This window comes from Pipistrellus hanaki (genome assembly GCF_964339955.1).
Source record: "Pipistrellus hanaki genome assembly, chromosome: 1".
NCBI lineage: Eukaryota > Metazoa > Chordata > Mammalia > Chiroptera > Vespertilionidae > Pipistrellus > Pipistrellus hanaki.
In genome coordinates this window covers 92,198,196-92,333,319 of record NC_140503.1, presented here as the reverse complement: position 1 = coordinate 92,333,319, position 135,124 = coordinate 92,198,196, and the positions used below count along the sequence as shown (strand labels likewise).

At 40.5% G+C, this 135,124-nt stretch overlaps 2 protein-coding genes and 1 pseudogene across 4 annotated transcripts; 1 reads left to right on the top strand and 2 right to left on the bottom strand.

The window, feature by feature from the left end:
* Nucleotides 1–34,185: 34,185 nt before the first annotated feature.
* On the bottom strand, nt 34,186–35,038 carry LOC311625220 (synaptosomal-associated protein 23-like). Its single transcript, XM_084889274.1, is given in 2 exon segments — nt 34,186–34,467; nt 34,471–35,038. Coding segments are annotated over 2 exon segments (633 nt in total). The 5' UTR covers nt 34,942–35,038; the 3' UTR covers nt 34,186–34,305.
* Nucleotides 35,039–47,947: 12,909 nt separating this feature from the next.
* On the bottom strand, nt 47,948–50,847 carry LOC311612196 (elongation factor 1-alpha 1-like; annotated as a pseudogene). Its single transcript has 2 exons — nt 50,757–50,847; nt 47,948–49,393 (listed from the first exon to the last, which is right to left on the bottom strand). The product of its transcript is annotated as an elongation factor 1-alpha 1-like (transcript).
* On the top strand, nt 50,595–133,776 carry KIF5B (kinesin family member 5B). Of its 2 annotated transcripts, none has more exons than XM_084875783.1 (26): nt 50,595–51,178; nt 79,937–80,024; nt 92,806–92,879; nt 93,870–93,974; nt 94,453–94,501; nt 96,676–96,731; nt 96,819–96,906; nt 97,058–97,182; nt 98,424–98,528; nt 99,687–99,832; nt 100,475–100,623; nt 101,058–101,251; nt 102,064–102,132; nt 104,103–104,309; nt 104,754–104,897; nt 115,757–115,942; nt 116,564–116,681; nt 117,240–117,301; nt 117,397–117,506; nt 118,222–118,323; nt 119,656–119,716; nt 119,834–119,905; nt 120,066–120,170; nt 122,923–123,139; nt 124,133–124,286; nt 128,157–133,776. In XM_084875783.1, exons 1-25 carry the CDS (start codon nt 51,053–51,055, stop codon nt 124,264–124,266), a joined length of 2,892 nt encoding a protein of 963 aa, XP_084731909.1. In that variant the 5' UTR covers nt 50,595–51,052; the 3' UTR covers nt 124,267–124,286; nt 128,157–133,776. The 2 variants fall into 2 exon arrangements, with proteins under 2 accessions (XP_084731909.1, XP_084731908.1); XM_084875782.1 differs by having other exon boundaries at nt 50,601–51,178; nt 115,754–115,942.
* The last annotated feature ends 1,348 nt before the right edge of the window (nt 133,777–135,124 follow it).

Genomic DNA, 135,124 nt, shown 5'->3' with positions numbered 1-135,124 from the left:
CAGATCAAGTTAGGTCACGACTTGCTACTTTCTGATCAATCTTATTAGCTTCAGAAAACTCTAATTTTGAATATCTGCTCATCTTAGGGTTGGCAGATTTTAAAATATTTATCTCTCTATATTTTTAGTGTAGGTATGTCCCATGATAAAGTTGGGATATATTAAGAAATTATTTTATTTATGTATTTATTTATTGATTGATTGCGAGGCAAATATCTTTACTCCTGCAGAAGGGTGCATGCACGCTGAGCAGGTGGTCTGCTCCGTTTTTTAATCCTGACACATGTGACCTGGCCTCACTCTTGATTACAGCTGCAAGTCACACGAGCCAAACAGTTCAAGGTGGCTGCCTAAATTGTTCTTTGACAGAAATAGTTTGTTCTGTCAAATTCTCACAGTTCCCCCTTTTCTTATTTAATTCTTTTCTTCAAACTCAGCTAACATTCACAGACTTTCATGCTTGGCAGTGTCTAGGAGAAGGAGATTGTTTTTGCTGTTTGGTCAATGTGGTTTCAATTAACCTTTGGATAAGACCTATCATACATGGTATGATATAACATCCCATTACTGTGACTCCTAACCTGATTATCAAAGGGGTAAATATGGACTCCTTCATTCCCTTCCACTTTCCAAACCATTGCTCTAGTCCAGTGAATCAGAGAAAGGACCCTCGATCCCAGGTTCCAGCTCACTCGTCAGCTAAAGCTGCCATTGCCTGTGGGGCCTCACTGTGGTCTGTCTCGCTGTGTTGTCAGGGATGAATGTACAACACTGGCCCCGACATTACACATACTCCTCCTTTTCCTGTCAGAATCCTTTCCAAGGCCAACCTGTCCTTCCATGTATCTTTTATCTGAAATTCGATTTATCAGGGTATTCTGCATTTTACCTGGCATCCTTAGTTCTTTGACCTGAAAGCTTTCCACTGGCTATGTCACAGATAGACAGAGCGATAAAGATACCATCACCGGATATCCTGACATCAGAGAAATAGTCCCAGTACCTTTCTAACTTACAAGCTTGAAGTGAACTTTGAATTATGAATGTCTGGACTAGGCTTAGCAACAGCATTGTCCACTGAGAACCAAAAAGAACAGATTGACTAAGGAAGTGGTTGCTGGCTATGAGAGTAGCAGTGACGGGATAAGGAGGAAGAGTGGGCAGGTTGAGTCTTCATGCTGTCCTTCTCAATCCATGTATTAGATTACTACTGCTGCTATAACAAGTTACCAGAAATTTGGTGACTTAACACAACATCCATTTATTAGCTCACATTTTTGTACATCACGTATCCAGGTGGGCTTAACCACATATTTACATAAGGTCTCATGGGGCTAAAATCAAGGGGTTAGCTAATATGGGTGCTTATCTGGAGGCTTTAGTAGAGAATCTGCTTCCATGCTCATTGAGATTGTGGGCAGAATTTAGTACTTTCTTTTTTTTTTTAATATATATTTTATTGATTTTGTACAGAGAGGAAGGGAGAGAGATAGAGAGTTAGAAACATCGATGAGAGTCATCGATCAGTTGCCTCTTGCACACCCCCTACTGGGGATATGCCCACAACCAAGGTACATGCCGTTGACAGGAATCGAACCCGGGTCCCTTCAGTCCCCAAGCTGACGCTCTATCCATTGAGCTAAACCGGTCCCGGCAGAATTTAGTACTTTCTCATGCACTTGTAGGACTGATGTTAGCCAGGGGTCATTCTCAGCTTCTAGAGACCACCCATTTCATTGGCTTCTCACCTCTCCTCTTCAAAGCCAGCAGCTGTGCATCAAATCCTTGTCCAGCTTCCTTCTGCTGCATTCTCTGGCTTTCTACTTTGCTCTTATGCTAAACGCTCATGGGGATACATTGGGCCCACCCACAAACAACTTTGGAAGTTGGGCTGTACAACCTCTCAAAGCAGAAGAGCAACTTTCTGTCATAGGAGAGGTTGTGTTTACTTACCCACTTCCAGTCCAGTGTGAAAATAATCATTGTAGAACCAATTCCATTCTGAATCCAACCCTGCACTTACACTTACACAGGCATTTAAAGTCGCTGGGCCTCTGGCTACCTTACCTGTCAGATGTAACATACTGGATGAAAACCTAGCTTTTGGCCCAACATTTACTGTGACTTTTAGGCCTGTCCATAGGCTTTACCTGCCAGGCCTCACACCAGACTTGGCACACAGTCTCAGCAGAGAGTGGCAGTCAAGGACTCAGGACCCTTTGGCCAGCCTTGCTTTCACATAGATCTGTATTCCTCACCCAGGCGCCTCCATTTGAAGGCCTTTTTAGTGAGGAACTTTACTCAGGAAACTCTGCCACGCCCTCCTTATGGAGAGGAGGTCGAGGAACCTTGAAGATACTTTTTACCTAAGCTGACTTAACTATTCAGTACTTCTCAGCTCTGAGTCCTCCTCCCCTCTGTTCCCTGACCCCTGTACCAGCCCAGTGTCCATAAAGCGGAGCCTTTTGCTCAGAGCTCCCTTAGAAGTGAGATGATTCACCAGTCTGTGTCGATCCATCTGACTCTTGCTTGGTGCTGTTCCTTGAAGAAAATGAAACTGGAAGCACCTTATGCTCTCCAATCTAGCCTCTTGCTTATACTATGGCAGTAGTGCTTGACTTACTTTCATTTGGGTTTGTTGTCTTAATTGGTTACTCTGACACCTGTCAGTCTGCTGCAGAACAGGAAAAGTTCATCCTCCTGTCCACCCAGCACTATCAGAGATACCAAGAATTGCAGAGGAGAAAGATTGGTTATTATTTTATTAATGGTGCCACCCAAAAGAATGAAAGGTTCTTGATCAAAAGCCCCACTTCCCCAATCCAAGGGACAGGGTGGGTTTTTGATTATTTGTTTATTTGGGTTTTTTTTTTTTATGTGTTTTTATTGATTTCAGAAAGGAAGGAAGAGGGAGTGACAGATAGAAGCATCAATGATGAGAGAGAATCATCAATGAGCTACCTCAGCATGCCTTCTACTGGAGATCGAGCCCAAATCCCAGACATGTGCTCTGACTGAGAATCATACTGTGACCTCCTGATTCATAGTCCATACTCAACCATTGAGACACATCAGCCAAGCTGGGGTTTTTTGTTTGCTTTTGTTAATCCTCAGCTGAGGATATTTTTTTCATTGACTTTTAGAGAGAGTAGAAGCGGGGGGGAAAGAGATGTGAGAGAGATGCATCAATTGGTTGCCTTCTGTATGGGCCCTGATGGGTCAGGCAGCAAACCTGCAACCCGGGTATGTAACCTTGACTGGGAATTGAATATATATATTGAATCGAATTGAATAAAATATATATAATTTTTTTTTTTTTGCTTAATCCCTTTGTCTTCTTTCACCCAGTTTCCCAACCCTCATCCCCTCTGACAGCTACCAATCTGTTCATGTGTCCAAGCCTCTGTTTCTAATTTGTTTGTCATTTTATTTTGTTACTTAGATTCTACATATAAGTGAGATCATATACTATTTGTTGTTCGCTGACTGGCTTATTTCACTTAGCATAATAATTTCTGTGTCCTTCCATGATGTTGCAAAAGGTAAGATTTCTTTTTTTATGGTTGAGTTATATTCCACTGTGTAAAATGTACCATTGCTTTTTTTATCCACACATCTACTGATGGACACTTGAGTTGTTTCCAAATCTTGGCTATTGTAAATAACACTGCAATGAACATAGGGGTGCATATATTCTTTCAATTTAGTATTTCAGGTTTCTTTGGATATATTCCCAGAGGTGGGATCGCTGGGTCTATAAAGGTAGTTTCTTTGTTAATTTTTTGAGGAAATTCCAAACTGTTTTCCATAGAGGTTGCACCAGTCTGCATTCCTGCATGAGGGTTCCCTTTTCTCCACATCCTTGCCAGCACCTGTCATTGTTGATTTGTTGATGGTAGACATTCTGGCTGATGTAAGGTGATATCTCATTGTGGTTTTATTTGTATCTCTCTGATGATTAGTGATGTTGAGCATTTTTTCATGTCTTTTGGCCATCTATAAATATCTCTTTGGAGAAGTGTCTATTCAAATCCTTTGCCCAATTTTTCATTGGGTTATTTGTCTTCTTGGTGTTGAGTTGCATAAGTTCTTTATATATTTTGGAAATTAACCCCTTATCAAATGTATAATTGGCAAGTAAGCTAGCCCATTCAGTGGGTTCCCTTTTCATTTTATTGATGGTTTGTGTGGGTTTTTGTCTTGTTTTGTTTTGTTTGTTTGTTTGTTGCTGTGCAAAAGCTTTTTAGTTTGATGTAATCCCACTTAATTATTTTTTCCTTTGTTTCCCTTGTCAGAGGAGATACATCAGTAAAAATATTGCTATGAAAAATGTCTGAAATTTTACTGCCTATGTTTTCTTCTAGGATTTTTTATGGTTTCATGACTTGCACTTTTTATAATTTTAGTTATTTAGAGAGAGAGAAACATCAATTTGTTATTCCATGTATTTATATATTCATTGGTTGATTCTTGTATGTGCCTTAACAGGGGATCAAACTCACAACCTTGGAATTTGGCATATTGGGACAGTGCCCTCGCCAACTGAGCTACCCAGACTGGGCTTGCAACTTATATTTGTTTTTAATACATTTTTTGTTTATTCCTGTGTATAATATAAGTTGGTGTTCTAGTTTCTTTTCTTTTTCTTTTTCTTTTTTTTTCTTTTTTTGCATATATCTCTCCAGTTTTCCCAACACCATTTATTGAAGAGACTGTCTTCACCCCATTGTATGTTCTTGCTTTCTTTGTCAAATAATAGGTGAACTTGGAGGTTGGCCATTTATGGTAAGGGGCATTAACATAAGATCTTCCTTGACAATTGATTCTCTGCTTTTGAAATGGTTCTGGTGTTCAAGTTCTGATAATGTCTTTGTCCTTTAGTTCCTAAAGGGCTAAGGGAGACTTTGGTTCTAGGTGAAGCTAGAAATCAAAGTTCTCTCATCTGTGCATGCTTTAGCTCTAGTTCCACTTACCTTCCAAAAAGGCTGCACAGTTCAAAATTGCTGTGACCTACTCTGAGGGGATGGCTTGGCAGAGCATGATGTTTCCTTTCTATTTGTCTGATTTAGCTCATTCTATTGCTCAGATCTCTTTTCCCCAAATTTCCAGAAAGCAACCAAGAAAGAGAGAGCTGCAGTTAAAATTCATGCTCAAATCCTAGTGCAACCCTGCCCACCTGGGGAGTGCAGCCCCACCTAGAACAGCAACAAAAGAATCAGCTGTTTCCTGCCCAACATAAGTGGCTGAGGGTGAGTCATTACTTTCCAGGCCCCAACAAGGCTGGCTCCTCCAATTCTTTACAAAATACTTCCGCCCCAAAACGCTCAGCCTGTTTAGGCTGGAGAGTCAATGATTTCAGTCTCCTTTGAATTTCATGAATTAACAATGACTGCACTTAATGCTGCCAAATGCCCACTAACTGACTTGAAATTAACTCTGTTGACTTTTGGCAAACACCAATCTACCCACATGCATTAAGCCCAATAAGAGCTCTGAGGACTTGGCAGGGCCTTGCTTCCTCCATGGTCAAAGAGGCACGGGAGTGTCAGCATCAACCCTGGTTGGTTAATCAAAGTATTAAATTTTGCCGAAACTGGTTTGGCTCAGTGGATAGAGCGTCGGCTTGCGAACTCAAGGGTCTCAGGTTCGATTCTGGTCAAGGGCATGTACCTTGGTTGTGGGCACATCCCCAGTGATGGATTGTGCAAGAGGCAGCTGATCGATGATTCTCTCTCATCAATGTTTCTAGCTCTCTATCCCTCTCTCTTCCTCTCTGTAAAAAATCAATAAAATATATATATATTTTTAAAAAACAAACAAAAAATGAAGTATTAAATTTTGTGACACATTGCTAAGAACCAAAGTGAAACACCACAAAGGACACCTTTCTGTACTCTACTTGTTTTAATAGTAAATGCTAAATTCTGGACCGACAGAGGTTATCTCTGTACATCCCTGGTTGTCCAACAGGGATTGTTCAATACATGCTTATTTAGAGGAAAAGTGAAAATCAATGGGGATTCCAACTATTGCTATTTCTGCTGTACACAGTAGCAAAAAGACCAACATTTCTCTAGGATTCTTCTCCAATACACTTATTTGATAACTGGGAAAAACTGAAGTTGAATGAGGTTATGATTTGGCTAATCACCAAATCTGTCTGGCTAAAATTCAGTCTTCCTTTTTTAAACCTTGAAGCTCTATCTTCTAGGAGGAAACGAGGAAAAGAATGTCATAACCAGTCACTGGGTCCATCTGATGGTGACCTGGGACAAGAAAATTGGATTTGCTCTGTGGCAGTGGAATGCTTCAGGGTGATAAAGGGTATGTGTAAAACCACTGTAACCAGTAAGGGTTACAACATCTGTCAGAGAGATAGTAAGACCAATCTCCAACAGATTCATGGCTCAGAACCAGCAGACCAGTTTGATCCAATATTGCAGGTAAGACGTTCACCTGAGGGTAGTTTCATTATTCATTCATTGTAATACATTAGCATATGAAATGACACACCCTGTGCTGTAGAGAAACAGAAAGCCCATATAAGGACACAACATGGTGATGGGGCTCTTCCAAGAAGTCTCCACCCATTTCCCCTGACAAAATCCTGAATATTCCTCCCCCTTATTGAATGTTCTAACCCTCCATTAGGTGAGCCTCATTAAAGAAGTAAATCCCACTAGAGAGGGGCTGCTCTGTCTGTGGAGTAGCCACTCTCTGTCCCACTCCTTCACTAATAAACTTTTCATTTTAAACTTTATGCTGACTGATCATAGACTTCTTTCCTGCACTAAGTTAAGAAACCACAGTTGGTCGTGGACACTCACGTCCCCAGAATGCTTGCATCAAGGGAGCAGATACAAAGCCAAGAGATAGGGCCTTTGGAGTCTGTATGGATTGTTTTTCATGAGGCACCTGGGAGGAAAGTAAAACTGGCAAGTGGGGGTGGAATAAAAACATGAGAATAAGAAGCTGCCTTTCAGAGGGGTACATACCAGGATGGGGCTCCATGCCATTCATCTCTGCCTGGACACACAGCTCTAGAGCACCAATGACTGGATCTTGACAACTACACACTCATGGACACTGAAAGAAAATGTTCTAGGGAGGAGACGATTACATCATGCTCACTTTTGCTCTCCTCCTGGCTCTGAGTGCTGTGCCCTTTATTGTTACCCAGCATTCTGGAAACACCCACGTTTAGTTTATTCCTTCAAGCCAGTGAGATGGAATAAAAGGATTCCTTTATGTCCAAATAGGACTCTGATCCTTAAATGGCTTCATTAAAAAACCAGTGTTTTTTTGAGAGTCATTGTGTTTAATGGGCCAGACTTTCCAAAACACTCCTGGAGAAGGCCATCTATACCTCTTTCTTGAGAGACTGTGTCAGCAGTATAGGCTCAGCAGAGCTCACTGTGAATTCAGCCTTTGTATTATAGCTTACAGATTAATTGGAAAGTAATGAGTGGCCCAGTTGGCATGGCTTAGTGGTTGAGCCTAAACCTATGAACCAGGAGGTCATGGTTTGATTCCAGGTCAGGGCACATGCCTGGGATGTGGGCTTGATCCCCAGTCGGGGGAGGGAGTGCAGGAGGTAGCCGATCAATGATTCTCTCTCATCATTGATGTTTCTAACTCTTTCTCCCTCTCCCTTCCTCTCTGAAATGAATTAAAAAATATTTTTAAAAAGTAATAAGAGTGTAAATCATGATGATACTAACAGTAGCCATCATACATAGCACTTTGCTTTATCAAAGTCCTAAGGCATGACAGCATTCTTCTTTAACCCAAGAAGAATCATTTCCATCCTCTGGGTACTTACAGAATTTATCTTTAACTGGGATGAAGGAGAGACAGCACTGAATTTCTTTTCCTTTCCTTTTATTTTATTTATTTATTTATTTATTTTTAATTGATCTCAGACAGAGCAAGAGGGAGAGAGAGAGAGAGAGAGAGAGAGAGAGAGAGAGAGAGAGAGAGAAGAGAGGAACAGATTGGTTGCCTCTCACCTGTGCTCCAAATGGGAATAAAACTCAAAAATTGGGTATGTGCCCACCACCTCTGATGTTATGGGACAATGCTCCAACCAACTGAGCCACACCAGCCAGGGCGAAAAAACACTGACTTTAAACTAGAAGTCCTGAATTTGAATCCTGACCTATCACTAGTTGTGGGACCTTGAGAAAATTATTTTATTCTTTGAGCCTTACAGATAATCATAAAATTTATCTTAAATAATCATTGTGAGGATTATATAAAATCTCAAGTTAGGCACTTTCAACAAATACTTGATAAGAGAATTAACTATATTGTGTCATAATTAATGGGTCACCTATCTCACCTGGAATGTAACCTTCCTGCCAGTGATGGAACAGGTTTTACTTTTCTTTCTATCATTAGCACCTGACAAGTGTCCAGCCATTTTAGGAAATGAATAGATGTTATTAAATAAATGAATGAATAAACCATATTACTCACATCACTACTGTTACGCCCAGATTTCGTGATCCCCAAGGACCACCAGGGAGCTGAGTCCAATGCAATAAACAAAAGAACCTCTTCCATGCTAGCATGGGCGGAAGAGCACAGGCTTCAACAGGTCAAGGGGTTTTATAGGGGTGGTGATGTCACTGCTTTGGCTGACCCTGATTGGTTGGGTGAGGGCTAGGGTCCAGTTACACGAAATGGAGGATAGCTCCGCCCTGCCCCACAGTTCAAAATGGAGTCAGGAGTTAGCCCTGCCCTGCCCTGCCCTTTCACTACTAAGGCAACTATGTTGTTCAATGTTGTCAAAAGCTCTGCTGAGTTAAAGAGAGATGGATTTATAACTCGAAACAGTTAAAAATGTTTATTTTTTAACGAGATATTTGTAATTTTGGTCTATAGAGTTGCTTTTCAGAGACAATAGACCAAAACTACAAGGAGCACATGACAAACAAGTAATCCTGTCCACAATATTGGCTTTATAGTTCAGTGCACCTGGTGAGAAATCCCTGAAGTTGCACTTCTCCAGGAACTACCACTAGGAGAGATCCTGTTATGTGGGCTCTACTGGTTGCATCTCAGTTTGTCCATGGTGACCATAGCTTACTTCCATCCTTTGAATTACAGAATACTCATAAAACAAGATTAATAATAGAAGCCCCTATTGGGGTGTTTGTGAAAATTATTAAATCAAAACACAGAAGAGGGGAGAATCCAAGATGGCTGCTCGGGTAGGCACCTAGCCGCAGCCGCACGCAACAATTTCAATAAAATACAACTAAAATATAAAATGGACATTACCCAGAACTACAGGAAAGTCAACTGACTGGAAATTCTACAACGAGAAGCAAGGAGAAAACCAGAAGGAAGCGCGGAGGAGCTGTAAAAGCCCAAGGTACGGAGACACGCGGCGCGCGCGGCGAGTACAGAGCCGGAGAAGAGGGAGGCCAAGTGCCTGGCTGGCGTTCCCTAGCGGGAAGGAGATAAACACTCCGACTGTGCTGGGCCCCCAACTGCTCTGAACCCCCGTTCTAGGCCAGACCCTGGGGACCCAGGCTCATCCATAGGGAGCTGGGCTGTAAGGCAGTACTCGGGGAAGCAGCGAAAGGAGGTCCCAGAGGCGCGCACACAGCGCGCAGAGAAGGGCCGGCCGGCTGTGCCGTAGGACTGCCCTGGCGGGAAGGAGACAGGCTCCAGACTGCTCTGAACGCCACCTCCAACTCCACTTCCAACTGAACTGAACCCCAGTTTCGGGCCCATTGCAGGAGAGCTTACACTGTTTGGTAGCAGGCGAAAATCGAGGGCACCTTTCTCTCAGAGGTGCTTACAACAAGTACTGAAGGACCCTGAGTCTCAGGAGTCGCATAGGGCGGGGCTGACGGAAGCCAAGGCTGTAGGCTCCACCCTGAAACCCCGCCCCCATCAGGAAAGCTGCCTGCGAAAATGCCTAAACCAAATAGATCACAAACGAAAGAAATGGAGGACAAAAAGAGACTGGATATAGAGTTCAAAACCACACTTATAGGGTTTTTCAAGAGACTCCTAGAAAAGGCCGATAAAATAAATGAGACCTATGAGGATATGAAAAGGGATCAACAAGAAATGCTAAGGGATCAACAAGAAATAAAGAATACATTGTCTGAAATAAAAAATATTCTACAGAGTCCTAAAAACAGAATAGAAGATCGCAAGAATCAAGTCAAAGATTTGGAACATAAAGAGCCAGAAGACACTCCTCTGCAGAAGCTAGAAGGCAAGAGAATCCAGAAAATTGAAGATAATGTAAGAAACCTCTGGGACAACTTCAAACGATCCAACATCAGAATCATGGGGGTCCCAGAAGATGAGAGAGAGCAAGATATCGAAAACATACTGAAAGAAATAGTGACAGAAAACTTCCCCCACCTGGGGAAAGAATTGGACTTACAAGTCCAGGAAGCACACAGAACTCCAAATAAGAGGAATCCAAAGAGGACCACACCAAGACAAATCATAATTAAGATTCCAAGAGCAAAGGACAAAGAGAGAATATTAAAAGCAGCAAGAGCTAAGCAGGTGGTTACCTATAAAGGAGCACCTATACGATTGTCAGCTGATTTCTCAACAGAAACCATGCAGGCCAGACGGGAATGGCAAGAAATATTCAGGGTGATGAACAGCAAGAACCTACAGCCAAAAATACTCTACCCAGCAAAGCTATCACTCAGAATTGAAGGTCAGATAAAGAGCTTCACTAATAAAAAAAAGCTAAAGGAGTTCATCACCACCAAACCAGAATTATATGAATTGCTGAAGGGGGTTCTTTCAGAAGAGAAAGTAAATAAAGATAAAAATTATGAACAACAAATACGTAACTATCAACAAGTGAATCTAAAAACCAAGGAAATTAAAAAAAAATCTGATGAACAATATTAACTGTTGAATATAATAGAATCAGAGGTATGGAAGGGGAGTGAACTGATGATTCTTGGGGAAAAGGGGAGAGGGGAATGTGGGAAGAGACTGAACATAAACTGTGCACCTATGGATGAGGACAATGGGGAGTGGGGAAAGGGCAGAGGGTGGGGTGGGAAGGGGGGGGGAAAGGAACACTTGTAATAATATGAACAATAAAAATTTATTAAAAAAAAAAAAAAAATATCAGATACCTAATGTAGCAGAATTTTCACAGATACATTGCCTAATGCAGGAGAAACAAAGAAAAAATAAACAAATGGGACTAAATCAAAAAAAAAAAAAAAAAAAAAAAAAAAAAAAAAAAAAAAAACACAGAAGAACCTAGAACAATGTGTGGCTCAGAGTAAGGGCTTAGCTGGTTTTGAGGGGATCAAGAGAAATGTATGGATCAACACTAGCAACAGTATAGACAATGATTGTTAAATTATGACTAGAAGTAACCTTATGTTTTTCTTAGTTTTAGCAATCCCTGATGAAGACATATTCCTGCACAAAGTGATTCTATAACTCATACAGTTCTGTTTTATGTCTGGGGGTATGTTTCCTCCATGGTTTAGTTCCGTATGTCTCAAACTTGAATAGTATATAAATCCATTGGGGAAGGGGATAGTGTCTTAGTAGAACGCAGATACTATTCCATGGATCTAGGGATAACTGAGATTCTGCATTTTTAAAAAGCTCCCAAGTGATGCCACTGCTGAAGGTTCACAAAATTTGGATACCAAGTGTCTGGCTAGCACAATCCAATAGAACCTCTTGTGAAGATGAAAATTTTCTGTATGTATTTGCACTGTCCAATATAGCAGGCTCTGTAATCAGATAGAAACTTCATTTCTTTTTATAAAAAAACTAGAGGTCCAGTGCACGAAATTTGTGCATGGGGGAAGGGGGTGTCCCTCAGTCCAGCCTGCACCCTCTCCAATCTGGGACCCCTCAAGTGATATCTGACTGCCCTCTCACAATCCAGGACTGCTAACTTCCATCTGCTTGCCTGCTTGCCTTCCTAATTGCCCCTAACCACTTCTGCCTGCCAGCCTGATCCCTCCCTAACCACTCCCCCACCAGCCTGATTGATGCCTAACTGCCCTCCCCTGCAGGCCTGGTCACCCCTAACTGCCCTCCTCTGCAGGCCTGGTCCCCCCAACTGCTCTCCCTTGCAGGCCTGGTCCCTCCCAACTGCCTTCCTCTGCAGGCCTGGTCCCTCCCAACTGCCCTCCTGTGCTGGCCTGATCACTCTCAACTGCCCTCCCTGCTGGCCATTTTGTGGTGGCCATCTTGTGTCCACATGGGGGCAACCATCTTTGACCACATGTGGTCAGCCATCTTGTGTGTTGGAGTGATGGTCAGTTTGCATATGACTCTTTTATTATATAGATTAGAGGTCTGGTGCAGAGGTGGGGGCCAGCTGGTTTGCCCTGGAGGGTGTCCTGGATCAGGGTGGGGGTTCCCTTGGGGTATGAGATGGCCTGGGCAAGGGGCCTGTGGTGGTTTGCAAGCTGGCCACTCCTCCAGTGACCCAAGCGAAGGCCCTGGTATCTGGGATTTATTTATCTTCTATAATTGAAACTTTGTAGTCTTCAGTCGAGGCCAGGGCAGGCCAGGAAGTTGGCTTCCTCCATCACCAGGGAAACTCAAGCCTCCTGTTCGCTCCATGGCCACAGCCATTTTTGTTGGATTTACTTATCTTCTATAATTGAAACTCTGTAGACTTCAGTGGAGGCCTGGGCCTGCCAGGGTATACAGGAAGCTTGGCTTCCTCCATCACCAGGGAAACCCAAGCCTCTTGTTCGCTCTGTGGCCACAGCCATCTTGGTTGGGTTAATTTGCATACTTGTCCCTGGTTGGCTGCGGGCGTGGCTTGTGGGTGTAGTGAAGTTACATCAATTTACTTTTCTATTAGATAGGATGTTTTTAATGATGTTTAGAGAAAAGGAAGGGAGAAAGGGAGGGAGAAACATCTTTGTGAGGGAGAAACATTGATCAGCTGCCTCCTGACATGCACCCCAACCTGGGATTCAGCCTGCAGCCTGGGCATGTACTCTGACCAGGAATCAAATTGGCAACCAAACTGGCAACCTTTTTTTTTTTAAGTTCTTTTTTTTTTTCATTTTTTATTAAGGTATTATATATGTACATATCTTACCATTGCACCCCCCCAACTCCCATACATACCCTCCCTCCCTAGAGTTTTGTGTCCATTGGTTATGCTTATATGCAAGCATAAAAGTTCTTCAGTTGATCTCTTATCTTCCCCATATCTTCCTACCATCCCCACTGTAATTTGACAGTCTGTTTGTTGCTTTACTGTCTCTGTATCTATCTTTCTGTTCATCAGTTTATAATATTCTTTATTATTCATAAATGAGTGTGATCATGTGGTGTTTTTCTTTCATTGACTGGCTTATTTCACTCAGCATAATGTTCTCTAATTCCATCCAGGTTGCTGCAAATGATGAGAATTCCTTCTTTTTTATGGCAGCACAGTATTCCATTGTGTAGATGTACCATGGTTTTTGGATCCAATCATCTGCTCACAGGCAACTAGGCTGTTTCCAAATCCTAGCTATTGTAAATTGTGCTGCTATGAACATAGGGGTGCATATATCCTTTTTGATTGGTGTTTCTAGTTTCTTGGCATATATTCCTAGGAGTGGGATTACTGGGTCAAATAGAAGTTCCATTTTCAGCTATCTGAGGAAACTCCATACTGTTCTCCACAATGGTTGCACCAGTCTGCATTCCCACCAGCAGTGCACGAGGGTTCCTTTTTCTCCGCATCCTCGCCAGCACTTGTCGTTTGTTGATTTGTTGATGATAGCCATTCTCACAGGTGTGAGATGGTACCGCATTGTCGTTTCGATTTGCATCTCTTGGATAATTAGTGACTTTGAACATGTTTTCATGTGCCTCTTGGCCTTCCTTCTGTCTTCTTTTGAAAAGATTCTATTTAAGTCCATTACTTATTTTTTAATTGGATCATTTATCTTCCTTTTATTAAATTGTATTAGCTGGCAGTAGATATTGGAGATTAAACCTTTATCAGTGATAATATTTGCAAATATGTTCTCCCACACAGTGGGCTTTCTTGCTGTTTTGTTGATGGTTTCTTTTGCTGTAAAAAAAAAAAAAAAAAAAAAAAAAAAGCTTTTTATTTTGATGTAGTCCCATTTGTTTATTTTCTCTTAACTGCCATTGCCCTAGGGGCAGTATCAGTGAAGAAGTTTTTTTGGCATATGTCTGAGATTTTGCTGCCTGTGGATGCCTCTAGTATTTTTATGGTTTCCCGCCTTATGTTTAAGTCCTGTATCTATTTTGAGTTTATTTTTGTGTATGGTGTAAGTTGGTGATCAGTTTCATTCTTTTGCATGTATCTGTCCAATTTTCCCAACACCATTTATTGAAGAGACTGTCTTGACTCCATTATATGTTAGTGCCTCCTTTGTCAAATATTAATTGAGCATAGTGATTTGGGTTGATATCTGGGTTCTCAATTCTATTCCATTGATCTATATGTCTGTTCTTGTGCCAGTACCAGGTTGTATGTCTCTTTCTGTAAGTTCACTATTGGTGTATATATATATATATATGCCATAAATTTCTTGGCAGTAATTTTGTATCCTGCTACATTGCAGAATTCATTTATTAAGTCTAATAATTTTTTGATGGAGTCGTTAGGGTTTTTTATATACAAAACTATGTCATCTGTGAATAAGGAGAATTTTACTTCTTTTCCAATTTGGATACCTTTTATACTTCCAGTACTATGTCTAATAGGAGTGGTGAGAGTGGGCATTCCTGTCTTGTTCCTGTTCTTAGGGAAATGTGTTTAGTTTTTGCCCATTGAGTATGATGTTGGCTGTGGGTTTGTCATACATGGCTCTTATTATGTTGAGGTATGATCCTTCTATTCCAACATTGCTAAGAGTTTTTATCAAAAATGGGTGTTGGAGCCAAAACCGGTTTGGCTCAGTGGATAAAGCATCGGCCTGCGGACAGGTTTGATTCTGGTCAAGGGCATGTACCTTGGTTGCAGGCACATCCCCAGTAGGGGGTGTGCAGGAGGCAGCTGATCGATGATTCTCTCTCATTGATGTTTCTAACTCTCTATTGCTCTCCCTTTCTTTCTGTAAAAAATAAATAAAAAATATTTTTTTAAAAAAATGGGTGTTGGATTTTGTCAAATGCTTTTTCTGCATCAATTGATATAACTATGTGATCTTTCTCTCTCAATTTGTTTAGTGATGTATCACGTTTATTGATTTGCAGATATTGTACCATCCTTGCATCCCTGGGATAAATCCTACTTGGTCATGGTGTAGGATCTTTCTGATGTACTACTGGATCCGACTTGCTAGAATTTTATTGAGGATTTTGGCATCTATGTTCATGAGGGATATTGGCCTTTAATTCTCTTTCATTGTGTTGTCTTTATCTGGTTTTGGTATTAGTGTGGTACTGGCTTCATAGAAGGAGCTTGAAAGTATTCCTTCCACTTGAATTTTTTGGAATACTCTGAGTAGGATAGCTTTTAGTTTTTCCTTGAATGTTTGGTACAACTCCCCTGTGAACCCATCTGACCATGGGCTTATGTTTGCTGGAAGCTTTTTGATGACTGCTTCAATTTTGTCCATAGTTATTGGCCTATTGAGATGTTTAGATTCTTCCTGATTGAGTTTTGGAAGTTTGTATTTTTCTAGGAATATGTCCATATCCTCCAGGTTGTCCAATTTGTTGGAATAGAGTTGTTCATAGTATTTTTTAACAATCCTTTATATTTCAGTGGGGTCTGTTGATATTTCTCCTCTTTCATTTCAGATTTTGTTTATGTGGGTCCTCTCTCTTTGCTTCTTGTTGAGCCTGGCTAGAGGTTCATCAATCTTGTTTATCCTTTTGTTTGTTTGTTTTTTTACATTTTTTAATTAAATTATTATTTGTGTACATATTTTAACATTGCCCCCCCTCCCCCGCTTCCATACATCCCCTCCCTCCCCAGAGTTTTGTGTCCATTGGTTGTACTTATATGCATGTATATAAGTCCTTCGGTTGATCTATTATCTCCCCCAGATCTCCCTACCCTACCTGCTGTAATTTGACAGTCTGCTTGTTGCTTTACTATCTCTATATCTATTTGTTTATCCTTTTAAAGAACCAGCTCTTGGTTTTGTTGATCTTTTGTATTGTTGTTTTTTTGGGGTTTTTTTGTTTGTTTGTTTGTTTTTGGTTTTGGTTTCCATATCGTTTATCTCTGCTCGTATCTTTATTACTTCCTTCCTTCTGCTTACACTGGGCTTTTCTTGTTGCTCCTTTCTAACTCTTTGAGTTGGAAAATACATTTTTATTTTCAATAATACTAATTGAAAATAAAAATGTAATAATTAAAAGGTAAAATCAAGTGAGGAAAAAAGAAAAAAATAGTTTCTTAAGTAAAAGATGAAAACAAAATAAAAATATTTATATTAGTGGAGGTTATTCACTTCCTCTACTATTCTGCTTGGAACACCTGTTTCCTAGTCAGGACAGTATTGAAGTTTCCTGTGTTCCACAGCTCCTCATTGTTGTAAGCCACAGTCCTGATTTTTAAGCAAGCAGTATGCCTTTATTTCTTATACTCCTTTATTTGTGTTTACACAAGAGTCAATTTGTGATTCATCCCCTGGGTGGCAGTGTTTCTGGATTGACCTCTGAATCTATAGGTCCTCTCTATATAGTGTTTAGGTATTGTTTTCCCTGTGGCACTTAATACCGGTTTGGGAGAATGGGTTGCCCTAGAGCTGATTCTCTGACCATTATTTCCTGTTCTGATCCACAGGTTCCACAAAAACAACTTTCTCCTGCAGTCTCTTATTGTGTCCCTAATTGGGTGATACTATGTATTGGTCTTAGTAATCAGAAGCAAGGATTTAAAGAGAAAAAAGAAAGAATGAAAAAAAAAAAAAAAGAAGAAGAAGAAGAAGAAGAGAAAAAAAAAAAAAGAGCCAGAGTAAGTGTGCGAACTCTGGCACTGTGCACAAGTCTGTGCAGTCTTTTTCCCCTTGGGTCTAAGCAGCTGGCACACTTTTAAAAAAATTTAGGCTGTCCTTTTGTGTCCAGTTCAGCTATGGGTTGCTTTTTAGAGTTTCCTTCTGTTAGTAGCTCTGCAGATCCCCTTCCACATTCGCAGATCACGCCAGCTCCCAGCTCCAATGGCCGTAGATTTTTCTAGGCGCAGACTTCCCCAGGTCCTCCAGCTCCCACAGTGCGAGTTTCTATCTCTTGCTGGGACCTCAGACCTCACCTTATTCTAGGCAAAATCTGACCTTTTCGTGGAGGTGTGCACAGCTCCTCTGAATCTGCGTGCTTGCACCACTTGGGGACTGGTGTTCTCAGGTTCACAGCTGTTTGGTCGGTGCTGTAGTTGTAGATTCTCAGGCTTTCCAGGATTCTGATAACATCCACTTTCCCCTTCAAGATGGTGCAGTCTCCACGTCAGAGCCAGTGGCTCCAGGAGAGAACCCAGCAGCAGTGGGGGCTGCCTGGTCAGGGGAACCCTGTGTGGCTGTCCTCCAGAGTCTCCTGGAGTATAGCTGTCCCTCAACTCACCAACACACTCCCCGTGTGACACACTCTCTTTCAGTCTGTCTTCCCGTAGGCAGCCATCTTCCTGTCTTTATGAATAAAAACCACAAATGATTTCTTTCCTGTTATTAATAACTAGTTAATTACAACAGTATCATAAGGATGTGGTGGCTAAACATTTTAATACTCTTCCTTCCACTTTCTAAGTTCTGGCTGAGGTAATAACCAAATTAACAGGAGAAAATCCAAATTTAATACATGCACATAGGGAATTCAATAGATATGATAAATCCATGAAAATTTCCAAAGACATTGAAGTATTTAAGATATTTTGAACAAAGGAGAAAGGGAAAAGAAAGGCTGTAATGGAATATTAGATTTCAGAAGTGAGAATGGGTGATTTATAGATAGCTGAGGAAGAGGAGAACACATATGGCAGGAAAATCCTTTCTAGGTGACTCAAACAATGGTACACAGTGATATTTAGCTAACAAGTATGTGCCTGAAGCTCTCCAGTGGTACCACACTTAATTCAAATTAGTCTAAGGCAGCATTCTAAGATTTCCTTCCAGAAGCAGGTTTCTCTAAATCTAAGTCCTCTGTTTCTTTTTATTCTTTTTTTTTAAAAATATATTTTATTGATTTTTTACAGAGAGGAAGAGAGAGGGATAGAGAGTTAGAAACATCGATGAGAGAGAATCATCGATCAGCTGCCTCTTGCACACCCCCTACTGGGGATGTGCCCGCAACCAGGTACATGCCCTTGCCTGGAATCGAACCTGGGACCTTTCAGTCCTCAGGCCGACGCTCTATCCACTGAGCCAAACCGGTCCCGGCAAAGTCCTCTGTTTCTTAATAAATGGCTTAAAATTAATATTCCCCAAGCCCTAGCTTGTTTGGCTCCATGGATAGAGCATTGGCCTACAGACTGAAGGGTTCCAGGTTGGATTGCGGTCAGGAGCACATGCCTGGGTTGCAGGCTCAATCTCCGTTGGCAGTGTGCAGGTTGTAGCCAATCAATTGTTCTCTCTCCTCATTGATGTCTCTCTCTCTCTCTCTCTCTCTCTCTCTCTCTCTCTCTCTCTCTCTCTCTCTTTCTCTCTCTCTCTCTCTCTCTCTCTCTCTCTCTCTCTCTCTCTCTCTCCCTCCTCCATGAAATCAATACAAATCATATCTAATTAAAGAGCAATATGAAAATTGACCATCACTCCAAAACACAAGATGGCTGCAGGGGAGGGCAGTTGTGGGCAGTTAGGAGTGACCAGGCCAGCAGAGGAGGGAAGTTCGGAGATGGACCCAGACCTTCAGGGGAGGACAGTGAGCGGGGGGGGGGGGGGGGGGGGGGGGACGACAAGGACTGCAGAAGAGGGCAGTTGAGGAAGACCATACCTGCAGGGGAGGGCAGTTGGAGGGTCCAGGCCTTCTGGAGAGGACAGTTGTGGATGATCAGGCCAGCAGGGAAGACAGTTAGGAATGACTGGGTCAGAAGAGTAGGGCAATTTGGGGAGACCAGGCCTACAGGGGAGAGAAGTTGGGGGAGGGACAAGGCCTATAGGGGTGGACAGTTGGGGGGACCCAGGCCAACAAGGGAGGCAAGTTGGGGGGGACCCAGGCCTGCAGGGGCGGGCAGTATGGGTGATTAGGCCAGCAGGCAGGACAGTTAGGGGTGACTGGTCTGACATAGGTGGGCAGTTGGAGGAGACCAGGTCTGCAAGGGAGGGCAGTTGAGGGAGACCAGGCCTGCAGGGGAGGGCAATTGGGGGAGACCAAGCCAGCAAGGGAAGGCAGTTGAGGGGGACCCAGGCCAGTAAGGGAGGGAAGTTGGGGGGGACCCAGTCCAGCAAGGAAGGGAAGTTAGGGGGGACCCAGGCCTGTAAAAGAGGGCAGTGTGGGTGATCAGGTCAGCAGGCAGGACAGTTAGGGGTGACTAGTCCAACATAGGTGGGCAATTGGGGGAGATCAAGTCTGCAGGGGAGGGCAGTTGTGGGCGATCAGGCCAGCAGGGAGGGAAGTTGGGAGAGACAAGGCCAGGAGTGGAGGGCAGTTAGGGGTGACCGGCCCACCAGGGAATGGCAGTTGCAGGGGTCCAGGCCTGCAGGGGTGGACAGTTGGGGGTGACCAGGCCAGCAGGGGAGGGCAGTTGGAGGTGACCAGACCTGCAGGACAGTTAGGGGTGACCAGACTGTCAGGGGAGGGCAGTTAGAGGTGACCAGGCCAGCAGGGAAGGGCAGTTAGGGGCAATCGGGCCAGCCGGGTAGCAGTTAGGCATTGATCAGGCTGGCAGGGGAGTGGTTAGGGCATGATCAGGCTGGCAGGCAGAAGCAGTTAGGGGCAATTAGGCAGAGGCAGGTTAGCGGTTGGGAGCCAGCAGTTCTAGATTGTGAGAGGGATGTCCAATTGCCCGTTTAGGCCCGATCCCATTAGGATGGGGCCTAAACAAGCAGTTGAACATCCCTTAAGGGGTCCCAGAATGGAGAGGATGTAGGCTGGGCTGAGGGACACCTCCCCCAACCCATGCACAAATATATATTATATATATATATACTAGAGGCCCATTGCATGATATTCATGCAAGAATAGGCCCTGGCTTCACTCCTAGCCGCCCAGGAGCCAGCAAGTTCTTACTCCCCACCCCAGCCGCCCCAAGAGACGGCAAGTCCTAGCTTCTGTCTGGAGCACCTCTCTAATCGCTCCCTCAACTGACCCCTTCCCCTCACAGCAGACTTCACACCACTCTGTGCCTGCATATGCAAATTAACCTCCATCTTTGTTGGACTAATTTGCATATTCACTCTGATTGGCTGTGGGCTGTGGGCATAGCAGAGTGGTGGTTAATTTGCATGTTTCTCTTTTATTAGGTAAGATATATATATATATATATATATATATATATATATATATATATATATTTTTTTTTTTTTTTTTTTTTTTTTTTAATTAATATCCCCTAAAGTAGCTTCAGAATGGCCTGATTTGGTCTCGTTAAGGACAACAATTGGATTAGGACTATAACATTATAACTTTAAGGAGGTCATTATAATCTTAATGACCTCCTTAAAGGCCCAATCTGCAGAGCTTCTACATTTGTATTTTAGACAGAAACAATTCTGTCCAAAATACAAAAATTTTCAAAAACATAAACATAATATTGTCACACCTAAATTTAGTAATAATAATATCTTAATATCCAATATTTAGTGAAAGTTCAACTTTGCCCAGTTGTCATATCCTATATAATAAAACCCTAATATAAAAACTGACCAGTCGGCAGAATGACCGGTCACTATGATATGCACTGACCACACCAGGATCTCCATACAGGAGCTGTCCCCTGTGGGTCAGTGTGCTCCCAGAAGCCAGGCTCACGGCTGGTGAGCACAGTGACAGAGGTGCGAGCCTCTCCTGCCTCTGCTGTAGGAGGGTGGTGAGGAGCAAGGGGTCCCGGACTGAGAGAGCCCTGGACTGCGAGAGGGATGTCTGACTGCTGGCTTAGGTCTGATCCTCTGGGGAATGGGCCTAAGCCAGCAGGCAGACGTCCCCCAAGGGGTCCTCGACTGCAAGAGGACATGGGCCAGGCTAAGGGTGCACAAATTTCATGCACTGAGTATCTTGTATTTTTATAATAGCTTCAACTTTTAATCTTTTTGATAGTATAAGAGAATATCTTCTTTTTACCTTTAAAATTCCATCAACAGCCCAGCCAGTGTGGCTCAGTGGTTGAGCGTGAACTCATGGACCAACAGGTCACAGGTACCACTGAAATAAACATTCCCAGTCAGGACATAAGCCTGAGTTGTGGGCTTGAACCCCAATAAAAAGCATGCAGGAGGCAGCTGATTAATGATGTTTCACTTTCATCAATGGTTGTATCTTTCTTTCTCCTCCCTTCCTCTCTCTCTAAAACAAACAAAAAATAAATCAATAAAAACATATATTTCTAAAAATCTTTATTGTTTATAGTATTACATATGTCCCCCTTTTTTTCCCATTGACCCTTTCTAGCCTGTCCCCACCCACCACCCCAGTCCTTCATCACACTATTGTCTGTCCATGGGTTATGCACATATGCATACAAGTTCTTTAATTGATCACTTCCCACCCACTCACCCTTCATTGCCTTCCCTCTGAAATTCAGCAGTCTTCTATGCTTCTATGTCTCTGGATCTATTTTGTTCATTAGTTTACTTTGTTCCCTAGATTCCACATATGAGTGAGATCATATGATACTTGTCTTTCTCTGATTGGCTTATTTTGCTTAGCATAATATTCTCTATGTCCCTCCATGCTGTCTCAAAAGATAAAAGATCCTTCTTTTTTACTGCTGCCTAGTAATCCATGGTAATGTACCACAGCTTTTTTATCTACTCATCTACTGATGGGCAGCAGATTGTGAAGGCTCCAAAGAACTTAGCTTTAATATGAAGCAGAAACTCTGGACCCTAGCCTTTGTTTTGGCCTTGCTGAAGACACTGTTGAACTTTTTCCATGACAAGGCAGAGATAGGACACTGGAAATCTAGGGTTCTGCTTCCAACCAAATAATCGTTGCCACAACACAATTTCCAATACGTTGTTCCATGAAATGCTTTTTTTAGAGATCTTGGGGAAGTACCTGATTTCCACCAACACATAAAGATTATATTTAGTTTACAGAAACTGGCTTTTATAATCAATTGATTTAATACAGATATTCTGCAAAGCAATATACATAGCCATATTTCTGTATATAATTACATTTCCATATAACTATATTTCAGTACTAAAAAGAGATTTTAATTAAAAGTTTTAAAATGGCAAAATTACCATATGCATAATATAAACAATAGTATTCATGATGGCTGAGAGAGATACAGTGAAAGAAATTAACTTTGAAATTTAAAAATAAGTTTTTCTGATATTTTCTAAAAATCAGTATAAGTTTTAAAATTATGTCTTAACCAATACTATAAAACTAATTATACAGACAAATGCTATACAGTATAAAGGAAATTTAACTCTAGTTATTTTTAACTAAATGAATTATAAAATAAATCTAAGACCTCATTGGAGGCCAAGTTTTTTGCAAAGATATAAAAACTGAGCTATGGCCGAGACCGGTTTGGCTCAATGGATAGAGCATCGGCTTGGGGACTGAAGGGACCCGGGTTCGATTCCGGTTAAGGGCATGTACCTTGGTTGCGGGCATATCCCCAGTAGGGGGTGTGCAAGAGGCAGCTGATCGATGACTCTCTCTCATCGATGTTTCTAGCTCTCTATCTCTCTCCCTTCCTCTCTGTACAAAATCGATTAAAAAAAATATATTAAAAACTGAGCTATGGTTGGCAGGGACATATGTGATAGATTTTGAGAAACAATCCTAATCTATGAGTCAGAATCGTTAGAATTCTGGAGAAGAAAGAATGGCAGTAATCAATGCAAGATGACACAAAGCTTGTTCTCTGCGAGCTGTTCCAAGTCTATTTTAGTAAGTGCACATGTTTCCAAAATAAATGATGCTTTCCAAATAGTCAAATGGCATTTGGATCATATAGGGTCTTTAAAAAGTCTTTTCATATCATCTCACATCTAACTAGACTCTCCAAAACCTTTAGTAAAAGAAATAATTTTTAAATTTTAGAAAGGAATCTAAGTTAAAGGCTATATTGAGACTAGAGTTTTTCATATAAATATTGGCATTATCTGTATTTAGTATTACTAATTGAGGATATTCCATAAACATACATGATTTTGATTAATAAAAAAAAACCACATATACAATAGACTATTTGCCAGAAGGATTCAAAAACCCAATGGCAAGTTATACTCATGCCTAAAATTTATTACAGCAAAGGATATTAAGCAGAGGTAGCAGGAAATAGATGTGCATTAGTGGAGTACAGAGAGGTTCAGTACAGGTTTTTTATGATCTTCATCTCAGGCCACACAGGAACACTTTCTCTCTGATTATACTGTATGTGGAATGTCTCTGACCAGGGAAATCCATTTGAGCCTTTATAGGGGGCAGATCGCATGGGTTCATTTTGTTACACAACCAGCCATGACAACTAAAATGAAGAGTTATAATAAACAAAGGTTCATGTAATCATTCTTGAGACTTGTGTAAACCAACTTGACAAACCAGGATAGCATGGGCCATTCCTCTAATTGTATATAACAAAATGATAAATTGCTAACATAAAGATTCAAGGGACCACATTCCGAGGTGCTCACCAAGGGTCTATCATGGTTTCTTCAGAGGCATGTAAGGAATTAAGCATACAGAACTGCAGTGATAACTCTTTCATCCTTTCATCAAGGATATTTTTTTTAATGAGCAAAGGGAGCAAGCTTGCAGGATGGTATTACTCCTAAGAGCATGCCTGGCATGCTCCACAATTCTGCCTATCCCAAAGTTTCTCCCCCAGAAAGACTGTCCTCCACTTCATCTCCTCTCCTCATTTCCAAATACCACATGCCCTTCAAACTCCCAAGGTATTGGCTGATTACCAAGGACCCATGTCCAGCTGGTAACCATCACTTGGGCAGCTAGGACCACCTACATAATATGTAGGGTCTGATGAAAATACTGTGGGGCTCCTTGTTAAAAAATTATTAATAATTTTTAGGTGCTGACAGCAAAGCACTAAAGCAAGAGTAAGGCAGAGCACATAGCCCTGTGAAACTACATTGATTACATGAAGTTAGTCCTGAGTGCAACTATTATCTTCTGCAGGTTTGCCTTTCTCAAGACACCAAATTATTGATCAAAAGATGACTTGGTGTCCTAGCCAATTTAGCACAAGCCTGAAGAAACCTGAGTTTGATTCCAGTCAAGGGCAGAAACCCCAGTTGCAGGCTCAATTCCTGGCCCTAGTTAGGGTGTGTGCAGGAGGCAACAATCAATGTATCTCTCTCATCGATATTTCTCTCTCTGTCTCTCCCACTCCCTTTTATCCTCTCTTTAAAAAAAAATTTCCTCAGGTGAAGATTTTTTTAAAAAAAAGTTGCCTTGGTGAGCCTAGAGTCAGATGAAGGTAATCGGGTGTTCTGAGAAGCTGTTGGTGCCCCGTTAACTTAGTGTCATGGGTTTTCTACTGGTGCCAGTTAGATAGCTAAAGGGCAGTGAAAAGTATGCTCACCTTAGAGTCATATCACTCTGCGAGTGTGAACCTAGAAAGTCACTTGGCCTCTCAGACTCCATTATCTCCTCAATAAAACAGGAGTGATAATCATACTGAGTTTATGGGACAATTGTGAATATTGAAAGATATAATACACATAAAGGCACTTTGAAAATTAAAGTATTACACAAGTGTTATTAGCCTTCTCTCTAGTGATATTTTCATCTAGAAAACAAAGAATATTAGTCTATTATTTTCTCTTTCATGGGTAGTACTGGAGACACCCCAACCAATACTTTTCCAACTTTGCAAAGACATTAATGCTTCTGTCATTATGGCATTATCCATAAATAACCTCATATCATGTTTCCCCAACTCACAAAATACAGTTCCAGCTAACGTTTCAGGAGAGACTGATATACTTATATTATCCAGGTTGAATAACTTCTACAGGCTAATCTTACATGCTTTATGTTTTGTTACAATTAACTTCAAATTCAGAAAGTGACACTTGAAAAACTTGTCCCTAAATTGTGGGTCTGTCACACTATATAGTACCTGTAGTCCCCTTGTACAAGATACACTTTGCTTTTGTTAGTCTCTTGGCTTCTTAACTACTGCTATGTGCACATAAAGATCTTGATAAATATTTGCTAAATGAATGAATTACTGAATGAATAAATGAAAAAAAAAGATCATAGTACAGAGATACCAATTCTGAAACTTGTTTATAATCATCAGACATGATTTCTTTGATGTCAGAAATAATGGTTCTGCTGAGATAGTGTGACCAGTGGTTGAGCATGGACCTATGAACCAGGAAGTCATGGTTGAATTACCAGACAGGACATATGCCCAGGTTGCAGGTTCGATCCCCAGTAGAGAGCATGCAGGAGGCAGCTAATTAATGATTCTCTCTCATCATTGATGTCTCTATATCTCTCTCCTTCTCCCTTTCTCTGAAATATACATATATAGAAATAATGGGTCTCTTAGTTGCTCCCTAAAGATTTCAAACACAGTGAAATGCATCCAGATAGTTTCAATACTTCTCCCAGGAAAATGCAATTGTAGTGATAGCAGCTGCAGGGCTGATGATGGAAAAGATGGACTGACAGAAACCACTGATTAGCCCACACATATAAGCCTTCCCTAGATGGGAAAAGAGCTTCAATCTTGGGGTTATGAATCTGTTTCAATATGGTCAAAGAGCATTCTGGGACCAGATCTGGATGGAAGACCAATCCATGAAGGGTCAGTCTAAATGGATCTTTTCACTTCTTGTCTTTCCTCCATACATTCTATTTCCCCCTGTAAAAAATATTTCCTCTACTCTACAACAACCTCACAATTATGGCTACCATTGATATTTCCAAAGCCAGCTCCAAACCATGAGTCATCTCTAACACTGTCCTAATTCCCTCAGAAATGAGGAGTTTAACTGGTCCTCTTAGAGGAAGTGCAGCATGGCTCTGAAAGATGAGGCTAGCTTTTGGAGGTGGATTAAAGAAAATAAATAAATAGTTTCCATTTCCAAACTTCTTTTCCTATATCTATTTGGGCCAGGTATGTAATAAAGATGATAAATGTGGGTTGACAAGTTGAATTGAGCTCCCATTTTGGTCAACTCAGAAATTGAGTTCAGAATGTGACTGTGCTCTTCCAGATAAGTGACTTCATCTAGATATTGGAGGCAACCCAAGAAATTTCAATTAAATAAATTGCTTGCTCTAAAAATTGAAGTATTCCATTTTTAATGTTATGAAAGAAATAAGTGAATGACTTTGAGCATTCAGCCTTTAGGATGATTGAGAAACACAAAATTATTGTGACACTATGCCCTTAAATGAGAATTAAGAATCCTCTGCAAAACCTTTGAGCAAATTAAAATCTTTATTGCTTATGCTCCCTAGGTCCCTGGAAATCAGAGTGAATATAATTAAAGTATGGTTTTTACAACACTGACAGAACTCTAATTTTGAAGGTGATCTTCAGGTCCAGAGAGTTCAGAATGCTCCAATTATGTACTGATTTAATTAACTAATTAAGTAAGTCAAATAATGTCATTTTTGGACCTCATGTTTATTTAGAGTGAATTTGATGAACTGAATTTTCAGCAGTTAGAATGAGATGTTTCTTCTTGTTGTAAGGAGTGTCTTTTCTCATGTAGACAATGATGGCACTCCTACTATAAAAAAGTAGAGTGTAGAGAGGATCCAAGATGGTGGCATACGTAAACACCTAAACTGCTGCCTTGCACAACAATTTCAAAACTACAACTAAAAGACAAAACGTTTATCACTCAGAACCATGGGAAAGCTAGCTGAGTGAAGGAAAGTGAAAAGAGCATTTAGTGCACAAACATGGAAAACTGAGGTACAGAGGCATGCATGAACCAGGCTGGCAGTGGATGTTGCTTTCTTCAACCAGAAGGGAGACAAGCTCCCATTTCTGGGGGGACGCTGGAGACCTAAACTCCTACGGGGAGAAGCTGGACTGTCTACCATCAGGTTGGTAAGTGAGGGTGGCTTGCTTACAGAGCTGCGCAGGAATAATTGTTTGCTGTGCTGGGGCATGGGACATGGGGACCCAGTTGGAGGTGTAGGGATGGCTGGCTGGCAGCCATTGCTGTTTGCCATGCAATAGCCTAGTGACACCCTGAAACCCTGCCCTGCACAACCTACAAACCCACCCAAGATCCAAGCAGTGACTTTTGCATATGAATAGCCTTCCCTATCACAACTTAACCTAGCAAACTTGCAACCCAGGTCAGACAGCTCCAAAACCTCCAAACCCCAAGAAAAGAGGAGAAAACTTCAGTTCTCGCTGTAGCTCCTGCACGGTGGCCTCAAACAGTAGCTGACCTGCGCCCCATTGGAGATCCAGAAGCCAGTGTACCTAGTGGTCAGTGTGAGACACCAGATTTCAACTCCTTATATCCATAAGTGATACATTCAAGAGCAGACTCAGTGAGCACCAAAGCCCCACTGAAACAAGACCTGCACCATAAGCGTGTCTCCACAGCACAGCAGTTCTTCCATTATAAACACAGCAGGTCCTCACAGCCAATTGGCCTGGTGGTCAATTCCTCCCAGTGTACCAATAGCAATCAAGGCTTAACCACCCCAAGACTTTGCACGCAGTCCACAAAAATGTGTACCAAGAGTGTCCACCTCAGGTGATTGGGGAGGCTGAGCTACTGGCCCCTATAAGTCACCTACCACACAAAGCCACTCCATCAACACAGGGAAGCAGCCAAAATGCGGAGACACGGAAACATGTCATGAATGAAAGAAACGGAGGAAAGCAAACTACTGGACGACATAGAGTTCAAAACCACATTTATAAGGTTACTCAAGAATCTTCTAAAAACCACTGAGAAACTTGATGAGACATCCAAAGAGATTAGTGAGACATTCAAGGACCTTAATAAGAATGCCAAAAAATGGAAAAGGACCAGTCAGAATTTAAGCATACACTGTCTGAAATAAAGAATATACAGAAACTCAACTGTAGATCAACATACCCCAAGAATCAAACCAAAGATATGCAATATGAGGAAACAAAAAACACCCAACCAGAAAAACAAAAAGAAGAAATTAAAAAATATGAACATAGTGTAAGGAGCCTCTGGGACAACTTTAAGCATACCAATATCTGAGTTTTTGGGGTGTCAGAAGAAGAGAGAGAGCAAAATATTGAAAACCTATTAGAAGAAATAATGACAGAAAACTTTCCCTATCTGGTGAAAGAAATAGATTTACAAGTTCAGAAAGCACACAGAACCCCAAACAAGAGGAATTCAAAGAGGACCACACCAAGACACATCATAATTAAAATGCCAAGAGCAAAAGACAAAGAGAAAATCTTACAAGCAGCAAGAGAAAAACAGTTAGTTACCTACAAGGGAGTACCCATATGATTGTCGGCTGATTTCTCAACAGAAATTATGCAGGCCAGAAGGGAGTGGCAAGAAATATTCAAAGTGATGAACAGCAAGGACTTACAACCAAGATTACTCTACCCAGCAAAGCTATCATTTAGTATTGAAGGACAGATAAAGAACTTCACAGACAAGAAAAAGCTAAAGGAGTTCATCACCACCAAACCAGGATTACATGAAATGCTGAAAGGTATTCTTAAAGAAGAGGAAGAAGAAAAAGGTAAAGATAAAAATTATGAACAACAAAGTGATGACAAATACGTACCTACCAACAAGTGAATCTAAAAATCAAGTAAATAAAAAATCTGAAGAACAGAATAGACTGGTGAATATAATAGAATCAGTGACATAGAAAGAGAGTGGACTGACAATTCTCAGGGAGAAGGGGGTCAGAGGGGTGCGGGAAGAGATTGGACAAAAATCTTATACCTAGAGATGAAGACACTGGTGGGGGTAAGGGCATGGGGTTGAATGAGAAATATGGTGGAGGGGATCTATTCGCGGGGGAGGGGGAAGAGAAACACCTGTAATAATCTGAACAATAAAGATTTATTTTAAATAAAGAAAGTAGAGTGTAGTAACTTGGTATGTTAAAATGAAAAAATTAGTTTGAACTTTTCACTTTTTTATTTTTTATTTTTTTTAAAATATATTTTATTGATTTTTCACAGAGAGGAAGAGAGAGGGATAGAGAGTTAGAAACATCGATGAGAGATAATCATCGATCAGCTGCCTCTTGCATACCCCCTACTGGGGATGTGCCCGCAACCAAGGTACATGCCCTTGACCGGAATCGAACCCGGGACCTTCCAGTCCACAGACCGATGCTCTATCCACTGAGCCAAACTGGTTTTGGCTTAACTTTTCACTTAAAAAAAATACATATTTTAGCTATATCACAATTAATTTTGGTTCCACAGAAACAGAAAAGCACATTTATTACATCTTTTGCTCCCTGATACTATTCCCCACCAATGGGAGAAAGGACTTCTGAATGGTACCTGATTTCATGACTTTCCACCAGCAAAATCAGCATGGGTTTGGAAGATCATGTCTCCAAAAAAGCAAGAATGATTTGCCAATGTTATCACCTATAAGATTTTAATCTCCAGGGAACTCATACAACTTAACAAAAGAAAGATAAACAACCCAATCAAAATATGGGCAATGGACCTAAATAGATACTTTTTGAAAGAGTACATAAAGAAGGCCAAGAAACCTATGAAAACATGTTCAAAGTCACTAATCATCTGAGAGATGCAAATCAAAATGACAGTGCGGTACCATCTCACACTTGTCAGAATGGTTGTTATCAACAAATCAACAGAAGACAAGAGGTGGCGAGGATGCAGACAAAAAGGAATCCTGCCGAAACCGGTTTGGCTCAGTGGTAGAGCGTCGGTCTGCGGACTGAAAGCTCCCAGGTTCGATTCCAGTCAAGGGCATGTACCTTGGTTGCGGGCACATCCCCAGTAGGGAGTGTGCAAGAGGCAGCTGATGGATGATTATCTCTCATCGGCGTTTCTAGCTCTCTATCTCTCTCCCTTCCTCTCTGTAAAAAATCAATAAAATATATCTAAAAAAAAAAAAAAAAGAAGAAAGAAAAAAGAAAAAAGAATCCTCTTGCATTGCTAGTGGGAATGCAGGCTGGTGAGCACTGTGCAGAACAGTATGGGTTTCCTCAAAAAAACTAAAAATGGAACTGCCATTTGACCCAGTCATCCCACTTCTAGGAATATATCCCTAGAAGCTAGAAACACCAATTAGAAAGGATATGTGCACCCCTATGTTCATAGCAGCGCAATTCACCCTAGCTAAGCTTTGGAAACAACACAAGTGCCCATCAGCAGATGAATGGATTAGAAAACGATGGTACATCTACACAATGGAATACTATGCTGTTGTAAAAAAGAAATAACTCTTACCATTTCCTACAGTGTGGGTGGACCTGTAGAGCATTATGCTAAGTAAAATAAGCCAGTCAGAGACAGATAAATATCACATGATCTCACTCATTTGTGGAATATATTGAACAATATAAAGTGATGAACAAAAATAAATGGAGAATCAAAGAAGCATCGTACAGACTGTCAAACTACTGCAGGAAGGCCAGGGAGGGTTGGGGTTGGAGGTAAAAGATCAACTGAAGGACTTGTATGCATGTACATAAGCATAACCAATGGCCGCAAGACACTGGGGGGCGGGGGTGAGAGCATGTGCCAAGGGGAGAGGGTAGAGGAGGCTGGGGAAGGACAATGCGGGGGGGAAAGGAGGCGTATGTACTACTACCCTGTTACCCTGAAAATAAGACAGTGTCTTATATTAATTTTTGCTCCCAAAGATGCGCTAGGTGCTATTTTCAGGGGATGTCTTATTTTTTCATGAAGAAGAATATGGTGCACATTTATTGTTAAATGAAAATAAAGGAAATTTATTACCTGTATACGGTACGGTAGTACAGTAGTTGTCAACACAAACCAGACAAACTGTGAATCCTACAGTATCAAGAATAAATTTACTCATTTATTTAATGACAATCATGTCATCATCTTCTGGAACATCATCATAACAATCCCATTCCTGAATTTCCTGGTGAATTTTCCTGTGACTCCATTTCTTTCAGAATCAGTGGACCAAATCTCTCATGTTTAGCAATAGCACTGTCTTTAAATGAGTACTTCTTGTCAAGGTAGCCTGCTCGCAGTGCATTTGCAATGCAACTGTCAGTGATTTTCTCCCATGAATTCTTCACCCAAGTCACAACTTCTTGCAGTTTAGGTTCCATAAAGTTTCCACGCTGATTTCTCTCCATTCTATTTTCAATGTAGTCATTAATTTCCATGCGCAAATTGTCTTTGAATGGCTTGTTTATTGCAATATCAAGAGTCTGGAGGTAGGCCATCATTCCTGCGGGAATCATTATCTGATCTATTTTTCTTTCGTGAAGAAATGTCTTCATGTCTTTAGCGTGGTGAGTGCTAGCTGCATCCCAGACTAGCAGACCTCTTTGGCTCCCTCGCATAACAAGCGGCAGCATTAAATTGACCCACTTCCTTATAACTGTTTGTGTGGCCCAGCTTTTTCAGTTTCAAGAATAAAAACACCCAAAACACGTTCAATCTTTTCCTTCTTGCCCTTAGAAATGATTAAAGGTGGGATTTTATTGCCCTCCAGATGAATTGCCAAAATACAGGAAACGTGCACTTTCGTAAGCAGTGGAGGGAATGTACACTAAGGAGGCACCCTGCTGTTCAATTGTTGTTTGAGATGATTGGGGCATAAACACTGCAGTTTCATCGATAGCAATCATGTTGGAAAGATTGTATTTAGAGAAGTCAGCATCATCAATAAAGGATCTGAATGCAAGTGCTAGCTTAATAACTTGAGTATCTTCCAACCTAAACAATGTTGTAGATCTTCTTAGACAGTTCACTTCACTGAAGGAAATTATCCAGCCAGTGTTGTGATGCTTTGAAGTCTTCGGGGGCTATGTCAAACTGTGGTGCCATTGCAAGGGCAAATTCTTGAATCTGAGCCCTATTCACAACCAAAGCCTTTGCTCTCCTGTCAACAACCCATCCACAGATCAGGTCTTCCAGCTCAGAAAATAATGGTTGCCGACCTGATCCACACTTGTGCTTTTTAGCATTTCCCTTGTCCACTTGTTCAATGAGGTTACCATACTCTGCTCGCCATTTTTGGACCAATTGGATACTCAACATCTTCTCTTTGCAGAAAGCAGTAAGATTTTGGCCCCAAGAGTCTTCCACGATTCCTTTCTTGTACTCCATGGAGTAGCTTTTTCTTTTTGCACTAGAAAAAAGGAATTGGGGTATCAAGGTGTGGGGAGGGGGATCACTTAAAATGACACAGGGGAGATCAGAGGTGGGAATCCAAATGGCACAGGAGAATCAGAGGGGGGATTACCATTTTAGTAACCCCTTCTGATCCTCCTGTGTTATTTTAAGTGATCCCTCTCCCCCCACCCCTGTGCCACTGAACACCTTCACCAGACATCCCCCCTACCCCTTTATCAGACATTTACCCCCTGGGGCCTGCCTGGGGACTGTCACTGGGCTTGCTGGGGCCTGGATCTGGGCTGGAGCAGGGTCTGCCACTGACTGAGAACCTTCAGTCATCATGGGGGCGGCCACGAGCATCAGGTAGTGTCACCAGAGACAGACCAGCACTCACCACCTTCCCTGCGTCCCATCCACTCTAATCCTCCTATTCTTCTACATGCATCAGCCAAAGTCTCCTCCTCTCTCCCGCCCTGTGCTCACCACTCACTCCGAGCTCCGCTCCGCCTTCACACAGCAGTGACGTCAGGACTCCGTGTAATGTCACTGGTTGCTAGACGCCAGTGGGGCGGCCCTAGCAACCAGTTTACGGTAAATTAATTTTCATTCTGAGACTGAGCCTGGGGGGCCTTATTTGGGGGGGATGCCTTATATTTCTCTCAGAAGGAAACCTGTAAGTAGGTCTTATTTTCCAAGGATGTTTTATTTTCGGGGAAACACGGTATTTTTTCCCCCCATTAGTTACAAAATTTAATTGTAAGGATCAAGCAGTGGTCAAACCAAACCACATTAATCGTTTTGATGTGTACAGGTGCCAGCTTTTAAATAAAGGTGACAAATACCAACCAGATTCTTATAACATTGTTCAGGATCTAAACAAGTGTGATTCTGAACATAGTTCAATACACAAGGCTAAAAGAATGATAGTGCAATCATCGATAATAAAAACAAAGGCATAATTTTCCAAATCAATTTTAGTTAAACAGAATTCTAGCTTTTCAAAAGTCTAAATCTACATAAAACTCAAAGTAATCTAATTATTTTTCTACCTGAGATCAAAACAAGTTTATATTTTACTATCTAAACATAATTCTTGGCATTGACGTAAATCTGAAATCATGTGAAATATTTTGTCAAACATTCCCCCAAAATTTTAAGCCCTGCTTTAGACAGAAATTCTCATGTTACAATACATACTTAAATATTTTTCTTCAAGGACTAATGACAAACTTATGAGGTTAATAGGCTTGAATTAGAACCATGATACTAATAATATGAAAACAAAAAGCCATTCATTTGTATAAAGTGTTCCTGTATGGTGCAATATGAAATGTGATCACAGACATATATGAATCATCAAGACTTCAGGAATTAAACTCACTTTAAGAAAACTCCTCCTATTCTTTTTTGAAGCAAATGTTGCAAACTTGTGATGTATAACAAAAATATTGTATATAAAAGCTCCAAAACCAGGTAATAGCCTAAACTAGCAATAACTGTAACTTAAAATCTAAATCCAACTAGATCTTTACTGTGGCTATGCAACTTATTACTTTGTGGCCTGAAGGTTTTACTGAGGTAACAACCTCTTATCTTTTCTCCTCCTTGCACTGCCCTACCCCTGCCCCCAGCTTCCTATTTCATGGCTGTCTTTGGCAATGCTTCCAAATCATGAAAGCAGAAGAACCTACTTCAGTTAATGAGGAGGGTGAAAAACAACACTATGTATGATGTATAAAAACCAAGCTAAGAGTATAAACTGAGAAAGAAAATATTGGAATGCTAAGCAGCAGTCTACCCTCAAGGAAAAAAAGAGAAAATAAGAAACTGGGCTGCTACCCCTTGCCCCTCTTCCACTTTATCTCCTGATTAGAAGAGTGTGAAACCAAAATTTCAAACTCTGAAAAGGCAATGACTGCAGGAAGAGCTAGATAAGTGAGTAAATGGTAAAGAAGCACAGCAGTGCTTTAGCTGTCAATGAGTTTCTTTGCTCTGGCATTGGCACCTTCAATACGATCCTTGTTGGTGTCAGCCTTTTCTGTGATCCGGTCTATTTGTCGATTCTGAGCCTCAATCTCATTGCCTATGTCCAGGGCCATGTGTTTTAGATTTCCTAGGATACTGCCCACTTAACTCAGGTTCTCTTCCATTTCATCTTCTCTGGCATCATTTGTTATACGTTTAATGTACCCATCATTGGCTGCTCCTGTGGCTGCTTGCTGAGGCTGACCATTTGTTACTCGGCCTGGCTGCTTAGATACTACCTTGTTAGAAGAGTTGTCTCCGCCATCTCCCCATGTTGTCTTATAGGCCTTACCAGACTCAAAGTTCTTTGTCCTATTACACGGGCAGACACAAAGACCACAGCACTTGTTGAGTTCTGTTAAAGTCTTCTCTGCTTCTTTCATGTCTTTATTTATTTGGTCCATGCCTTCTTCTATGCAGTTTAGTTGTTCCCCTTGTTCATCCAGCATAGTGATAGTCTTAATTCCTGCATCCTGAGACTCAATGGCTAAACCCAGGATTCTCCTTGTACTTTCCAAAGACTCATCAGTAACCTGGTGAGCCCTCAACTGAATTTCTTCTGGTGACAGATTATCCATGATGAATTAAAACTCCTGATAGGCACAGACAATGAAATGTAGATATTTAAGCAGTTCCGGTCATTCCTCTCCGGGCCACAGCCGCTCGGACACCCAAGACCCAATCGAAACACGGTATTTTTAATACTTTAAACAATAAAATAAAATAATTTTTTAAAATTAAATTATTATTTTTGTACATATACCATTCCCATCCCCCTTCCATACATGCCCTCCCTCCCCAGAGTTTTGTGTCCATTGGTTGTACTTATATGCATGTATACAAGTCCTTCGGTTGATCTCTTATCTCCCCCAGATCTCCCTAACCTCCCCACTGTAATTTGACACTCTGCTTGTTGCTTTACTGTCTCTATATCTATCTTTTGCTTCTTCAGTTTATAATGTTCTTTATCATCCATAAATAAGTGAGATCATGAGGTGTGTCTCTTTCATTGACTGGCTTATTTCACTCAGCATGATGTACTCCAATTCCATCCAGGTTGCTGCAAATGATGAGAATTTTTTCTTTTTTATGGCAGCATAATATTCCATTGTGTAGATGTACCATAGTTTTTGGATCCAATCATCTGCTGACGGGCACCTAGGCTGTTTCCAAATCCTAGCTATTGTAAATTGTGCTGCTATGAACATAGGGGTGCATATATCCTTTCTGATTGGTGTTTCTAGCTTCTTGGGATATATTCCTAGGAGTGGGATTACCGGGTCAAATGGGAGTTCCATTTTCAGTTTTTTGAGGAAGCTCCACACTGTTCTCCACAGTGGTTGCACCAGTCTGCATTCCCACCAGCAGTGCACGAGGGTTCCTTTTTCTCCACAACCTCGCCAACACTTGTCGTTTGTTGATTTGTTGATGTTGGCCATTCTGACAGGTGTGAGATGGTACCGCATTGTTGTTTTGATTTGAATCTCAAAATAAAAATTTTTGAAGATGAAAGATGCCCCAAAGAAATTGAGGCTGGGAAAAGATTTTATACTAAAGGAACTCATAGAGACACTGCATGATACTGAAAACACAAAAGATAAAAATGTGCAACCTGATTCAGACTTAGAAGTGAATGGGACAATCCACCAAGGCATAGAAAGTTGCTTGTTCCATATTGCAAGTTATATGAAAAAGGCAAGCACTATCCAGACTATTCTTGATAATTTTTTTTACAAAGAAATAAAACACTTCGGTTTTTATTGTGTTAAATTATAATACACTACTTTAGTATTATAATTGGTCCACACTAGCACAGCCAAGGGTTTGGCGAGCCTGAGGGAGGATGAAGAAAAAGACAGACAAGAGAATAAGCTGGGTCTAGGTGGATCTTCTGTGCCTGGCTGAGGCCACAGAACAGATCCAGACTGCAAAGCTGATGCTTTATTTATAGTCAGGGGAAAACAAGGTAATTTACAATGTTCTTGTAAGTTTCACTTATTTTGGCAGCACTAGCTGCCCCTCCCACAGCCATTAGCTACCTAGGAAAAATCCAGGGAGTATTCACAAGATCAAGCTTAATTATGCTTAGGGGGCTGTGCCTTCCAAGCTGGGACTTATTTGCGACTTTGCCAGCAGATCAGTCTGAGGCTTAACCCTATTACAGCTCCCTACAATAAAACACTAAAGTAGTTAGTTTCACTATTTTTCCACTAGTTAGTTTCACTTCACACCCTGAGAATGAAGAGGGCGCTCCCAGCTATAGGAGTTCTTTATGCTTAGACATTACGCCCTTAGAAGATGGAGCAGCCCATGTAACATCCAGCTGTTAAAAGTGGGAGGGCTGTTGGCCAAGGTGGAGGCTCTCAAACAGAAGCCAGTCTGAGAGAAAGCCACATATTCATTTTTTGTGGTGGTGTTTTTTAACCAGAGCACAGGAGTTTTCATTTGCAACTACTCATCTGAGGCTTTGGTGCAGAGGGGAAGATGAGGACTCAAGGTTCCAAAGGAGAAGATGGGGTGGGAAGCATTTTGGGGTGATGTGGAAAAGGAGCAGCCTGGAGTATTAGGTGTAGGTCCCGAAACCAAAACAGCCATTTTTTATTAAAAGAGCTAGTCACTCCCAGTAGCTGCAGGACAGGAAAAGAAAAAGAACCCCACCCTAGATGATATAATAGCCTGTCCACTCTCAGGAGTCCTGCTTGCACACCCTCCATTACCTCTTCAGAGGAAACAAAGCAGAAGCCGACCTACAGGTCTGAACCATCACAGGAGAATCAGTGACTAGTTTGAGAGAGGGGCCATCTGCCCCTCTATCCTGGGAACCAGACTGGTACTTTCTCTGCACAGGAGAACTGATAAAAAATCTCCAGGATTGCAGCCAACCCTGCTGGTCTTCATACAAGAACCTCTGTCCAGCGAGGGCAGAGTAATATTTTAGGTCACTTATGGAGGAGTAACTCTGTGACAGGGCTTCTCTTTTCTTCTCTTTTATTTTTACCTTTCTTTTTTTTTTACTTCTCAATTTTTTTCTTTTCTTTCTTTTTCTTTCTGCCTCCTTTTTCATCTTCTTTTTCTTTTCTATTTTAGATCTATCTACTTTCTCCTCTATTTTCCTTTTTAAAAATTTTCTTCTTTGCTGAAACCAGTTTGGTTCAGTGGATAGAGCGTTGGCCTGCGGACTGAAAGGTCCCGGGTTCGATTCCGGTCAAGGGCATGTACCTTGGTTGTGGGCACATCCCCAATAGGGGGTATGCAAGAGGCAGCTGATCGATGATTCTCTCTAATCGGTGTTTCTAACTTTCTATCCCTCTCTCTTCCTCTCTGTAAAAAAATCAATTAAAAAAGATATATTTTTTTGCCGAAACTGGTTTGGCTCAATGGATAGAGCGTCGGCTTGGGGACTGAAAGGTCCCAGGTTCAATTCCGGTCAAGGGCATGTACCTTGGTTGCGGGCACATCCCCAGTAGGGGGTGTGCAAGAGGCAGCTGATCAATGACTCTCTCTCATCGATGTTTCTAACTATCTCTCTCTCTCCCTTCCTCTCTGTACAAAATCAATAAAATATATTTTTTAAAAAAAGATATATTTTTTTAATTTTCTTCTTTTTTTCCCCTCCTCCTTTACTTTAAATAGTCTTCCTTCCCTTATTCCTCTAAGTCTTTATTATTATTTTCTTTCTTTCATCTCTGTATCAACCTATTCCTTCCCCACCCCTTTTTTATTGTTTGCTTATTGTTTGTTTTGTCCTCATTTTTTTCTTTCTTTTTTTCTATCATTCTTGCTCTCTTTTCTCTTTCCTAATTCTCTCTTCTCTGGTGGTTGCTTTTGTTGGTGCTATAGGGATCTTGTGTATATTTTTATTTTATTTATTTTGTTTTACCTTTTGCTGTGTTGTATTTTGTTCTGTTCAGTCAGCACCTCCATAAAAGTTCACACAACATAGTCATGCGTGAGCCACATAGTCAGCCAGCCTGAGAGGAGATTCCATCCATGAATGGGACAAAACATTCAAGACTCAACTACAATAAGAGATCCAAAATAACTCAGTTAAGGGGCTTTCCTAGAGCACCCATCTCAGGAGATCTAAGAGACTGCACCATTGGGTCCCACAAAACACCTACTACATAAGACCACAAAATCTGGGAGACAGCAGTTTGATCTAATACATAGAAACAAAAACAAAGGGACAGAAAAAATGGGGAGACAGATAAACAACCCACAAATGAAAGAAAAGGAGTTGCCAAAAGGAGGCAAGCAATTTGTCAGATAAAGAATTCCGAGTAATGATAATAAGGGTGCACAAACAATTCAGTGAGAACTACAAGCAACCCAATGAGAATTATAAGGAACTTGAGAACTATAAAGGACTTAATGGGAGCTACACCTAGTATTTTAAAAGAGAGATTGAAACATTAAATAAGAATCAGTTGGAAATGAAGAGTAACATAGCTGAAATAAAGAACACCACAGGAGAGAGAGGAACCAAGATGGCGGTCTAGGTAAGTGCCTAAACTGCCGCCTCGCACAACAATTTCAAAATAACAACTAAAAGACAGAACAGACATCATCCAAAATTACAGGAAAGCTGACTGAGCAGGAAATCCACAACTAGAAAGAGGGAGAGAGGCTCACGGATTAGATCGGATCGGATTGGATGGGGAGCCACAAAGCACTGAGGTAGGAAGACACTCCCGCAGAGAAAAAGGGCTGCTGAGTGCCCGGCTGGAGGGAGGGGAAAGGAAGCCCCAGACTGCATTGAACTTCAGTTCCAACTGCACTGAACCCCAGCCCCAGCTGAAACCCTGAAACCCCATGGACCCAGGCTCATACGGGTGGAGTAAGACACCCAGAGCCTCAGAGACTGGGAGACTCAGGGGAGCAGCAGCGTGAGAGTGAGTGCGTGCAGAGAGGCCTGACCAGACTGGGAGACCAGGGAACCCGGAGAATATTAAAAGCAGCAAGAGAAAACAGTTACCTACAAGGAAGCACCCATATAATTGTCAGCTGATTTATCAGCAGAAATTATGCAGGCCAGATGGGAGTGGCAAGAAATATTCAAAATGATGAATAGCAAGAACCTACCATCAAGGTTACTCTACCCAGCAAAGCTATCATTCAGAATTGAAGGGCAGTTAAAGAGCTTCACAGATAAGAAAAAGCTAAAGGAATTCATCACTGCCAAACTAGTATTATCTGAAATGCTGAAATGTATTCTTAAAGAAGAGGAAGAAGAAGAAGAGGAAGAAGAAGAAAAGGGTAAAGATAAAAAGTATGAACAACAAATACATATCAACAAGTGAATCTAAAAATCAAGTGAATAAAAAATCTGATAAACAGATTTGTCTTGTGAATATAATAGAATCAGGGGCATATAAAGAGAGTGGACTGACAATTCTCGGGGGGAAAGGGGTGTGGGGATATGTAAAAGACGACAAAAATCATACACCTATAGATGAGAACATTGAGAGGAAGGTAAGGACAGAGAGTGGAGTGGGAACCGGGTGGAGGGCAGCTATGGGGGGGTGGGGGGGAAGAAGAACAATTGTAATAATCTGAACAATACAGATTTATTTTTTTAAAAATACCTACAACATATTACACAGATTCTGAAGGAATACTCCAAAAAATGTATATGGAACAAAAAAGATCCCAAACAGCTGCAGCAATGTTGAGAAAGAACAAAGTTGGAGGGATCACAATACCAAATATTAAGTTATACTACAAAGCCACTGTAATCAACAATCTGGTACTGGCACATGAATTGGCATATAGATCAATGGGATAAGAACAGAGACCCAAGAAATCAACCCAAGCCACTGTGCTCAATTAATATTTGAAAAAGTAGGCAAGGGAGACAAAAAACTTTCTTTAATAAATGGTGTTGTGCCATTTGGTTTGGCTCAGAGGATAGAGCGTCAGCCTGCGGACTGAAAGGTCCTGGGTTCAATTCCGGTCAAGGGCATGTACCTTGGTTGCGGGCACATCCCCAGTAGGGGGTGTGCAAGAGACAGCTGATCGATGTTTCTCTCTCATCGATGTTTCTAACTCTCGTTCCCTCTCAATTCCTCTCTGTGTAAAATCAATAAAATATATTTAATAAATAAATAAATAAATAAATAAAAATAAATGGTGTTGGAAAATTGGATGAGCAAAAAAAAATGAAACTAGACATCATTGTGGGAACCATGCCAGGTCCCCAGATAGTCAAGCTGGTGGGAGCACATAAGTCTTGTTATCAGTACACCAGAATGACCAAAGGGTGCTCTGGGCATGTGCCTAAACAGGATGTTCAAGGACTCATCCTGGGAATCCTAATCAAGTCAAGATACCATGAGCGGGTGCAAGGACACATGGCACACTGTGCCCTTCAGTAACCAATATGATTGATGTCACTATTGGCGGGAAGCCTTCTTTGTCTAAGTAGGGTAAAAGCAGGTTACTGACCAGCTAGTTTACTGGAGTATGGAGAGAGAGCAGCTAGCATGGTGTGTGTGAAGAAGTCTGCTAGAGAGCAGCTGGGCAAGAGAGACAGGAGGAGCTGCTGAGCTGGAGAGCTCAGGTATCGCCGGGATATGAGGCAGTGAGTCTAGGAAGCAGCGTGTGGCTGCTCAGATAATGGCTGTGGGTACAGAGACTAATGCTGCTTTTATGGGAAAGATATGAATTTACCAGCCAGTGTCCAGCTGCCTGCTTTTATGGACTTTGCTGTAAGGACTGTTTTTGTCTGATGACTATGTGGCCACTGGCACCAGTAATAAAGACTCATTTTTATACACCCACAAACTTCTCATGGCTTCTCGGTCTCCTAAAACTCCCTGCCACGCTCTCCCCAGACTTACAGCTACTCAGAGCACTAGAACTCATACAGGCTCTGGCTGTACTCTTACAATCATATACAAAAAGAAACCAAAATGGATAAAAGACTCAAATGTAAGTCGTGAAACCATAAAAATCTCAGAAGCCATAGGTGGCAAAAACTCAGACATCTCTCCTAGCAATATATTCACAAATACATCTTGTAGGGCAAAGGAACCTAAGGAGAAAATTAACAAATGACTACATCAAAATAAAAAGCCTCTGCACAGCGAAATAAACCATCATCCAACTGAAAAGGGAGCCCACTGTATGAGAGAACATAAAATGCAATGATACACCTGATAAAGGGTTAATATCCAAAATATATGAGGAACTCATACAATAAAAAGAAGACAAATAATCCGATTAAAAATAGGCATAGGACCTAAATATACACTTCTCCAAAGTGGACATCCAAAGGGCTAAGAGACATATGAAAAAATGCTTAAAGTCACTGATCATCAGAGAGATGCAAATTAAAACAATAATGAGGTATCACCTCACACCTGTCAGAATGGCTACCATCAACAAAAGACAAGTGCTGGCTATGATATGGAGAAAAGGGAACCCAAGTACACTGCCAGTGGGAATGCAGACTGATGCAGTCATTATGGAAAACAGTATGGAGTTTCCTCAAAAAATTAAATATGGAACTGCCACTTGATCCAGCCATCCCATTTCTAGGAATATATCCTAAGAAATCCAATACACCAATCAGAAGAAAAAGTATGCATGCCTATGTTCATAGCAGCATAATTTATTTATTTATTTTTAAAATATATTTTATTGATTTTGTACAGAGAGGAAGGGAGAGAGATAGAGAGTTAGAAACATCAATGAGAGAGAATCATCAATCAGCTGTCTCTTGCACACCCCCTACTGGGGATATGCCCGCAACCAAGGTACATGTCCTTGACCAGAATCGAACCCGGGACCCCTCAGTCCTCAAGCCGACGCTCTATCCATTGAGCCAAACCGGTCTCGGCATAGCAGCATAATTTATAATAGCTGAGATTTGGAAACAGCCCAAGTGCCCATCAGTAGATGAGTGGATAAAAAAGTTGTATATTTAGTCGAAACTGGTTTGGCTCAGTGGTAGAGCGTTGGTCTGCGGACTGAAAGGTCCCAGGTTCAATTCCGGTCAAGGGCATGTACATTGGTTGGGGGCACATCCCGGGTAGGGGGTGTGCAAGAGGCAGCTGGTCGATGTTTCTCTCTCATCGACGTTTCTAGCTCTCTATCTCTCTCCCTTCCTCTCTGTAAAAAAATCAATAAAATATATTTTAAAAATTAAATATTAAAATGTTGTATATTTATACCATGGAATACTAGGAAGAAGAAGAAGAAGGAGAAGAAGGAGAAGGAGAAGGAGAACTTACCTTTGACATGGCATGGAGGGGCCTGGAGAGTATTATGCTAAGAAAAATAAGACAGTCAGAGAAAGACAAGTATCACATGATCACACTCATATGTGGAATCTAATGAACAAAATAAACTTGAACGAAGTTGATCCAGAGAAATAAAAGCATGGAACAGACTGTGTGCTCTCAGAGGGAAGACAGGAATGGGTGGGTGGAAGAGGTCAACCAAAAAACTTGTACACATCTCTACATATTCCATGGACACAGACAATAGGGTGATGGAGTGGAAGGCAGGCAATAAGGGATCAATGGGATATATATAATATTTTTAACAAAAAACACTTTAAAAATAAGTAAATAAATAAATTAAATTAAATGCCAGGGTACTTCTCTTTATCTTCATGCATTTGAGGATTCCTCTCTGTCTTTCTTTCTTTTTTTAAAAGGATTTTAAAAAATTATTAAATTTATTGAGGTGACATTGGTTAATAGGATCATAAGGTTTCAGGTGTAAATTTCTATGTTACAAGATCTGTATATTGCACTGTGTGCCCACCACCGAAATGAAATCATTTACCATCACCGTATATTAGGTTCCCTTTACCTCAAATCCCCCCACTCTTTTGTTTCTAATAGTGTATAGATTTTTTTTAATTGATTTTTTTAGAGAGACAGGAAGTGAGAGGGAGAGAGAGATAGAAGCATCAATGATGGGAGAGAATCATTGATTGGCTGCCTCCTGCACACCTTCCCCCAACCCTTGTGGGGACTGAGCCCAAAACCCAGGCATGTGCCTTTGACTGAAATCGAACCTGGGACCCTTCAGTTTGCAGGCCACTGCCCTAACTGGTTTGACTCAGTGGATACCCCAAACCAGTTAGGGCAGTGGTGTATAGATTTTATATTTTACTTTTATAATGATAACTTGAATAGATGGAACAAATCCTCTGGGTGGATGTGTGATCATCTAAGTAACAATTCACACCAGTGAACCATACCCACTATTATATTCTTATACTTGTAAATAATTATGGCAAGAGATTTAGTTATTGAGGGTTTAAACTGTATCATGTGGTGTAATCTCAGAGAGGTGGGTGGAGGTGGGTGGATTTGAAAAGATCAACCAAAGAACTTATATATACATGCATAACCCATGGATACAGACAATAGAGTGGTGAAGGCCTGGAGCAGGGGAAGAGGGTAGAGAGACTAAAAGGGGCCAATGGGGGAGAAAAGGGTACATATGTAATACTTTCAATGATGAAGATTTAATTTTAAAAAAGAAGTTTAAAAAAAAAAAACAAAAAAAAAAACCCCAAAAAACTAGGGCATGACTACCCAACATGATCAGTTAGGAATTGATAATCAGATCATCCTGTGAAGTTACTTGTTATAGAATTCCTTTTTTTCATCCATAAGCAGAACATTACAAATAAGATGTGAAAAGCCATGTCCTGCGTGGTTTGAGTTAAGGACCTGAAGAAGGGCCACATGCAAATGACTAGACGAGACAAGAAATATGAATTTGGAAACAGGGAGCCAGGCTGAGAGTCTTTCTCAAGAAGAAAGGCTTCACTGGTGCCCAGGCCCTGCCAACCTTATATTCAATTTTAGATACACATATTGCCCTTAGTTGGGCAGGCAATTCCGGCAGCAGACAGATTATCTTAAAGGTCAATAAATATTAGTAAAGATTTACTTTGAGACTATTTGGTCAGGAAATTGCTTGAGCCACCATTGTCTCCACTAATGGGGCAGGAGGGGAGGTTCCGCATAGCTTTGGCCTTGCCAGAGCTCAAGATCCACCAGCCTTCTGCATAGTGAAGGTTTACACCTTTCTGATAGTGAAGACAATGGGTAGCTTCCAACAATAAGGTGGCCTATAAGCTGCTGGATTGATGTAAATACCACATAAGTGAAAAGTTCAGAGTTGTAGATGTGGAATTCTGGCAATTGTTGAAATGAGTTCAAAGAGAAAAGATATAGTGTTAAGGCCAGAACCTTCATGAAATCCTGCTGCAAAGGTGGAAAAGAAGTGACCTACCAACCACAACCTCCTTTTTACACACTGAAAATGTTGTTCACTAAAACATAGACTATTAAAAATGGTTTAAAATTACATCAGTAGGAAGAAACCTTCCCACAGTTGCCTAAAAGATGTAAGTCATATTGATTATTAAGCCAACTTAGAGCTTCAGGACAGCAGTTTTTAAAGACGTTTCACACCTATCTTAACTTGTTCCCAAGGAAACAGAGCCCTGCGTCCATTTGTAGTTTAGACCTGGTGTCACAGATCTGCTTTGTTTGGAGTCCATTGCTAATAATAATAATAATAATAATAATAATAATAATTAACTAAATAAATTCAAATATCTAATTGGCTTCATTAAGATATTCAAGCCAGCTGAAACCGGTTTGGCTCAGTGGATAGAGCCTCGGTCTGCGGACTGAAAGGTCCCAGGTTCGATTCCGGACAAGGGCATGTACATTGGTTGCTGGCACATCCCCAGTGGTGGATGTGCAGGAGGCAGCTGGTCCATGTTTCTCTCTCATCGATGTTTCTAACTCTCTATTCCTTTCTCTTTCTCTCTGTAAAACATAAATAAAAATATATTGAAAAAAAAAAAAAGATATTCAAGCCAAAGCCGGTTTTTCTCGGTGGATAGAGCACTGGCCTGTAGACTGAAGGGTCCTGGGTTCGATTCCAGTCAAGAGCATGTGCCTTGGTTGCGAGCACATCCCCAGTGAGGGGTGTGCAGGAGGCGGCTGATCAATGTTTCTCTCTCATTGATGTTTCTGGCTCTCTATCTCTCTCCCTTCATCCCTGTAAAAAATCAATAAAATATATATTTTTTAAAAAAGATATTCAAGTATCAGGGAGCATTCTGTTGAGCAACTAGAAGGGGGCTCTGAGGAATTGTACAAAATGGAAGGATTTTATAGAAAGAACAGTGGGGTAAGGGAATTATTATCAAAATAAAACAAAGGATTGTTTTTGGACCAATACTTCTTTTCTCAGAGGGAAGAGAAGGGGAAAAATTTTTATTGTGTAGATTGCCTCCTATTTTTATGAGGGATGAAGAAGGGATATGTGACATTACCTTACTGGTCCTTGACCAGAAAATTCCCTACTGGTTGATTAAGATTATGTTTCTGGAAGAGGTTGAAACTGCAATTAGATCAGATATTAAACCAAGTTTGCTATCCTGGGCTTTTAACACCAGTGAAACTATTCGTGGCCTCTGCTTTCAAACAAGGGCTCGCTGTCCAAGGTGCATAGAAACCAATATTGCAGCACCAGATTTTGAGGGTTAAAAAAGGTCCACCAGCAAGGAAACAAGAGGCAAAGCTCAAATCTGTCTCCCCATCCCTGGTTCAGAGTGAAATTTTTTTTTTTTTTTTTTTTTTTTAAGAGAAGGGAATCTCTTTCCTTATATTTCTTCTTCTTTTTTAATCCTCACCCAGGGATATCTTTTTCCATTGATTTTTATACAGAGTGGAAGGGAGGGAAAGAGATACACAGAGAGAAACATTAAAGTGAGAGAGACACATCAATTGGTTGCCTCCTACACATGATTGAGCCTGCAACTGGCATACCAGGTACGTGCCCTTCACCAGAATCAAACCCAGGACCTTTGAGTCTGCAGGCCTGTGCTCTGTCCTCTGAGCAAAATCAGCTAGGGCCAAAGTGAGATTTAAGATGTTTGGGAAAACAGGCTGGTTTTCAGAAGCAGTGGCAGGGCAAGTTTCAATGGAAGAACGTTGGAACTTGGGCATTTATGGTAGGACTAGTGGCCCAGTGCTCAAAATTCATGCATGGATTGGGGGAGGAGGGGAGGTTCCTCAGCCCAGCCTGCACTCTCCAAATGGGGACTTCCCGCTCACCTGCCTGCCTGATTGCCCCTAACTGCCCTCCCCTGCTGGCCTGATCTTGCCCCCAATTGCCCTCCCCTGCCAGTCTGATCTCACCCCCAGTGGCCCTCCCCTGCTGGCCTGGTTGCCCCCAACTACCCTTCCTGCCAGCCTGATCGCACCTAACACAAGGTGACCAGATCATCCAGGTGTTGGCAGGACAGTTCTGATTTCTAACAATTTTTTCCTGCATCCTGTGGTGTTTTTAAAAAGTCCTGATTTTTGGAAAGAATCTTTCCAATGTTTCCAATCTTTCAAAAAAATTGGGACTTTTTTAAAACACCACGGGATGTGGGGAAAATTGTTAGAAATCAGGACTGTCCAGCCAACACCCTGACAATCTGGTCACCTTAACCTAATGGCCTCTGCCTGCCTAATCACCCCCAACTGCCCTCCCCTGCAGTCCTGATCTCACCCCCAACTGTTCTCTGCTGGCCAATTTGGTTCTGATTGGTCAGTTTCTATGCCAGTCAGCATCAAAAGCCCCACCTCCTAGGCAGCCATTGGCTTCTCACAGGTGACCCAGATTTGGTTCCAATTGGTCAGTTTCTATGCCAGTCAGAGTCTCTGGGTCTATCAACAGGGCCTGATCAGAAAGGCAGGGCTTTTCAGCAGTCCCAGTGGAAGCCTGGAGAGAAATGGAGGTGTGGCTGCTGGCCCAGCCAGGAGAGAAAGAGAGAGGCAAGTGCTGATCATTCACAGCTGTCACACAAGCTACGAATCAGACACTGCTTCTCTCTTCAGGTCTCTCTCGGGGCCTGATTTGAGCCCCCTCAGCAGTCAGTGCTGGATCGCCATTGCAACCCAGCGCTGACTGCAGGACTGATTTCCAGTTGGTCGAACCTCCAGTCATGATGGACAAGCAGGTATGGGGTGGGACAGAGCAGAGCTGCCTGGCCCCAGGGACCCCTGGCCTATGTTGTAACACTGCAGAGTATGGCAAAAATAGGTTTACAAGTGTGAATATACAGATCCAAATGTTTTTCTTTTTTCTTATTAAACTTGGTTTTAAAGGACACAAAATTCTGTGACAGATTTTGGTCAAGTCATTTCTATTAAAAAGTACTGATTTAAAAAACTAACACCTTCAAAACTGCCCCCCCTCCCCATACACACACCCCAAAAAAACACAAATGGTCCACAAAACATTTTATTTTCTTTCTGAAGGTTTTGTGATGCATTATAATCAATAACCAACCTTTTTTTTTCTTTTTCTTTTTAAATATATTTTATTGATTTTGTACAGAGAGGAAGGGAGAGAGATAGAGAGCTAGAAATATCGATGAGAGAGAGTCATCGATCAGCCGCCTCTTGCACACCCCCTACTGGGGATATGCCCGCAACCAAGGTACATGCCCTTGACTGGAATCGAACTCGGGACCTTTCAGTCACCAAGCCGACGCTCTATCCATTGAGCCAAACCGGTCTCGGCAATAACCAACCTTTTACTATTAAATTAAATGCCAATTGAAACAAACATTTCTGAGGCCATTCTTTCACCACTGATTAAGAATTGGGGTGGCAGATATTGGGGATAATATTCATTTAACTTCTGAGCTTTCTGGGCAGACTTGGTGACTTTGCTAGCTCCAGCTGCCTTCATGTCCACGGCTTTGATGACACCCACAGCAGCTATCTGTTTCATGTCACGAGCCGCGAAATGACCCAGAGGAGGGTAGTCAGAGCCATATAGACATGGGTTTGCCAGGAGCCATATAGATGATGGCAGCATCACCCGATTTCAAGCACTTGGGGCCATCTTCCAGCTTTTTCCCAGAATAGTGATCAATCTCCTCTTTCAGCTCAGCAAATTTGCAAGCTGTAGGAGCTGTGTGGCAATCCAGCACAGGTGCATATTCAGCACTGATTTGGCCTGGATGGTTTAGGATAATCACCTGAGCTATGAAGCCAGCTGCTTCCATTGGTAGGTCATTTTTGCTCTCACCAGCCACATTGCCATGACAAACATCATTGACAGACATGTTCTTGACCTGTCCCCAGGAAGAGCTTCTTGCAAAGCTTCATGGTGCATTTCAATAGGCTTTACTTCAGTTGTAACGTTGACTAGAGACAAGGTGACCACCATACTGGTTTGAGAACACCCATCTCCACCTGGCCCAGAGGGAGAGTAAGCATATCACCAGTTTTTTGTTTTTTGTTTTCATATCACCAGTTTTGTAGACATCCTGGAGGGGCAGATTCAGGGACTTATCATTTGGACAAGTTGGTGGCAGGATGTAATCCAGTTCTTCAAGCAGTGCGGTTCCACTGGCACTGCCATCTTTACAGTGACTTTCCATCCCTTGAACCAAGGCATATTAGCACTTGGCTCCAGAAATTGACACAAATGGTACTGTGTATAGATTATAGCCAATTTTCTTAATGTAAGTGCTGACATCTTTAACAATTTCCTCGTAGCTTTTCTGGCTGTAAGGTGGCTCAACAGAATCCATTTTGTTGACACCAACTGTCAGTGTATTGATATAAGCCAGAAGGGCATGCTCCTGGGTCTGCCCATTCTTGGAGATGCCTGCTTCAATTTCACTAACACCAGCAGCAACAATCAGGACAGCACAGTCTGCCTAGTATGTGCCTGTAATCATGTTTTTATGAAGTCTCTGTGTCCCGGGGCATCAATGATGGTCACATAATACTGGCTGGTCTCAAATTTTCCTGGGGAGATGTCAATGGTGATATTCAACTCACATTCAACTTCCAGTTTATATAAGACCCAGACATACTTGAAGGAGTCCTTCCCCATCTCTGCAGCCTCCTTCTCAATTTTTTCAATGTTCTTTTGTCAATCCTACTCTCATTTGTAGTTCAGATGGCCAGTAGTGGTAGACTTTCTAGAATCTATACCTGTCCAATGATGAGATGTTTATATGAGTCTTTTCCTTTCCTGTTTTAGGTTTAATTTAGAGGGAGTTTTCACAACATCTGTGTTCTGGCAGCAAACCCTTTGCAAAAAAATCCACAGTTTACTCTCATATTTGTTTATAATTTATTGCATTATTCCCTATACAAACAACTGTAAACATACTTTTGCCTCAGTCTGTATTGAGCTGTTTAATAGCTGTGTTGTTTTCACAGCAATACTGTATTACTATTGAGCTGTGGCACTTTCTTCTTCACTGCATCCCAAATTGGGAGGTTCCATTGATATTGCATTGGCACCAATGACCATCAGTTGACACCTTTGTTTGGGTAGATGCCCCACAGATCCCCTGGTGTGACATTTCCCTCATTGTAGTGGATCAAACCTCAATCTGTTGAACAATGGTTTTATTTTTAGCGCTAGTAGGATGATTGAGCAAGGGCAATGAGCATTGAAGGTTTTCATAGTCCGATCCTAGACACAAAATCAGAACCAGAGGAAGGGTTTCTAATTATCTTTTGCTGTTCTTTCATAGCACTTCAGAGCCACTTTCATGGGAGAGCCATTATGGCATCCTTCTAAAAATAGAAGGCAAAATCAACTGTGGGGTGGTTTTCCTTAGATATGTAAACCACAAATTTATCCTGGCCCTTTGAAACTATCTTTACACTCCAGGGCCCTCATTCCTCCAGTGTTCAAACTGGTAAGTTCCATTTGTTCATTACTGAAGAGGAAGAACCTCTGATTGAGAGCCTTCTCCCACCTCACCCTATCTAATTCTTCCACATTTCTCCTCAGAAGAAGTTTCTTTTCTTTTCTTTCTTCTTCTTCCTTTTTTTTTTTTTTTTTTTTTTTTTTTTTTTGTATTCCAAAATCACTCTCTCAGGAAAGAACAACTGTTAAACTAGAGAGCATGTCCCACCCTTCATTCAAATCTTTCCTTTTCTGGCAAAGGCTGGCTTGGAATCAATTTTATCTCCAAACCAAAGAGAAAGCAAACATTCCTTATTGGAATATGGCATTTTACTTAAACAAATGAAAAAGAAATCTACTTGGTTTTGACAAATCTCTTGTTCCCTAAGGAAAGCTAAGTGCGCCTGTCTGCCTTGTGGGGAGTGGGGGGGGTGGGGGGGGTGCCAGAGGACTGGGGTGAGCCGCCCGCAACACTTGAATCCGCGACCGCCGGCGCGGGCTGGGATTGGCCGCCGGGCCGGGCCTCCGCGCCTGCGCAGTGCTCCTCGCGCGCCGCCCTCCGCCGCCGCGTCGTGGGTCTGAGGCTGTGGAAGGGACGGGGTCAGCCGTCAGGCAGACAGCCGAGCGGGAAGGCGGCTGGGCCAGCCTGCTCTCCCCAAGGAAAGAGGGGGCCGCTTTCCTGGTCTCCCGGAACCTGCAGTCTGTCCAGGCCGGCGAAGGGGAAGCCGAGGAGCTAGTTGCGCCGTGGACGCTCCACCCGGCGCCGCCACCGCCTTAGCTGCCATGATGGATCGGAAGTGAGCCTCTGGGCGAGGCTGCCGGCGCCGGCGCTTCCAGGCTCCGTCCCCCTCCGCCCCCTCCGGGGGAAGTGCGACCCCGGGGACTCATCCCCTCGACCTCCGCGGCCCGCGACCCTCAGCCCGGGCCTGCTTCCTCCCGGACTGAGCGGCGGGGAGTGGCTCCCGGCCTCCGGCCCCGGCAGCGAGGAAGATGGCGGACCCGGCGGAGTGCAACATCAAAGTGATGTGTCGCTTCAGACCTCTCAACGACTCTGAAGTGAACCGCGGCGATAAGTACATCGCCAAGTTTCAGGGAGAAGACACGGTCATGATCGCGGTGAGTTGCCGCCTTCCCGCCGCTTCGGGCCTGGCCGGGCCTGGCAGTCCCGGGGAGTGTGGGGTGCAGGGTGTGGAGGGAGCGGTCGTGTCCCCCGCTGTCCCCGGTGGAGTTTTCCGGGTCAGATAACCCAGCCCCGGGACGGCGAGCTCCGCAGGTGTCCCTGGGCCTCCCCTCCCGGCCTCGGCGCTTCCGAGGGGTGATGGGAGGCGCCTGGCCTCAGTCCGGGACACTCCCTCACCTGGGGTGCTGGGGGAGCTGTTTCGGGAGCAAGTTTAGTGTGCGCGCGCCTGCATTTATGTGGGGTGTTTACTGTTCCTGCTGGTTGTTGGGGTTTTGGCTACCCCCAATTTACCATATATAAATATCTAAGACTAAAATTCAGCTAGTAACGTGGAGACCAACCCAACATATCTTAAGTGCTAAAGACACTTAGTTTTATAGAAACTATATGTTGAACCCTATTGTTTTCCCCGCGGGAGGAGGAAAAATTATAAATAACACCTTTACCTCAAAATGTTTACCTACCCACATTTTATTAACAATAGGGAAAGATTAATAGGAACTATATAAAAAGAAATAAATGAATTTTCTTTTAAAATCGGAGTGATCAATTTTGTTGCAAATGTGGCCACTTCAGATTGGGTCAAACAAGTGCTCAGAAAGACCCATAATCTCATTCTTGCTGGGTTTTATTTGGTAACAGTCTAGGTAAGAGTGTTAACTTTTTGTGTGTATATTAGAGTAATGTAAAAGGAAGGTTTGTTTTTTTTTAAATGTATTTTTATTTATTTCAGGGAGGGAGATAGAAACACTAGTGATGAGAAAGAATCATTCATTGTTTAGCTGCCTGCTGCGTGATGTCTGGAGCCCACAAGGGAGACGAGAGAATGTAAAGTTACTTCTTTTCCTTTCTTTTCTTTCTAGTATTGACAAGTCTCAAATAGCACTCCCAGTTCAAGGAGGTTAAAATGGATACTAAGATACTCTATATACAGAGCAGTTTAATTCAAAACCAAATCTTTCTTAGTTATGACATGTAGCAGGGCTTTTTTCTACATTTTTAACATGGTACAACATTTTAATGTTAATTTTTCCTAATTGCATTTCATATTTAACATATTATTTACACAGTTTAATTTGGAAATAGGACAAAGTAGTCATGGGACAGTGATAATTAAAAGCATTGGCATATTATACAGGACTAAAGTTTAAAGTTCTTTATATTTTTTATGTGAACGTTTAAGTCTAATGAGTGAATGTTGATCCATGTTGCTTGTTAGGCATTTGACAAACAAGTCATTAGATTACTAACATCTGCCAGTACTATGTGTAGACTGAAAGCTGGTTCTTTGTTAACAAAATCCAGAAGAAAAACTCTTGCTATAAATGACATCATGGTGAGGCCAAGAAGTTAAGCACAGTAGTAGTCATCCTTTTCCTTTAGAATGATATATTTTACATGGAATCAGAAGGCTTACAAGGCCTGGCTACTAGTTTCTTAAGTTTGTGTGAGTACTCAACTTCAGCAGTGCTTGACATAAAGTTGTTTTCCTTTTCGACTTGTATTAGGAATGATTTTTAGTATGTGCTTACACAAATCTGTAAGTATAATCAAGTTGTTGGGTTTTTTTATATTAGAATTTAGGATTTACAAATGTTTTAAGATTAGGTTAGAAGGCAGCTCAAAAATGACAAAAGCTGAGGAAATAGTTAAAACAAGTGATTACCACAAGAAGCACACATTTATGCTAGGTTGTTTCCTTTGGATAAAGTTATTTAAGTGTCTTATATGTTTATTTAGTAATGTAAATAAATATAAATAGTAATATAAATAATGGATAGATGATAGAGCTGTGAAACAATGAACAGTTAAGTTGGCCTTTAGGCAAGCATTTTAGTCTAGTTTTAAAAATTTGTATAAGCAGAGATACATTACAATTGAGTGACAAAGCCTTTAGAAATATAAAACAATGTGTTTAGTTCATTATTTTCAGGAACTAATACTTTGCACATGGTAATATGTCATCAATTATTCAGGTCTCATTTTTGTTCACTTTTTAAAATGAATTATTTTTTAAAGGTTGTTTGGGAATTTATGAGGGCTACTGGGTAAAGTAAAATAGAAAGTCTCTAAAAATCCTCTTGGTTCATATTTGGATCTTGATTCTGATTCAAAATATATAGTTTAAGAAGGAATTGCTGCAATGCAGAATTTAAAACTAAATTATTCTATACATTTTAAAAGTTTTTAAAACATTTATTTCTATTGATTTGAGAGGGGAAGAGAAAGAGGGAGAGAGAGAGAGGAAACATCAATGATGAGAGAGAATCATTGATAGGCTGCTTCCACCCAGGTATGTGCTCTGACCCAGAATCGAACCATGACCTCCCGCTCAACCACTGAGCCCCACTGGCCAGGCCATTTATAAAGTTTTTACAGACTTCTAGTTGAATCAAAATTTAAAGAATAAATATTTTGGTTTATAATGTTACTGAATTATAAGTATGATCGGTGCTCATGTAAAAAATCGTTTTTAAGGATTCTGATTTTTATCTAAGTTTGGTTTCCAATATTTTGTCCAAGTTTTTTTCTGTTACTCAAGTAATTAGTTATTTTTATTTATTTTTTATTTTTATTTTTTTAAAATATATTTTATTTATTTTGTACAGAGAGGAAGAGAGAGGGATAGAGAGTTAGAAACATGGATGAGAGAGAAACATCCATCAGCTGCCTTCTGCATGCCCCCTACTGGGGATGTGCCCTTAACCAAGGTACATGCCCTTGACCGGGAATCAGTCCACAGGCCGACCTGTATCCACTGAGCCAAACCGGTTTTCGGCAGTAATTAGTTATTTTTAATACTAGAGTCCCTCAGCCTGGCCTGTGAGGATTGGGACGAAACTAGCTTTCTGACATCCCCAGAGGGATCCCAAATTGCAAGAGGATGATTCTTGGGTGACTACACCCCAGAATCAAGCTCCTTCCTCTGGTTCTGGATGTTTCATCCAAGAACTGCAACTGCCAAGTCACTGCAGCTCTGCAGCTCCTGTGTTGAGCGTATGCCCCTTAGTGGTCAGTGCACATCATAGCTACCAGTAAGACAGTGGCTTAGGCTTTTATATATGTAGACTATAGGCCCGGTGCATGAAATTCGTGCACAGGACTGGGGGCATTGTCCCTCAGCCCAGCCTGCACACTGTCCAATCTGGGATCCCTTTCACAAACCAGGACTGCTGGCTCCCTACTGATCACCTGCCTGCCTTCCTGATTGCCCCTAACAGCTTCTGCCTGCCAACCTGATCACCCCTAACCACTCCCATGCCAGCCTGATTGATATCTAACTGCTCCCCTTCCAGCCTGTTTGCCCCCAACTTCCCTCCTCTGCCGGCCTGGTCACCCCTAACTGCCCTCCCCTGCAGGCCTGGTCCCTCTCAACTGCCCTCCCCTGCTGGCCATCTTGTGGTGGCCATCTTGTGTCCATATGGGGGCAGGATCTTTGATCACATGGGGGCAGCTATTATGTGTTGGAGTGATGATTAATCTGCATATTACTCTTTTATTAGATAGGATAGAGGCCCTGGTACCTGGAATTTTAAAAAAATATATATTTTATTGATTTTTCACAGAGAGGAAGAGAGAGGGATAGAGAGTTAGAAACATCGATGAGAGAGACTCATCGATCAGCTGCCTCTTGCACCCCCCCTAATAGGGATGTGCCCGCAACCGAGGTACATGCCCTTGACCGGAATCGAACCTGGGACCTTTTAATCCGCAGACCGATGCTCTATCCACTGAGCCAAACTGGTCCGGTGGTATCTGGAATTTATTTACCTTCTACATTGAAACTTTGTAACCTGAAGTGGAGCCAAGCCTCCTGCTGGCTCTGTGGCTGCTGCCATTTCAATTTGGATTTGTTTACCTTCTATAATTGAAACTTTGTTGCCTTGAATGGAGACTTAGGCCTGCAAGGGTAGACAGAAAGCTTGGTTTCTTTCGTTGCCTGGGGAACCTAAGCCTCCCTCTTATTCTCTGTGACTGTAGCCATCTTAGTTGGGTTTATTTTCATACTCGCTCTGATTGGCTGATGGGTGTGACTGGTGGGTGTAGCAGAGTGATGGTTAATTTGCATATTATTCTATTATGTAGGATTATGTGACTGCATGGCAGGCAAATCTTGTAATCTTATTGTGTTTCCCCATTTTGCCATTTTTCATACAGTTTTGTTTTTAGTTTGGGAAGTGCTATAATTATCACATATTGAATGAAGTAAGTGACTTCTTTTATGAAAACCTTTAAGATGTACAAGCAGAATATATTCACTTTAAATAAAAAAATTTGATACCTCAAAAGTAGGATAGGGAAACTCCTTATGCAGTTCTCATGAACCTGCTGAAAGATGAAAAAATCAATTGAAAAAATTATTGCTATATTTATGAGTTATAAAAGTGGAACATTCACACGTGTTACGTGTCTTTACTAATCATTGTTCTTTATATATTGTAGTACTAGAGGAATGGTGCATGAAATTCCTGCACTCGGTGCCCAACCTGCACCCTCTCATAGTCTGGGGACCCTCAGGCAATGTCTGACTGATGGCTTAGGCCTGCTCCTTGGGCAATTAGTCAACAATTAGACATTCTTAGCACTGCCATGGAGGCAGGAGAGGCTCCTGCCACCACCGCTGTGCTAGCCAGCCATGAGCCTAGCTTCTGGCTGAGCAGCACTCCCCCTGTGTTGAGCATTTGCCCCCTGGTGATCAGTGCGCATCATAGCAACTGGCCATTTCGCCGTTTGGTAGGTTTGCATATTAACCTTTTATTATATAGGACTGGAGGCCCAGTGCATAAAATTTGTGCACTTGAGTGGGGGTTTCCTCAGCCTAGCCTGTGCCCTCTCACAGTCCAGGAGCCCTGGAGGGATGGAGCCCTGGAGGGATGTCCGACTGACTGCTTGGTGGGCCTAAGCTGTCCATTGGACATCCTTAGCATTGCCACGAGGCAGGAGAGACTCCCACCACTGCCGTTGTGCTCACCAGCCATGAGCCTGGTTTCTGGCTGAGCCGTGCTCTCCCTGTGGGAGCACACTGACCACCAGGGGGCCGATCCTGCATTGAGTGTTTGCCTCCTGGTGGTCAGCATGCATCATAGTGACTAGTCATTCTAGCATTTGGTCATTTGCATATTAGCCTTTTATTATGTGGGAGATGCCCCCTAGAGCCATAAGAAATGCAGCTCTGTAAACTCATTCTCCAATTGCCCTCATTTAAAATCAAATTCCCCTTTCCCCCTCCTCCAATGGGGTGTGTGCTGCATCTTGGTTACCACTTTGGCTTGACACTTTTCCTCTCTGAGCTTCATTTCTGAATACATACACATATACCACAGGAATTGTAATCTATTCTCCACCTACCTCACTGGTTTGTCATGAGGAGGTTCTGAGCTAATAAACCTAGAAATGTTTCATCACATAAGTGATGTCTAAAGAGGAAGGGATTGTTATTTTTAAGCTCATGGGTACCCTTGCAGGCAGCAGGTGCTGATTAGGAGAGGAGGGCATGATTTTTCCTGGGACTGTAGCTATGAAAGCTTTGCAGAGGGTTCCACAGGTCTTGGAGGGGGGCGTGGGGGGCCTCTGGCCAGCAGCCCTGTAGTGGTGGCTGTCCCTGGAGGCGCTGGGGCGGGGGGGTGGCAGGGAGTTTGGGGGTGGCAAGGCTGAAGGGGAAGTAACTTGTCAAACCTTCCTGCTTGGCACCATTCTTTAAATTGTACATGGCTGTTTCGCAGATGTACTTGCTCAGGTTGGAACTCCAAACTTCTGGAGCTGGGTGAGGGCCCGGCCTGGGCAGAGCCAGGTGGGCTAGGAGGGCAGGTTTAGCCATACCCACTGCGAGGTTCAGCGTGCTTCCTCTGCAGAGACAGCTCAGCGCTGCTGCTATCAGGGGAAAGGGTCTGACCCTAGAGGGCCGCTCAGGCCTGCTCTACCCAGGTCTGGAGTTGTAGGGAGGAGAGGCGTGCCCAGCCCCAGCAGAGGCCCGCCCCTCTCCCCCCCATGGTGCCAGGTGTTTGGGGGTGCTGACTGGTGGTCGCCCCTGACGGGAGGGGGTGGGGAAGAGATCGAGAGTTGGAGGTGTAGGCTGCAGCTACCCCCAAGACTGGGTCTTCTCCCCATCCAGCCAGCCTCCCCACCCCCCTGGGGGTGCTGGGAGATTGGAAGAGCTCCCAGTGGCCACTTCCTCTTTCTTCTTTGCAGTCTGGGCTCCTGTCAGGCACGGTCCTCAGACACACACACACACACACACACACACACACACACACACACCCCACCCCAACTTGGCTCCAGTCGCCCACCCCCTGCTGCACGTGCATCAATCTGTAAATAGATTGTTACAGGGACACTGTCATGGACAAATTAGCATATTACCTCTTTATATGTATAGATACTGTATAGGCTGCCAGAACCAAAAAAAGGCTGTTGTACTTAGTTTATTGGAAGTAGAGAATAAACCTAATTAGATTATCTTGCCCAGTTCCTTGCCTTCAGCACAATAGGATTTCCTTTTTTAAGTGAATGATGATTTGGTCTTTGATCCTGTTTACCTTTTTTTTTTTTTTTTTTTTTAAATTTTAATTAGTTGAATTTAGAGAGAGAAAGGTAGAGTGAGAGAGAAACATCAATTTGTTATCCCACTTATTTATGCATTCATTGGCTAATCCTTGCTGCCCTGACCAGGGCTCAAACCCTCAACCTTGGCAAATCGGGGGGGACATTCTACCCAACTGAGTTCCTTAGCCAGGGCTGATCCTGTTTACCTTAATAGTGAAAATTAAAAGAGAATAAGGAGCCATCTTCTCATACCTTTACAATTTGGGGTGTTTGCCCATAATCTGTGTCAAACTAAGGAAAATATAGTATCCTATAATCTCTCCTGATTACTATTCAGAATTCCAAAAAGGGGCATATCCATGCCAGAAGGGTTCCTTTTTAACCTGATTTGGTGTTAGCCTAGTCTGTGCAAACTCAGACAGGAACCACTTCACTTAAAAAAATCTAAGGTATGGTTGCAATTCAAATAAACATTTCTAATTCATTTTGTCCCTTGAAGTCTAAGTCACATGTCAATGAATCTTGTGACTTGGAGTGTCTCTGAAGATACATAGAAATAGAGAGTATGTTTCAGTGCCAAGAACCAGGTTTTAAAGAATGGATGTCAGAAAAAAACAAAAAACATATAATATACAGATTAATTTGGAAATGTGCCTTAATTATAGACCATTAGAAATCGATTTTATGTTTCATTGTTTGAATTGTAGTTGGTATCTAATTTTATGCTATTGTGATCTGAGAAGATTTTTGATATGTTTTCTGTCTTCTCTTTTTTAAAATATATTTTATTGATTTTTTACAGAGAGGAAGAGAGAGGGATAGAGAGTTAGAAACATCAATGAGAGAGAATCATCGATCAGCTGCCTCTTGCACATCCCTACTGGGGATGTGCCCGCAACAAAGGTACATGCCCTTGACCCGTATCAAACCTGGGACCTTTTTGCCTGCAGGCCGATTCTCTATCTATCCACTGAGCCAAACCAGTTTCAGCGGAATTTAAAATTTCTTGACTTGATACCAAGCACAAAGTTTTTATTTAACAAGGATATAATTTCTAAACAAATCACTCAACCCCAGCTTGATTATTTTTGTTTGCATATTCATAGCCCTGCTTTAATAAGGTTGTATATGTAGTTTGCATTTTTGCTAGTGGTGATTCCAGAATAAGTAGCTACATAATGTATTTTTGAGGCAGGCTTTACAATTACCTATTATTTTTAGCATATATCTTTCTAAATGGTTTATAAGCACTGTTGTTGTTTTTTTAATTGATGTAAAAATGGAGATAAGGGATTAAAGTTCAGTAGTGTTCTTTCTGTTTGTTTAGATGTTTATTTTAAGATTTTGTTATTTGATTTATTTTGGAAGGATCAGCTGTCTTCATGCTTTATCTTTTCTATTGATTAACTTCTTTTTTTAAAAATTTATTTTATTTAATTGATTTTACACAGAGAAGAATTGAGAGGGACAGAGTTAGAAATGTCGATGAGAGAGAAACATCGACCAGCTGCCTCCTGCACACACACACACACACACACACACACACACACCCTCCCCACTGGGGATGTGCCCGCAACCAAGGTACATGCCCTTGACTGGAATCGAACCAGGACCTTTCAGTCCGCAGGCCGACGCTCTACCACTGAGCCAAACCGGTCCTGGCTGATTAACTTCTTTCTTGCAAGCAAAATTAGAATTAGTCATTGTTTAAATTTTGCTTTCATACCTTTTTTTTCTACATCCGTTATTAAATGTATATTTGGCTAGTAGCAATCTATTCTTGACTCCTTTCCAGGTTGTGAGGTCTTTAAAACTAGAGACTATCTCCATTTCAAGTCAGATGTCATTACTTGATCACTTATATTAATTAGTATTCAAGACTATTATTATCCTCTGTTCTTTGAACACTACAGTCTATACTAAAATATTATTTCTAAAATTATTACTTTACAGTATTTGTTGCCTTCTAGGTGCTAAATAAATGTTTGCTGGATAAATGAAGAGGGGAAATTATTTTCTTTTTGCATAGAAAAAATAGCATGGTTTATCACTGGTGTGGTGATTGTTCTTTTGAATGTATTTGTTTTGAGTTTGTTTCCAGAATTGTTTATTATGAATACATCTTGTATAATCAGTAGTATAACCTGCAGGCTTAAATGTTAATGTCTCAGGGATATCTTAGCAAAAGGACACTTTTATGTATGCTTTAGCCAAAGAGTAATCAGACATTGAGATGCCTTTTAATTGATACTAGAGCTGATCATCTTAGTATATCCGTCAGGAATGCTTTCAGCTGCAGAGTGAAAACAAACAACAGAGGTTTAAATAAGATGTTATTTCTCTCATTAAAAGTTTATATATAGGCCTTTGCTGCTACTACTTATGGATTCTTATCCTTTGTTTTCCTTAGTGACTTTTCATCGTTTTTATCATGTTTTCAAAATGGATGTTACAACTCCAGACATTTATTCCAGAAAGGAGAAAGGGTAGTCTCAGCTGAGAATGGTTCTTTTCATCAGGAAAACAAAACTCTTCTCCAGTACCTTCCAGCAAACCATCACTTACTTCATAGTATCCAGAAATGGGTCAAGTGGCCACTAGTTGCAAGGGAACGAGGCTAACAAGTGGTTAGCTTTTCAGCCTATCTAATGGAAATTGGTAAGGGGATTTGGGAATGGCTTCACATAGCCTTCATTCTTACTTTGAGGAGGGGGATTGTGGGATAAAAAGTAAGGTTTGTGTGTGTGTGTGTGTGTGTGTGTGTGTGTGTGTGTGTGTGTGTGTGTGTATGTGTGTGTTTTAAGATAAGACCCAGGAAGTATTCTGTAATGTTAAGGATTTTTTCCGGAGTCATGATTATTTTGTATTTTAGGGTCCAGTTCCCTTCTCTTTTCATCTGTAGATGCTTACTTTCCTAGGTCAGTAGCTTAATCTTTTGAGCATTAAAACTTGCTCAGGTCTTGCCCATTTAAAAAAATACATATATCTTTCTTAGCTCCACAGCCAGATAGAAATTACTTGGTTATCTTCCATTCTTTTTTCAACCCATTACAATCTGATCTTTGTCTTTTGATACTTTTCAGTTTTGTCTTGACTTCAGTTATATTTAACACAAGCAGTCCCTCCTTGAAAGTTTCTCCTTGATTTCCATGGACATTATATATATATATATATATATATATATATATATATATATATATATATATATATATATATATATATTGTTCAGATTATTACAAATGTGTTCCTCTCCCCTCCCCCCCCCCTTATTGCTCCCCTCTACCAGGTTCCCACCCCACCATCTGTTCTTTCCCCATCCCCCATTGTCCTCATCCATAGGTGCACAGTTATTGTTCAGTCTCTTCCCGCACCCCCTACTCCCCTTTTCCCTGAGAATCGTCAGTCCACTCCCCTTCCATACCTCTGATTCTGTTATATTCAACAGTTAATATTGTTCGTCAGATTTTTTAATTCCCTTGGTTTTTAGTTTCACTTGTTGATAGTTACATATTTGTTGTTCATAATTTTTATCTTTATCTTCTTTCTCTTCCTAAATAACCCCCTTCAGCAATTCATATAATTCTGGTTTGGCAGTGATGAACTCCTTTAGCTTTTTTTTATTTGTGAAGCTCTTCACCTGGCCTTCGATTCTGAGTGATAGCTTTGCTGGGTAGAGTATTTTTGGCTGTAGGTTCTTGCTATTCATCACCTTGAATATTTCTTGCCATTCCCGTCTGGCCTGCATGGCTTCTGTTGAGAAATCAGCTGACAATCGTATGGGTGCTCCTTTTTAGGTAACTACCTGCTTTTCTCTTGCTGCTTTTAATATTCTCTCTTTGTCTTTTGCTCCTGGCATTTTAATTATGATGTATCTTGGTGTGGTCCTCTTTGGATTTCTTTTGTTTGGGGTACTGCACACTTCCTGGACTTGTAAGTCTATTTCTTTCCCCAGGTGGGGGAAGTTTTCTGTCACTATTTCTCCCAGTATTCTTTCGGTATCTTGCACTCTCTCTTCTGGGACCCCCATAATTCTGACATTGGTTCGCTTGAAATTGTCCCAGAGGTTTCTTACACTATCTTCAACTTTCTGGATTTTCTTATCTTCTTGCTTCTGCAGAGGAGTGTCCTCTGGCTCTTTGTGTTCTAAATCTTTGTCTTGATTCTTGCGAGAATCTTCCAGTCTGTTTTTAGGGCTCTGTGTAATATTTTTTATTTCAGACAATGTATTCTTTATTTCTAGTTGATCCCTTTTCATATCCTCATAGGTCTCATTTATTTTATCGCCCTTTTTTAGGATATTCTTGAAAAGCCTTATAACTGTAGTTTTGAACTTATGTCCATTCTTTTCTTTTCCTCCATCTCCTTCCTTTGTGTCCTGCCTCTTGTCTGCATTTTAGTTGTTTTCCTGATTTGATGGAATAGTTTTCTGTGCTAGGTGTTCTGGTAGAGCCCAGTAGCACAACCTTCCCAGTTACCTGCGGTGGACAGTCTTGGTGTAGCCCTTTGTGAGCTGTGTGTGCAGTCTTGTTGTTAAGCCTTGCTTATTGTTGGTATCACTGGGAAGCGTTGATCTCTAAGCCAATTGGCTGTGAGGATCAGCAGTGACTCAGCTAGGAGGGCTTCTGTACTCCGCTTGGATGGGGGGGAGTCTCGGGGTGGGTCAGACAATCTTTGGTTCCCTGTCAGTCTTGCCTTAGGAAAGTCCTGTTCCTGGTGAGTCTCGCAGGATTGGTTGCAGGCGCGAGCACCTCTGTGGTAAAGGCGCAGACAAGCTTTGGATTCTGGCCAGTCCCTCCTTAGAGAAAGCCAGCCTCTGGGAGAGCTTCGTGCTCAGCTTGGATGGGGAGGAGCCTCGGGTTGGTGCAGACAAGCTTTGTTTTCCTGTTGGCTCCTCCCCAAGTCCCGCAGTAATGGCCTCTAACTTCACACACCTCCGAGAGATCTCTGCACGCTGCCTGACAGTCTGGCCTCTCCCTGACTGGGGCCGTCTATCAGAGCAATAGGGTGATTCTGTTTTCCTCAAGAACAAGAAAGCCAGCCACGCATTAGCTCTCCGCCCTCTCTGCGCGCCGGGTGTAAGCCAGTTGCGAACTCAGCCCGGCCCGCCCTTTCCGTACACTGGGATTGAGCCAGCAGCAATCTCGGCCCAGTCCTCCCTCTCTGTGCGCTGGGATTAAGCCAGCGCCTTTTCACATGCACAGTTCTCCATACCTTCACAGTTTCTGAGGGTCAGCGCACCTTCTCTCTCCTTCCCAGATGGCAGAACCTCCTCTCAGCTAGCCGTCCGGTGATTCAGGGCAATGCCTCCTCTGTTTTCCAGTTCTAAATTCAAATTTGTTGTGGTAAGCTACATTCGGGTGTCTACCCTATGTCGCCATCTTGGTTTCTCCTCTGGACATTATAGTCTTGATTTTTCATTCTATGTCTCTCGCTCCTCAGACTACATAAGCAGTTCTCTAAATGTGGTCCCCAAGGTGGAGTCCCCAAGATCCTTTCTGAATGCCCACAAGGTCAAAACTACATTCAAACACTGAGATGTTACTTGGCATTTTTACTGTGTTGGCATTTGCATTTGATCTTTGCTTCTTAGACTTTAAACTAGAGGCTCAATGCACAGAGATCACCTTGCCGGGGAACGGGCAATTAGGTTCTCGGCCTCCCTGCCTTCTCCTTCCCTTGCTTCTTCAGCACCCCACAGCCACCGCTGGTCACCTGCCCTGTTCTGCGCTGCCCCCTAGTGGCCAGTGCTAGTCATAGCAAGCAATCAAATGACTGGTCTCTGGGTCAAACTCCTGAGGACCTTACTTCGTTTGGTTTCTCTCTCTCTCGCTCGCTCGCTCGCTCGCTCGCTCGCTCTCTCTCTTTTAAATATATTTTTATTGATTTCAGAGAGGAGGAGGGAGAGATAGAAACATCAACAATGTTTGCACACCCCACACTGAGGATTGAGCCCGCTACCCAAACGTGTGCCCTGCCTGGGAACCAAACCTTTACCTCCTGGTTCATAGGTCACTGCTCAACCACTGAGCCACACTGGTTGGGCATCATTTGGCTTCTTGAATGCTGCAAGCTCCTTTATGCCTTAGGCTCTTTAAGCATCCTATTCCCAGTGCCTGGACTACTTACCCAAACTCACCCTCTCTCATGACTAACATTGAAGAGAATGACAATGAGCTAGGTGCTTTTTATTCTGCAGTTCTGAAATATCCCTTTTCCATTATTTTCCTGATATTCAGGTTTCCTTTAAAGGCTTTCATAGTGTTGTGGCAGAATCCACGTGAGAACAATCAGTCAGCACTGAGAGAGGAAAGTTTTAACCTTTATTTCGCAGATTTGCTCGTCCAGGTGAATTCCGGATCCAAAGCCTGAACTGACCTTGTGGGGAGGCTCTGACCTATATATCTCCTCCTGTGGAGGGCCCCTGATGGTCCCTGCAGCTCCGCTCAAGTCAGTCTTGGGGGGCCTTGGGGGCATGCTCTGAAGCTCCACCCAAGTCAGCTGTGGTGGGACTTTGGGGTTAGACTGCAGCTCCGCCCAGGTTCAGCCAGAGTGGGGAAGTAAGAATATAGTTTTATTTTTTTTTTTTTATTTTTTTTTTTTTTTTTTTTTTTTTTTAATTTATTTATTTATTTATTTATTTATTTTTTACATATTTTCTTGATTTTTTTTTTTTTATTGCCCCCCTCCCTCCCTCCCACACATCCCCTCCCTCCCCATAGTTTTATGTCCATTGGTTGTACTTATATGCATTTATACAAGTCCTTCGGTTGATCTATTATCTCCCCCTGATATCCCTACCCTCCCCACTGTAATTTGACAGTCTGCCTGTTGCTTTACTTTCTCTATATCTGTCTCTTGGTTCATCAGTTTATAAAGATCTTTATCATCCACCGATGTGTGAGGTCATGTGGTGTTTCTCTTTCGTTGATTGGCTTATTTCACTCAGCATGATGCTCTCCAATTCCATCCAGGTTGCTGCAAATGATGAGAATTCCTTCTTCTTTATGGCAGCATAGTATTCCATTGTGTAGATGTACCATAGTTTTTGGATCCAATCATCTGCTGACGGGCACCTAGGCTGTTTCCAAATTCTGGCTATTGTAGATTGTGCTGCTATGAACATAGGGGTGCATATATCCTTTCTGATTGGTGTTTCTAGTTTCTTGGGATATATTCCTAGAAGTGGGATTACTGGGTCAAATGGGAGTTCCATTTTCAGTTTTTTGAGGAAACTCCACACTGTTCTCCACAGTGGTTGCACCAGTCTGCATTCCCACCAGCAGTGCACGAGAGTTCCTTTTTCTCCGCAACCTCGCCAACACTTGTCGTTTGTTGATTTGTTGATGTTGGCCATTCTGACAGGTGTGAGATGGTACCGCATTGTTGTTTTGATTTGCACCTCTCGGATACTTAGTGACTTTGAGCATGTTTTCATGTGCCTTTTGGCCTTCCTTCTGTCTTCTTTTGAAAATATTCTGTTTAGGTCCATTGCCCATTTTTTAATTGGATCATTCATCTTCCTTTTATTTAGTTGTATAAGCTGTCTGTAAATGTTGGAGATTAAACCTTTATCAGTGGTAATATTTGCAAATATGATCTCCCACACCGTGGGCTTTCTTGTTGTTTTATTGATGGTTTCTTTTGCTGTAAAAAAGCTTTTTATTTTGAAGTAGTCCCATTTGTTTATTTTCTCTTTAGCTTCCATTGCCCTAGGGGCAGTATCAGTGAAGAAGTTATTTTGGCATACGTCTGAGATTTTGCTACCTGTGGATGCTTCTAGTATTTTTATGGTTTCCCGTCTGATGTTTAAGTCCTGTATCCATTTTGAGTTTATCCTTGTGAATGGTGTAAGTTGGTGATCTAGTTTCATTCTTTTGCATGTGTCTTTCCAATTTTCCCAACACCATTTATTGAAGAGACTGTCTTGACTCCATTGTATATTCGTGCCTCCTTTGTCAAATATTAATTGAGCATAGTGATTTGGGTTGATATCTGGGTTCTCAATTCTATTCCATTGATCTATTTGTCTGTTCTTGTGCCAGTACCAGGCTGTTTTGAGAACAGTGGCTTTGTAGTATAGTTTGAAGTCTGGTATTGAGATCCCTCCTACTTTACTCTTCTTTCTCAGAATCGCTGTGGCTATTCGGGGTCTTTTATTGTTCCAAATGAACTTTTGGAGAGTTCTTTCTAGGTCAGTGAAATATGTCGTTGGTATTTTAATGGGGAGTGCATTGAACCTATAGATTGCTTTAGGAAGTATGGACATTTTGATGATGTTGATCCTACCAATCCATGAACATGGTATGTTCTTCCATCTCCTTACATCTTCCTCTATCTCTTTTTTCAGTGTCGTGTAGTTTTCCGCAAATAGGTCCTTTATTTCTTTAGTTAAATTTATTCCTAGGTATCTTAATTTTTTTGGTGCGATGGTGAATGGAATTGCTTTTTTAGCCTCTGTTTCTGTAGTTTCACTATTGGTGTATAGAAATGCCATGGATTTCTTGGCATTAATTTTATATCCTGCTACGTTGCCAAATTCATTTATTAAGTCAATTAGTTTTTTAATGGAGTCTTTTGGGTTTTTTATGTACAATATCATGTCATCTGCAAATAAGGATAACTTTACTTCTTCTTTTCCAATTTGGATGCCTTTTATTTCCTCCTCTTGTCTAATTGCAATGGCTAGTACTTCCAGAACTATGTCAAACAGGAGTGGCGAGAGTGGGCATCCCTGTCTTGTTCCTGTTCTTAGAGGGAATGGTTTTAGTTTTTGCCCATTGAGTATAATGTTGGCTGTGGGTTTATCATATATAGCTTTTATTATGTTGAGGTATGATCCTTGTACTCCCACTTTTTTAAGAGTTTTTAACAGGAAAGGGTGTTGGATTTTGTCAAATGCTTTTTCTGCGTCAATTGATATGACTATATGATTTTTATCTTTCAATTTGTTTATGTGATGTATCACGTTTATTGATTTGCGGATATTGTACCATCCTTGCATTCCTGGAATAAATCCTACTTGGTCATGGTGTATGATCTTTGTGATGTTCTTCTGGAGTCGATTTGCTAGAATTTTGTTGAGGATTTTGGCATCTATGTTCATGAGGGATATTGGCCTGTAATTTTCTTTCATTGAGTTGTCTTTATCTGGTTTTGGTATTAGGGTGATGTTGGCTTCATAGAAGGAGTTCGGAAGTGTTCCTTCCTCTTGGATTTTTTGGAATAGTCTGAGGAGGATAGGTTTTAGTTCTTCCTTGAATGTTTGGTAAAACTCTCCTGTGAAGCCATCTGGCCCTGGGCTTTTGTTTGCTGGAAGCTTTTTGATGACGGTTTCAATTTCTTCCCACGTCACTGGTCTATTGAGATTTTTAGATTCTTCCTGATTGAGTTTTGGCAGTTTGTATTTTTCTAGGAATATGTCCATTTCCTCCAGGTTGTTTAGTTTGTTGGAATAGAGTTGTTCGTAGTATTTTGTAACAATCTGTTGTATTTCGGTGGGGTCTGTTGTTATTTCACCTCTTTCATTTCTGATTTTGTTTATTTGGGTCCTCTCTCTTTGTTTCTTGGTTAGCCTGGCTAGAGGTCCATCAATCTTGTTTATCCTTTCGAAGAACCAGCTCTTGGTTTTGTTGATCTTATGTATTGTTTCTTTGGTCTCTATGTCATTTATCTGTGCTCTGATTTTTGTTATTTCCTTCCTTCTGCTTACACTGGGCTTTTCTTGTTGCTCTTTTTCTAACTCTTTGAGTTGTAGAGTTAGTTCATCTGTTACCATTTTTTCTAGTTTTTTGCAATAGGCTTGTAAGGATATGAACTTCCCTCTCAAAACTGCTTTTGCTGTGTCCCATAGATTTTGGATTGTTGTGTTTTCATTGTCATTTGTTGCCAGGATGTTTTTAATTTCTTCCTTGATTTCTCTGGTAACCCAGTCCTTGTTTAATAGCATGTTGTTTAGTCTCCATGTATTTGATTTCTTTGGATTATTTTTATTGTAATTAATTTCCAGTTTTATGCCACTATGGTCTGAGAAGATGCTTGATATGATTTCTATCTTCTTGAATTTGAATAGACTCTGCCTATGTCCCAAAATGTGGTCTATCTTTGAGAATGTCCCATGTGCACTTGAGAAGAATGTATATTCTGTGGCTTTGGGGTGGAATGTTCTAAAGATGTCAATTAATTCCATCTGGTCTAGTGAGTCGTTTAGGATTGATATTTCTTTGCTGCTTTTTTGTTTAGATGATTTGTCGAAGGGTGACAGTGGGGTATTAAAATCTCCTACTATGATTGTATTGCTATTAATCTCTCCCTTAATGTCCTCCAGCAGTTTTTTTATGTATTTGGGTGCTCCTGTATTGGGTGCATATATATTTACCAGGGTTATTTCTTCTTGTTGGATTGTACCCTTTAGTATTATGAAGTGACCTTCATTATCTCTTGTTATGTCCTTCACTCTGAGATCTAATTTGTCAGATATAAGTATTGCTACCCCAGCTTTTCTTTCCTTTCCATTTGCCTGGAAAACTTTTTTCCATCCCTTCACCCTCAGTCTGTGTGCATCTTTTTTTCTGAGGTGGGTTTCTTGTAGGCAACAGATGTAAGGGTCTTGTTTTCTTATCCAATCTGACACCCTATGTCTTTTGATTGGAGCATTTAATCCATTTACATTTAAGGTTATTATTGATAGGTACTCATTTGATGGCATTTTTATTCTATACCCATGTTCCTTCTTCAATTCCTATTTCTTTATTTTTACAGTAGACCCTTTAGCATTTCTTGCATTGCTGGTTTGGTGGAGATAAATTCCTTCAGTCTTTTTTTGTCTGTGAAGCTCCTGATTTCCCCTTCAATTTTGATTGATAGTCTTGCTGGGTACAGTATTCTTGGATTCAAACCCTTCCTTTGCATGACTTTGTATATTTCATCCCATTCCCTTCTGGCCTGATATGTTTCTGTTGAGAAATCAGTTGCTAGTCTGATGGGGGTTCCTTTGTAAGTAACTTTCTGTCTCTCTCTGGCTGCTTTTAAGATTCTTACTTTGTCGTTGTTGTTTGCCACTTTAATTATAATGTGCCTTGGCGTCTGTCTTCTGGGATTCATTTTGCTTGGGACTCTGCGAGCATCTTGGATTTGTGTGGGTTTTTTCTTCTCTATCTCAGGAAAGTTTTCTGTCATTATTTCTTGAAATACTTTTTCCACGTCTACCTCAGTTTCCTTTCCTTCTGGAACCCCTATTATTCGAATATTATTTTGTTTTGTAATGTCCCAAAGCTCCCGTAGGCTCTCCTCCTGCTTTTTAATCTTTTTTTCTAGAAGCTGCTCTAATTGGGTATTTTTTTCCATCTTGTCTTCTAGCTCACTGATGCGGTCTTCCGCTTCATCTAGTCTACTCTTGATGCTTTCTATTGAGTTCTTCATGGTAGCGATGTCATTTTTCATTTCTTCTTGGTTCTTCCTCAATTCCTGATGGTTCTTCCTCATTTCTTCTTGGTTATTGTCAAATTTCTCTTCCATTCTTTTTAGCCAACCAATAATCATTATTCTGAACTCTTGCTCTGGTAGGCTGCTTGCCTCTGGCTCGTTTACTTCCTTTTCTGGTGATGCCTGCTTTTCTTTCATTTGTGGGGTGTTTCTTTGTCTTCCCATGGTATCTCTTTTCAGGATGTCTGGTTATGTGGTGTTCTTTCTCTTGCGTTAATTTATAGGTGCAAAATACAACACTACCATGTACAACACGAGAGGCACTTAACAGGAATGTATTTACAATATTAATAACCTCTAATAAAGGTAACCCCTAGCGATAGGCAAATTAGGGTATAGGAGAGAAGGAAGGAAGGAAGGTAAAAATAAAATAAAGAAAAATTAAAAAAAAAAAGTCAAAGAAGAAATAAAGTAATGACAAAATGAAGTTAGAAAACAGGGAGAAAAAGAAGAGAGAGAGAGAAAGAGAGAGAGAGAGAGAAAGAGAGAGAGAGAGAGAGAGAGAGAGAAGAAGCAAACTAAAAAAATGGGAAACAAACTATATATATGTGGAGAAAATTGCCATAGATCAACCACTGAGCCCAGCCAATGCCGGTAACAATACTTGGAGATTAATACAAACTACAATACAATATCCACTATTATTAAGTAAGGTTATGATATACAGAAGTCAAAGAAACAAACAAAAACAGAGGATTTAAAAAAAATTACAAAGCAACAATAACAACACTGGAATAAGCATAACAATTTCACTGAAAAGCACCAATATTCACAATAATCAACCTTCACTCAAACAATGAGAAAAGGATAGAAAGTAGAACCGTTTTTTTTTTTGTGTTTTTTTTAACTAGTTAATATAGTGCAGAGAGTGATATTTATACACTTGTATCAGGGGTTGGAACTTAGATCTATGAGTATAGTGAGAGCTTTAGCAGGGGGTATACAGAAAGAATAGAGGAAAAACTAAAGCCGGAAAGGGATAGGATAACTGGAGACTAAAAGGTTAAAGTTTAGTAAGAGAGTGATGGGGTAAAGGTCGAATTGAGATAGGGTTGAATGATGCTATAGTAGAGATTAAAATAGAATGAAGGTTACTCCCAATGTAAAATAAAGACGAAGTAAAATGGTACTGGGGAGGAAAAGAAAAAGAAAAAAAAATTGCAAAATAGCAGTAGTAATAGTGAAGATAGAGATTGAAAAATGTAATAATTGAAAAGGTAAAATCAAGTAAGGAAAAAAGAAAAAAAATCGTTTCTGAAGTAAAAGATGTAAAAAATGAAAATTAAATAAAAAATGTAAAAAATGAAAATAAAATAAAGAATAGTATAATTAGCATAAAATTGTCCAGTAGAGTTCAATCACTTCCTCTGTTATTGTATTTGGTATGCCTGGTTCTTGGATCAGAGAGTCTTGCAGTTCCCAGCTTTCCACTGCACCTCAGTTTTGTAAGGTAGTCCTTAATTTTAGGCAGGCTATATCTTAGTTATTTGTGTCCATTTATTTATTTTTGATTAATTAAAAGAAAAAGAAAAAGAAAAAAGAAAAAAAAAAAAAAAAAAAAAAAAAAAAAAAAGGCAGTTTGTAGTTCAGCCCTTAGGTGTCAGTGTTACTGGTTTGACCTCCCAGACTTTGGTTGCTCTGGCCCTCTTTCTCTCTGGGGGCGGGCCCTCGCAGCTCTCCCGGGCTACAATATAGGCGGGGCCACGGCCGCTCTGGGGGCGGGGCCTCGCGGCGCTCCGGGCCGCGGTGCTCTGGGCCGCTCTGGGGCCGGGGCCTCACAGCGCTCCTGGTGGCGCGCTCAGGGCCGCTCTGGGGGCGGGGCCTCGCGGCGCTCCGGGCCGCGGTGCTCTGGGCCGCACTGGGGCCGGGCCTCACGGCGCTCCTGGTGGCGCGCTCAGGGCCGCTCTGGGGGCGGGGCCTCGCTGGAGCAATGGCGCTATCGCAGCCTGAACTCTCAGCCTAGCCACGCAAACTCTGACCTTTCTGTGGGTGGTTGAAGAGGTTCCTTGAATCCACCCGCTTGCTCCGATCGGGGCGCCACAGGTGCTCGATGGACTCCTCGGCTGTGGGTTTTCCAGGCCTCAGAGAAGCTGCTCCCTTCCTGGTAGGGTGGCGCCGCCTTTGCGCTGAGCCCGGAGCTCCGGGAGAAGTCGGGAGTGCTGGCCGCTTGGTCAGGAAAAATTGTCCAGCGGACACTTCCTTACCTTCCTAGAGTGATCCGCTGCCCCTTAGCTGCTAATCAACATTCCCTGAGCGACTCAGATGTTGCTTCTATCTGTTTTGGGACCGGGGTCAGAACAAGTCCGTCTGTTCGGTCGCCATCTTCAAGCTCCGCCCCAGAATATAGTTTTAACCAGATACTGAACTAGGTTGGAGGCTCCCCCCATTTTCCTTGTCATTCCCCTCTTGTTCCACAAGCATTTCTTAGCCTTGGGGATTACAAAAGTCTCAGGTATTGGGAATAAGGTTGGAGACCACTCTAGCTACTTCCTGCTAAAGGGGGAGGGGAGGGACCGACAAAAAAATGGGTTCAGCCGAGGCCGGTTTGGCTCAGTGTATAGAGCATCGGCCTGCGGACTGGGGGGTCTCGGGTTCAATTCTCGTCAAGGGCATGTGCCTTGGGTTGTGGGCCCATCCCCAGTGGGGGGTGTGCAGGAGGCAGCTGATTGGTGTTTCTTTCTAATCAATGTTTCTGGCTCTCTATCCTTCTCTCTTCATCTCTGTAGAAAATCAGTAGAATATATTGAAAAAAAAAAAAAAAAAGGCGGGTTCAGTATCCCAAGTCTTCCCCATATTTCCCAAGAAATTCTCCTCCCAGTACCAGTCTGAGGTTTTGGCGACACTTGTATGAAGACAGAATAAAACTGTTAGGAAAAAAACACAAACAATAATTATCCAGCTAGGAGGGGATAAGGTGATTCAGGTCAGTCAGCTGGATCTTCCATCTTCTTGAAGATGATCTGCAGGGGGGCGGTTCAGTTCAGAGGTCACCTTCCACTCTGAATGCTGATTGTCCAGTTGGTGGGCTGCTTTTATCCAGGAGTGGTGGATCCAGGTGTTCAGTCCTGCAACTTTGAGAGCTGAGGAAAGGTTAGTACGACTGGATAAGGTCCCTTCTAAGTTGGCTAAAGGGGTTCCTTTTTCCAACCTAAACCCGGTGCCCAGGCTTGTGAGGGTGCACAGCTGTTCCTAGAGAGATGGGCAATTGATCAGTGACCCATCTGTGGACTTCCAGGATAGTTTTTCCAAGTTCTTATAGCTCTTTCTGAATTTTTAAGTTCCCTATTTTCCCCAAATATCCCTTTGGTTGAATTAAGGGAGGGTGTCTGCCATATAGAATTTCAAATGGAGAGAACACTATTCTGGCTCTCAGGGCACAGTGCACCCACAGGAGCACAAGTGGTAAGATATCTGTCCAGGGTAAGTTCATCTCCTGGCATAGCTTAGCCATAACCTGCTTGAGAGTCTGTTTCATGCCTTCTACTATCCCTGAACTCGGGGGCCTGTAGGCTGTATGTAAGTTCCATTTAATTCCTAAGGCCTTAGCTACCTGCTATACTACCTTGGCTGTAAAGGCTGGGCCATTATCTGACCCTATGGTTAATGGCATTCCATACCGCAGAATTACGTCCTTCAGTAACGCCTTAGTAACTTCTTGCCTTCTTCCGTGCCGGTAGGATATGCCTCAACCCACCCTGAAGAGGTGGAGACGAAAAAGATATTTATTTCCTCTACTAAGCCCTGTTTCTGTAAAGTCTACCTCTAGATCTTTAAAGGGAGCCTGCCCACAGTGCTGAATACCTATCGGTCCTACAGGGCCCTGCCTTGCATTGTTCTATGCACAGAGGAGGTAGTGCTGAGAGACTGAGGTGCATAAAGAGGGGAGATAGTATCTGCTTAACAAGGTTTCTAGAGCTGTGTTTCCTAAATGGGTAAGTTCATGTTGCTGAAGGACTACTCTATGAGCTAACTGTTCTGGAATGTAGAACCTATGATCTGGGAATATCCACCAATCTTCCTTCATCCTTTTATCCCCTTCTCATTGGGCCCATTTTTCTTCTTGAGGAGTGTATTTCAGAGGTTCCGGTAATTCAGGAACCAGCATGACCTGCCCGCGATGGCGCCATCTGCTCCTTCGCAGCTAGCCTTGCCACTGTCTGCGCAAGAGTTCCCTTCTGACACTGAGTCTTTTCCTTTTTGGTGTCCTTTACAATGGATGACTGCTACTTTCTTGGCCTCCCAGACTGTTTCTAATATCTTCAAGATCTCATTCTGACTTTTTATTTCTTTTCCTCTGACCATCAGGAGCCCCCTTTCCTTGTACACGGCCCCATGGATATGCAGGGTAGTGAAGGCATAGCGCAGGTCAATGTAAACATTAGCGTGCTTATCGTTACTGAGATTTACTGTTCTGACTAGGGCCCAAAGTTCTGCCCTTTGCACTAACCATCCTTCAGGCAGGGCCTGTGCCTCTGTTATCTCAAAGCTTTTTACCACTGCATACCTGGCTCGTCTTTATCCTTCATCTAGAAAGCTACTGTTGTCCATGAACAATAGTATGGATTCTGTAGAGGCCCATTTGTTAGATCTGGAATTAAAAAATCTAATGAACAATATTAACTGGTGAATAGAATCAGAGGTATGGAAGGGGTGTGAACTGATGATTCTCAGGGAAAAGGGGAGTGGGGGGTGTGGGAAGAGTCTGAACATAAACTGTGCACCTATGGATGAGGACAATGGGGGGTGGGGAAAGGGCAGAGGGTGGGGTGGGAACCTGGTGGAGGAGAGCAATGGAGGGGGGGAGGGGGAGAGGAACATTTGTAATAATATGAACAATAAAGATTTAGTATTAAAAAAAAAAGAGTTCTTACTGCCTCTAATCTTATTTGTGGATTTCCACATAGGAGCCCTTGGTATTGAGTCATCCAAGCGTGAGTCAGCCAGTATTGCTCCTTAGCTTCCATTGGGGTGATAACAGCATGAGGCACTTAACATTTAAGTTCTATCTCAGAGTGAGCTTGTCTGCCTCTTTGACTAATAAGGCCGCTGCTGCAAGGGCCCTGAGGTATGGGGGCCACTCAGAGGCAACAGGGTCAATCTGTTTGGAAAGGTAGGCTACTGGCCTCTGCCATGGTCCAAACTTCTGAGTCAGAACTCCTAGGACTACCCCATTGTTCCTTTTTTTAAAATATATATATATTTTATTGATTTTTTACAGAGAGGAAGGGAGAGAGATTGAGAGGTAGAAACATCCATGAGAGAGAAACATCGACCAGCTGCCTCTTGCACACCCCCTACCGGGGATGTGCCCACAACCAACGTACGTGCCCCTGACCGGAATCGAACCTGGAACCTTTCAGTCTGCAGACCGACGCTCTACCACTGAGCCACCCCATTGTTCTTATGAAGAAAAAGATTAAAGTCCCGTGTGGCATCTGGGAGCCCTAGGGCTGGCACCTCTGTGAGCTCTGTCTTTATGGTCACAAAGGCTTTTTTCCTGTTCAGGACCTCGGTTAATGGGTGCCTTTTCCTCTCCTTTTAAGGCTTCATGAGGGGCTTAGCTAGATCTGAGAATCCTGGGATCCAAATTCGACAGAACCCTGCTGCCCCTAGGAATTCCCGAATCTGGCGCCAGGTGCTGGGGACTTGTAGGGCACATACTACCTATTTTCTTTCAGTCCCTAGTCTTCGTTTCCCTTGGGTAATTAGGAAACCTAGGTATTTGACTTCCCTCTGATAGATTTGAGCCTTCCTTTTGGATACCCCGTAGCCTGTTTCAGTTAAGAGTCGTCTTAGAGGGTTTGTGTTCCTTCCCAACACTGAGTTCACATGGAGCTAGCCAGTAGGAGGTCGTCTACATATTGGAGTAGATTGCACCCCACGTCTGTCCTGGAAATTTGGACAAATCTGCTGCTAGTGCTCCCGCTAAAAAGAATTGAGTTCTTGAACCCTGTGGCAGTCTGGTCCAGGTGAACTATTCCTTATTCCTGTTGGATTTTCCCACTCAAAGGCAAAAGGGTTGACTGGAGGGTGTCAGCTAAAGGCAAAAAACGGAAGTTTTACAGGCTGTGCCCCAGGCTTCAAGTCAATTAACACTGGGGCGTGGTTGAGGGGATTTCCTTCTGCCCAGACCAGAGGAAATTCTTTCTCCACTTCAGGCTCTAATTGTGAGTCCTTTGGGAGGTATGAAGTCTTCATTCTTTCTCCCTAAATACTGCTAAAGACGGGATCATTGGAGAGGTTTCCTCACCTAAGTGCAGTTGTGCTGAGCATCAGGGCAAAGGTGGTTTCTGTTCCCATTTTGGCTAATAGGTCTCTGCCCATTAGAGGGACCAGGCAATCTGGCAAATACAGGAGTTCATGAACTACCTGGTGGCCCCATAATTGACATCGTAGGGGGTGGCAGAATGGTCTGGAGGTGTGGTCTTGGTAGCTCCAGTAATGGTGACTTCCCGTCCTGAGAGGGGTAACTACTGAGTGCTCTGCCCCTGTATCAACCATAAAGTTCACAGTCTGGCCTCCGATTTTCATTTCGACCATGGGCTCATGAGGGCCCAGTTGGAAAGAGCCCAGTCTGTCCTAGTCAGAGTCAGATGTCGCCAGTCCGATGAGGTCTGCCTCAGGCGACTCTGGCTGATAGTGATGGGGTGATTTGGATGACCTTGCCTGCTGCTTCTGGCATTCTTCCAATGCCCTACTTCTGTACAACAGGCACATTGGTCCCATTTACATTTGTCCTTTCTTTTCCTGACTTGGCTCCTCGCTGTCTCCCTTTCCTTTTCTGGGAGCTACCTTCTATAACAGCCGTAGGAATCAGAATTGCTTTCCTTTTTAGTTTCTCCTTAGACTCCTTTTTAGCTGCATTGTCCCAATTAATGAAAATCTGTTTGTTATTTCTAATATCTTGGTTGTATTCTTTCCACAAACCCTTCAAGCTTCTGAAGCTTTCTCCTTATGTCAGCTGAGCCTGACTAATGAAGGCTGCATTGACCATAGTTTGATTCTCTAAGGCCTCTGGGTCCAAGGGAATGTAAATTCAATATGCTTCACAGTGTCTCTCATAAAAGGCTGCCGGACTTTCATCGGGCCTCTGGAAAACTTCAGAGGTCTTGGCCATATTAGTGGGCTTCTTGGTCGCATCCCGGAGCCCCTAGAGGAAGGCCAGCCAATATCTCTCTAATCTGGCCCTCCCATCCTCCGAATTTGGGTCCCATCTGGTTCCCACATCTGGGAGAACCTCCCTGGCTCATCTGTCTGTGTCTTATGTCCCTGGTGGGGCCTGGGTCTGGAGCCATTTCCAAGCTTCTATTATTATTCTCATGCGCTCCTCAGTGTTAAAAAGCCTGAGAAGGAGTTGCTTGCAGTCGACCCAAGTGGGCTTATGGGTCTGAAAGATTGCTTGAGGTTTTTCAGAATAAGTGGGAGTATGGTGCTTCCAATTTAAGAGATTGGTTGTAGTGAGAGGTTAGTAGTAAAAGATGGATCCCCCTCTTGTGGGATCCTGTTTTCTCCAATTATATGAGGACCCTGCATTTCTCGGAGAGGCATCTGGAAAGCCGGGAGTGGTCTGGGTCCCCAACCAACTGAGCACAAACATTGTCCAAGTGGCTCTGGAGAGTCTGGTTGTGGGGAGACACAAGGAGGTGGTATATCTAAGCTTCCCTGGGAAGACAAAGAGGCATTGAGTACTGCTTGAGGCACATATAGAGGTGGTAGAACTGGCAGGGCTTCCTCAGGGGGTTCCTGCAGAATAGGAGACTTATTCTCCTTCTGAAGAGCCTGCCCTTTTTCCTTATATACACAAAACCAAATCCAAAGCGGCTTCATAGCCACTGGTCAATATAAGGGAATAGTCAGGATGACCTGAGTCTCCTGTGATAATACTGTGAACATTCCTGATTGTGGGGTCATCCAATGTGCCCTCCGGAGGCCACCCTACTCCAAAAAATGGCCAGTCTATTTCACACATCCTTTTAACTCCCAGGGGACTAGTTTTACCATGTAGAGTTTGAGGGGGAGCTATTACCAACCTTACAGGGAAGGACAAGGTTGCCTTTTCTAACTTCATTTGTCCTTGAGTGTGGACAGCAAATGACACTAATCAGATTTCGATCAGTATCCCTGAGTACATTGACATAAACTATTTAACCTCTGTTTAGGGAGACAAATGCAAATCATTTACTTCCAAATTTCCTTGGTTTAGGGAAGACAGGATTTACAAGATGGCTCCAATGTCCTTGATTTAAGGAAGTTGGGATTTAAGGATTTAGGGAAAACGGGATTTCTGCTCAGTTTCCCTATTCTATTTGTTCCGCTTACTGGCCTGTCATCCATTCAACTTTTAACATTTCTCTTTACCTTCTTCCATTACACCAAAGCCATACTTTCCAAGTAATTAGAACTCTTAGCCTTAATTCTTAGGTGACATGTAAATAATTAACATTTCTCTGATAAGCAATACACATTTTTTAAGAGACACAAACAGATATTTTACTAGCTAAACAATTTTAAACAAACAACAAAGAGATGTGTTAAACAATAAAGACATAACATTCCCCACTAAAAACTTTGAATCACCACAGAAACTCGGGAGAGGTTTAGAAGGGCTTTAAAAAAAACAAAACAGAAACAAACATAACACTTTCACACCAGCGTACACCACATTTACACCACAGAATACCACCAAATCAGTTACAATTGCGCAGAGAAACAGAATAAAGGAGGTAGTAGAAAAGTCGCTAGGAACGCAACACTTCTACCTTTTTTTTTTTTTTTTAAGATAGGCCAGACTCGAATCCTTAGCCAGTCCGAATTTTGACTTCCCTCCTGGGAAGTCCCAGAGATGGTGAATGCCATCTAGAAGCCATTCCTCCAGATGATCTGAGCTATCCTGAGGTAAAAAAATTACCTAGTTAGGGGCCAGCTACCTCTTCTGTCCCATAGGACAGGTCATAACTCAGACCCGTATCCCCGGGGGGAAAACTTACAGTTTCAGACATCTGATTTTGACTTCCCTCCCAGGGAGTCCCAGAAAGGTGTTTCCTGCCTCTTTGGGTCTGCTGGAGCATAGAGTTGCCGCAATCCCTCTGGGCCCTGTGAGTTCAGGAACCTGTTAATGTGCCGGTGGCACGAGTCTTGGAGCCTGAAGCAAGTGCCCCGAAGTCTGCTCTTGTCAGCAGTGGCCTAAGTGCCAGCTCAACTGACATTTCCTAGTCAACTCACCAAATGATCAGTCAGCACTCTGAGGGAGGAAAGTTCAACCTTTATTTATCAGTTCTGCTCGTCCAGGGCAATTCCGGATCCAAAGCCTGAACTGAACTCATAGGGAGGCTCTGATCTATGTATCTCCTCCTGTGGTGGGGTTTTGGGGGCATGCTCCGCCCAAGTCAGCTGTGGTGGGAACCTGGAGTTGGGCTCAGCAGCTCTGCCCAGGTTTAGTCAGAGTGGGGAAGTAAGACTACAGTTTTAACCAGATACTGAACTAGGTTGCAAGTCCCCCCATTTTCCTTTTCAGTGGTATTTTCATAACACTTCGTTGCATGAGTCAGAATTCTAGTCAGAATTAATTGTCTGATGTTAATCCACTATTACTTATGCTCCACTCACTAAAAGAGAGTGAATCTGTCTTGATTGTCATTCTCACATGTCATTCTAGTATCATAAATATTCCATAAATATTTTTTCAATGAATGAATAATTGAAAAGCTGTTGCAGTAAACTGTAGAGCTGAATGGATTAATGGAAAGAGCCCTGAAATGAAAGACTAGAGATTTGGGTTTGAATTTTATTTTTTTTATTTTTTTATTTTTAAATATATTTTTATTGATTTTGTACAGAGAGGAAGGGAGAGAGATAGAGAGTTAGAAACATCGATGAGAGAGAGAGTCATCGATCAGCTGCCTCTTGCACATCCCCTACTGGGGATATGCCCGCAACCAAGGTACATGCCCTCGACCTGAATCGAACCCGGGACCCTTCATTCCCCAAGCCGACGCTCTATCCATTGAGCCAAACCGGTCTTGGCTGGGTTTGAATTTTAATTTTGTCCCAATTTTTTTTATCTTTCAGGATTCGAATTTCTTTATCTGCAACATTTTATTAGTGTTTTTTGACATTTTTTTTTTTAGCTATGTTTTTATTTATTTCAGAGAGAGAAAAGGAGAGGGGGAGAGAGAGAAACATCCATGATGAAAGAATCAATTAGCTACCTCCCACCAGCTCCTTAATGGGGATTGAGCCCACAACGTGGGCATGTGCTCTAAAAGGGAAATCGAACTGTGACCTGGTTCATGAGTCAATGCTCAACCACAGCCACATCAGCCAAGCATTAGTATTGAAAATATAGTCTCAACCCCTGCCAGCATAGACACACATCAAATCAGAATTCACTGGCAGTATTCAAGTGCCTATCATAATAGTGCTAATTATCATTAGTGTGCTAGGCCCTAGATATATAACAAAGACTAAAAGACATTCTTATTTTTGTAGAGTTTATTTTAGTGGATCTGTACTTGGAGATCCCTAAGGTTTTTGCCACAAAGATTCTATGACATGAAGTGATGCAGAATAGATTATTCGGTTGTGAAGGTTAAATATATGTTGATATCTTTAAAGAAGCTTAGAAATCCATTTTAATTTGTGTAGTTGAAACTTTTGTTTTTGTTTTTCAGACCAAGCCTTATGCATTTGATCGGGTATTCCAGTCAAACACATCGCAAGAACAAGTGTATAATGACTGTGCAAAGAAGATTGTAAAAGGTGAATATATTTAATCTGCCAAGTTGTCCCGGCAATAAGTAAAATTTTGTTTGCAATCTTGCCATTTACCCAGCATTCTCTTTTTCATTTTAATGTCCTTTTTCTTATTTAAACAACTTTTTTTCCCCAGCAATTAACTAGTAAAAGGTCAAATGCAGTTAGTATTTGCCTAAATTCTATGACTTAATTTATATACAGTACCTAGTGCATGGTGTTGTTGTAAGAATTATAATGTGATACTATACTACTATACTGTATTGAAAGATACATTTCTATTAGATATTCCCAGGATCATTTCTAAGATAATTATAGAAATACAGCAGCATGAGAATAAAAATAGATAGCTACATGAGTTTCTAAAAAATAGTCAATAATGGCAGTCATTCTTCCATTTCATTGTTATTCCTTCCGTAAAGACTTGTAGTCCGCAGAGAAATCCTTGAGTAATTTAACCTGAATCACCAGGGTGAGAAAAGTATTCACATTCCAGGTAATACTATTAACTTATACTAGGATATTTTTCAATTTCATATTTTCTAAAATCATAGAACTCTAGAGCTGAGTGGGTGTTAAGTGATTATCTGGACTTGTAGTTACATAAATCCCTTTTCTCAAAGAGATCTTACAGTTAAGTAGCCATTATTTTATGAATTATTCCATTTTTTTGAAAGCTCGAATTGTTAAAAAGTTCTGCTTAAATTGGGGCAAAATTTATCTTTTTGTAGCATTCACCAGGGTAGGGAAGTTGGGATTCAGAGGTTAAGATTTAGTAGGAGCACAGACAGTAACAGGAGAAAAGGTCGAGTTTGTTGATAGAAGTAGGTTTATAGACATGATGGAGGGAAAATGTAGATGGTCTCTTCATATTAATTTCATTTTGTCTATTATATAGAAAGCAAAGTCATCACAGAATGAGGATGGGGGAGGAGGTTCCAGGAAAAGGTATGAAGTCAGCTGTCTATCAGTAGAGAAGTGAGTGCATTAGGAAATATTGCCAGGTAGCATTAAGGGCTCACTTGAGGTTAGCTTCCAGAAGAGTTGACTTTACCCAGTTGGGGTTTTGCCAGGTGAGTACAAAAGGGGAAAGAAGAGCAAGAGAATTGAAGACGTTGTTAAGAGAGTGATGATAATAGTGAGCCATAAAATCTAAGGTAAGTGAGAGGAAGGAGGACATGAGGGAGGCAGATATGAGGGAAAGTGTAATTGTCTCAGTAGAGTAAAAAATTTGTTGAAATCAGGGTCCAAGAAGAAATAATGGGAGGTAGATACTTGAAATTGAGATTAGGGAGGCAGTACAGTTAGTAATGAAAAGGTCCTACACCATAGGACCTACGGTGTGACTGTAGAGTTGGCATCTGAAGGAGTAAAGAATAAGACCCTGGAAAGGGGGGAAAAGATCATGGAGAAAATTGGATAACTATCTGAAAAGCCAGGGTATTTTAGTAGAATCATCTGTATTGACATTGAAACCACCAAGAATTAAAATAGGAATGTTATTGATGTAACCTTATAACCATTGTTTTGAACTTTATCCAATAGTTTGCTTGCTTCCATTTCTTTCATTTGTAACATGTTTCTTTGTCTCTCCATTTTGGCTGCTTCCCTGTGTTTGTTTATATGTACTAGGTAAAACTGTTATGTCTCCTAGAATTGGTAGAGTGGCCTTGTGTATTAGGTGTCCTATAGGGTCCAGTGACTCAGGCCTCCCCAGTCACCTGAGCTAGGCACTCTAGGTTCACTGTGCCCTGGTGTGGGCTATGTGCATAGTCTTGTAATTGAGCTTGATTACTGTTGGTGTCACTCTAGGCCAATTGGCTATGAAGACCAGCTGAGTCTACAGTGAAGAGCTGCTGTGCAGCAGACATGCCAAAGAGTTGGACTTGGTTCAGTGGGGTTTTCTTTGGTGCTCATTGAGTCTGCTCCTTGAGTGTATCGCTGTGGATATGTAGAGTTCTAATCTAGTATGGTCTGAAGCTGTCTACTGGGTGCACTGGCTCTTGGGCCTCCTGGGAGATGCAAAGTCAGCTACTGCCTAAGGCCACCTGGCAAGAGCTACAGAGAGATCTGCAGATGACTACTACTTGTATTACGCTTAGAAGTGCCCATGTGAGGTCCAGCTGAAGCAAGGCAGGCTGTTGCTGGTGCTGGGTCTTGAGCCTCTTATTGATACGTTTGAGGCATGCTGATTCCAACTGCTGCTTGGTTAAGAGATTTTAGCAAAGTCTGAAGCCTGAGCCAGAACTGGCCGTTCATATTGAAAAGTAGCTGCAAACAGCTTGGGTGAGGTTGAAATTGGATGGGACAGTCTTGGGGTATCACCAGGATGAAATGAACAATGTGGCCATACCGATGGAAACTCAGATATAACTGTCAATCAGCTCTCTGATGGGGGAAATCCAAGCACAGAAACAATAACCCTTGCATGCACCTAGGTCTACAAGAAAGCTGCCCCCAAGTTTCTGCCCCAATGCCAGACAGTCCAGTTCCTCCTCATAAGTCCCTGGATTCCCTCAAAGCCACCACCTGGCACTGGAGCTCAGAGGAAGCGGGACCTTGTAAGTTTGTATGTAGGCCCTTTAAGAGGAATACCTGGGACTCCAGCAGCTTTCATGTAATTCAGCCACAGTCCCTGCTGCTTTTTACAGCCCAAAGTTACCAGGATGTCTCTTCCCACTCGGAAACCCTGGGCTGGTGGTCTGGTATGGGGTTAAGACTGTCTGCTTCTCACAGGAAGCCTTGGAGATATCCCTCCCAATTAAGAAAACGCCACATGTGGGTGTTATACCAGAATGTTCTGTGCCTGCACCCCTCCTACTAGTCTCAGTGTGCTTTCTTCTTTACTTCTCTAGTTGTAGGACTTCCATTCAGTCAGATTTCAGGCAGTTCTGAATGATGTTTTATATTTTAGTTTTAATTTTTATGTGGTTGTACAAGGTGGCGAGTACTGGGGTTTTTCTACGCCACCATCTTGGTTTTCTTACAGTTCTCTTCTTTGCACTATGGTTAAGTGCACAGGCTTTGGAATCAGACAAACCTAGATTGAAGTCCAGGTTGGCCATTTCTAGTGAGACTCACAGCAAGTTACCTAACCTTTCTATGCCTTTCTAACGCTCCCTTTTCTCTTTTGCAAAATAAGGGTATTGTGGGGGTTTGAAAAGATGGTTCTGGAGAAGTACCTCACCCAGGGTGAAAGTAAGCACACAACAGATGTAAATTGCTACTTTTTTCCCTCCATCTTCTAAGAAGAAACACTATTTTTATTTATTTTTATTTTTTTATATTTTTTTATTAAGGTATTATATGTGTACATATCTTAACATTGTTCCCCCACTCTCCACTCCCATACATGCCCTCCCCCCCTAGAGTTTTGTGTGCATTGGTTATGCTTATATGCATGCATACAAGTCCTTCGGTTCACCTCTTATATCCCCTATATCTCTCTACCCTCCCCGCTATAATTTGACAGTCTATTTGTTGCTTTACTGTCTCTGTATCTATCTTTCTGTTCATCAGTTTATAATGTTCTTTATTATCTATAAATGAGTGAGATCATGTGGTGTTTTTCTTTCATTGACTGGCTTATTTCACTCAGCATAATGTTCTCCAATTCCATCCAGGTTGCTGCAAATGATAAGAATTCAGAAGGAACATTTTTTTTTTTTTTTTATCAACAATCTTTATTGTTCATATTATTACAAAGGTTCCTCATTTCTTCCCCACCCCACCCTCCGCCCCCTCCCCATCCCCCATTGTCCTCATCCATAGGTGCAGTTTATGTTCAGTCTCTTCCTCCCTCCCTTTCCCCGATAGTAAATCCCTTTTCAGATAGTAAATCAGTTACTTAGCATTTTCTCATATCAATAATACCTCCACATGCCCAATGATACACTTCACACAAAAGACATTTCCAAATAGGTCAACCAGCCTCATCCAGGCCCCACCCAAGGCACTCACAGATCAACACCCCAGCCCTATACTAACTCAACACATCCAGATCTAAGCCTTCATCACTTGATTCAGCAGACCCTCAAGTTCCCACAAAAGTTTCCAGCCATGTCTGAGAGGCAGCCGTGGGGCAGGGGCAGGCGAGGAGCGAGCTGTTCCGGGCCTGGCTGCTCCAGGCCTGGCCTCTGTTGCTCTGGTTCGTTCGACAACCAACTGCTCCAGGTCTGGTCACTGCCGCTCCCGACCTAGTTGCTCTGGACTTGGCTGCTGCTGCTCCGGGCCTGGCCGCACCCGACCCGGCTGCTCCGGGCCCGGCCGCTCCGGGCCTGGTTGCTCCCAGCCTGTCAGCTGCTGCCCCGGGCCTGGCCGCACCAGACCCGGCTGCTCTGGGCCTGGCCGCTCCCAGCCTGGCAGCTGCTGCTCCGGGCCTGGCCGCACCAGACCCGGCTGCTCTGGGCCCGGCTGCCTCGGGCCTGGCCGCTCCGAGTCTGGCCGCTCCCAGCCTGGATGCTCCGGGTTTGGCTACTGCTGTTCTGGGTCTGGCTGCTCCCAACCCGGCTGCTCTGGGCCCGGCTTCTCCGGGCCCGGCCACTCCGGGTCTGGGTGTTCCTGGGCTTGGCTGCCTCCGCCTCAGGCCTGGCTGCTGCTGCTCTGGGGCCTGGCCGTTGCTGCTCCAGGCCCGGTTGCCACTGCCTTGTGCCTGGGCACTCTAGGCCTGGCCGCTGCTGTTCCAACATTTTGTCCTTTTTTTTTTTTTTTTTTTTTTTTTTTTTAAGCACATATGTTGCAATGTTGGCTGGTGAGTTGAGTTCTGACTTAGTCTTTGATTTTTCAAGATCTTCTTTGTATTCTTTCTTAAGTAATTTTACTATCTTTTGCTCCATTTGATTTCTTCACATTGAGAACTTCTTTGGTTTCTTCCTCCTTGTCCTGGGAGCTCAGCAGGTTGGCCTGTGGCACCCCTTTGTTCTCCGCGGGCTCCCGCGCTGCTCCAGCCTGTTGCTGGGGTTGGTGCCGCCCAGGAAGCAGCCCACGGCCTTGGCTCCGTTGCCCGTGCTCAGAGGTCGAAGGCTCAGGGGCACTGCCCCCCCCCCCCCCGGGGGGGGCCCCGGCGCCCGGCTCCCTGCCGGCGCCCGGCTCCCTGCCGGCGCCCGGCTCCCTGCCGGCGCCCGGCTCCCTGCCGGCGCCCGGCTCCCTGCCGGCGCCCGGCTGGCCGGTGTCCGGCAGGGGCTCCTGCTCCCTGTCGCATTCCTCCAGTCTGGAGCTTTTTTTCTCCTTCCCGCTAGGGGAGTCTAGGATCAGAGTCAACAGACTGTCCTCTGCGCGCAGTGCGCGCGACTCTGGGGGCTCCGCTTTTCGCCACTCCCCTGGGATTCCGCCTCACAGCCCCGTCTCCCCCTGCTCGAGCCTGGGTCCCCAGGGTCTGGTCCAGGACTGGGGTTCAGAGCAGTCATAACTGGGGCCCAACACCGCCGGGGCTCCTGTTTCCTTCCCTCCAGGGCAATCCCGCATCAGAGTCAACATTCCTTCCCTTGCAAGCAATGTGCGCGACTGGCTCCGGGGGCTCGGCCTTTCGCCGCTCTCCCAGGACTCCACCTCACAGCCCCGTCTCAATCTGCTTGAGCCTGGGTCCCCAGGGATTAGCCCAGAACTGGGGTTCAGAGCAGTCCGGACTGAGGCTCAGCGCCGCCGGAGGCCCTGTTCCTTCCGGCTAGGCACATGTGTCAAACACAAGGCCCGAGGGCCAAATCCAGCCCGCCAGGCCTTGCAATGTGGCCCGCACCGCGCTGTCATCACTGCACTCCGCTGTCAGTTTATGACATTGTCAGTTTATGACTGTTCAGTAAACCATTGGGCCCGCGATTTAGGCTGGATTTTAGATTTTGGCCCCTTCTCTGATTGAGTTCGACACCCCTAGGCTAGGGTAATCCAGCATCAGAGTCAACATTCAGTCCTCTGCGCGCAATGTGCGCGCGACTCCGGGGGCCCTGCTTTTCGCTGCTCGCCTTGGATTCCGCCTCACAGCCCCGTCTCCCCCTGCCGGATCCTGGGTCCCCTGGGTCTGGCCCATAAGTGGGGCTCAGCGCTGCTGGTTCCGGGGTTCAGCCCAGGCTGGGGGTTTTATTTCCTTCCTGCTAGGGAACGCCAGGCAGCACCCAGCCCTCTCCTCCTCTCTGGCTGCGACCTCTCCGCATGTGCGTGCGTGCGAGCGTGCAGCATGTCTCCGTACCTTAGGCTTTTTTCAGCTCCTCTGATTTTCCTTCTGGTTTTCTCTTTCCTTCTTGTTGCAGAATTTTCAGTCAGTCGACTACCTGTAGCTCTGGGCGATGTCCACTCTACATTTTAGTTGTATTCCATTGAAATTGTTGTGTGCTGCTGCGGTTAGGTGTCTACCCGAGCAGCCATCTTGGATCCTAGAAGATATTGTCTTATATTAATTTTTGCTCCAAAAGATGCGCTAGGGAGACATGCATCTCCAGAACTTCTGACCGCCGACGCCTCCGTACCGCGGCGCCGGAACATTATTTTCAATTTAATCAATCATAATAGTACTAGGGCAAAGCATAGCCTATGATGTTTTCACTCTACAAAATTAGACTTCAAGTATTTGTTACAATAGAAACTTTCTCTCACTGTCTCTATCTTGCTTCTTTGTCAGCTTTGTAATTTATACTAGAAAAGTATCATATGGCTATGACTTTTTCCTTTTAACTTCACCCATATACTCTCGTTTATTTTGGAGGAGCTTGGATGTAGTAGCTAGTTAATCTTGGATAAGGATATGAATGTGGTGGAGTTACCAATTAAATGCATAGATATAAGGAGAGAGATGGGGTAGAGGTAGGTGGTGGGGGTCTGGTGAGGTGTGAGGACACTAACCCAATTAAATACATGGTAAGTTGAACTTGGGACAGTCATTGGTGAACACATCAGGTCAAAGGGCAAGGTTAGTAACTGTAGGTAGGCAAAGATCAGCAGAATGATTGTCCTGTTGGTATTTCATCTGAGTTACAGATTTGATGAGCAAGTTACCGGGAATGACCTGAAAGCTGCTAGTACTCTGTGGGCCCCCGACAGTTCACTGAGGTTGCATTGTTTCATCATTTTCTATATAAGTGTGTAACTTTATGTAGATTCATTAGACAGATTTTTTTTTTTTTTAAACAAGGCTTACCGATTTGTATTCTCTTTTGAATTCAGAATCTGAGTGTTGTCTGCAAATTTTTCCCCCTTGTATTCAGTGCTTGCTATCTGCCAGGCATTATATCAGGCCTTCATATATTCCCCAGTTTCCAGCCATGGTTTCCTGACCTGGACTGTCTATCTCTGAATTCACATTTAATTTTTTCAGATGTAGCTTGCCATATACTTCTTTGTTACTTGATAACATATTATAGTGGTTAAGAGTCTTTATGGGTTTATATCCCAGCTCTATCTTACTAGCTATGGAACTATAGGCAAGTTTTTAATCTCTTCGTGCCTCAATAAAATGTTATTAACTAGAAATATCAAATAGTACCTTGTACAGGATAGTATAAGGCTTAAATACATTGCAATATGAAAAATTATTTGAGTCTGGCACATTGTATACTCCAGCTGTTAACATTAATAATTTTATATATTAGTAACTTCTAATTCTTAGTTTTCCCCTAAACATATATTTTGCTAATGAGGAAGGTAAAGTTCAGAGAGATTAAGCTACTTTTAGAAATCAATTTGCTGTTGTCTCACTTGCTAAATATGTTTCTCTTGTTTATAAAGTATGAAAGAAGTAATATTGTTCATAATTGCCCTCTGTTTTTCACAAGAATGACAAAAGTATATTTAAAAGGTGGAGGAACTTTAGAAAGATGCTGTGTGTTAATAATGATGATAATCATTCAGCAAGCATTTGAGTTCCCAGGCACTGTGCTAGGAATTAAACACACACCAGCCTCAAGGAGTTGACGCTCTGGTGAGGAAGGCAGACCACTAAAGTGACAGTTGCAACAGACAGCAATAAGTATGATTAAATCAGATACTATAAGAACACATAGTATATCTAGATTTATTTGGGGGTTGTTATAGAGTTGGGTTGGAGGAAGGAGTAAAGTCTGAGCTAGTCTTTTTTATTTATCATCTATCTATTTTATTAAATTGATTGGGGTGACATCAGCCGACATGAACATAGAGGTTTCAGGTGTGGGTTTCTGTGTTATAAGATCTATATATTGCACTGTATGCCCACCACCCAAAGTAAAATCTTATCCTGTCACCTTATGTTAGTACTGTCCGGGTGCATGAAAATTCATGCACTGGAGGGGGCATCTCTCAGCTTGGCCTGCCAAGGTGGGCCAAGGGTGGGAGGCAATCCTGCAATCAAGGGGGAAGGTGACGCACCAAGGGTGGGAGGCAATCCTGCAATCAAGGGGGAAGGTGACGCCCCCATCATACCTCTGCTGACTGCTGGCAGCGCAAGCCTCAGCTGGCCAGTCCTGGTTACCTGAGCCTCGGGTGGCCATGGGCAGCTACCACCCAAGGCTTGCCTGTGCCTCGGGCTGGCCCTGGGCAGTTGGGGGGCTTAGGGGACTGAGGGACTTAAGAGGCAGGCGCCCTGGCTGGGCTGAGGGAACTGGGTGCTGCCATCTTGTGGCTGTGGGTGTCGTCATCTTTGAGGGTGTGGCAGTCAATTAGCATATTCCCTCCTTATTGGCTGTGGATGCCACCATCTTTGTGATGGCACCAGGGTCAATTAGCATATTCCCTTTTTATTAGATAGGTTCCCCTTCTCCAGACCCCTTCTCTCTGGCAATCACCACATTGCTCTTTATGTTCATGAGCTTCAGTTTTATATCCCACAAATGAGTGAAAGCATAGAGTTCTTAACTTTTTCTGACTGACTGACTTCTCTTAAAATAATGTTCTCTAGGTCCATCCATGTTGTTGCAAATGGCAGTATTTCATCCTTTGTTATGGCTGAGTAGTATTCCACTGTGTATATGTACCACATCTTTTTTATTGAGTCCTCAGTCTTGGTACACTTCTGTTGTTTCCATGTCTTGACCACCATCAATAATGCTGCAATGAATATAGGGATGCATGTATCTTTTTTTTTAACCCTTTGCACTCCGAACCATTCTGGACATTGGCTACCAGCTACTCGACGCTACTTTGCGGCAGAGTGCGTTGAAATAACTCAATTCCCCGTAATCACTAATAAACTGCAATGTCCCCTGAGAGGGGACATCCAAGTGATATGCTAGAATTCCGATGTCCCCTGAGAGGGGACAGTGGAGTGCAAAGGGTTAATATATATTTTTATTGATTTTTTTACAGAGAGGAAGAGAGAGGGATAGAGTTAGAAACATCGATGAGAGAGAATCATCTATTAGCTGCCCCCTGCACACCCCCTACTGGGGATATGCGCGCAACCAAGGTACATGCTCTTGACCGGAATCGAACCCAGAACCTTTCAGTCTGCAGACCGACACTCTATCCACTGAGCCAAACTGGTTTCGGCGCATGTATCTTTTTATATACATAAATTCAAGTTTTTTGCATATATACCCACGAGAGGGATTGCTGGGTGGGTCATATGGTAGCTCTCTCCTTAATTTTTTGAAGACTCACCAGAGTGGTTTCCATTTTTTGAAGACTCACCAGAGTGGTACAACCACTACAATTCCATCAGCAATGACTAAGGGTTCCCTTTTTTCTACAACCTCACTTGTTATTGCTTGTTTTGTTGATAATAGCCACTCTAACAGGTGTGAGGTGGTTAGTATCTCATTATAGTTTTGATTTGAATTTCCCTAATTGCCAGTCAAGGTTGAACATCTTTTCATATATCCATTGGCTATTTGTATGTCTTCTTGTGAATGGTGTATTTTCAGGTCCTCTGCCCACATTTTGATTGGATTTTTTGTTTCGTGTTGAGTTTTACAAGTTCTTTATATATTTTGGAAATTAAACCTTTGTTGGAGCTACTGTTTAGTTATGTGAGCAGTTATAAATATTTTGGAGTCTCTGGTTGTGTGTGTGTGTGTGTGTGTGTGTGTGTGTGTGTGAAGAAGTTTTATGTATGTTTTCTTGATGTAGTATCCCTTTTATCATTATAAAGTGTCCATCTTTGTCTCCTGTTGTCTTGCAATCTATTTTGTCAGATGTAAGTATGGCTATAACTGCTTTTCTGTGAATGTAATATAGAGAATTATTTCTCACCCTTTTACTTTGAATCTACCTTTGTCTTTGTAGCTTAGATGTGTCTCTTTTGGTAACATACGGTTGGGTTTTGTTCTTTTTAATTTTTTATTGTTTAAAATATTACAAATAGTAGTAGATGGGTTTTGTTTTTTGATCCACTCTGCTACTCTGTACTTTCTTATTGGTGAATTGAGACAATTTACATTTATAGTAATTAATTGATGTATGAAGATTTAGCTATTTTATCTTTTGGTTTTATGGTAGATCTGTGCCTCCATTGGTTTTTTCCCTTTATGTTTGTCTGTTGTTTTTGTCTACTATTCAGTATTTCTTTCCTCTGTTTCCTGTTTTGTTTTGTTTTTGTTTTGTTTTGTTTTGTTGTTGTTCTTAGCTATAAGCCCTGGTTGGGGGATTCTTGTGTGTGGTTACCATTAGGTTTACCAGTATAAAAAACTAGAGGCCTGGTGCACGAAATTCGTGCATGATTAGGGTGTCCAACCTGCACCCTCTACAATCAGGGACATCCCTCTCACAATCCAGGATTGCTGGCTCCCAACTGCTTACTTGTCTGCCTGCCTGATTGTCCCTAACCACTTCTGCTTGCCACCCTGATCACCCCTAACCATTCCCCTGCCAGTCTGATCAATGCCTAACTGATCACCCCTAACCATTCCCCTGCCGGCTCAATTGCCCCTGCCCCTAACTGCCCTCCCCTGCTGGCCTGGTTCCCCCCAACTGCCCTCCCCTGCCATCCCAGTCACCCTTAACTGCCCTCCCTGGCCGGCCTGATTGCCCCTAAATGCTCTCCCCTGCTGGCCTGGTTCCCCTCAACTGCCCTCCCCTGCAGGTCTGGTTGCCCCTAACTGCCCTCCCCTGCAATCCTGGTTCCCCCCAAACTGCCCTCCCCTGCAGGCCTGGGTCCCCCTCCAACTGCCCTCCCATGCAGGCCTGGTTGCCCCCAACTGCCCTCCCCTGTAGGCCTGGTTGTATTTGAAGTCCCAAATACAATTGTGCTGCCTACATTTATTATCATAGAAGCCCTCATATAATACAGTTTCACATAATATAAATGTTCTCTCTCTCTCTCTCTCTCTCTCTCTCTCTCTCTCTCTCTCTCTCTCTCTCAATATATATATATATATATATATATATGTGTGTGTGTGTGTGTGTGTGTGTGTGTATACATACATACATACATACATACATACATACATATTATAAAGTCTAAGCCCACCGTGCACTTACCACCAGGGGGTTGATGTTCAACGCACAGGCGTGGAAACATGAAAAAGACTGATGAATATCAGAGGGAAGAGGAGAGGGGGGAGGGTGGGAAGAGATTAACCAAAGATCTTATATGCATACTAGAGGCCCAATCCATGCACCAGTGGGGTCCCTCGGCCTGGCCTGCAGGGACCGGACTGAAACCGGCAGTCTGACATCCCCTGGGGGGTCCCGGATTGCGAGAGGGCAATCTATTACCTTATTAGTTGAGTCCATGGTTGGGACAGCTTTTTCCCCTTTAAAAACAATCAGTTGAAAAAACAAGGATTGGCTTGTTTACAAATTTACTTTTCACCGTTACCATCTCCTACTTAAAACAGAGGTTTCTCTTTACTTAGGCTTCCTTTAAAGTAGAATGTAATTTCATATTTTCCTTGTCTCCAAGACAGAACAAACTGAATCCCTGAAAACTGGAAATCAAAAGGTCACCTTCTTATTTACTCTATTCTTTTTCCCTTTCATCCCATTGGAGGAAGATACTTAGATGTTAATAGTAGATTTGGGGTAAATAAAGGGCTAGAAAATATGTTTTTAATTTCATAGCAAACTTTCTTAATAACTGCTTTTGAGGGTATGACTGGGCTTGTTATATTTTGTGTATGAGGAATATATAAGTTTGTGAGATTTAACCATTAATCATTAGTCCTATTTTTAAAACTCATCCACATCTGCATGTAAATAGGCAGAAAATTATTTTTCTTTTAGCTCATATAAAGCTTTAGCATACAAATGTAATCATAAGAACAAAGACTCATTTTCTACATTTGAGATGTACACTGACATAAATGATTATAAGCAACAGAATATAAAATTTGTTTCTTGTTAACCACAGAAAGTAATCTGGGATGGAGAGAAAGTAATTGCTTGGATTGGTTGTTACTATTAAATATATTATTTATTTTCTTTAATGTTTTTATAAATCTTTTATGTATTAAACTTTGATATTAACAAAAGAAATCTGAAATCTTCCTTACCATTCTTCCCACGAATAGTTTATTATGCCTGGATAAGGAATAGAGTTAATGTATGTGTGCTTTTTTTTTTTTTTAGAATATTTTCTAACATTAAGTAATTTTTTTAAATTTTTTTTTTAATTGATTTTTTACAAAGAGAAAGGGAGAGGGATAGAAAGTTAGAAACATCGATGAGAGAGTAACATCATCAGCTGCCTCCTGCACACTCCCTACTGGGTGTGTTCCTGCAACCAAGGTACATGCCCTTGACCGAAATCAAACTCGGGACCCTTGAATCCGCAGGCCGAAGCTCTATCCACTGAGCCAAACCGGTTTCGGCACATTAAGTAATTTCTTAAGCATTTTACTTGAAGAAAAGAATTCCCTAAAGTATGAACTTTCTTACTATCTTATAGATGTACTTGAGGGATACAACGGAACAATATTTGCATATGGACAGACATCCTCTGGGAAGACACACACAATGGAGGTAACATTTTGTAGTGTGTACTTGGATATAGTTTGCAGTACAGAAAGTACATTCAGTCATTATTTGTGAAATAACTTAGCCATGCTTTAAACAGTTTATTTATTCTTTGCTTTCTCTCACATGGTAATACATGAATAACTTCATTGATAGAATCTGGTTCTTTCTTGAGTTTGAATAATGATGTCATATATTTTAAATATCTAGCTTTCTTTTATCAATTAGCATAACCGTGAAATTATGAACATTTTAGAATTAAACAGGAATTTTCCGTTACTGTATAATAGAAAAATTTGAATGTTTGTGTGTTTTCAATTCTATTCAGATAATTTAATTTCTTTTCTCCTTGATCCCTTTTTCTCCTATTCCTGCTATTCTTTTCTGATAAGAACGTTTCTATAATTATCATTGCTATTAGTAGATATTAGTAGATATGTTTGAGCTTTGCTTCTAGAATACTTTTACCACTGTTGCAGAGCTTTGCCGTTGCTACAGAGCATCTGCTTTTATCATTTATCTGAGCTTACTATATAAAGTGACAGCTTATTCGATTCTGATAACTCATTTTCATAAAGTCTGAGAACAAGGACATTTAGCATATCCAAGAATTTGACTTGAAGTAGAAGGAACAGTGCAAATATATAAAGAAGCTAGAAACTTTTCGTAGAAGATGATCATTTACAAATGTGGATAATCTAAATCTAAGGATTAAATAAAAGGCTAAGATTAATGGGTAACCCCTGTGATTATACAGTTCTATATGTAACTTACCTAAGTTTGTATATGTATTTATATACAATATTTATATGTCACTTACAAAAATATGTAAATTGTTGAATTGGTTTTTTTAGATACTTGTAGTGCCATCTTCACCTAAAAACGACAATCATTACAATTCCTATTCTCTATTGACTATAATTATACATTGAAATTTTGAATTTTAATTCATAATTTACAGTTTATTTAAGAAGTCTAGTCTTGTTTTCTGTTTAGGGAAAACTTCATGATCCAGAAGGCATGGGAATTATACCAAGAATTGTGCAAGATATTTTTAATTATATTTATTCCATGGATGAAAATTTGGAATTTCATATTAAGGTAAAATCCTTGGGGGAAGATTGTATTTTATTTTATACCTAAGATAATACTGTTCTAAAAAGTAATAAACGCTAATTTTCTTTTTAAAACATTTTAAAGTATTTGAGAATTATTTTTGGACAGATATAGATAATTCATCTGTCATTAGATAACCTTAAATAAGTTAGCCAAGTCTCTTTTGCCTTATTTTCCTTCTCTGTAAAATAAAGGAATTTGTTTTACTGTGGAACTTAAAGGTTCTTCTATAATTTAGTTCATATTAGATGAAGATATATAATGGAAATTGCTTTTTTATTATATAATATAAGCAGGTTAGTAAAATTAGGTCTTCTGATTAGAGTATGAGCTATGGCTGAGTTGTTACTGATAACTGTCCCCTTGGCACTCACTCTTCAATAAATATTTAATGAATAAGTGAATAAATTACTTTATAACTTTAATTGGTTGATCTTCTTTCCTTTATTTATTTGCCTTTTAGGTTTCATATTTCGAAATTTATTTGGATAAGATAAGGGACCTATTAGATGGTAAGTTACCTTCTTGCCCTTTAATTATTTTTAAAATAGCATATGTTCTTTTTATTTGTTGGTTTGGTTTGTTAATCTTTACCTGAGGATATTTTTTCTATTGATTTTTAGAAAAAATGGGGAGGGGGGAAGCAGACAGAAATATCAATGTGAGGGAGACTCATTGATTGGTTGCCTCATGCACTTGCCCAGACTGGGGCCAGGAATCAAACCTGCAATCAAGGTAAGTGCCCTTGACTGGGGATGAGACCCAAGACCCTTCAGTGTTTGGGATGACACTCTAACCACTAAGAAACATCAGCCAGGGTTATTTATTTATTTATTTTTTAAATAGTAGATGTGAGAACATTTTTTTAGTTACCTATATAAAATTAACTTAAGTTATAGGAAACAGACATTTAATTTTTTTTTAAAGTTTTAACTAAATGTCATTTGACACAAGGGAGTAACTTATTTAAAGCAGCTATTTATTGATGCTTCTTAATTATTAATTACAGCACTGAACTTGAGTTAGAGATCCCGAGTTCTGGTTTTCCATCAGTTATCAATTAGTTAGATACACTAGAGGCCCAGTGCTTGAAATTCTTGCACGGGTGTGGTCCCTAGGCCTGGCTGACAATCGAAGTGCAAGCTTCTGGAGTGGAAAGGCAGGTCCCACCTGACCTCTGGGCTCCCAAGCTCCTGCACGCCCCCTCACGGCTCCCTTAACGCCTGGGATCCATCAGCAAGGTGATTGGGTCCCACTTGCATCCACTTTGGCCTGGCTCCACCCCCTTACCTGCTACACACCATCTTGTTGCAGTCCCACTCATCGGGGCCAGCACCTCCATTGCTACCCACTGCCAGCAGCACGTCACCAACACCCGCCATGTTCCATTTCCTCCACACCCCCACCCCCACCCCGGTGGTCAGCACACATCATAGCGAGCGCTCGAACTCCTGGTAGAGGGGACAATTTGCATACTTGGCTTTTATTATATAGGGCTAGAGATGGGATGCATGAAATTCCTACAACAGTAGGCCTTCCCACCCCCAGCTGCTGGCACCAGCTTCCCTCTGGCACCTGGGACCTGAGCTTCCCCTCTCAGCCCCAGCTTTGTCCAGAAAGTCATCTGGAAGGACAAATTAGCACATTAAGCTTTTATTATTATAGACTAAGGGCCTAGTGCACAAATTTGTGCACGTTGAAAGGAGCTGTGGTTCGTGAAGCTGCGGTGGGCACAGGGATGGGTCTTGGCCCATCTCTGTGACCCTGCCCAGCCCCTCCTGCATGGCCCTGGTCCCCTGTCTGCCAGCAGTCCCACTTCTGCCACCACAGCTCTCATGCACTGATGATGCTGGCCCCACTCGCACATACTGACGGTGTGGAGCTATTGGGGCTGGCACCAGCAGCGGGTACAAGCAGTGGCTGCTGCCTTAATCACCCCACAGGAGCAGGAGGAGGTAGAGCGATCAGAGCCAGCAGCCACTGCTTGCACCCGCTGATAGTGCTGAGTGAGCAGGGCTGGTGCCAGCAGCAGGTACAAGCAGGGCTGGTGTTGGCAGCAGGTGTGAGCGCTGGGCAGGACCACAGTGCACAGGAGCAAAGAATTTTCTGTAACCACCAGAGGCTTGCCCCAATGACAGCAACAGGTGCCCCACCTTGGTCTGGTGCCCTCACTTCCCTGCTCCACTGTCCGCCGTGGCCAACTACACCTGTCATGTTCCACATGCACCCCTGGTGGTCATGGCATATCATAATGACCAGTTGTTCGGTTCCGCTATTTGGTCTATTTGCATAATAGGGTTTCACATATATATTTAAAATATATATATATCGAGAGAGAGAGAGAGAGAGAGAGGGAGAGAGAGAGAGAGTGTGTGTGTGTGTGTGTGTGTGTGTGTGTGTGTGTGTTTTGGGGCAAACCATTGAACCACTCTGGCTTAATGTTTTCATTTTCAAAATGTGGGTGGTAGGTAGAGGTTGGACTGGACCTAAAATTCTATATTGCTGCATTGTATTCTATATAAATCTCTTATTATTTCAATAGGTTCTTATTTTAATAGTGACCTTTTCATATTTTTAAAGTTTACCTATTATTATCAGGCTGATTTGGGAAGCAAACAACTGAATTTCATAGCCAGTGTTAAAGTTTAGGAAAGTATTACTAATATTATTTCTTTTTCTTTTTTAGTTTCAAAGACCAACCTTTCAGTTCATGAAGATAAAAACCGAGTTCCTTATGTAAAGGTACTAATAAGATAATATAGAATGATTATTTAGGGAAGCACTGAAATAATTTATAAGGATATCAACATACTTAAAATTATTTTATAGGGTTGCACAGAGCGTTTTGTATGTAGTCCAGATGAAGTTATGGATACCATAGATGAAGGAAAATCCAACAGACATGTAGCAGTTACAAGTAAGTCAAATACTTACTAACACGAGTTAAGGTACAAAACTGCCTTAAGTTACCTTTATCAAGCTGATTACTTGTGAGATTTTTATGTTCATGCTTTAGAAATTAGTAAAGGAAAGCCATGTTTATTTATAGTTGTGTAATTTCATTGCAGATATGAATGAACATAGCTCTAGAAGTCACAGTATATTTCTTATTAATGTAAAACAAGAGAACACGCAAACGGAGCAAAAGCTGAGTGGAAAACTTTATCTGGTTGATTTAGCAGGTAGTGAAAAGGTAAATCTTTTTACATATCTAAGCATTTTTGAGAGCTGCAAGCATCCATGTCAATACTTTATGCTTACATAAACTAAATAATCAGTTCAAATCACTGTTAATTTGGACTTAGTCCAGTTCAACAAATAGGTGTTACCTTTGACTTAAGATGAATGTTTTTATTAAGGATTTCTTTAGCTTATGTCATTATGAATTCTTTTAGGTATCCTAATTTTTTGTATCTTTTTATCCCCATTGGCAAAGGGCTCCTTGTGAAAACTGGTAACTATCCTTTAGTCCTTTCTACTTTGGGTGTACTTATTTCTTTTCTTTGGATGATTATTTCTTTTTCTTTTTTTTAAATTCTCATCCAGGAGTGAAGACATTTTTTCCCATTGATTTTTAGAGAGAGTAGAAGGGAGAAGGGGGGGATGAGAGAGGGAAGAGAGAGAAATACTGACTTGTGAGAGACACATTAATTTGTTGCCTCCTACTTGCACCCTGACCAGGAATCAAACCCACAGTCCTTTGGGCTGCAGGCCGATGCTCTAACCACTGAGCAACTATTTCATTTCATTTTTACAGTCCTAAATAGTCTTATTTTAGTTTATTTAAAAATAAGTGCAAATGTCTTAATATTGACCTCTATGACCATTTTTGCTGTTTTACTAATTTTGTTTCTTCTAAATAGAATGTACCTATTTGCTACTACTCAAAAGTCTTACATCCATCCTTTTAAGCCTGTCTCTATTTTGCAGATTCTAGGAGGCCATTTCTTCCACCAACATTGCAACATATTACTCTATCCTGTACTTAGTATATGTATTTTACATTTTTTAAAAAGAAGCAAGTTTGCTTATATTTTTAAATTCAATCTTAGTTTTCTAACAATTTCATCAACAACATTATGCTCTAGCAAATTTTAAAAGGTTCCTCTTTTCTGATGTAGCAAAGTATACTAACAATTTAGTAAAATTTAAATACACATGTAAATTGGTTATTTTGAAGAACGAAAACTAAAAATAAAATTTGTTGTCTCTTTTAATTATGTTCTTGTTATGCAGATAGTTATTTAACCAAGTTCTCAAAAGAATTATATTTGAGAAATAGTGACACCTGAGAGTAAACACTAGGCAAATAATGTCATAAAGCTTTACTTTTCTTTCTGTTTTGCTGATTTTTGATGACTTCTGAACTTTTTAGAAAATTTAAAAATTCATTTTAAACTTGTAATTTTTTTTTTTTTTTAATCTTATGGATAGGTTAGTAAAACTGGAGCTGAAGGTGCTGTGCTAGATGAAGCTAAGAACATCAACAAGTCACTTTCTGCTCTTGGAAATGTTATTTCTGCTTTGGCCGAGGGTAGTGTAAGTATGTCCTCTATTTCCCTGTTCTTATGGGGAATTACTGAATGACTTAAGATTGTGGGTGTGGGTATGATTCATTGTATTTGAATCTTTGTGTGAATTCGTTGTCTCTTAGAAATTTATTTTATAGTATTAGTATGCATATCCTCATTCTCATCTTAATATTAAACAAACTAGGGCCCAGTGCATGAATTCGTACACCTTGAAAGGAACTGTGGGCTGTGAGGCTGCAGTAGCCACAGGTGTGGGTCTCGGCCCATTCTCCGCACCCCTCTCCCCCATGGTCTCCTGTCTGCCAGCAGCCCCACTCCCACCACTGCCACTCCTACATGCTGATGGCGTCAGCCCAGCTCACACCCACTGAAGGCATGGAGCACTTGGGGCCAGCACCAGTATCAGGTGTGAGTGGGGCCAGCACCGGCAGCGAGTGTGAACGGCAGTTGCTGCCACGATCACCCCTCAGGAACGATCACCCCTCAGGAACGGGGAGGTGGAGAAGCCCTCAAGGGTGATCAGGGCCAGCAGCCACCACTCATACCACTGAAAGCGCTGAGCGATCATGACTGGCCACGGCACCAGATGCAAGTGGGGCCATCACCGTCAGCAGGTGTGAGCAGCGGCTGCCAGCCCTGATCTCCCCTTGGGAGCAGGGGGAGGTGCAGAAGCCCTGAGGGGAGATTGGTGCTGGCAGCCACCGTTCACACCTGCTGACAGTGCTGAGTGATCAGAGCCAGGAGTGGGTGCGAGTGGCAGCTCCTGCGCTGGCAGCTCCTGTGATGGCAGCAAGTGCGAGTGGGGCCAGCACCAGCAGCAGGTGCAAATGCTGGGCAGGGCTGCTATGGGTGGGAGCAAAGAATTTTCAGTAACTACCTAAAGCTCACTTTGATGATAGCGACCAACGCCTTGCCTTGGTCTGTTGCCCCTACTCACCTGCTCCACCATCCCGCTGAGGCTGATACATGCCATGTTCTACACATGGCTCCCCCTACCCCTTGGTGGTCAGTGCATGTCATAGCAACTGGTTGTTTGGTCTATTTGCATATTACCCTTTTATTATATAGGATAACTGAAGTCACTTTGTAGTGTTTTTTTAAATAGCATATTTATGTAATAGATTTATTATGTAGAAACCCATTGATATTTTGTTTCTATATGTAGACTTATGTTCCATATCGAGATAGTAAAATGACAAGAATCCTTCAAGATTCATTAGGTGGGAACTGTAGAACCACTATTGTAATTTGCTGCTCTCCATCATCATACAATGAATCTGAAACAAAATCGACACTCCTTTTTGGCCAAAGGTTTGTTGTTAAGCAATTACAAAGTCTGAACATACATATGCCTTTTATTGATTAAATCTAGGAAAATATTGATAGATATTGTTCATATGAGTACAGGTCCATTTTTTAGACTGCTTGGATTTGAACTAAGTTTTAGCACACATTAAAGTAAAATGTTAAATGTAGTCAAATTTATGTAAGATGTTGTAACTCAGCATAAAAGAAAATAAACATTTGAATCATGCAATAGAGTACAAAGCTGATATATATATATAATCCTATGCTAAACCTGTTGGTATAAGTGACAGGATTCAAATAACCTGTATAATATAGCCTACGAAGATAATGATGGCTTTATCTTTAAATTTCAGCAATTTCCTTTCTTAATTCAACCTTGCAAATAAATTGGAAAATATAGGCCCTTGTGTTTTATCCTCATCAGGTTGCTGATTTTTCTTTTTAAGCTATTCACAGATGTTAGGGCTGACCCGAATATAGTTGGGATGTGAGTAAGTACTATACTAATTATAGCTCCAAGAATAGTTAACTGTACAAGAAAAGTTAAGTTACTTTGCGATATGTACATACATTACCTAGAGAAATTAGATGTCAATTGAAAATAATTTCAGTCACATTCTTTTTCCCCCCAATTACTTTTCTTAGGGCCAAAACAATTAAGAATACAGTTTGTGTCAATGTAGAATTAACTGCAGAACAGTGGAAAAAGAAGTATGAAAGAGAAAAAGAAAAAAATAAGACCCTCCGTAACACCATTCAGTGGCTTGAAAATGAACTCAACCGATGGCGAAATGGTAATAACTTAAGGAAGTTGTCATTTTTAGTTGTTGGATAAAGATTTAGAGCTACTTTATAAATTTGAGATTTAGGTATAAATATAAATAAAATAGCAAAGCATAATCCATTTTCACTTTTTAGGCATTAGGGATCATCAAATAAATATGAATAAAGTTTTTACATTAAATTCTGATTTTACCTGAAATAATAAATAGAGGCACAAAGGCCAACTTGGAAGCTATAAAAGTCACAAGATGGCAAGGTACCTAGATTAGGGTGAAAGGAATAAAGATTTGATGACTGGATTACAGGATGGAGAAATAAAGGTAATTGCATCTTTTCAAATCTCAGGGACAGAGCAAATAACTCTGGTTAGGAGCTGTTAAAATTGAATAAAATTGAAATTAGTTTTAGGCAGGTGAGTTTTATTAACTAACTTGTCTTATTATAGGAGAGACAGTACCTATTGATGAGCAGTTTGACAAAGAGAAAGCCAACTTGGAAGCTTTCACAGTGGATAAAGATATTGTTATTACCAATGATAAACCAGCAACCACAATTGGAGTTACTGGAAACTTTACTGATGCTGAAAGAAGAAAGTGTGAAGAAGAAATTGCTAAATTGTACAAACAACTTGATGACAAGGTAGGTATTGTTCATGTTCTATTTTGTTGTAGAATATTATCACTGTAGGTATTTTTATTTTCTAATTTAATGTATATTGGTCCTCATGACTATATGCATCTCTCTTGATATCTGTTAGCCTTTTGATCATTGTATTAAAAAAAAATCACTATCTGTTTCTATGCAGAAATTATATGAGTCTTGTTTTCCCACTACCATCTCTTCATTTTTAAGCTAAAATAACTTTCTAAAGGAAATTTGGCATTGGATCATGGGAGAGACTTAATAGAATGGCCTCTTAGAATAAGGGATCTGAAGATAAAGATAATGCAAAATATTAGATAGTGGAACATATCTTCCTATATTGATTATATCAGTAGTGTGAAAGATAATGAATTATGAACCAAATAGAGAAGAATGGGGGGTGAGGAGCAATAAGAGACTAGAAGAAAATAGTTCTAGTTTTGCTTTTTGTTCTTAGATGATATATTTATGTATTTTAAGCAGAGATGGCAGTTTTGATATGGCTGCATGGCCATTATTTTCAGTAATAACTTGGAACATGTTACTTACTTTTTGCATTTAAAATATTTAATGGGTAGGTTTTTTTCCTTATTGCATGATAAATATGTTTATCAGCTTCTTTTCTTACTGCAAAAGAAGTGTTACAATTATTGATTATTGAAAGGGATTATATCTGTTTCTACATTTTCTTAAGTGATTGGAATAAAATATGGTTTTGAAATAATTTGGAGGGGTGATAGTTATTTTAATTTTGTGTTAGGAAACAATTACAACCAGTTTGTGAGCAACTTGTTATATTGAAATTCTAGGATGAGGAAATTAATCAGCAGAGCCAGTTGGTAGAGAAATTAAAGACACAAATGTTGGATCAGGAAGAGGTAAGTTGAATACTTTCATGTTATTTTCAGAAAAGCTTTATAATTTGTCATTGAAATTGAAGACACAAATGTTGGATCAGTAAGAGGTAGTTGTTTGCCTTCCATATTATTTCCGGAAAAAAACAAATCTACAGAGCTCAAAATATACTAAGTTCATTAAAAAAATGTTTAATATGTGAATGCTTCATTGTGTCTATTCTATGAGATTGATACATCATGTGGTTGAAGCTTAGAATGACTTTCTCTTAAAGTTTAATGTTGAATTTTAACTAGAGGGGAAAGACTTTTACAGTGAACTGTAACAAATTTAGACTCCATCTCCCTTAAGGTTTGTTTTTGATGAAGGGTGGCAAAGACTATACAGGTTCAGTAAGAAAGAAATACCCACCATCAATCAGACGATCTTTATATTGATTTCAACTATAGCATTCGTTTTCAAAGGGCACTGGTAAAAATTGCCTCTTCCTTCCTTCCTTCCTTTCCCTCTCTTCCTTCCTTCCTTTCCCTCCCTTCCCTCCCTCCCTCCCTCCCTCCTTCCCCCCCTCCCTCCCTCCCTCCCTCCCTCCTTCCTTCCTTCTTTCCTTCCTTCCTTCTTTCCTTCTTTCCTTCCTTCCCCTTCCTTCCTTCCTTCCTTCCTTCCTTCCTTCCTTCCTTCCTTCCTTCCTTCCTTCCTTCCTTCCTTCCTTCCTTGTACATTTTTTATTGTTTAAACTATTACAGACATCTTCTTTCCCCTTGCCCTCCCCCTACCTATCTCTATACAAGCCCTTGCCTCCCCACCCCTTTCCCTATGGCCATCTGCCTACTTCTTCATTATTTTTGTCTGGTGCATTGTAGCATTTTTTAGCATCCCTGGATCCTGCTTTCAAGTGCCAGTACTATTCTGTTCCATTATTAATAATCCTCACACATTTCCATATGCCCTTATTTAAAAACCACTGACTAACTGGATAATTGCAATGCCCTCCTAACTGCTAGTCTCTTGACTTCTTTCCAGTTCAGATTTTATATACTAACTAGAGGCCCGGTGCATGAAATTTGTATACAGGGGAGGGGAATGTCCCTCTCCAATCTGGGGGACCCCTTAAGGGATGTCCAACTTCTGTTTAGGCCCCCTGCAGGCCTGATTGCCCCCAACTGCCCTCCTTCAGGCTTGGGTCCTCCCCAATTGTCCTCCCCTGCTGGCCTGGTCATCCTCAACTGCCCTCATCTGCAGGCCTGGTCACCCCTAACAGCCCTCCCCTGCTGGCCTGGGTCCCCCCCAACTGCCCTCTTCTTTAGGCCTGGTCCCCCCAAACTGCTGGCCATCTTGTGTCCACATGGGAGCAGGATCTTTGACCACATGGGGGTGGCCATCTTGTGTGAATGATGTTCAATTTGCACATTACCTATTTATTATATAGGATACCAAGTTTTCCTGAAGCATAGTTCAGAAGCTACCCCAATATCTAAATTTTAAAGCAAATTTTCTAAACATCTATTAATTTCTTTATTTTCTATGCACACAAGACATGAGGCTAGAATGCCTTTGTCTTTCTAGTACATTAATTTGCACTTGACTTAAATCTACCTATCTTAGGCATCTTCTCCATTCCTTCTGCTTTCCCTACAAAATATCCTCACCCCTTTTATTTACTACCAAGCTCTTCATTTGTCATGTCCTGACCCTCCTTTATGGCTCCTACATATCATCTGTATTCCATTTATTATGTACATCTTTTCATCTATATTCCTCAATGACAAAGTTTTTATTTTATTAAGAGTTTTTAATGACAATGCTTTTATTTGATTTTCTTCACAGTGTCTAGCACTGTGCCTACCTACACATAGTAACATTCAGTAAATCTGTTGAATGAATTAATGTTTCCACACTTAATAGCGTCCACATTTCCTCCCCTTTGTGCTTAATTAATAGGTTTGTTTTTTTTATAACTGATATAGTACTTTGGTAACTTTACTCTTTCACGTAGCTTCTGGCATCTACCAGAAGGGATCAAGATAATATGCAAGTTGAACTGAATCGCCTTCAAGCAGAAAACGATGCCTCTAAAGAAGAAGTAAAGGAAGTTTTACAAGCCTTAGAGGAACTTGCTGTCAATTATGATCAGAAGTCTCAGGAAGTTGAAGACAAAACTAAAGAATATGAATTGCTTAGTGATGAACTGAATCAGAAATCAGTAAGATATAGGGGTTTTTTTTATTTATATTTCTTAAGACTTGATAAGTAGATATAGAGAAGGCAAAAATATATATATACCAACTATCTAGAAAACTCAGTTCCATTAATTTGCTCAGACTTGTGGCAATAAATGAAAATGGAATCTAAGTAATTTGGAAGTTGGTCATTTCAAGGCAGAAAACATTACTTAATCTGTAGTTAAGTAATACAGACTTCTGTTCTTAATGGAGCAAAGCATGGCAACTTTACATTGTCTATTAAGTCTAAAATGTGTTGTAGGTTTAAACTGGTAACTATTCCAGAACTAAATAGTTCAAGAAAATGAAAGCAAAAAAAAAAATAATATTTTTGAGTGTGTTTGACATGTCAATAACTGTTGATATTTGAATTGATCTTTCTTTTAATAGATTAACTGTAACTTTCATTTTTGCCTATCTACTAGGCAACTTTAGCAAGTATAGATGCTGAGCTTCAGAAACTTAAGGAAATGACTAACCACCAGAAAAAACGAGCAGCTGAGATGATGGCATCTTTGCTAAAAGACCTTGCAGAAATAGGAATTGCTGTAGGAAATAATGACGTAAAGGTAAATAATAATAACCAAACAGTAAGTGTAATTATTTGGGTACAGCTCATTCTTTTGCTTATTTCTTATTACTTTTTATTTCTTTACAAAGTTATTTTTCTAAAAATATATATTTTTATTGATTTCAGAGAGGCGGGGGATGAGACAGAATCATTAGATGCCTCTTGCATGCCCCTACTAGGGATCGAGTCCGCAACCCAGGCATTGCCCTGACCGGGAATTGAACCTGTGATTTCTTGGTTCCTGGGTTGAAGCTCAACTGCTGAGTCATACCTGACTGGGCCAAGTTTCTTTTCTTACCCATTATCTCATCCTAATAGTCATGTGTAGTATAGTAGAGGGATAGTATTGTATTCATTTTAAATAGATGAGAAAAAATAGATGACTATTCAGTAAGTAGCATTTATTTAAACCCCATGTTTAGTTCTATATAAAGATTTTGCACTTAGAAGTTATGCTAATAGATTACAATACATGACAGTATATAATTGGAACAACAGTGAAGATTAGCTCAGGGAATAAACTCATAAATGAATTGGCCTGTAGTTGCTTTACCATTTAAAAAGAAAAAGATGAGCACTGCTAATTAATTTTTTTCTTTAACTTTTATTATGAAAATTTTCAAATATGTAACAGAAAAATACCATGAACCTCGGAGTTATCGGTCATCAGAATTCGGCCACACTGATTTTATCTATGCCTTTTTCTTTTCTATTACATTATTTTATGGATAATAATATTGATATGGCCGAAACTGGTTTGGCTCAGTGGATAGAGCGTTGGTCTGTGGACTGAAAGGTCCCAGGTTCTATTCCGATCAAGGGCATGTACCTTGGTTGTGGGCACATCCCCAGTAGGGGGGTGTGCAGGAGGCAGCTGGTCGATGTTTCTCTCTCATCGATGTTTCTAGCTCTCTGTCCCTCTCCCTTCCTCTCTGTAAAAAATCAATAAAGTATATTTTTTTTAAAAGTTAAAAAAATAATAATAATATTGGTATGTTATCACTAGGCATGTGATAAAAAAAAAAAAAAAAAAAAAATGCGTGACCTGGTAGATTTTGAAACATCAAAATCAAAAAGGTAAACTAAGACTTAACTGCAAAAAAATATATGGCATGAAATATTTATATGTTGCATTCAGTATCTGTTTAGACTTCACCTTTTTCATTAAAACCTACTTATAGTTACAAACAGAACAGATTTATACTTGGGTTTATAGTGAGAACATACTAAAAGCCAAATTTGACAAGAATTGGAAATGAAGTAAAGGTTTTGTATATGGAGCTTATATTGCTTCTATTGGTTGTTATTCAGAGCTGCTGTCTATTGATGTAGGCAGAGATTCTTTTTTTTTTTTTTTCTTTTCAGTTGTATTTTTCAGTTCTAGATTTTTATTTAGCTATTTTTAAATTTTTTATTTTATTGTTTAAAGTATTACAAATAGTAATATATATGTCTCTTTCCCCCCACTCCTATTGACCTCCCCCTTACTCCCGCCTCTCTTACTCCCTCCCCCCCTCCCAGTGTCTTGCATCCACTGGTTATGCTTATACACATGCATATAAGTCCTTTAGTTGATCTTTACCCCACTCCCCCCAACCCTCTCAGTGTTCCTGCTCTAGTTTGACAGTCTGTTTGATGCTTCTCTTCCTCTGTATCCATTTTTGTTCATCAGTTTATAATGTTCTTTATTATCCATAATGAGTGAGGTCATGTGGTATTTTTCTTTCACTGACTGGCTTGTTTCACTTACCATAATGCTCTCCAGTTCCATCCATTCTGTTACAAATGGTAAGAATTCTGTCCTTTTTTTTACAGCAGTGTAGTAGTCCATTGTGTAGATGTACCACAGTTTTCTAATCCACTTATCTGCCAATAGCCACTTAGGTTGTTTCCAAATCTTAGCTTTGGTAAATTGTGCTGCTATGAACATAGGGATGCATATATCCTTTCTGATTGGTGTTTCTATTATCTTGGAATATATCCCTGGAATATAGGATTACTGGGTCAAATGGCAGTTCCATTTTTAATTTTTTGAGGAAATGCTATACTGTTCTCCACGGTGGCTGCACCAGTCTACATTCCCACCAGCAGTGCACGAGGGTTCCTTTTTCTCCGCATCCTCTCCAGCATTTGTTGTTTGTTGATGCTAGCCTTTCTTACAAGTGTGAGATGGTACCTCATTGTTTTGATTTGCTTCTCTCATATGATTAGTGACTTTGAGCATGTTTTCATATGTCTCTTGGCTTTATGAATGTTCTCTTTCGAAAGTGTCTATTTAGGTCCTTTGCCCATATTTGATTGGGTTGTTTATCTTTTCTTAAGTTGTATGAGTTCCCTGTAAATTTTGGATTAAACCCTTATCAGAAATAACATTGGCAAATATGTTCTCTCATGCAGTGGGCTTTCTTGTTTTGTTGATGTTTTCTTTTGCTGTGCAGAAGCTTTTTATTTTTATGTAGTCCTATTTGTTTGTTTTCTCTTTAGTTTACATTGCCCTAGGACAGTATTTCCCAAACTTCTCCCATGATGAGAATAACCTGGTGGAGTTGTTAAAATACAGATTCCTGAATCTCAACTAAGAAGTGCTAAATTAGAATTTTTAGGAACATATAGGTAAAATTGTATACTTAGTGCTCTGTCTTAGAGGTTTTTTTGTTTGTTTGTTTTTTGCCTTCTCTATACCTACATATGTACTACTATTTGTAATACTTTAAACAATAAAATAAAAAAATTTTAAAATAGCTAAATAAAAATCTAGAACTGAAAAATACAACTGAAAAGAAAAGAGCACTAAGTATACAATTTTACCTATATGTTCCCAAAAATTCTAGTTTAGCACTTTTTAGTTGGGATTCAGGAATCTGTATTTTAACAACTCTACCAGGTGATTCTCATCATGAGAAAAGTTTGGGAAACACTGCCCTAGGAGCTGTAACAGAAAAGATTTTGCTAAGACAAATGTCTGCTATTTTCCTGCCTAAAAATCTTCTAAGATTTTATGGTTTCCCATGTTACGTTTAAGTCCTTTATCCATTTTGAGTTTACTTTTTGTATAGTGTAAGTTGGTCTAGTTTCTTTTTCTTTCTTTCTTTCTTTTTTTTTTTTTTTTTTTTTTTTTCAAGTATCTGTCCAGTTTTCCCAACACCATTTATTCAAGAGACTGTATTTTCCCCATTGTATTCTCTTGCCTCCTTTGTGAAATATTAATTGAGCATACTGGATTGTGTCAATTTCTGGGTTCTCTGTTCTGTTCCACTGGTCTATATATCTGTTCTTATGCCAGTAGCAGACAGTTTTGAGAACAGTGGCTTTGTAATATAGCTTGATATCTGGTATAGTGATCCCTCCAACATTGTTCTTCTTTCTCAAGATTGCTGCAGCTATTCGGGGTCTTATCTTATTCCAGATGAATTTTTGGAGAATGCGTTCTAGGTCTGTGAAATAAGCCATCGGTGTTTTAATGGGGATTGCATTGGATATATACATTGCTTTGGGTAGTCTGAACATTTTAATGATGTTAATTCTACCAATACTTGAACATGGTATGTTCTTCCATTTGTTTATATCTTCCTCTATTTTTTCAATGTCCTGTAGTTTTCTGAGTACAGATCTTTTATGTCCTTGGTTAGGTTTACTCCTAGGTATCTTAATTTTTTTTGTTGCAATGGTAAATGGGATTGCTTTTTTAATTTCTTTTTTTGTGAGTTCATTTTTGGTATATAGAAAAGCCATAGATTTTTGGTTGTTAATTTTGTATCTTGCTACATTGCCAAAATCATTTATTAAATCTAGTAGTTTTTTGATGGAGTCTTTGGGGTTTTCTGTGTACAATATCATGTCATCTGCAAATAAGGATGGTTTTACTTCTTTTTCAATTTGGATGCCTTTTACTGGTATTTCTTCTTCTTGTCTGATTGCAGTGGGTAGTACTTCCAATACTATGTCGAACAGGAGTGGGGAAAGTGGGCATCCCTGTCTTGTTCCTGTTCTTTGGGGAAATGGTTTTAGTTTTTGCCCATTGAGTATGATGTTGGCTGTGTGTTTGTCATATATGGCTTTTATTATGTTGAGGTGTTATCCTTCTGTTCCCACCTTGATGAGAATTTTTATCAAGAAAATGTGTTGGATTTTGTCAAACGCTTTTTCTCTATCAATGGATTTGATTATATGGGTTTTTTCTCTTTGTTTATGTGGTATATCACATTTATTGATTCGCAGATATTGTACCATCCTTGTATCCCAGGAATAAATCCCTTCCTCTCTGAAATCAATATATATATTGATTTCAGAGAGGAAGGAAGAGGGAGAGAGAGATGGAAATATCCATGAGAGAGAATCATGGATTGGCTGCCTTCTGCAAGTTCCCCACTGAGGATCGAGCCCACAACCCAGGCTTGTGGTCTTGACTGGAATCAAACCTGGGACCTTTCAGTTTGCAGGCCGATTCTCTGTCCTCTGAGCCAAAACAGCTAGGGCATAGTGTATGATCTTTCTAATGTAATGTGGAATTGATTTTCTAGAATTTTGTTGAGAATTTTGGCGTCTATGTTCATGAAGGTATTGGTCTGTAATTTTCTTTCTTTGTATTGCCTTTATCTGGTTTTGGGATTAGGGTAATGCTGGCTTTGTAGAAAGCTTGCAAGTGCTCCTTCCTCTTGAATTTTTCTGAAAAGTCTGAAGAAGATAAGTTTTATTTCTTCCTTGAATGTTTTATAAAACTTCCCTGTAAAGCTGTCTGGTCAAGGGCTTTTGTTGGTTGGAAGTTTTTTGATTACTGCTTCAATTTCCTCCTGAATGTTTTATAAAACTTCCCTGTAAAGCTGTCTGGTCAAGGGCTTTTGTTGGTTGGAAGTTTTTTTATTACTGCTTCAATTTCCTCCATAGTTATCGGCCTATTCAGATTTTTTTTATTCCTCTTGGTTGAGTTTTGGAAGATTGTATTTTTCTAGCAATATGTCCATTTCTTCTAGGTTGACTGGTTTGTTTGGAGTATAGTTGCTCATAGTATTTTTTTTTTTTTTTTTTTATGTATTTATTTCAGAGAAGAAGGGAGAGAGAGAAACGAAACATCAGAGATGAGGGAGAATCATTGACCAGCTAGTCCCCAAAGGGGATTGAGCCCACAACCAGGCATGTGCCTTTGGCCAGAATCGAGCCTGCGACCCTTCAGTCTGCGGCCAAGGCTCTATCCATTGACCCAAATCAGCTAGGGCACTCATAGTATTTTTTAACAGTTCTTCATATTTCTGTGGTGTCTGTTGTTATTTCATCTCTTTCATTTCTGATTTTGTTTATTTGGGTCCTCTCTGCCTCTTGGTGAGCCTGGCTAGAAGTTCATCAATCTTGTATATCTTTTCAAAGGACAAGCTCTGGGTTTCGTTGATCTTTTGAATTGTAGTGTGTGTTGTTTTTTGTTTTTGTTTTTCTGTGTCCTTTATTTCCGCTCTAAGTTTTATTCTTTTTTTCTGCTCACACTGGGCTTTTCCTGTTGCTCTCTTTCTAACTCTTCAAGTTGCAGAGTTAGATGATTTATTGCCATTTTTTCTTCTTTTTGAGGTAGGGCTTTAATGCTATGAACTTCCCTCTCAGGATTCCTTTCACTGTGTCTCAAAGATTTGGATTGTTGTATTTTTATTGTTGTTCGTTTCCAGGATGTTTTTTATTTCTTCTTTGATCTCTTTGGTAACCTACTCATTGTTTAATTATATGCTATTCAACCTCCAAGTGTTTGAATTTTTGTGATAGTTTTTACTGTAGTTGATTTCTAATTTTATGCCATTATGATCTGAGAAGATGCTTGATATGGTTTCAGTCCTCTTGAATTTGTAGAGACTTTGCCAGTGTCCCAATATGTGGTCTATCTTTGAAAATGTCCCATGTGTGCTTGAGAAGAATGTATATTCTATAGTTTTTGGGGTATAATGTTCTAAAGATATCAATTAAATCCATCTGATCTACTGAGTGGTTTAGGATTGATGTTTCTTTGCTAATTTTTTGTCTAGAGGATTTATCCAGTGATGTTAATGGGGTATTAAAGTCTCCTACTATGATTGTATTGCTGTCAATCTCTCTCCTGATATCTTCCAGAAGTTTTTTGTTTATTTGTTTGTTTTTATGTATTTGCTGCTCCTGCATTTGTTGCGTAAATGTTTACCAGAGTTATACCCTCTTTGTTGTATAGTTCCTTTTAGAATTATGAAATAGCCTTTCTTGTCTCTTATTATGGTCTTCTTATGGTCTTCCCTTTGAGGTCTATTTTTTTTCAGATATAATATTGCTACCCCAGTTTTTTTCTATTCATTTCCATTTGCCTGGTAGATATTTTTTCATCCCTTCAGTTTCAATCTGTGTGAGTCCCTTGTTCTAAGGTGGATCTCCTATAGACAGCATATATAAGGATCATGTTTTCTTATCCATTCAGTCTCTCGATGTTGTTTGATTGGAGCACTTAATCCATTTATATTTAATGTTATTATTTATAGGTACTTGTTTGTAGCCTTTTTGTACTTTATTCCTGTGTTCCTTCCTTTCTATTACTTCTTTTTACAGCATTACCTTTAGCATTTCTTGCATTGCTGGCTTGATATTGGTAAACTCCCTTAGCCTTTTTTTGTCTGTGAAGCTCCTGATTTCCCCTTCAATTTTGCTTGATAGTCTTGCTGGATCGAGTATTCTTGGATGGAGGCAACGATTCTTTTATTTTTAATTTATCTTTTTAATAATAAATCTTTATTGCTCAGATTATTACAGGTGTTCCTCTTTTTTGTCCCCCCATAGCTCCCCTCCACCTGATTCCCCACCCCCATGCCCTTACCCCTGCCACTATCATCATCCATAAGTCCCTGATTTTATTATATTCATCGGTTTATTCCGTTCATCAGATTTTTTATTCACTTAATTTTTAGATTCACTTGTTCATAGATATGTATTTGTTGTCACTTTGTGGTTAATAATTTTTATCTTTACTTTTTTCTTCTTCTTCCTCTTAAAGAATACCCTTCAGCATTTCATATAATACTGGTTTGGTGGTGATGCACTCTTTTAGCTTTTTCTTGTTGGTGAATTTCTTTATCTGACCTTCAATTCTAAATGATTGCTTTGCTGGGTAGAGTAATCGTGGTTGTAGGTTTTTGCTATTCATCACTTGAATATTTCTTGCCACTCCTTTCTGGCCCACATCATTTCTGTTGAGAAATCAGCTGATAGTCATATGGGTATTCCCTTGTAGGTAACTGTTTTTCTCTTGCTGCTTTTAAGATTTTCTTTTTGTCTTTTGTCCTTGACCTTTTAATTACAACGTGTCTTGGTGTGGTCCTCTTTGGATTCCTTTTGTTTGGGGTTCTCTGCACTTCCTAGACTTATAAGTCTATTTCTTTCACCAGGTAGGGGAAGTTTTCTGTCATTATTTTTTCAAATAGGTTTTCAATATCTTGCTTTCTTCTTCCAACAGCCCCATAATGCAGATGTTGGTACACTTGAAGTTGTCCCAGAGGCTCCTTACACTATCTTCATACTTTTGTATTCTTTTTTCTTTTTGCTCCTCATGTTGGTGTTTTTTGTTTCCTTGTATTTCAAATCTTTGACTTGATTCTTGAGATCCTCTAGTCTACTGTTGAATTTCTGTATATTATTCTTTATTTCAGTTAGTGTATGCTTAATTTCTGAGGGGTCTTTTTCCTATTTTACTTTTATTTATTTATTTATTTATTTATTTATTTATTTATTGCTTGCATTCTCACTAAGATCCTTGAAGATCTCACTAAGTTCCTCGGAGGTGTTTAGAAGATTCTTGAGTAACCTTAAAACTGGCTTTGAACTCTATATCCTGTAGTTTTCTTTCCTCCATTTCTTTCATTTGTGTCACGTTTCTTTGTCTCCGCATTTTGGCTGCTTCCATGTGTTGATAGAGTGGCCTTGTGTAGTAGGTGTCCTATAGGTCCCAGTGGCTCCACCTCCCCAATCACCTAGGTGGACACTCTTGGTACACCCCTTTGTGGGCTGGGTGCACAGTCCTGTTGTAGTTAAGCCTTGATTGCTGTTGGTTTCACTGGGAGGAATTGATCTCCAGACCAATTGGCTTTGCGGACCAGCTGTGTCTACAATGGAAGAACTGCTGTGCTGGAGATAACCCTTATGGGGCAGGACTTACTTCAGTGGGGCTTTGGTGCTCACTGAGGCTGCCCCTTGAGTATGTCGCTTATGGATGTGAAGAATTGTGATCTGGTATGGTCTCACACTGACCATTGGGTACACTACCTCTTGGAGCTCTAAGGAGGTGCAAAGTCAGCCATTGCCTGAGGCCACCCAGCAGGAGCTACAGAGAGATTTGCAGATTCCTCCTCTTTGTTTGGGGTTTGGAAGTTCCCAGATGAGGCCCAGCTGTGAAGAAAGTAGGCTGTTGCTGCTGGAGCTTGGGCCTTCTTTTGGAAGCTTTGGAGCTCTCTGACCCAGCTGCAGTTTGTTAGGATTTAGGCTATGAAAAAGGACAGGCCATTCATATGCAAAAGCCACTTCCCATAGCTTGGGTAGGGTTGTAAATTGTATGTTCTGTGGTCTCAGGGAATCACCAGGGCGGACTAAACAGCAATGGCTGCCAGTCAGCCCTGCACAGTAGAGGTCACCGTGTCTCTGCATCCCCACACACAAACAGTGATCACTGTGAGCACCTCTGAGAGCAGCTCTTGCGTTTCGGCCTGGTACCAGCCAGTCCAGTTTCTTCCTGTAGGAGTCTGGTTCCCCAGAGTTATCCCACCCCCGTAACTAGAGTTCAGAGCAATTGGGAACTTGTATCTCCTTCCAATTGAAAAAAACAACAGCACACCAGTAACCAGCCTATTTTCTGCTCACCTCCGCACTTCATCTCCTACCAGTCTCAGTGGTCTTTTTCTTTCCTTCTAGTTGTAGAACTTCCACTCAGCCAGCTTTCCTGTGGTTTTTGATGATCATTGTTTTGTCTTTTAGTTGTAGTTTTGATGTGGTTGTGAGAGGCAGCAAGTACCGGTGTTTACTTATGCCACCAACTTGGTTCTCTCTCATCTCGGTTACTTTCAGATTTTGGCAGTTATAAATAAAACTGCTGTAAACATTCATGAACAACCTTGTGAACCTAAGTTTTCAATTCAATTGGATAAAAATACCTAGGAGTATGATTATTAGATTGTATGGTAAGACTACGTTAGTGGTGTAAGAAACTCCCAAGTGAGCATACCAGTTTGCATTCTTATCAGCAACGAGTAAGAGTTCCTGGTACTTCACACCTTCACTGGTACTTAATGACATTAGTTTTTGGTTTTGAGCCATTCTGGTAGAAGTCTAGTGGCATCTCATTGTTGCCTTAATTTGCCTTTGGGTTGCATATATTTCTCCCAGTCAGTGGCTTATCTTTGTATTCTTCTTATAACAGTGTCTTTTACAAAGCAGAAATTTTAACAAAGTCCAACATACCAATTTTTCCTTTCACAGATTATGTTTCTGATGTTTCTAAAACTCATCTCCAAATTCAAGGTCACTTAGATTTCCTCTTGTGTTACCTTCTAGAAGTTTTTTTAGTTTTGCATTTACATTTATGTCTATTATCTATTTGGAATTAAATTTTCTGAAAGGTATGTCTGTCAGAACTCATTGTTTTACATGGGGATGACCATTTGCTCCAGCAGATTTATTACAAAGATTATTCTTTCTCAATTGAATTGCCTTTGCTCCTTTGTCAGAGATCAGCTGGCTGTCTTTGTGTGCATCTATTCCTGGGCTCTATTCTGTTCCAGAGATCTATTTATTTATTCTTTTACTAATACATCATTTTGATTACTGTAGCTTTATGGTAATTCTTGTAGTTGAGTAGCATTAGTCTTCCAACCTTGCCCTTTTTTTAATATATTGCTGGCTATTTAGGGTCTTTTACCTTTCCAGGTAATCTTTAGAATCTATTCGTTGATATCCATAAAATAACTTGCTGGGGTTTTGATTGAGGTTATATTATATACATAGATGAACTTGGGAAGAACTGATATTTTACCAGCATTATCTTCCTATCCATGAATGTGGAATATCTCTATCTATTTAGTTCTTTGATTTCTTTCAGCAGTGTTTTATAGTTTCCTCATAGAGATCTTACACATATTATATTACATTTATACTAAGTGTTTCTTTTTACTTTTTGGCACTAATGTAAATGGCACTATGTTTTTTTCATCTCAAATTTTTGTTTTTTATTGCTGGTAGAAAGGATAGGAAAGTGATTGACTTTTGTATGTTAACCTTGTATCCTGTGATGTTACTATAATGGCTTATTAGTGCCTGGAGTTTCTTTAATAATTACGTCATCTGTGAACAAACACAGTTTTATTTGTTTCTTTTCAAGCTCCACTTAATTTTGACACTAAATATTATACTGGAATTTCCTAATGAAAGTATAGAATGTACAGTGATTGCAGTTCCTCTTTGGTGAACTTCAAAGTTATTTCTATGACACCTAAACATCCTTATCTATTAAGTTTTAAACTGGAAGTTACATGTGATTAACAAATTTACTGAAAAGGGCCTGTGAAGAGGAAATCCAAATGTTGAAAGAGGTAGAATTGATCAGTGGTTTTTTGGTATGTTTGTTAGGTGTGTGTTTCTTTTTTCCATGTTGACATATATTAGCATTAAGTTTAGAAAGGAAGGAAGACAAAAATTAAGCTCTATTTTATTTGTCCTTTATTAAAAACAAGTATATTTCATTAAAAAAAAAACCTCCAGATTTCCTATGAATATTGAGTAATATTAAAATATAGTAAATTTTGTTTTAAGATTTTTAGAGTCTAATTTGGTAATCACACTGGATATTTTTTTAATTTCACTGTTTTCTCATAGCAGCCTGAGGGAACTGGCATGATAGATGAAGAGTTCACTGTTGCAAGGCTCTACATTAGCAAAATGAAGTCAGAAGTAAAAACAATGGTAAAACGCTGCAAACAGTTAGAAAGCACACAAACTGAGAGTAACCAAAAAATGGAAGAAAATGAAAAGGAGTTAGCAGCATGCCAGCTTCGTATCTCTCAAGTATGTATTAACAAAAAAAAATGTCCTATTTTTTAATAACCACATATAAGTTTTACTTACTGTAAAATTTTAATAATAACAAACTTACATAGGTTATTTTGAGTAATAAAATAGGTTAATTTTATCAGTTTTTCCTAGTCTAGCTGTATTAATAATAACATGAATGATTTGACTGGGTTGTATTTGCTAACATATATATGTTAAGTATATAGATTTACTAGAAAGATGAGACTGTTGAAGAATCTAAGGGAATTCTGTGGTGGACAAAATTGCAGGGCCAATTTTTTTTGCTTTGCCAGTTGAATGAATGAGGCCAGTCACCAAGAATAGGAATTGTAATATGGAGGGAAGACTGTAATATCATATGGAGAAAACAATATTTCTTTTTTATTCAGCCTTTAGTGCCTTTGCTTATAAGTGTTTTAAGCTATACATATGACCATTTTATTGATTAAATTTTTTTTTCATTGTAAAACTGTCCCCTGAACATTTTAGGTTTGTATCTTTAAGTGTATTATATATTAATACATTGCTAAAACTTGCTTATTTTCAAATATTCTTAGCAATATAAAGTGTACGTGAGAGTTTTTCTACATCATATCATTATATTTTTCCCAAAAGCATGAAGCCAAAATTAAATCATTGACTGAATACCTTCAAAATGTGGAACAAAAGAAAAGACTACTGGAGGAATCTGTTGATTCCCTCAGTGAAGAACTAGTCCAGCTTCGAGCACAAGGTATTAACTTCTAATTATTTGAGTTATATCTATATTAAGTTATCCTTTAGTGTAATTGTTAATTTATATTTGCACTAATAATGAATAGTAGGAATCTGGATAACTTGAAATAGAGAACAAATAATATGTTTTAATTTGGCTTTGATACGTTTTTAAGTTGTGTTTGAATATGGAAGTAGCCATTCTGGGAATTTCCCACTAAGTTACGAGGTCACACACATATATGAACTTTACACACACACACACACACACACACACACACACACACACACACACATCTTAACATCGGAGCTTACAAAGCCATCTCGTTTCCCTACCATGCCTTAACCCATTTGTTCTGGGATTAGGTAAAGAAAATAAAGGTAACCATAATATCAATCAATACAAAGGATCTAAATCAATACGTTGAGCTTAGCAAGATTTACTGTGTGGCATTTGGATAGGTTAAAGTCAAGAACTGCTAAGGAACATATCCCTTGTAAAAACCATTTTCTCCTTGGTTTATTTGAAGAAATTTAAGGTTTATTTCCTCTTTGTTTTCTCGCCCTGTCCTAACAGAGAAAATGCATGAAATGGAAAAAGAGCACTTAAATAAGGTTCAGACTGCAAATGAAGTTAAGGCAAGTTTTATGTAATTGGATTCTAATGGCTTTAATCCATAAATATTTATCTTAATTAGTCTGATTTAATATCCTTTCCCCTGCAATAATTTTAGCAAGCTGTTGAACAACAGATCCAAAGCCACAGAGAAACTCATCAGAAACAAATTAGTAGTTTGAGAGATGAAGTTGAGGCAAAAGAAAAACTTATTACTGATCTTCAAGAGTAAGTATATTTTTCCTTCCTCTAAATTAGGGGTGTCGAACTCAATCAGAGAAGGGGCCAAAATCTAAAATCCAGCCTAAATCACGGGCCGAATGGTTTACTGAACAGTCATAAACTGACAATGTCATAAACTGACAGCGGAGTGCAGTGATGACAGCGCGGTGCGGGCCACATTGCAAGGCCTGGCGGGCTGGATTTGGCCCGCGGGCCTTGTGTTTGACACATGTGGTCTAAATATTAAAAACTAACTCAGAAAGATTGACTCTTTAGGTAAAAGGAAATAATTGGCTGCTGGTAGATAATATGTTCTTATTAGATACCTGCATCTTTTCATTGATATTGTAATTTTTGACTTGACAATAAATTTGTTCATTTATAACTTCTAAGTTCCTGGTGAAAATGTTTTTGGGGTCTTGGGATGTAACTATTCAGTAAAAAGAAAAAAAAATTAACCATTATTGCAAATAGAAACCATAGTCTCCTTCAAATCATTTCATTCCTTTTAAAAAATATTCTTAACTGAGAAAACTATATTGGAAATTGTGGGCTTTACATTTTTTTAAAAGAATAGAAGTTGTCTTCATTAATGCACAGGAGGCATTGTTGTTTGACTAGTGAGATTATAAAATTTAAGAGTTTGTAAGTCTTAATGACAACATTCAGAAAATGGTGGTGTTGATAGATGTTGTAGGGGTTTTTTTCTTTCTTTTGTCAGCCAAAACCAGAAAATGATGTTAGAACAGGAACGCCTCAGAGTAGAACATGAGAAGTTGAAAGCTACAGATCAGGAAAAGAGCAGAAAACTACATGAACTTACGTGAGTTAATGTTTTAATTCAAGTTTTAAATTTAAAACTAAAGGATTGTGGGTATTACAATCAGATATATTCAGTGGGTACATTTTTTCATTTTGTGTTTTTCTAAAAACTTGCAGTGTATCCTTGTACTTAAGTAAAAGCAATGTCTTATAGTTCAGTGATGATCAAGATTTCTGATTCCTGTTTATCAACCTGCTTACTGTTTTTGTGCCACCATTTTACTTCAAGATCTGTCATAAAAACTGAATTTTTGTCAGAACTGATCCTATATAATAAAAGAATAACATGCAAATCAACTGAACAGTGGAAATACCAACAGAATGACCAGTCATTGTGATGCGCACTGACCACCAGGGGGCAAAAATGCAGGAGCTGCACCCAGACCCCAGGCCAGCCAAGACAGGTGCTCCACCAATCGCCCTACAGAGGGTGGTGACTGGTAGAGGTCGCAGGGGTGGAGCCTGCAAGCAGGTGGTGCCAGGCTGGCCAAGGCAGGTGCCAGTGGAGACCCCCTGATCACCCCACAGAGGGAGGGGACCACCGGCTGTGTCAGCAGGGGGCTGGACCAGCAAGCAAGTGGGTGGCGTTAGGCCAGCCAAGGCAGGTGCCAGCAGGCCCCCTCTTCCCCGCCCCCCATCGCCCTGCCAGTCGCCCCACAGATGGGCCCTGAAGGCCCGAATTTTATGCATCAGGCCTCTAGTCTTGCATAAAAGGACATTATTATTTTAGTCTTGCCTCTTGAACAGGGTTTTTTTTTTTGTTTTTTTGTTTTTTTTACCAATTGCTTTTTCTAATTTACTAAGATTGTATTTAGCCCTAACTGGTTTAGCTCAGTGGATATAGGATTGGCCTGTGGACTCAATTTGCTGTTCCACTTATTTATGCATTCATTGTTTGCTTCTTGTGTATATGCCCTGACCAGGGATCATACCCACAACCTTGGCCTTTTGTGACAAGTTAGGGTTTCAGTAATTTATAATTTCCATAATTACCAGTTAATCAAAATATCTTGAATAAAAGCAGTGTGCTATATGTGACATATTCTATAATATAAAAAGAGCCACTCCTTATTCTTTGGATTCTGCCATATCTTATTTTATCTCTTCTATTGCTATATAAGAGAGTTTTCTTCTAATAATAGATTTAGAAGGATTTATAAAGCATTATAAAAATTTCTTTGAAAGACACATCAGTAAACTTTTAAAAATGAGTCTTTCATTTATTTGAATTTAAGAATTTCTTTCAGATAAATATTTGCATCGTCTTGTGCTAAATAAAACTAGAATTTTATGGATTCAAAGGAGAAAATATGTATATTCTTCCTCTGTCTAGGATTATGCAAGATAGACGAGAACAGGCAAGACAAGACTTAAAGGGTTTGGAAGAGACAGTGGTAAGAAAAACTTGAAAATAAATAGGATTGGGGAATGTTTAATAGGGTTTTCCCCCCCCCTTGGTTATATTACATTTGAAGTCTGAGCTCCAAAAATACTCCTGTTCTTAATTCAAGGCAAAAGAACTTCAGACTTTACACAACCTGCGGAAGCTCTTTGTTCAGGATCTAGCCACCAGAGTTAAAAAGGTAATAAGACTATATTTGAATAAATGGTGTTTATAGTGTAATCCTTTGCATGCATAAGTGAAACGTTTTATGTTGTAATAACATTCTTTGTTTAGTTAAGATGAGGGTGTTTTTATTTTATTTTATTTGTTCTTAGTATTAATCAACCTTCTTTCCTTAGAGTGCGGAGATCGATTCTGATGACACTGGAGGCAGTGCTGCTCAGAAGCAAAAAATCTCTTTTCTTGAAAATAATCTTGAACAGCTCACTAAAGTCCATAAACAGGTAAAAAAAAAAAAAAAATATATATATATATATATATATATATATATATATATATATATATATATAGTGATTGTTGCAAGAATTAAAAAATTGAGAAGTGGCAATTTTTTAATTGTTCATTCTCGGAACCATTCCATTATCGCTAATTATTTGTATGGAAGTTAATATTTTTAACAGCCCTTTATTAAAGTCCAATGAAAACCTTTTTGGGATTTCAAATCTGTCAGTTTTCTTAGTTTAATCAAAGTAATTAAAATACCTCTGAAAGAAGTCTTTGCATATGAGATCTTTGTTTAATCTCTTCCCACTCCCTTCACCCATTTTCCCTCTGAGAATCGTCAGTCTGTTTTCATTTCCATGCCTCTGATTCTATTTTATTCATCATTTTCTGTTCATTAGGTTTCTTATTTATTTTTATTTTTAGATTCAATTGTTAATAGGTATGTATTTATTGCCATTTTATTGTTCATGTTCCTAATCTTTTTCTTCTTCTTAAAGAAACCCTTCAACATTTCATATAATACTGGTTTGGTGGTGGTGATAAACTCCTTTGCTTTTACTTGTCAGTGAAGCTCCTTATCTGATCTTTAGTTCTAAATGATAGCTTTGCTGGGTAGAGTAATCTTGGTTCTTGCTTTTCATCACTTAGAATATTTCTTGCCACTTCCTTCTGGCCTGCATCATTTCTATTGAGAAATCAGCTGACTGTCGTACGGGCACTCCCTTATAGGTAACTAACTGCTTTTCTCCTGCTTCTTTTAAGATTCTCTCTTTGTCTTTAGCCCTTGGCATTTTAATTGTGATGTGTCTTGGTGTGGTCCTCTGGGTTCCCCTTGTTTGGGACTCTCTTTGCTTCCTGGACTTGTAAGTCTATTTTTTTCACCAGGTAGGGGAAGTTTTCTGTCATTATTTCTTCAAATAGGTTTTTATTATCTTGATCACTCTCTTCTCCTTGTGGCACCCCTATAATTTGATATGCTTGAAGTTGTCCCAGAGGCTCCTTACACTATCTTTATATTTTTGGATTTTTTTCTTTTTTGTTCTTCTGATTTAGATGTTTTTTGCTTCCTCATATTCCAAATCATTGATTTGATTCTTGGAATTCTCTGCTCTACTGTTGAATCCCTGAAATTATTCTTTATTTCTTTTAGTGTATGCTTAATTTCTGACTGGTCCTTTTCCATGTTTTTTTTTGCATTCTTATTAATATCCTTGAAAGTCTCACTAAATCCCTGGAAGGTCTCATGAAGATCACTTTATAACTGATTTTGAACTCTGTGTCTAATAATTTGCTTTCTTCCATTTCTTTCATTTGTGACATGATTCTTTGTCTTCTTATTTTGGCTACTTCCCTGTGTTTGTCTCCATATATTGGGTAGAGCAGCTATGTCTCCTGAAGTTGGTAGAGTGGCCTTGTGTAGTAGGTGTCTCGTAGTACCCAGCTGGTCACTCTAGGAGCACTCGTGTGTGGACTGTATACACAGTCTTGTAGTTGAGTGCTGTTGGTGTCACTGAGAGGAATTGACCTCCAGACCAATTGGCTGTGAGGACTAGCTGTGACTGCAGTGGGAGAGTTGCTATACAGGAAACACCCCTAAGGAGCAGGACTTGCATCAGTAGGGCTATGGTGTTCACTGAGTCTGTCCCTTGAGTGTGTCACTTGTGGATGTATAGAGTATAGTCTGAAGCTGTCCACTGGGTGCACTGGCTCTAAGGCCTCCAGGGAGGTGCAAAGTCACCCACTGCCCAATGCCACCTGGCAGAAACTACAGAGAGATCTGCAGGTGGCTTGCTATTTGTATTGGGCTTGGAAGTGTGAGGCGAGGCCCAGCTGTGAAGCAAGGTAGACTGGTGCTGGTGCAAGATCTTGGGCCTTTTATTGATAGGTTTGGGGCACACTGACACCAGCTGCAGCTTGTTTGAGAGATTTTAGCAAAGTCTGAAGCCTGAGCCAGGACAGGCCATCATATGAAAAAGCTGCTGCAAACAGCTTGGCTGGTCTGTAAATTGTACAGGTTGGGGTCATAGAATCATAGTGTGGAGCAAGCAGTGTGCTCTAGGTTGATAGGAACTCAGATATGTTTGCCAGACAGCCCTGAGACAGGATAGATATCAGCATAGGAATAGTTACCTCTATCTGATAGAAAGCTGGCCCCAAGTTCCTGTCCTAATGCCAGACAATCCAGTTCCACCCCATATTTGTCTAGGTCCCTCAATGCCCTCTGGCGCTGTAGCTCAGAGAAAGCAAGTCCAAGTATGCTCCTCTTGGGCCCTTTAAGAGGGACACATGGGTCTCTGGCAGCCTGCATGTCCCTCAGGCACAATCCTTATTGGTTTTTACAACCTGAAGTTATGGGGACTTCTTTTCCTATCTCTGAGACCTTGGACTGGGGTCTGGTGTGGGGCTGGGACCCATTGCTCCTCATGGCAGTCCCACAGGGACAATTTCCCCCTGGGTTAAAAAGTTGAGGGGGGGGGCACACGTGGGTATCAGACCAATCCATTCTGAGCCTGCCTCACGAGCAGTCTCAACATGCTTTCTTCTTTACTTCTGTAGTTGTAGGACTTCCAGTCAGCTATCAGGCAGTTCTGAATGATGCTTGTTCTGTATTTTAGTTATAATTTTAATGTGGTTTTGAGACGTGGCAAGTACTAGCATTTACCTGTACCGCCATCTTGTTTCTCCTGAACTGCATATTTTCTTAATCATCATCTTATAGCTAGAATCCTAACCTTATTTATGTACCTTTAGTTGGTACGTGATAATGCTGATCTGCGCTGTGAACTTCCTAAGTTGGAAAAGCGACTGAGAGCCACAGCTGAGAGAGTGAAAGCTCTGGAGTCAGCACTGAAAGAAGCCAAAGAAAATGCATCTCGTGATCGCAAACGCTATCAGCAAGAAGTAGATCGTATAAAGGAAGCAGTCAGGTCAAAGAATATGGCCAGAAGAGGGCATTCTGCACAAATTGGTTAGTAGAACACATGAAAACCTTACGTGTTGTAGTGGTGGTATTTGTCTTTTTATTTTCTTACTTTCCAAAGGGTGGCATTGTTAGGAAAGCAGCACGGAGTTGAGTAATAATCACTTTAAGACAGTGGTCGGCAAACTCATTAGTCAACAGAGCCAAATTTTTTAAACTTAAACTTTTTCTAACTCCACTTCTTCAAAATAGACTCGCCCTGGCAGTGGTATTTTGTGGAAGAGCCACACTCACGAGCCGCAGTTTGCCGACCATGGCATTAAGAGAACAAGAATATAAATAAGAACTAGACATGCAAGCAAGAATGGTCAGGGGTAGGAAATAAACTATAGAGCAATGTTATTAAAGCAAAAATAAAAAAAAAGGCAAAAAAGTAAGTTGTGCTCCCCTAAATGCCTAGCCTTTGAAACTCCTTAAAATGTAGGTTCCTGAAAACTATAGAGTAGAATCTCATCTCCAGGGTGACCTTCCCCTTCTCCCTCTCCTTCCCCAAAGACATGCATCTCCTAAACTCTAAGGGACCCCATGAGGCTTACAACCAGGACAGCAATAGGCAATTTGTCCCAGGCAAACTCCCTGAACCTGTCCCCAAAGGCCCCCTTTCCTCTGGCTTCTTAGTGAGCCAAAGCAGCCCAGCCTGGGCTCATATCTCCACCTAGTTCTTCTCCCTTTATCTTAGGCCCTTCCTTGTTTCACTGTCCCTAACTTTAATAACATACTCTAAAATTAAAAGAAAAGTCATCAGCACTATTTCATGAATAACCATTGATGTAGGAATAAAGTGTTTAAGAGGCTAAGGATTGTGTAGGTCTTGGAGAAAAAGATGTAACTGAAAAGTGAGAGAGAGGAATTTAATGAGAGGAAAAAAGACAGAAAAACAAAATACAAGAATTTGTGCTAAGTAAAGAGAAGAGACCTAAAAAATAGTTACAGGCATGTTTTAAGACTTATTCTAAAGCCAGTTTTTGGTTTTTATATTAGCTAAACCTATTCGTCCTGGGCAACATCCAGCAGCGTCTCCAACTCATCCAAGTGCAATTCGTGGAGGAGGTGCATTTACTCAGAACAGCCAGCCTGTGGTGGTAGTACGAGGTGGAGGAGGCAAACAAGCATAAGCATTATACATTACCTACAGGTTTGTAATTTATATCTGGCTTTTGAATTATAACTATAATAGTGGAAATGTTCAACCATTGATCGTTAAACATTTTTTTTAGGTTCTCACTATTTTTTTTTTTTTTAAATATATTTTATTGATTTTTTACAGAGAGGAAGGGAGAGAGATAGAGAGCTAGAAATGTTGATGAGAGAGAAACATCGACCAGCTGCCTCTTGCACACCCCCCACCGGGGATATGCCCGCAACCAATGTACATGCCCTTGACCGGAATCGAACCCAGGACCTTTCAGTCTGCAGACCGACGCTCTACCGCTGAGCCAAACCGGTTTCAGCAGTTTCACACTATTTTTATATATTTTATTAATTTTGAGAGAAATAGAGGAAAGAGGGAAACATGGATGTGAGCATAAAACAACGATAGGATGTCTCCTGCTTGCAGTCTTACCTCCCCTCCCTCCCCCCCCTCCCCCCCTACACACACACACACGCACACACGCGCGCACGCACACACCCTGAGACCAAGACCACAACCCGGGCATGTGCAGCTTCCTGGTTCATAGATCGACACTCAGTCAATGAGCCATGCCGGCTGGGCCAAATTTGGATCACTTAAAATAGATACTGCTATTAACTGTTTTCTTTTATTTGACATGTAATTTAAGTGTTAATTTTTTCCATTCTTAAAATTTTTTATATATGAAATTTGAAGTATGATTATCTTTTGTATATCCTCTCATTTTTTAGATTATTTTCAGAAGATTCCCAAAAGTGGAATTATAAAAAAAATGTAAACATTTTTAAGGCTCTTGAAAGATTACACCAAGTTGCATATTAGCCAAGGATAGTGTCCATTTTGTTGCTTCTTTGCAGGATTGAGTATTAATAATTTTAATCTTCTGAGGTGATAAACCAACAAGCATTTCATTGGTTGATTAATGCAGTTGGATTTTTTCCCTATATTTACTGTCCACATGTATTTTCTTTCTTATGAATTATTTCTGTGTCATTTTCCATTTACCTATTGAAAGAGATTTTTCAAACAGATGTATAAGTTCTTACGCTTATTTGTTTTTAACTATGTAATACTTGTTACTTCTAGGGGATTAAAGACTATTACAAAGTAGAAAGATAAATATCTCTAGAGATACTACCTAGAGCTTTATTTCATAAGCTTTAAATTAAAAGGTTTAAATTGTTGATAAATACTTACTAACATACTATTCCTAGTCTATATATGCTACTTTGTAACCTGCTTCTTTATCTTTGTAATATATTCTGAACATTTTTTTTTTCCTACAACTTGACTAGTTAATAGCTGCTTGATATTACATCATATGGCAGGAACTCAGATTTTAATTATTTAGGAAGTCCTGGATGTGTAGGTGTTTTGGAAACTAAAGTACTAGATAATTATTAGGCTTAACTTGAGTCTTTTATTTTATTTTTATATATATATATATTTTTTTTTTTTTTATTGATTTTACACAGAGAGGAATTGAGAGGGATAGAGAGTTAGAAACATCAATGAGAGAGAAACATCAACCAGCTGCCTCTTGCACACTCCCTACTGGGGATGTGCCCGCAAACAAGGTACATGCCCTTGACAGGAATCGAACCCAGGACCTTTCAGTCCGCAGGCCGACGCTCTATCCACTGAGCCAAACTGGTCTTGGCGGCTTAACTTGTTTCTGATGAATATTAAAATCTCTATTTTAAACTTTCTTGTTTTTATTTTCACAGTTTGTATAACGTTGGTTCTCAATTTGAATGGAGAATTAAGCAATATTTTGGAGGATTCACATTATAATTTAATTTTTTTGTCCACACCGTATAGGATTTCTAAGATATAAAAACAGCTCAAATGTTGACGTTCAGAGTTTGAATCCTGACTTTTCAGTTTTTATGAACTTTGTTACTTTTTAAATAATTTTTCTCAGTTTGATTCCTTTTAAAATTTGTTAGTATAAAAGTAAATTATGTATTCATGACCTGTTTAATGTATCTTTAAAACATAACATTTTTCTTCATAGCCACAATATTATCACCAAAATATTGTTAATCAACTAGCAACTAAAAATATTTATAATATTTCCTAATACCAATCTATATTCAGATACCTCAATTTTTTAAAATTCTCTAGACAGACAAGTGATTTTCAACCTTTTTTATCCTATGGCACAAATAAAGCTAATTACTAAAATTCTTTGGCAGACCAAAGAATCTATTTTTTGCCAACCTGATAAAAAAAAAAGGTATAATTTTGATTCATTCACACCAGACAGCTATTGCTGTTTATAAATTTGACAATATAAAGGAAAAGAGATCAGTGCCCCTAACTAAAAAGTGATTTCATGTTTTAAAAATTCTTGCTGTGCAGAAGGTACCTGATAGATGTTTCTCTCTCATCAATGTTCCTACCTTCTTCCTGCCTCCCTAAACATCAACAAAAACATATTTTAAAAAACACAACAAGAGTTAAGTTCATATAGCATCTCAGCAACATTATAATGAAACAGTGTTGAAAAAAATGTTATTCAATGTCCTGCTATATTTATTTTTGAGCCCCTTTATTAGTAAAATGAAATTCATTCTTAAGAATTATATAAGTTAAAGTGTAATTAATTACTTACAGGTACTTTTCTAGAAGTGGGAGGTGGGCAAGGAGCTTTTTAAAGTACAAATATAGATGATAGTTTATCCTTTTCTGATATTGTGCTCAGTTTAAAATTCATATGTAAACTTAGATCTCATATCTCATTAGCAGAGAACATATACCATGGCCTTTGTTCAAGATAGCTAGGTTTTAGCTTGAAAGTAATGTTCTAATAAGGCAGTTTAACATACGAGTGAGATAGCTAACGTGAAGTAATTATAAAAGTGTAAAATTTACAGGCTTGTCTCATTGCTGGTCCAAAAGATAGTAGCACTTTTGTTTTTTTAACTGTTAAACCATGAACGGGGAACATATAATTTACTTAAGTGGTAAATGACTGAAAATTTAAAAACTTTATAGAGAAATTTTTTATTTTTTCAATTATCAAGAAAAACATTTTAAAACACTGGGTTTATTTTAGGGGATGATGTCAGTGTATTAATATTACTGATACCTTTACTACCCAGTTTTATATGGCTGGTCTTCTATCTTATGTAATACTTTGAAAGTTGAGTTTTCTTCTAAATACATAGGTAGGTAGTTTAATACAAGGATGCCTTCAGGTAACAACTGATGAAGTTGTTTATTTTACAGACCATATCCCTATCCTTCTACCCCACCCCACCCCACCCCCCTTTTTTTAAATAGCTTCCATGTATATAACATTTCTTGTTAAAGGTCCTTACTTTAAGAAGGTCACTTAACCCTGTCTGCACCTTCCCGTCTTTTAAAAAAAAATAGGTAATTCACGTATCAGCTTACTCATAGCTCTCTTAGGAAGAATGAAAACAAATGAAGGGTGGGGCTAACCTCTCTTTAACCCTTTGCACTCCGCTGTCCCCTCTCAGGGGACATCAGAATTCTAGCATATCACTCGGATGTCCCCTCTCAGGGGCGACATTGCAATTTATTAGTGATTACGGGGAATTGAGTTAATTCAACGCATGTTTCCGCCACAAAGTAGCGTCGAGTAGCTGGTAGCCAATGTCCAGAATGGTTCGGAGTGCAAAGGGTTAAACATTGTGCTGCTCATAAGTAGTTCTACTTAGGAAGTAAATTAAAGGAGAAGTCAAATTATTTATTGTTTTCTTTTAAAATTTTGTGGAATGTGGTCATAGCTATTAGCCAAAATGTTTTTAAACTTCATATATTTTACCTACTTTGTTTCTTTCGTGATTATCTCAAACACAAGTTTTATGCAAATGAAATATTTTTGTTTTCTCCCATTTTCAGGTGTTGAGAGTAATTGAAGTATGAAGATATACTATCAAGCAGAGTCATTCAGTAACTATAAAATTTACCCCTGGGAATTGTAGAATTGCAACTATTTTAAATGTATAAATTATACCTGGCCTCTACAGCTGTTTTCTGCTCACTTTTCTTGTAACTCTGCTGCTTCCCAAAAAAATCTTAGAGTGCAATTTTGGCTTCTTAGGAGGGAAAAATGATAGTTCACAACTATGGCCCTATTTATTACACATTTTGTTTTTTGTGTCTTGCATTTAGTCTTCACTGTGCCAATCTAACTATCATATAGAATTATGCTTTTTGTACTTGTTTCTTTATGTGTGGTTTTTAATCTCAAATTACCTAGCTGCTGTTGCTTTTCTTTTTCTTATTAAAGTGTCTTCCTTATTTTAGGGGAAAATGTAAACACATTTAGATTAAATTTCTTAAATTTTACCACTTACAACACTACATGCCCACATAATATATCAGGTCAATACTACAAATGATTTCAGAGTCAAATTTACTTGTATCTTTTCTGATGTTTGCTTCTTGAAAATTGTTTGAGCACTGAAACCATAAAACTGTCTTAAGTAGCCATTTGAGACTAAGGCTACTTAATTGTTATTTCATGAAATTCTTGCTGCTGAATTTTCTTGAATAGAAATATTTTACAATATCAAAAAACGAATCTGTTTGAAAAAGTTCGGAAAAGGAATTATATTTGCCTTTTTTCCAATTCTATAATCAACATAACTTGATGGAATGAAAATTTCCTGCTTCAGATTTTGGAGGATCCACAGAGTCTGTGGGGATCGGCCATGACCCAACACCCTGAGGCCACAGACAAGTGCACTTACCCCACTGTTGCAGTCCAATGCCCCAGGATGTACAAGCCTGATGCTACCCAGCGATCCTGAACCTGTGCCCTTGATAACTATTCCTCTGACTTGATGGGGCACACCTGGGCCCACCACCATGATCTGACTATCCTGAATGCACCAGCTGGCCATCATGACCCAGCATGCCTAACCCAGTACCCCTTGGACAATCAGCCTTACATCCTTACACCAGGCCACACTGTCATTACCTGGTACCCCTGGAAGACCCGACCCTGCCATGACCCAATATCCCCAGGGTACCTGTCTCTGTGATCCTGTCTCTGTGACCTAACGTGCCTGATCTGGTGCATTAAAAGACTGGACCCACTAAATAGGGAGACAAAGAAATAATTCCCAAGAAAAGGAAGAATCAATACAAAAGGAACTAAATGAAATGGAGGCAAACCATTTATCAGATACAGAGGTCAAGGCAATAGTGAGAAGGGTCCTCAAACAACTTAAAACTTCAAGCAACTTTTAGTGGGAACTTCATAAGCATGAAAAAGTATGCAGAAACCATGAACAAGATTCAATTGAAAATGAACAGTGGCATAGCTAGAAGGAATCAACAGATTAGGAAAAACAGAGGACCAAATAGGCAAATTAGAGACAAGGTGGAAAAAATATCCAAACAGAGTAGCAATTAGAAAATAAAAATAAGGATAATTGAAGGGAGCTTTGGGACACGTAACACTTCCAAGAGCTTTCTTATAAGACTTTGGAATTATCTTAATTCCAAAACCAGAAAAAGACACTACAAAGAAAATTAGTTGGTATCCTTGATGAAAAGACGCTAAAACCATCAACAAAATATTAGCAAATCAGATCCAGCAATATATTAGAAAGACTATACACCATGATCAAGTGAGACTTAATCCAGGGGATGCAGTGCTGGTACAGTACTCACAAATCCATCGATTTGCTATCCTATATAATAAAAGCCTAATATGCAAATCAACCAAACAGCAAAACGACTGGTCAGTCTGATGCACACTGACCACCATGGGGCAGATGCTCAACTCAGGAGCTGCCCTCAGCCCACATGCCCCAGGCCAGCAAAGGCAGGTACCACTGGGGGCTCCTAATCGCCCCACAGATTGGCCTTGATCACCCGCCAGGCCTAAGGACCCTACCCTTGTACAAATTATCCACAAAGTGGGAATAGAAGGATCATACCTCAACATAATAAAGACTGTATATAACACATCTACAGTGAACATCATACTCAATGGGTAAAAATTAAAATCATTTTCCTTAGGAACAAAAATAAGACAGTGATGTCCACTTTCACCACTCTTACTCAATATAGAACTGGAGTCTTAGTCACAGCAGCCACATAGTAAGAAGAAATTAAAAGGCATCCAAATTGGAAAGGTGGAAGTAAAACTCATTATTCACAGATGATATGATATTGTTCATAGAAAATCCTAATGACTCTACCAAAAAACTCAATTTAATCAATAAATTTGGCATTGTAGCAGGATACAAAGTTAACGCCCAGAAATCCATAGCATTTCTTTATTCACCAATAGTGAACTCTCAGAAAGATAAACTAAACAAAAAAAACAAAAACACCCTTTTACCATTGCAACAACAACAAAAAAATTAAGGTACTTAAAAATAAATTTAATCAAGGAGGTAAAAAGGCCTGTATTTGGAAAACTACAGCTTTTGAAAAAAGAGGAAGATATAAACAAGTGTAAGAATGTACTATTCATAGATTGGTAGAATTGAAATGTCTTACTATCCTAAGCAATCTATAAATTCAATGCAATCTATTAAAATAACAGTATAGTTCACAAGACTAGAACAAGCACTCCAGAAATTTATATAGAACCCTAACTAGCCATACCAGTCTTAAGAAAGAACAAATTTGGAGGTATAGTAATACCAGATATCAAGTTATACTACAAAACCGTTGCATTCAAAAGAGTCTTCTACTGGGACTGGAATAGGCATAGATCAATGGAAAAGAACAAAGAACTCAGAAATTGACCAAGCCTTTACATTCAAATAATAGTTGACAAAGGGAGCAAGAGTATACAGTGGAGTAACAATAGTCTTTTCAATAAATGATGCTGGTAAAATTGGGCAGGTACATGCAAAAAAATGAAACTAGACCACCAATTTGCATTATACATAAGAATAAACTCAAAGTGCATAAAGGACTTAAATGTAAGTCGTGAAACCATAAAAATCCTAGTAGAAACCACTGGCAGCAAAACCTCAAGACATCTCTTAATAGCAATATGTTTGCCAATACATCTCCTAGGCAAGGGAAACAAAAGAGAAAATAAACAAATGGTACTACATCAAAATAAAAGGCTTCTGTGCAGCAAAAGAAACCATCAAAAAAATGAAAAGGGATCCCACTGTATGGGAGAACATATTTGCCATTGATACATCTGATAAGGGGTTAATTTCTAAAATATACAAGGAACTCATACAACTCATTTAAAAAAAACAACAAAACTGTCCAATTTAAAAATGGGCCAAGTACCTAAATGGACACTTCTCCAAAGTGGCTACACAGCTGACCAAGAGACATGAAAAAACGTACAGTCACTAATGAGATGCAAATTAAAACTACAATGATGTACCTTCTCACACCTGCCAGAATGGCTACCATTGTTAAGTCAGTAATAAGAGCTGGTGAAAATGTGGAGAAAAAGGAATCCTGGCACATTGCTGGTGGGAATTAAGAGTGGTGCAGCTGCTATTGAAAACTGCAGTTTCCTAAAGTTAAAAATGGAACTACTGTTTGACCCAGTGATTCTAGGAATATACCCTAAGAATCCCAAAGCACCAATCAGGTAGAATATGTGCACCCCTATGTTAATAGCAGCACAACTGACAATAGCTAAGATTGGAAAGGGCCTAGGTGCCAATCAGTAGACAAGTCGATTAAAAAACTGGTACATTTACACAGTGCAAGACTATGCAGTTGTAAAAAGCAAAAATCTATATTACTGTTTGAGACAGCATGAAGGAACCTGAAGATAATTATGCTAAGTAGAAAAAGCCAGTCAGAGAAAGACAAGTACCATATGATCTCACTTGTATGTGGAATTTAATGAACATAATAAACTGATGAATAAAATAGAATCAGATGCATGGAAACTGGAACAGACTAATGAATGTCATAGGGAAAGTTGGAGTGGGGGAGATTATCACCTTGCTTCATTTCACTGAGCCTCGTAGTTAATATGAGATTTGAACAAATAATTTGTCCTCTTATTATAGTGAAATGAATTGAGATATTATATAATTGAATAATTTTATATTGTCTACTGTATTGGCTGATTTAAGTTTATTAGACTGGAAGTTTAGAAAAAAGTGGAAGAACCAGACAAATATATGGTAAGTTTATAAATATGTAGGTAATTTTTGGTCTCAAGTTCTTGAAGTACTTGTAACCTCCTACACTAATTCATACACTATAATTTGTATCTTACTTAGCCTGGAAATAGTAAATTGTTTGCAAGTCACTAATAATCCTCAAATTATTTTGTTAGTTTTATCCCATAATTTTATAATTAGTACTAAATGTAGCTGTTTTTGCCACCCTTTCCTCAGTTGATAAAACTAAGTCAACAGTTTATTTTAGGGAGCTATAAAAGTAATAGGGAAGGAGATTTCAATATTTGCTTCATCAATGGGGTGGTGACTCCCAACTCTTTTAGCAGAAATTTGCCTAGAATGGTGGGGATATAATGTTTTCAGTCAGCAAAGAAACTTGGAAAGTTCTGTGTTAGGATCTCGCTGGCAGAATTTACTTTCTGAAGAAGTTTTATACATAGATATTTATAATAAATTTGGAGCATAGTCAGAAGACTCAGATCATAATTGGCTTATTTTTCTATTTCCTTAACTATTGTAATTTCCACTTTTATATAATTTTGATTTAAAAGGTAAATTTATTTATTTTTTTAAAAGTAAAAAATTTTTGCTGTTGTAGTCTGCATCCTTTAAAGTGATTGTGCTCCTTTTAGGATTGATCAGAAGAAACACTCCAAAAATTGATATGAAACATTGCAGCAAGATTAAAGTAATGCAGTTAACTTTATTTTCAAATGAAAACTTGCTTCTTAGGCAATATTCATTAATGAAGCAGAATTTTTTTCCTCTTTTGTCTGAATATGGGAATTTCATTCTTGTTAGATGTATCACGGGTATTGGAGCTGTGTAACTGAATTGTAGCTAGCATGTGGTTCAGATTATACAATGTTAGGTTTTTAAAAAAAATATCTGAATTTTTTATTTATAATTTCAAACTTTCACAGCAGTGTACAGAGAATTTCATAAATTTGTTTTCAGTGAACTGCTCTTTTTGCTAGGTTATTAGATATAGTGTTTACTCTTATAAATGAAAATTTCTGATTATCTGAAACATTGACACTTCAATTTGCAGTGTTTTGTTTTGTACTCAATATATTAACTTTCCTTTGGTGTTGATAAATGGTTCAGAAGAGTAACTCAGTAAAGTAAAAGTAATATTTATTCATGATAAGCAATTAAATTATTTGCCTAACTTAAGAAAACTACTGTGTGTAACTCAATTTGACACAAGGCGATAAAAGAGTCCGAGTTTACCTGTGGAATATATTGGTTTATTCTCAGTGTTTGAAGATACATTTGAAGATAATTGATTTTGGAAGATGCCATATAATCTTAAATTTTTTTAACCTGCATGCTGTAAATGTGTTTTATGTTTAAATAAAGAGGAAAAGTTTTATGAAATGTAATGACTTCTTTAAAACTTATTTGATGAAGTATTAGGTTGAGTTTTGCCTTTGGTCTTGACAGAATAATGACTAATATGTCATAATTGTATATTTTGTTTCCTAATGTATTACATATTCTTCAGACAGCAAGTACCTTTGGAGTGAAAGTGGGCTAAAAATAGATTAGTTGACATTCTACTTAGGACTTTCAATTTAATCCCAAAATAACCTCTTCAAGATTGTACAGCATGATAGCTGCTTCTCATACTGAAAAACACAAACAGTTAAGGATGGGAAACAATACTGAAAACAAGGAGTGTGCCAGTTACCAATTTGTCTTTTCTCCAAACACACTCTTCATTAATATTATAGGTTGAATTGTATTCCTCCAAACTTCATATGTTAAAAGTCCTAAACCCCAGGACCTTTTTTGGAGTTAGGGTCTTTTCAGAGATCAAGTTGAAGGTAATCAGGGTGGCTCGCCTCATAAAAGAGAGATTTGGACAGAGATACATAAGGAAGATGTGAAGAGGAAAAGGTAGGTCATGGTCTATAAGCCATGAAGAGAGGCCTAATCATTCCCTCACAGTCTTCAGAAGAAGCCCACCTTGCCAACACCCTAAGTTTGGACTTGAGCCTCTAGAACTGAGAGACTATAAATTTATATTTAGTCACCCAATCTGTGGTCCTTTGTTATGATAGCCCTAGCAAACTAATATAATTGCCTGTTATAATGAGCTGGACCCTCTTCAGCATTTCTCCTTTTTTACCTCTGGCATGCTTTGTTTGCTTGGTATTACCATCCAGTTATCAGTGGATAGGGGTGGGCATATCAAGTGGCCCCAATGTATATATTAACTGAGCTCAAAGCCCTGTGATGGTCTCTAAGCAGTAAGTGGATTCCCAAAGTTCTGATTCCCTGGGTGAGACTGATCTGCAGTCTTGTGGAGAGGTACTTCCTGTCCCTCTGTCTTCTGGAGAGGTGTGCCATCCTTGGCCCATCTATATCCCAGTGAGGTATTTTCTCCCCAGTCCTACCTATGGTTCCAGCTACCAGACTCAGCCTGAGAGCACCCCAGAGAGACACTTCATGCTTGCATGGGCACTGCCTCAACTCTAATCCAAGCAACCTATCAAACTTTGCCACCCAGTAGCTGCAGCCACACATTTGTCAATGAGATCCGAGTCCCAGTCATGGGGTGGAGAACTCCCTTCTAAATTTGTGCCACCCTTGGGTACTCTCCCTTAGCCCTAGATTATTCTCTAAAGTTCTCTGTAACCATTTATAGTTACTCCTTGGGCCTTGACTGATACAGAGGGCAAAATGACATTTTATAATCATAATTTTTAGAATCTCTGCTGCCCTATT

Coding starts and splice junctions, on each gene's coding strand:
- KIF5B (XM_084875782.1), top strand. CDS start 51,053: ATGGCGGACCCGGCGGAGTGCAACATCAAAGTGATGTGTCGCTTCAGA. Junction 119,717..119,833: donor AGGGTTTGGAAGAGACAGTG/GTAAGAAAAACT, acceptor TCTTAATTCAAG/GCAAAAGAACTTCAGACTTT. Junction 119,906..120,065: donor TAGCCACCAGAGTTAAAAAG/GTAATAAGACTA, acceptor TTCTTTCCTTAG/AGTGCGGAGATCGATTCTGA.